Source organism: Bos mutus, chromosome 7 (genome assembly GCF_027580195.1).
Source record: "Bos mutus isolate GX-2022 chromosome 7, NWIPB_WYAK_1.1, whole genome shotgun sequence".
NCBI classification, from domain to species: domain Eukaryota; kingdom Metazoa; phylum Chordata; class Mammalia; order Artiodactyla; family Bovidae; genus Bos; species Bos mutus.
Window position 1 is genome coordinate 56,240,066 of NC_091623.1, and position 103,986 is coordinate 56,344,051.

The 103,986-nt window shown below is 50.7% G+C and overlaps 1 protein-coding gene across 3 annotated transcripts; it reads left to right on the plus strand.

Moving 5' to 3' along the window:
* The first annotated feature begins 1,945 nt into the window (after positions 1-1,945).
* Positions 1,946-102,544, plus strand: ARHGEF18 (Rho/Rac guanine nucleotide exchange factor 18). Of its 3 annotated transcripts, XM_070373714.1 has the most exons (31): positions 1,946-2,163; positions 8,148-8,233; positions 21,873-21,994; positions 31,454-31,734; positions 32,757-32,907; positions 33,557-33,671; positions 34,595-34,596; positions 34,682-34,737; positions 35,354-35,398; positions 35,964-36,041; positions 37,876-37,978; positions 38,117-38,258; positions 80,516-80,654; positions 82,436-82,548; positions 82,707-82,847; positions 84,510-84,760; positions 85,477-85,602; positions 87,586-87,703; positions 88,540-88,788; positions 90,978-91,054; positions 92,369-92,547; positions 93,527-93,618; positions 95,878-96,060; positions 97,168-97,257; positions 97,554-97,678; positions 98,317-98,373; positions 98,471-98,518; positions 98,637-99,107; positions 99,472-99,790; positions 100,406-100,522; positions 100,608-102,544. In XM_070373714.1, exons 3-31 carry the CDS (start codon positions 21,980-21,982, stop codon positions 100,760-100,762), a joined length of 4,038 nt encoding a protein of 1,345 aa, XP_070229815.1. In that variant the 5' UTR covers positions 1,946-2,163; positions 8,148-8,233; positions 21,873-21,979; the 3' UTR covers positions 100,763-102,544. The 3 variants fall into 3 exon arrangements, with proteins under 3 accessions (XP_070229815.1, XP_070229813.1, XP_070229814.1); XM_070373712.1 differs by lacking the exons at positions 1,946-2,163; positions 8,148-8,233; positions 21,873-21,994; ... (2 more) ...; positions 33,557-33,671; positions 34,595-34,596 and having other exon boundaries at positions 34,687-34,737; XM_070373713.1 differs by lacking the exons at positions 1,946-2,163; positions 8,148-8,233; positions 21,873-21,994; ... (7 more) ...; positions 37,876-37,978; positions 38,117-38,258 and adding an exon at positions 48,588-48,734.
* The last annotated feature ends 1,442 nt before the right edge of the window (positions 102,545-103,986 follow it).

The following is a 103,986-nucleotide window of genomic DNA, read 5'->3' on the forward strand; positions in this document are numbered from 1 at the left end:
CACAGAATTACAAAGATGTAGTCCCGTATACAAATATATACCTTAATAGAGAGATACTTCCATACAGATATATAGATATGGACTAGTATATAATGCCTTTATATACTGTTTCCATCAAGCAGTTTCAGTAGCCATGCTGCTGCTGCTGCTAAGTTGCTTCAGTTGTGCCCGACTCTGTGCAACCCCATAGATGGCAGCCCACTAGGCTCCTCTGTCCCTGGGATTCTCCAGGCAAGAACACTGGAGTGGGTTGCCATTTCCTTCTCCAGTGCATGAAGGTGAAAAGTGAAAGTGAAGTCGCTCAGTAGCCATAAATAACCTCAAAAGCATGAGTAAGAGGAAAATGGAGCAAAATAATTAGGAAGTGATGCGTTTCTTTTCAATTTTATTACGGTAAAACATCGTGATGCAAAGTGTACCACTTAACCATTTTTAAGCATGCAGTTCAGGAGCATTAAGTACATGATGACAGATTTAAGTGGTGTTATTACTTTTGTCAATTCAAATCATCAAATTTTTATGATAGCTGCATTTAACAACCGGCTCACGAAATTCCTAAACATTTTAGAATATGGGGCTCCCCTGGTGGTCCAGTGGTTAAGAATCTACCTGCCGATGCAGGGGACACACGTTCCATCCCTAGTCTGGGAATATCCCACATGCCACAGGGCAACTAAGTCTGCATGCCACAACTACTGAGCCCGTGTGTTGCAACTACTGAAGCCCGCACGCCCTAGAGCCTGTGCTCTGCAATAAGAGAAGCCCCCACAATGAGAAGCCCAAGCCTCAGCTGGAGAAAGTCCAAGCACTGCAGCAAAGACCCAGTATAGCCAAATATAAACCAATAAATAATAAATTTTACATGTGTTTTTAAAAGAATGGGCTTTCGTGAGCCAGGACCGCTGGCTCTGCCTGTCTCTGTGCTGTTATGGGCTCCTTCTAACCTTATCTTCCAGGTGCATGTCCCCACGCTTGAGTTTTCCTGAGTCTGCATGAGTATATCGTCTGTGTCTATACACCACCTGTCTCTGAGTGCCAAGGAGCCTGCGTGTACCTTGCATGCACCCAGGGGTGTCTGTGGGCAGACTGCTCTGTCCACACACTCCCACATCTTGGGGACCCACAGATACCTACACACCTGCAAACCTGGGGGCACATGTCTCTCTGTAAGAATCCAAGTGCCCAGGTGTCCACTCTAGTGGCATGCCGGAGGCAAGCCTGAGCATCTCTTCCTCACCCCATGCAGAATGACATCAGGTTGGCAGTTGAAATCAGTCATGATGGGAGTATTTACACCACACGCCAGCTGCATGCCCATTCGCTCAGTCATGTCCGACTCTTTGCAACCCCATGGACTGTAGCCTGCCAGGCTCCTCTATCCATGGGATTTCCCAAGCAAGAATACTGGAGTGGGTTGTCATGCCCTCCTCCAGCGTATCTTTCCAACCCAGGGATCGAACCCTTGTCTCCTGCGTTGGCAGGCAGATTCTTTACCACTGAGCCACCAGGGAAGCCCCTACAAAATCAACAAATGCTATGCATCACAGCTTTGAGTGTATGTGTCTGTGTGTGTGTGTGTGGTCAAGAGAGGTGGTTACTCACCTTTTACCAGTGCACCCTGGGGACGCAGGTGCCTCCGTATGCCCCATGTAACCGTGTGTATGCTTGTGTTGCCGTGCGTGTATGTGAGTGCCTGTGTCGCCGTGGATACACATGACTGGCGTGTCCCACATGCTGGGGGGAGGCCCCAGCCCTCTATACCTCTTTGGCAGTGGGTTCCACAGGAAGTGGGGGGTGGGGAGAGTGCTGAGACTGCCCTCCACATCCCCAGTCTGCTACCCCACCTCAAGATGCCTGCATGCACGGGGCGGGGTGTTGCTGAGTGGAGGGGGGAGAGCTCCCTCTTTTAAAACCCTGTCCTGTGCTGCACTCACATCCGTGCCTCAGCCCACGACAGGGGGGTAGAGGCGCCAGGCAGGCAGGCAGGCGATTGAGGAAGAGGAAGTTGGGGCAGAGTTGGGTCACCCTGTGGCTTAACCCGGGCTCTGGCCCGCAGATGCTCCCCTGGGGCCAGCTCAAAGCCCTAGCCAAGGGTCGTGGGGGCTGCGGGAGCTAGTACGCCAAGCTGGGGCACCCACAGCAGCGAGGACAAGGCTCCATCTGGTGAGTGACCATCCCTGGGGAGTGCGGGACAGATGGATGAACAGCGGTGGGAGGGGGGGCCTCAGGGGCAGCAGACAGCCCATCTACAATTTCTCTCCACCTTCTAGTCAGCCCGCTTCCTGAGTGGGTTGGGGAGGCTGTTTGACTTGAGTCTTTGCTCTGCAAATGTCTGTGGTTTTAAGAAGTCAACTCAGCGGGCTGGGGTCCATAATCAATAAGAGCAAGAGAGAAGGATGGCCCCCTTGTAGCCAAAGTCTGCTCCGGGGACAAGGAACAGGGGATAAATTGGGAGATGGGATTAGGCTCCCTGAGGCAAAGTCAGTCAAAGATGCTTTTGTTCTTAAACTAGAGATGTGGGGTGAGAAGAGAGGTTATGTGTGTGCTGTGCTTAGTCGCTCAGTCGTGTCCGACTCTTTGCAACCCCACAGACTGCAGCCCACCAGGCTCCTCTGTCCATAGAATTCTCCAGTCAAGAATACTGGAGTGGGTTGCCATTTCCTCCTCCAGAAGATCTTCTTGACCCAGGGATCAAACCCACATCTCCTGCATTGACAGATGGATTGTTTCACCACTGAGCCACCCTGGAAGCCCCAGAGAGGTCTCAGACCTCCCTGAAACATAATCCAGATAGTGGCGTTGGGGGAGTCTGACTTTCAGAACAAACTCCCACTGATGACCAAGGACATCCTTATCCTAGTCTTCCAAGGTCATCAAAGAAGGAGGTCCCACCACCCAGGCAGCCCTCCTGGTTGGAGCCCTCCACTTGGGGAGGCGCCCCGGGTCCCACCTTGGCCCTCCACCGGGAGCCTTCACACCCAGCTGCCTGGGGTGGGGTGAGGTTGGGTAGAAAGGATGTGGTTTCTGAAAGGGCACACCCAGGCCTGCTGCTTCCTCCCGGCCCCAGTGCCAACACGGCCATCAGGGTCTGGGAAGGTGGCCCAGAAGCAGCCAGGAGTGGGATGGATTTAGAGTGGAAGGCTGGAGCCAGGGATGATGGAGCTGGTGGGGTTAGGCTAGGGGCACATCAAAAAGGCCTCGAATGCTGCATTCAGAGAGCGGAGGCTCCTCAGAGAGTTCCACTGGCCAGGTCACCCGTGGTTCTGAGGAAAACCTTGACAACCACTGGCAGCCAAGGGAGCGCTTCCCCCGCTGCCAAGCACCTTGAGCTCCCCAGCCACTGGAGTGAGTGAGTCCATCTGGGAGGACTTCCTGGCAGAGGCAAGCTTTTCACTGGACCTTGAAGCACTCGTGGGATATCAATCTCAAACCCATCAGTGCATCTGGTCTGGGACATTGCCCCCACTCCACCCCCCAAGCTCCGACACAGGGCCAGACACCTGCCAGCGCTCAGTACTGCTGCGGATGGAAGGATGGCTGTGTCGGCCAGTTGTGGGTTCAGAGCCGCACTCCCCTGTGTCTGCGTGGCTGTAGACAAGTGTCCGCACTGCTCTGGCTTTGTCTGTGCTCCTCCATAGAATGTGCTGTGCTGTGGATCTTGCATGTGAGAGCATGGCTCAGTGCCCAGCATACAGTAGGCACTCTGAAACACTGTCCACCTTGCCCATTCTCTCATATTTTGTCCCTGTCCCACAGCCTGGCTATCCTGAGCACTCTCCACCCATGCCACATGTGTGCATCTGTAGAAACTCTGTGAGTCACATCTAGAAAGAGGGACTAGTCATGGGTGTCAATCTCCATCAAGCGTGCTCTAGAAAATGGTACCAATGAACCCATTTGCAGGGCAGTAATAGAGACAGACATAGACAACAGACTTGTGGATACAGGGGGAGAAGCTGGGATAAATTTAGAGAGTGGCATTGACATATACACCATTGTTGTTGTTAAGTTGCTAACTTGTGTCCAACTCTTGTGACTCCATGGACTGTAGCCCCCAAGGCTCCTCTGTCCATGGGATTTCCCAGGCAAGAGTAGTCTGTTATACAGAGTGAAGTATGTCAGAAAGAGGAAAACAAATATCACATATTAAGGCAGCCAATTAAGGCAATCAAACCAGTCAATCCTAAAGGAAATCAACCCTGAATATTCACTGGAAGGACTGATTATGATGCTAAAGCTCCAATACTTTAGCCACTTGATGCAAAGAGCCGACTCATTGGAAAAGACCCTGATGCTGGGAAAGATTGAGGGCAGGAGGAGAAGGGGACAACAGAGGATGAGATGGTTGGATGGTATCACTGACTCGATGGACATGAGTTTGAGCAAGTTGGGAGTTGGTGATGGACAGAGAAGCCTGGCGTGCTGCAGTCCATGGGGTCACACAGCTGAGCAACTAAACAAAAACAATTGACCACAGCCCACCAGGCTCCTGTGTCCATGGGATTTCCCAGGCAAAATACTGGAGTGAGTTGCCATCACCTACACCAGGGGATCTCCCTGAACCAAGGATCAAACTCGAGTCTCTGTATTGATAGATGAATGAGTCACCTCATTCATCGGAGTCACCTGGGAAGCCCCCACAGTAAGGTAATGTTCTTAAATAAGTTGATGAATTCACAAAATGACTCTCTGCACCTGCTCTGGTGAATTAGTTAGATCGGTATTTGTCACAAGGTATAGTAAGGAAATTTCAGGCACAGTGTTCTTTCAGGGAAAGGAAGGTCTACTTTGTTGCTAAGGCAGCTTGTGAGTTGTAAAGCAGACCTGGAGCTCTGGTCCTTCTAAAGTTATTATGAAGTGCAGAAAGCAACTTCTGAGGGCAGGAGGAGAAGAGGGCAACAGAGATGAGATGGTTGGATGGCATCACCGACTCAACGGACATGAGTTTCAGCAAACTCCGGGAGTTGGTGAAGGACAGGAAACCTGGTGTGCTGCAGTCCATGGGGGGTCTCAGAGAGTGGAGATGACTTATTGACTGAACAGCAACATATTAATGCATGTATATATATATATGGACTCTAGAAAATGGTACCAATGAACCCATTTGCAGGGCAGTAATAGAGACAGACATAGACAACAGACTTGTGGATACAGGGGGAGAAGCTGGGACAAATTTAGAGAGTGGCATTGACATATACACCATTGTTGTTGTTGTGTCCAACTCTTGTGACTCCTCTGTCCATGGGATTTCCCAGGCAAGAATATTGGAGTGGGTTGCCATTTCCTTCTCCACGGGACCTTCCTGACCCAGGAATCAAAATTGGCAGGCAGATTCTTTACGACTGAGCCACCAGGAAAGCCCAACATATATACAGTACCAGGTGTAAAGTAGCTAGCTAGTGGAAAGCTGCTGTATAGCACAGGGAGCTCAGTTCAGTGTTCTGTGATGACCTAGAGGGGTGGGATGAGGGGGTGGAGGGAGGCTCAAGAGTGAGGGGATATATGTATCCCCTCGTATACATATGGAAGAGGACTGGAGACAAGACTTGGGGACCATTTGGTGACTCTAGACATGGCTCAAGCCCATGGGGAATCCAGGACAACATGCTGATTTCAGCTTTAATGAGGGGATGGATATGACTTGGGAAGAAGTTGTGTTTAAGATGTTTGTTACTTACCCTCTTTGCGTCTTGGTTTCCTCACCTGAACAACGGGAATGCTGGAAGCGTCAATAGCATCATGCCACCATAGGATGATTGTGAAGAGTAAAAGAATTATTGACGTAAAACCTTGGAGTGGTGGCTGGCAAGACATAAGCGCTTGTTAAATGTTAGCTTGTGTGCTATTACTTCATCCCCGGCCTTTGCGCTGGCATGACCCACACACATGGCCTTCTAGTTGGCACTCCCTCTGAATGCCCATCAGCTTACCTAACCCTACACCAGCTGGCTGGTTCTTCCAGCTTCAGCCAATCTCTGCTGGGCTCACTAATGGATCCATGGGACACGCTGTCATGGAGGTGTCTCTGGAATCTGCCCTTTCTAGATGTCAGGGCACCATTGTGTCAAGAGAGGGTACCATCAACAAGATGGCAATCACCATCAATAAGATAGTAAAAGACCTCACTAAGATGGCAGAGATCCTCACCAAGATGCTAGATGCCCTCACCAACATGGAGGCTATCCCCACCAAGATGGCAGCTACGTCCATCAAGATGGAACACACTCGATACCCTTCACCCCCATCCAGACTCTCTTCCAGATCTTTGTATCATCTTTTAACACCTAGAACCAAAAGACCACCCTTTGGCAGGCCAAAGGGCTATTTACAACTTTAACTTGAGACATTCAAGGTCATTGGCCCTCTGCCTCCAATGACTAGCCCCCACCACAGAAATCAACCCAGCCTTCCTCCTCCCTGACAACATCACAACCAGCCCAACAGCTCAATATTTAACTGTGGACTGCTATGTTTATGATCTGGGGTTGGGTGAATCCACAGATGCAGAGAGCCAACTGTGGGGCTTGAACACTGGAGGATTTTGGTATTCATGACAGGTCTTGGAACCAACCCCACACAGGTTATAGAGGGATGGCCGTACATCATAACTTTGTACTAAGTAGGTATACCTGATCCTGTCCGTGGAGGGGATTCCTGAAAATATCCCTTCCCTGTGACATTTTACACCAGACCAAGCCATCCCTGGCCCATATTCTACCTTGCTTTCCTTTGCAGTATCTGTATCTTCTGTGGGTTTGTTGCTATTGTCGGTTTTTCTTCTACTTTTAGTTCATGAGATCCTATTCTCTGATGTGCCTCAACCTTTGATTGACTGCCAGATACCGTTTACGAAAAACTGTAGATATTTCTGGTGGTTCTTCATGGTGCTATTTCCTTCCAGAGAGGTTTTACTTTTGCTTCTGGCAGATAGTGAAAGTAAAGGCAGGTGTTGCGTGCATGTTCTGTTGCTCAGTCATATCTGATTCTTTGCAACCCAACGGACTGTAGCCCGCCAGACTCCTCTGTCCGTGGGATTTCCCAGGTAAGAATACTGGAGTGGGTTGCCATTTCCTCCTCCAGGGAATCTTCCTGACTCAGGGATGAAATCTGTGTCTCTTGCGTCTCCTTCACTGGCAGGTGGATTCTTTCCCACTGCGCCACCTGGGAAGCCCCCAAAGGCAGGTGATTTCAGTCTAATCAGAAATTAAGCTGAGTTGAAGCTGAATTTTAGTCTGGGTGAAGGTTGCTCTGTTTCTCGTTGCTCCCTGCTCCTAGAATGAAGTTTTTGGTGACCCCATCTTTCCAGGGTCTATTTCTCCAGCCCCAGAAGATTGCCAGAATTCAGAATTCAGCTTCTCAGCCTCTCTCTGGCCTGCTTTGCACCGAAGAATTGCATTCAAATCAACAACTTGCTTGCAAGGGGAGGGTAGGGGGAAACAGCACTGCATCATGTCTACTCACCTTTCTAGGATTCTGACCTCTCATATCCTGGTTTGACAACACCTTGATACTGAAGGTGTTTTTTTGCCTTCTGATTTTATCCAGTTTTTTAAAAAAAAGCTGATTCTGGTGGAAGGGTAAATCTGCAATGAGGTAGCCTGCCATCACTAGAAATAGTTATCCCGGTTGTATTTTTCCTAAGTATTTAAAATTATTTACTCATTTGTTTTTGGCTGTGCTGGGTCTTTGCTGCTGCGTGCAAGCTTTTCTCTAGTTGCAGCTAGCGGGGGCTACTCTTTGTTGTGGTACACGGGCTTCTCAGCGCAGCAGCTTCTCTCACTGCAGAGCATGAAGGCTTCAGTAGTTGTGGCTCCTGGGCTCCAGAGCACAAGTTCAGTAGTTGTGGTTCACAGGCTTAGTTGCTCCATGACAGGTGGGATCTTCGTGGACCAGGGATCGAACCTGTGTCTCTTGCATTGGCAGGCGGATTCTTAACCCTTAACCCACCAAGGAAGTCCTTCCTGTTGTATTTTTAACATAAGATTTTTATCAAGCCTCCATTTCTAACTCTGCTCAGATCACCATGTTTCTCTGTTTCTGGCCTCCTGGGTCCCTGCCTTTGTTACCACCAGTTTGATGAAGGCCCCTCCTAACTTCTTACTGCCTTTGATTTCCCTGAAGTTCTCATATCTGCTGTCTACCCAAAGGTCTGGAAGATCCAAGAGGCATTTGCAGTCTGTCCAGGGAAAGTGATGGGAGATGAGGAATTAAAACCTGGAGCACAGCAGAGGAGGTAATTTTTTAAATCTCCTTGGGTTTTCCTCTGGATTTCTGTGTAAGCATCTAGATGTTTGTGTATAACTGTTCTCAGTCACTCAGTTGTGTTTGACTCTTTGCGACCTCATGGACTGTAGCCTGCCAGGCTTCTCTGTCCATGGGATTCTCTAGGCAAGAATACTGGAGTGGGTTGCCATTTCCTACTCCAGGGGATCTTCCCGACCCCGGGATCAAACTCGTGTCTCTTGCATCTCCCACAATAGCAGGTGGATTCTTTACCACTGAGCCATCTGTTAACATATGTCTGACTGCTTATGTGTATGTGTTTGCCATTGTCTGCAAGTGCTGGAGAGTGTGTTGGGAAGTGGGAAGTGTTGGTGTATCGAGTATGGTGCGGTATCTTTCAAGGTTTTTTTTGATGTGGATTTATAAAGTCTTTATTGAGTTTGCTGTTAATACGATACTGCCTGCTTTATGTTTTGGTTTTTTAGCCATAAGGCATGTGGGATCTTAGTTTCCCAGCCAGGTATCCAACCCTCATCCCCTACACTGGAAGGCAAAGTCTTAACCACTGGACTACCAGTGTGTTACATCTGTAGAGTGTATTTTTATGTATTTTTGTAGTTGAAGATTCAGGTGCCACCTACTCAATAGGATAGTGGAAATGATGAGGGAGGTGCAGATGAGGGTCACCAAGGCCAGTGGGGAGAGCAAGAAGTGACCAAGGACAGAACCCTGTGTATATAGAGTTCAAAGGTCAGGCAGAAACAGGAAGAGGAACCAAGTCAAGAAGGGAGACTGAGAAGGAACAGACAGAGAAACAAGAGGCCTGTGAGGGATGGATTTCAGGAAGACAGTGGTCAGACCTGTCCCATGAATGTGAGACTGAAAAATGCCTGTTACAGATTTAGCCACAGAGAGAGCTAGAAGACTGAAAGGGATGGAAATAAGACTTCAGGGGGTGGTGGAGTCAAGTAGGTGTGTGTCGGTAAAGACAGAAGTGTGGATGACCCTTTGAGAAGGCAGGGTGGAGGCTGAGAGGTCACTGAAGAGAGAAGGAACAGCCAGGAATTTTTCAGAAGAGGTGGCAAGAATACACAGAAGAACTGTACAGAAAAGATCTTCATGACCCAGATAACTGGGTCAGATAACATTACTTCATGATGGTGTCATCACTCACCTAGAGCCATACATTCTGGAATGTGAAGTCAAGTGGGCCTTAGAAAGCATCACTACAAACAAAGCTAGTGGAGGTGATGGAATTCCAGTTGAGCTATTTCAAATCCTTAAAGATGATGCTGTGAAAGTGCTTCACTCAATATGCCAGCAAATTTGGAAAACTCAGCAGTGGCCACAGGACTGGAAAAGGTCAGTTTTCATTCCAATCCCAAAGAAAGGCAATACCAAAGAATGCTCACACTACTGCACAATTGCACTTATCTCACATGCTAGTAAAGTAATGCTCAAAATTCTCCAAGCCAGGCTTCAACAATACATGAACTGTAAACTTCCAGATGTTCAAGCTGGTTTTAGAAAAGGCAGAGGAACCAGAGATCAAATTGCCAACATCTGCTGGATCATCGAAAAAGCAAGAGAGTTCCAGAAAAACATCTATTTCTGCTTTATTGACTATGCTTTGACTGTGTGGATCACAGTAAACTGTGGAAAATTCTGAAAGAGATGGGAATAGCAGATCACCTGACCTGCCTCTTGAGAAACCTATATGCAGGTCAGGAAGCAACATTTAGAACTGGACATGGAACAACAGACTGGTTTCAAATAGGAAAAGGAGTATGTCAAGGCTGTATATTGTCACCCTGCTTATTTAACTTCTATGCAGAGTACATCATGAGAAATGCTGGGCTGGAAGAAGCACAAGATGGAATCAAGATTGCTGGGAGAAATGTCAATAACCTCAGATATGCAGATGACACCACTCTTATGGCAGAAAGTGAAGAGGAACTAAAAAGCCTCTTGATGAAAGTGAAAAAGGAGAGTGAAAAAGTTGGCTTAAAGTTCAACATTCAGAAAACGAAGATCATGGCATCTGGTCCCATCACTTCATGGGAAATAAATGGGGAAACAGTGGAAACAGTGTCAGACTTTATGTTTTGGGGCTCCAAAATCACTGCAGATGGTGATTGCAGCCATGAAATTAAAAGACACTTACTCCTTGGAAGGAAAGTTATGACCAACCTAGATAGCATATTGAAAAGCAGAGACGTTACTTTGCCAACAAAGGTCCGTCTAGTCAAGGCTATGGTTTTTCCAGTGGTCATATGTGGATTTGAGAGTTGGACTGTGAAGAAAGCTGAGTGCCGAAGAATTGATGTTTTGAACTGTGGTGTTGGAGAAGACTCTTGCAAGTCCCTTGGACTGCAAGGAGATCCAACCAGTCCATTCTAAAGGAGATCTGTCCTGGGTGTTCATTGGAAGGACTGATGCTGAAGGTGAAACTCCAATACTTTGGCCACCTCATGCGGAGGGTTGACTCATTGGAAAAGACCCTGATTCTGGGAGGGATTGGGGGTAGGAGGAGAAGGGGACGACAGAGGATGAGATGGCTGGATGGCATCACCGACTCAATGGGCATGAGTTTGAGTGAACTCCGGGAGTTGGTGATGGACAGGGAGGCCTGGCCTGCTGCAATTCATGGGGTCACAAAGAGTCGGACACGACTGAGCAACTGAACTGAACTGAACTGAAGTGAGGAAGATTCCACCACCAGGGGGCAGCACTTGTATGAACAAGCGCTGGCTGGCATCCACACAGATGCACATACAGATAAAGCAACAGACTCGTAGACACAAGGAAACCACAGGCCAATACCAAGCTCTCCCCCAAATACTGGAAGCAGATCTCCCCAAGTCCCAGGTGAGTCATGTAGAACCCATCCCACAGACATGGGCATTCACACAAATACATACAGAGGATCACAGAGATTTTAAAAACCACATAGATAATATTATTCAGCCATTTTTAAAAAAAAGGATATTTTGCCTGTTACAACAACATGGATAGACTTTAAAGGCATTATGCTAATGAAATAAATAAGTTCTCAACGCAAATGCTATGTGATCTCATTTATATGTAGAACTTAAAAAACAAACAAACAAACAAAAAAAAACGGTGACAACCAAACTCATAGAAAAAGAGATCAGATTTGTGGTTACTAGAGACAGGGAGTGGGGTGGGGAAATTGGATGAAGTTGGTCAAAAGGTTCCAACTTCCAGTTGTAAGATGAGTAAATCTTTGATGTAACGTATAACATGATGGCTACAGTTAACGTTGCTATATGGTGTATTTGCTTCCCTGGTGGCTCAGTCAGTTAAGAATCCACCTGCAGTGCAGGAGATGCAAGAGATGTGGCTTTGATCCCTGGGTTGGCAAGATCGCCTGGAAAAGGAAATGGCTATCCACTCCAGTATTCTTGCCTGGGAAATCCCATGGACAGAGGAGCCTAGTGTGCTACAGTCCACGGGGTTCCAAGAGATGGACATGACTTAGCAACTAAACCAACCACCAACCAGGAGAGTAAATCCTACAAGTTCTCATCAGAACAACAACAACAAAAAACATATTTTTTCTTTTCTTGGTATCTATATGGGTTGATGACTTCTCTGGTGGCTCGGACATGACTCAGCAACTTCACTTTTTATGGGTTGATGGATGCTAACGAAATTTACTGCACTAATCATTTCACAGTATATTAAGTCATTATGATGTAAACCTTAAACTTATACAGTGATGTCAGTCAACTATACCTCAATGAAACTAGGAGGAAACATTGATATAAACACCCCTATATACACACACCCCCATAGACAAGTTGACACTCAAGATTTAAAAACATGCTATGTGCTGACACACAAAAGGACTTTGTGTTCACACTCACTCAGTTGTGTCCAACTCTTTGTAATCCCAAGGACTGCAGCACACTAGGCTCCTCTGTCCATGGGATTTCCCAGGCAGGAATACCAGATTGGGTTGCTATTTCCTCCTCCAGGGGATCTTCTGGACCCAGGGATCAAACCCAGGTCTCTGCACCTCCTGCATTGCAGGCAGATTCTTTACCACTGCATCGCCTGGGAAGCTGTCACACAAATGCACTGTCAAAAGCATAGTGTGTGCATGCTCAGTGAGTTCAGTCATGTCCAGCTCTTTGTGACCCCCTGGACTGTAGCCCACCAGGCTCCTCCGTCTATGGAATTCTCCAGGCAAGAATGCTGGAGTGGTATCCCATTCTCCAGGGGATCTTCCTGACCCAGGGATCAAACCCAGGTCTCCTGCATGGCAGGCAGATTCTTTAACATCTGAGCCACCAGGGAAGCCCTCAAAAGCAGAGACAATGACAAACACTCATACACAAACACTCAGACATTCACGCATACCCAAGCCCACCGACCTCAAGACCCAGTCTATACCTGTGTCCTGAGGACTCTCTCACTGCTCTCTTCGGCTCCTCCTGGGAATGTCTTGTATTAATACAGCCAGAGCAAGAGGCCTAGAGGGCAAGGGAGGTGTGGGGTAGTGCTAAGTGCTCGGCCTCCCCCAAGGCTGCAGTCCTGCCTCCCCCGTCTCCCGCCCCAGTCCCCAGCTGCCATCAGCTGATGTGTCTGGCAGCCCCTGCAGACAGTCTCCGCCCCTCTCGCTGGCAGCCCTGTCCTGGCAGGGCTTCCCAGCCGAGCGCCTTCTTCATCCTGCCGTTCACTCACACGCTCGCACGCACGGCCCCCATGGCCAGCTCGGCGCTCAACCACTCCTGGCCGGCTCTCTCCAAGTTCTGGCTGAAGCGGTGGGCCTTTAAGAGAGGTAAGGAGGCATGCAGTGAGTAGTGGGCACTGGCCACCCAGGCTCCCTGGACAGCCTGCTGCCCACCATCCCACTCCAAGCCTTTTCTCAGCTCAGGGTACAGACACTGCCTGAATCAGCCCCAGATGATCTCTGCTTCCCCAGGGCCCCCATGGAACATCACAGACTTGTGGGGTCCCTCTTGTCTCAGAGGAGATATCTCCCCAAGCTCTGCCAGGAGGTTGTCTCGGAAGGTAAATTTGAGGATGGACAATTCGCCCTAGACCTGGGGCAGCCTGGTGGCTTCCTGGGGGTTCCTGATGCTACTTGTTCCCCGGGTGGGCGCAGGACAGAGGCTCAGAGAGGCAGCAAGAGGAAGGTCTGAGACATCCAGAGATTCAAGTAGACATGCCCTGGAATATGCACACACATACACATTGGCTGGTAGCACTCCCCCACACCGGGTCCCAGGACCTCAGTTTACCTCTGGGAGCTGGATAGACTCTTGTATCATATCCCCCCAAGGTCTGGGTGAATTGCTTTTGCAAAAAGGCACTTCTTAAATCTCAGCAAGAGTTTAGTCCTGGAAGATAGCCAGATAGTGTCCAAGGCCACGGGGCACAGGGGGATTGTGTGATAGGAACTCCCCCTACCCCTTGCCTAAGCTGGGTACTTGTTAGTGAGTGAGTTTCCGTGCAGGAGACGAACCATGGAGAAGACCCATTCGCTTCTTCATGACATACGCTCTGGTTGAGGACCTGTAGTGTGCCAGGCACTCTGCTGGAGGAGATAGGGCTAGCAGGGGACCTGGAGGCTGGGGCTGGGGAGGGAGAGGGTGGCCTGGGGACTGGGATGCAATAGAAGAACAGTCATAGTGGTAGAAATTGCTGCCAGCTGTTGAGCCCTTGTGAAGCCGGACTCAGAAAGGAGGCGTGATGAACTCAAGGTCACACAGCAAGTATATACTGAAAGACCCATGCTTTGAAACCCATTCTGTTCCAAGGCCACCTCTGGAGTGTGTTCTGGGCAGTGAAGGAAGCTACCAGTGTGAGTGGGGAGGGGGGGCTTGCAGAGAGTGTTTAAATCCACCAGTGGATGGCTATGCTAGAGAATTAGGATATCAGCCATGGATCACGAAGATGTCCACATCCTTATGAAGGTCTAGCCACTCCTGGCCACCCAGCCCACCCTATCTCCCCACCCCAGGCAGGTTGAAGCTATGATTTATAGGCTGGCAGGTGGGGGAGTGAGCTGTGGGAACCAGTGGCAACTCTTAAACCCTTTTATGGCCAGGGCTGCAGGGGTTGCTGGTGTAAGAGGCTGCCTAGAACCTGAATCCAAGCTGCTAGGCGGCTCCTTAGAGAGAAGCTTGGGGGTGCGGCACAGAGAGGGGCTCCCTAACCGTGTCCTTCCCGTCTCTAGCCTTTCTGCGCCCTCCTCTTACGCTCTGTAACTGGCTGTCTGGGCACCAGACGGGGCCTCCTGGGAAAATAATGGAGTAGATGTGGGGAGCCAGACAAGGCTAGGGAAGGGGGGTTGGGATTTGCAGCAGGGCAGAGCCCCACTGGCCCTTTCCCTCGGTTGCTCAGTTACTCATTTTGGCCACACTTTTTCCACTTTTTCCCTAGTATATGATAAGCATGTATATCATGAGTACATTCTGTGTCTCAACTTGGTTTCCTTCTTGCCTGGCTTCTCTGCCACAGTCCTGCCTCCTTCCATCTAGAGCTCTCCCCACCCTCATCCCCTAGGAATACCATCTCCAGAATGCAGAGCAATCACTGCCACTGGACACTGCCACACGACTTATCCCAACTATCCGTCCTTTCATCCATCCATGCATCCATCTAACCATCCACTTTTTTATCCATCCAACCAGTCAGGTAGCCAACTATCCATTCATGCCTCCATGTATCCATGTTTCATCCATCCATCCATCTAACCATCTACCCATTCATCTACTCAACAGAGAGACAGCCAACTATCTATCCATGCATCCTTGGATCTATGCATCCATCCACCTATCCATCCAAAGACCCATCCAACTAGTTATCCATCTAAACGTCTACTCATTCATCCATCCAACCAGCCAGCCAGTCAACCATCCACCTATGCGTCTACACATTCTTCCCTCCCTCTAACCACCCATTAATCCATGTAGGTAACCATCCACCCATCTAAACATCCATTCATCCAACCGTATAGCCAGACAACTTTCCCTTCAGCCAGCCAGCCAACGAACTAGCCAGCTATCCAACAAACATCTATCCAACAATTCATCCAATTCATCCATCCACCCTTCCATCCAATCATTTATCCACCCATCTATCCATTCATCAGCTCACCACAGAATAGCTCTGTGGTTAGGAGCCCTTGCTTTGGAATAAGAAATACCTGGCTTCCCATCTCAGCTCTGCCTCTTGACAGCCTGGTATGACCTTGGACAAGTCAGTACACCTCTCTGAGCCTCAGTTTCTCCTTCCATAATGTGGGGACTCAGAGGGTTGTTGTTAAGATAGAAGAATGGAAAGAACATGACAGGCTTAGCATGAAGCAAGACATATTGGAACTGATCAAGAGACTTGGGGGATGTAAAAGTGGGTTGGATACAGAACTTGCCCCCATGGACCTTGGAGTGGGAGTCAGAAAACCTTTTCTGTAAAGGGCCAGGGAGTAATACCTCCAGCTTTGCAGGTGATATGGTCTCTGATGCAACTATTGGACACTGTCATTGTAGCATGATGACAGCCACAGACAGCAAGGCACATGAATGGGTGTGGCTGTGTGCTACTAAAATTTTATTTACAAAATCAGGTGTTGAGCCAGAATTGGCCTGTGAAACTCCTGGTCTAGAAGGGAACAAGTAGTCCAATTAAAGTACATCCAGAAGCAGAAAAGGGGTGCGTGCATGCATGCTTAGTCCCTCAGTCATGTCTGACTCTTTGCAGCTTCATGAACTGTAGCCCACCAGGCTCCTCTGTCCATGGGATTCTCCAGGCTAGAATCCTGGAGTGGGTTGCCATGCCCTCCTCTAGGTGATCTTCCTAACCCAGGGATTGAACTCGAGTCTCTTATGTCTCGTGCATTGGCCCAGGGGTTCTTAGCCACCAATCCAAAGTTCTTTGGCTAAGACCATCTACAGAGGATCAGAGGGACCCCTTGGTTGCCAGGCAGAAGAGTGGGAAAGAGTGGTGGGAACTGCACAGAGGTGCACAGGAGAATGGTGAGTTAGGAGCTCAGGCATCTGGGGGGAGTTGAGTGGGTAGACTGAAAAGTGCTCAAATGTCCTTGTAAGGGGACTGGTGTCTATGGGGTGGGGACCAGACGAAGGAGGGTGACTCTGAAATGTCATGCCAAGAAGACACATCTTCTTCTACTGGGATGGAAGAAGCCAACTATTGTTGGCAATGGTTTGTACAGGAAAATCCCAATGAGAGTTGCGATTGTAGGGACTTCCCTGATGGTCCAATGGTTAAGGACTCCGTACTCTCAATGCCAAGGGCATGAGTTTGATCCCTGCTTGGGGAACTAGGATCCTGCATGCCTGGATAGCATGACCAAAAAGAAAAAAACTTGTGGTTGTGTAGAGAGAGCACTGTTGTGTTTAGTCACTAAGTTGTATGCGACTTTTTGCGACCCCGTGGACTGTAGCCACTAGGCTCCTCTGTCCATGGAATTCTCCAGGCAAGAATATTGGAGTGGGTTGCCATTCCCTTCTCCAGGGGATCTTCCTGACCCAGGGATTGGACCCAGGTCTCCTGAATTGGCAGGCAGATTCTTTAATGCTGAGCCATCTGGGAAACCAGATAGAGCATAATGGAGGCTGATATTAAGATCATATCAAAGGCAAAACCAAAGAAGGACGGAGGGACTGCCCTGGTGGTTTAGAGGTTAGGACTGTGCTCCCAGTGAAGGGGCTCTGGGTTCAATCCCTGGTCAGGAAACTAGATCCTACTTGCTGCACCTGAGAGTTTGCACGCCACAACTAAGACCTGGCACAGCCAAATAAGTAAATAAAGCTAAAGAAATGGAAATTTTTTTAAAAAAGAGGGGTGGGGAATTGACAGGGCTTGGTGTCCTGAGGGGTTGGGAGGAGGCGAGGCTCGAGTTCGGGTTTCTGGTGGGGGTCACTGGGGAGACACTACAGTCACACTGATACATAGACCCCGAAGGAGAAAGGAAGACAAGGAGTTTGGTCTTAACAGCTTGAGGTTGGAGTGCAGGTGGGGAGATCAGGCAGTGGTGACCAGAGGCCACTGAAGACAAAGACTGGAGCTTGAGAGAATCTGTCACCAGAACCAAGCTCAGAGTGTGACTTCAGAGTCAGGGCTCAGTGTGTGCCTGGGATCAGTGTTTAGTGTGTGATGAGGATTGGGGTACAGCTTGAAGCTCTAGGATGGGAACTCAGTCCATGACTCCAGTACTGGGACTCAGTCTATGACACCACAATCAGGGCTTAGAGTATGACTCCAGGACCGAGGTTCAGTCGATGACACTGGGACAGGGATTCAGTCTGTGACCCAAAGATTGAGGCTCAGCATGTGATGCAGAGATCAGAATGGACTCTGTCTTCAGGGTCAGGCTCAGCCTGTTCCTGGGTCAGAAATGACGTGAAGTGACAGTTGCTTCAGTCGTGTCCAACTCTTTGTGACCCCGTGAACTATAGCCCGCCAGGCTCCTCTGTCCATGGGATTCTCCAGGCAAGAGTAGTTACTGAGGTGGGTTGCCATGCCCTCCTCCAGAGATGGAACCCACATCTCTTACATCTTCTGCATTGGCAGGCAGATTCTTTACCATCTAAGCCACCAGGGAAGCCACACATTCCTGGGTCAGAAGCATCCATCCAAAGAATCAACTTTTACCTTCAGCCTTTGGGTCCCAGACCTGCAGGGTCACAGATGCAAGGATGAGGTTCAAGCCTCTGTGAAGCCCCCATCCAGGAAAGCAGGCACACCCAGCAGCCTGTCCTGAGGCCCCCTGGGATCTTGGCCAAGGGATGGAACTGCCTCTCAGGGAGTCTCTCCCTCTTTTTTCAAGCTGCCATCAGCCTCCAGGACTCACCCCCACATCTGGCTTTTCTCGTCCTTCACAGCCTGCTTGTTTTATTCCAACATCTCCCTGAGTCATAGAAGCTGCCTTGTGGGAGATGCAGGGCTGAATGAGGGCAGCCGAACAGAGGCCCTAACCCAGCTTGGGATAGTAGCTAGGAGAGCAGCGGTGGTTTCTAGAATATACCGTGATGGGAATCCCCAGCTTCCCAGTGGTTAGGACTCGGTGCTTTGACTTTCACTGCTGGGGGCCAGGTTCATTCCCTAGTTGGGAATCATGATCCCACAAGCCTTGTGGCATGGTCAAAAAAAAAAAAAAAAAAAAAAATAGGAGTGTTGTGAATGATTACCACAATCAATTTTAGAAGGTTTTCATCACCCCCAAAAGAAATCTGAATCCTTTATTCATCACTCCAAAGTTCCCCATTTCTCCCCAGCCTTGCATGCTAAGTCGCTTCAGTTGTGTCTGACTCTGCAATCCCATGGACTGTAGCCCGCCAGGCTCCTCTGTCCATGGGATTTCCCAGGCAAGAATACTGGAGTGGGTTGCCATCCCCTTCTCCAGGGCATCTTCCTGACCCAGGGATCGAACCCGTGTCTCCTGCATTGGCAGGTGGGTTCTTTACCACTTGTACCACCTGGGAAGCCTCTCCCCAGCCTTGCTGCTACTGCTGCTAAGTCGCTTCAGTCGTGTCCGACTCTGTGCAACCCCACAGACAGCAGCCCACCAGGCTCCTCTGTCCCTGGGATTCTCCAGGCAAGAATACTGGAGTGGGTTGCCATTTCCTTCTCCAATGCATGAAAGTGAAAAGTGAAAGTAAAGTCGCTCAGTCGTGCCCAACTCTTAGTGACCCCATGGACTGCAGCCCACCAGGCTCCTCCGCTCATGGGATTTTCCAGGTAAGAGTACTGGAGTAGGGTGCCATTGCCTTCTCCATCCCCAGCCTTAGACAACAACTAATCTACTTTTTGCCCCTATAGATACACCTGTTCTGGACATTTCATATAAATGAAATCCACTAACATGGGATATTTTGTGAACTGACTTCTGCAACATCACATGATATCTGTCTTCGAGGTTCATTCATGGTATAATAGGTTTCAAAACGCCATTCCCTTTTGTATTCTTCTTTTGTTTATTTGTTTGTTTGTGGGATCTTAGTTCCCTGCCCAGGGGCTTAGTTCCCTAACCTCGGCAGTTAAAGCACTGAGTTCTAACCATTGGACCTCCAGGGAATTCCCAGAACTCCCCCCCGTTTCTTATTATGACTGAAAAACATTCCATTGTATGGATGGACCACATTTCGTGTATCTATTCATCTGTTTATGAACATTTGGATTGTTTCCACCATTTTTTTTTTTTTTTTTGGTCGCCCTGGATTTTTGTTGCTGCTCAAAGGCTTTCTCCAGTTGCAGCAAGTGGGGCTACTCTCTAGCTGCGGTGCACGGGTGTCTCATGGCAGCGGCTTCTCTTGCTGTGGATCACAGGCTGTAGGGTGTGTGGGCTCCAGTAGTTCTGCATCTCATGGGCTTAGTTGCCTTGCAGGGTGTGGGATCTTCCCAGATCTGGGACCAAGCCCGTGTCCCCTGCATTGGCAGGCAGATTCTTAACCACTAGACCACATAGGAGGTCCTTAAGTTTTTATTTATATATTTATTTATTTATTGTTTATTGAAGGATAATTGCTTTACAGAATTTTGCTGTTTTCTGTCAAACCTCAACATGAGTCAGCCACAGGTATACATATAGCCCCTCCCTTTGAACCTCCCTCCCATCTCCCTCCCCATCCCACCCCTCTAGGTTGATACAGAGCCCCTGTTTGAGCTTCCTGAGCCATAGTATGCTTAAGTTTTCGAAGAACTGCCAAAATGTTTTCCAAACTCCTTAAGTTTTTCACACCCATGTAATAGCTTTTCATTCATCTATTTATGGAATGTGTTTATTCCTGTCTTGGCTGTTTTCTGCTGTTCTTGCTACTTCCCAGTAATTTTGCATTCATAATTTCATACTCTTTTTCTTAAAAAAAAAATAGCCCTCCAAATTATACAAGTGTCATGCCCCCAAAAACGTAGGGCAGTGTTGGTATATACACAGCTGGGAGGAGAAGGAAGGTATGTGGCTACAGACAGCTCATCCTACTTTGGGATAGAAAAAGACAGCATCATCTCTTCTCATCTGCTGGCCACGGTGGTTATAGGTGGAGTGGCCACAAAGTGGCCACCCCACTGGTACCCTTTGGAGGGCAAAAGCATGGTACTGTGGGAGGTTTTGTTTTCTTTATTTCTTTGGCTATGCCGGGTCTTAGTTGTGGCACACAGAATCTTTTAACTGTGGCATGTGGGATCTAGTTCCCAACCAGGGATCAAACCCAGGTTCCCTGCACTGAGAGCACGGAGTCCTAGTCCCTGGACCACCAGGGAAGTCCCATAATGTTCATCATTACTTGACTCAGCAGCATAAACCAGGACTGTGTCCAGCAAGCCAGGAGATGGGATCACCCAGCCACAGAGGACCTGAGCTAAGGAATGAAGGAGGCCCTAACGCACTGCCCAAGGACCCCGCCATCCCACTCCCCAGCCCAGCCCAGCCCCTGGGGCTCTTACTGGCTCTTACCGCAAACGTCTGGTCCGCCTCTCCAAGTACCACCTCCACGGGTCTCTCCTTGCTTCCACCTTCCCCCAGCTCCTCCACTGTCACCTCCACGCACACTTCTCTTAGCTCCCCAGTTTCAACAGGACCTGGGATGTCATGGCAGGGGGCGTGGAGGCATGAAAGGAGGCCAGGGGTCAAGATAATGCGGTGCAATGAAGTGCAGGGCAATGCCCAGGACAGAGGCACCATGGGAGGAGGGTGGATGGACATTTCTGCAGTGAGTAGGATGAGGTCTTCAGGCAGGTGGCCCTGGAACAGGAACAGGGTGCTCTTAGGCAGTGGGTCCCGCCTAAGGGGCAGAGACAAGGCGCAGAGGAGGATCCTGGTGGACATCGGTGGCTGAGCCAAGACATTCGACCTTTTTCCTCCAGGTGGTGGGGCACCTCCATGGGGATTCGAATAGGGAGGCACGATATGCTCTAGAAGCCGTGCAAGGGGCAGAGGGAGGGAGACGGGACACCTGTGTCTCCCTCAGCAAAAGGCTCAGTCCAGGACTTCCCTGGTGGTCCAATGGTTAAGAATCTATCTGCCAATGCAGGGGACGTGGGTTCAATCCCTGGTTTGGGAAGATCCCACATGCTGTGGGGTGATTAAGCCCATGTGCCACAACTACTAAAGCCCGAGCTGTAAGGCCCTCGAGCCACAACTGCTGAGCTTGTGGCCTGCAACTACTGAAGCCCATATGTACTAGAGCCTCACACCGCAACCAGTGAGCCCCCGAGCTGCAACTGCTGAAGCCCACGTGCCTAGAGCCTGTTGCCCACAACAAGAGAAGCTACTGCAATGAGAAGCCTGACCACTGCAACAAAGAGAAGCCCCTGCTCACTGCAACTAGAGAAAGCCTACATGTGGCAACAAAGACTCAGTGCAACCAAAAATAATAATAAATTAAAAAATTTTTAAATAATGCACTGGGAAGAATTCTGAGGGGGCCATGGCTCAGGAGGAAAGAGCCGTGTGCCTGAACAGAAATGTCTGCTCCAGGCTCAGGATGAGTGGTGGGGAGTGGTGGCATGTATGTTGGCTTACAGATCATCAGTACCATCCTCCCCTGCAACCCCATTTTACAGATGAGAAAACTGAGGCCCAGATGCAGCATTTGGGGCCCAACTCTTCAGGCCTCACAGCTCAGGTCTAACACCTTGTCCCTCCTTTCCCACAGGCTCTGAGCCCAAGCCATGTGTCCAGCCCTTTGACTCTGGAGCTGCAGATTCAGCCACCAAGAGCAGCGGTGGACCCTGGAGGCCTGAGGACCCAGACTTCTCCACTATGGAGGATGAGCAGGCAGGTGTCCAACTGCTGAGATGGGCAGGAGTTGATGACTCCAGGGGAGCAAGTACACTTTGTTTAGCACCTGGGTTTTACCAGGCACTTGTGTGCAATATTTCAGGGAATTATTAAAACATAGCAGAGTGGTTATTATGCCATTCCACAGGTGAGGAAATGAACCCTTTATGGAACAAGAAGAGGGAGCACGGGATGAGTAGAGTGGAGGGATGATGGCTGGAAGGAGGAAAGGAAGGAAGGATAGACAGAAGACATGGATGATGGATGGATGGATGGAAGGACATTTTGACAGAAGAGATGGATGGATGGACAGATGGATAGATGGGTGGATGGATGGATGGAAGGACTGACAGAAGAGATGGATGGATGGATAGAAGAATCAAGGGAAGAAAGGAAGAGAGGGAGGAGGGAAGGGTGGCTAAATGGGTGCATGGGTGGGTAGATGGATCAATGAAGAAGGAAGGAAAAGCTCCCATGAGGAGCTCTGAGCTAGAACATCCCTGCAGAGTCATCCCAAATTAGGCTGAAATGACCAAGCCATTGCATCCCCACACCAATAAGTCATGGCCTGTGGACTGCCCAGGAAGGGATATGACTTCCTGGGAGGAGGCTGACAGCTGACAGCCGTCTGCTGATAGCCACCGACCCCTTAGCATCTGGGGCAACACATCCTCACCAAAGGGGGAATCTGGGTGGCATTTTGGACCACCCACCACACTAAGGAAAGAGGCTTCATTATAGTCAAACCATATACAGGGAATTCTGTGTATCTGCTGGTATTGTTTTTTAAATTTTATTGATTGATTGATTTATCAAGGCGGTGCTAAATTTTCATTGCTGCGTGTGGGCTTTCTCTAGTTGCAGTGACTGGGGGCTGCCCTCCAGTTGTGATGCACAGACTTCTCATTGCTTCCCTGCTGCAGAACATGAGCCCTAGAGTGCTCCGGCTTCAGTAGTTGTGGCTCACAGCCTTAGCTTACCCACAGCAGGCAGAATCTTCCCTGGACCAGGGATGGAACCTGTGTCCCCTGCTTTCGCAGGCAGACTCTTAACCACTGGACCACCAGGGAAGTCCACCCCTTATTTTGGAGAACAGCACACTGGGGTCCAAGAGGGAGAGAATTTGCCTCGGTGTTGGGAAGAGTCCAGAGTAAATGAAGAGAGACCTGAGACTCAGGCTTAGCCCTAGAGCCTTCCAGGGCTCTGTATATATTGGAATAGGGACCGTGGGCAGCAGGCAGTTGGGCAGCTAGGATGGTGATGGAGAGACCACGCATCTGGGGAAGCAGGGAGCCCTGGGTGTGCTCGCTGAGCACCTACCACCTCCAAAGAAGCCCTGCCACCCACATCCTCATCCTCATCTTGTTGGCCACCAGAGCTGGAGGCAGCAGATGGCGATGTCCCTGCCCCTTCTGTCCAAAAGCCCTGTATAGCATCAGACCTGTACAGCTCTCAGTGCTATCCACGTCTGTCCCTGCCTTTCCGCTGCCCTGGTGGAGGCCACCATAGTTGCTCACCCAGGTGATCTGCACAGGCATCTTCGCTGCTTCAAGCCCATCTGGGCTCTGCATCTTGCGTCATCTCTCTGAAGGGGAATCACCACCTCCTCTCCCCCAGCCTCCCTACCACTACTGTTGGGAACTTAGAGATTAAATCCTTCCTTGGGCTCCCAGGCCTGCTGATACAGCTCCATCCCCCCTACCCCAACACACACACACACACACACACACACCCTCCAGCCAAAAGGAAATCTTGCCAATCCTGCAGGCTTCTGAACATCCTGTTCTCTTAATGCCTGGAATGCCCTCACCCAGAGCCTCCGCCTAGCTAACTCCTACTCATTGCTCAGGGTGTCCCTCATTGTCACTTCCTCCAGGAAGCCCTCCCGATTTCTTCCTTCCTTCTTCTTTTTTTACATTTAGTAGGAGTTCTCATTGAAATACGCATGCATTTTAATGAAAAGTATGTATCAGATCAGATCAGATCAGATCAGTCGCTCAGTCGTGTCCGACTCTTTGCGACCCCATGGACTGTAGCCTACAAGGCTCCTCTTTACTGGAGTGGATACACAGTTAAGATATAGATTATTTTAAAATATATGCAATTGGCTATATATATTGACCTATATAGCCAGTTCAAGAAATCACTTACCTGTCACATAGACACTATGTGATTGGAAATACAGTTTGGGGGCTTAATTTTGGTTATGGAAGCTGTCTAAAGATGGTCTAACCTGTCCTAATTGAGTTATCCTTAGTAGATTTTGCACACCAGTGATTACCCCAGTGGTTTGTCCATTTTAAAAGAGGGATTTTTTGTATGATCTGGCTTAGAATAAATCTAATTTTTCAAACTTAAAAAAATTAAGTTTTAAAAAATAATAACAAAAAAGGGATTTCCTAAGTAGAACTCCAGTCCAGAATTCTTGTCCCTCCAGAGTCAACTGTCCCCTCCTGTTCTTTCTAGCCCACTTTCTACTTTCTAGAACATTCACTCATACTTGATTGTCATTGCAGGGTTTAATCATTGGTCTACTCCAATTAGCTCCATCTGGCAGGGCCCCAGAGGAAGATCCCTGATTCCTGAAGTATTAAAAACAACCACCATAATATGGGCTTGGCCAAAAAGTGTGCTCAGGTTCTTCCGTAAGATGTTATAGAAAAACCCAAATGAGCTTTTTGGCCAACCCCATATCTGCTTCCACTGATCAAGGGCTTGCTGATAAGTCACTTCAGTCGTGTCTGACTCTGTGCGACCCCATAGATGGCAGCCCACCAGGCTCCTCCGTCCCTGGGATTCTCCAGGCAAGAACACTGGAGTGGGTTGCCATTTCCTTCCCCAATGCATGAAAGTGAAAAGTGAAAGTGAAGTCACTCAGTTGTGTCTGACTCCTAGTGACCCCATGGACTGCAGCCCACCAGGCTCCTCCGTCCATGGGATTTTCCAGGCAAGAGTACTGGAGTGGGGTGCCATTGCCTTCTCCAGATCAAGGGCTTACAAGATGTAAATATCATCTCATTTCACCTGCCTAGCAATCCTACAAAAAGGCAACATAAGGTTTCCCTGGGTGGCTCAGTGGTGAAGAATCCTCCCGCCAATGCAGGAGACAAGGGTTTGATCCCTGGTCTGGGAGGATTCCACAGGCTGCGGAGCAACTGGGCCCGTGTGCTCCAACTACTGAGCCTGTGCGCTAGAGCCCACAAGCCGCAACTACTGAAGTCTAAGCGCCCTAGAGCCTGTGTTCTACAGCAAGAGAAGCCACTGTAGCGAGAGGCCCAAGCACTGCAAGTAAGAAAAGCCCGCACAGCAATGAAGACCCAGCAAAGCCAAAAATAACTAAATAAGCAAATAAAAATATATTCAAAAAGAAGGCAACATAACACCCATTTTAGAGATGACAAGACTGAGGCCCAGAGAGGCTTAGAAATTTGTCTTAGGTCACACTGAGCCAACAAAAGCTACATCAAGGATGCAAACCCTGACGAAGGCCTTTCTACCCTTCCAGCCACCAGAAAACCCTCTGTCCCTGTTCTGCTCTCTTGTTTGAAACTCGTTCCCTGTTTTACATGATGAAACAGAACCAGAAACACGAAGTTGCTCTGGTGTGCTATTTTTTTCCTAAAGTACAAGGAGATAAATAGCCATTTACATTTTTAAAAAAACGTTGATCTGTGTACTATTTAAATCTGCACACAGCTAGCCGTTTTTATAGAGTGGAAATTCCTGGGGCATCTCGCCTCTGGGTCTGCGGGGGCGGGGAGGCACCCATCCCCCAAGGCTCCCCAGCGTCCAGGGAGCAGGAGTCTGAGTTGATGGCACGCTCTCTGGGGTGTCAGGGCCAGCATACCTATGTTTGGGCAGATGCCCGGGGAGGCTCCTAGTGGGCTGGTTCCCGTTTCTCACCCAGGAAATGTTGGAGGAAAGATACAAGTTCCCCAGCAAAGGACGAAGCCCCCTCCCTCCTCCTCCCTCGCTGTACCTGCCACAGCCGTCCACCCTCCCCTTCCACCCAAAGACCTGGCGGGTTCCCACTTCTGCCTCCTGTGAGGGAGGCCAGATGCAGGAGACAGAGGAGGGGGGACCCAGTCCAGGCCAAGAGGCTGTCCTGACGTGTTTATATTTACAGGAGGATGAAAACCAGAGATGCGAGGAAACTTTAGGGGCTGTGGCAGAGGAAGACGGGGTTGGTAGAGGTTGTCCAGACACCCGGGACGGGATGGGAGTGACTTCAGGAAGGCGGCTGGGGAAGTCAGAGGAGAATCAGGGGAACCCGGACCAGCCGGGCCAGAGGGGTGGGTTTTTTGGATAGAGACTGAAGGAGAGGTACCCTGGTGTGTGAAAGGCACAGGGAGGAAGTGGCAGACAGAGAAGGAGCAGCCAGGCAGGTTGGGGGAACCAGAGCAGTGGGTGCAGGAACTTCCCTGGCGTTCCAGTGGTTGAGATGCAATGCTTTCCACTGCAGGGGGCATGGGTTCGATCCCTGGTCGGGGAACTAAGATCCCACATGCCACACAGAGCAGCCAAAAAAAAAAAAAAAAAAACAAATTAGTGGGTGTAAAGGAGAAATTCAAGAGGGGAGACCATGGAAAATATGGCCAGGGCTCCAGAAGCCAGTCAGAGAATTGTTGTATGATCTAGCAACCCCGCTTCTACAGATCTACCCAAAAGAGGTAAATATGGAGACTCAGACATTTATACACCTCGGACACGACTGAGCGACTGACTTGAACTGAACTGAACTGATTCATAGCAGCAAAATCCACAAGAGCTAAAAGGTGGAAGCCACTCAATTGTCCATCAAAGACCAAACAGATAAACAAAATGCAGCTTTGCTTATATCCACGCAGTGTGGTTCCATCCATACAATGAAATGTTATCCTTCCTTAAGAAGAAAGGAAACTGTGACCTGTGCTAGAACATGGATGAACTTGAAAACATTAAGCTAAGTGAAATAAACTAGACACAAGACAACAAACACTGTACGATCCCACTTAAACAAGGTGCTTAGAATAGGCAGGCGGCCAAAGCCTTATGGGAAGAACCCTGATGCTGGGAAAGACTGAGGGCAGGCAGAGAAGGGGACGGCAGAGGATGAGATGATTGGATGGCATCATTGACTCAAAGGACATGAGTTTGAGCAAACCCAGGGAGATAGTGAAGGACAGGGAAGCCTGGCATGCTGCAGTCCTTGGGGTCACAGAGAATCAGACATAACTTAGCGACTGAACAACAGCAAAGAATAGGCAAATCCAATGAGACACAGTAGAGTCGAGGTGACTAGAAGCTGGAGGAGGTAACAATAAGCAGTTACTATTTACTGGGTACAAACCCTCCTGCTGCTGCTGCTAGGTTGCTTCAGTCGTGTCGGAGTCTGTGCGACCCCACAGACGGCAGCCCACCAGGCTCCCCTGTCCCTGGGATGCTCTAGGCAAGAATACTGGAGTGGGTTGCCATTTCCTTCTCCAATACATGAAAGTGAAAAGTGAAAGTGAAGTCGCTCAGTCATGTCCGACTCTTAGCGACGCCATGGACTGCAACCTACCAGGCTCCTCCATCCATGGGATTTTCCAGGCAAGAGTACTGGAGTGGGGTGCCATTGCCTTCTCCGACAAACCCTCCTTAGAGGGAGATGAAAAAAAGTTCATCTGGAGATGGAGAGTGATGATGATTACATATCGAGTAAATGTAGTTTATGCCACAGAGTTGTACACAAAATTGTTACAATGGTGAATTCTGTTATATTTTTGTTGCTATTGTTCAGTCACTAAGTTGTGTCTGACTCTTTAAGACCCCATGGACTGTAACCCGCCAGGCTTCCCTGGCCATGGGATTTCCCAGACAAGAATGCTGGAGTGGGTTGCCGTTTCTTCCTCCAGGGGATCTTCCTGACCCCCCCAGTCTCCTGCATTGGCAGGTGGATTCTTTACCACTGAGCTGCCAGGGAAGCCCCATTTATATTTTACTATAAGGCATCAAAACTGTAGAGTTCCAAGTGGGGAAGGTCAGAGAAAAAGCCAGACCCTAGTTCTTCCAACCTCATTCAAGACAGGTATGGACACTGCTACCTGCCTCCCACCAGCCAAGATCCCCAGCCAACCAAATGCCTGGCTCTTGGCTGGCAAGTATTTCCTCTTTCTCTTTTAAAAATTTTGGTTATATATTTATTGCTTGTTTTGGGCTATGCTGAGTCTTCATTGCTGCACACGTGCTTTCTCTATTTGCAGCGAGCAGGGGCTATTCACTAGTTGTGTGCATGGGTTTCTCATTATGGTGGCTTCTCTTGTTGCAGAGTGTGGGCTCTAGACTGCGTGGGCTCAGTAGTAATGACATTCAGGCTTAGGTGGCCCACACCATGTGGGGTCTTCCCAGACCAGGGATTGAACCCATGTCCCCTGCATTGGCGGGTAGATTCTTATCCAATGGACCACCAGGGCAGTCCAGGTATTTTCCACCTTCAATTGGCTGTTTCTCTGAAAATTCCCCTCACCAAGCATTAGTAGGGACCTCCCTGTTCCCCCTTTCCTAGTAAAGACTGCCCACGACCGGCCAAATGGCCCATGGATAGGTAGGCTTGCAAAATTGAGCAAATAAAATTACAGGATGCCCAGTTAGAACTGATTGCCAAATATTGCAATGTTTGTAATCTATTTACACTAGAAAAAAAAAACAGTCGTTTATCTGAAATTCGAATTTCACTGGGTGTCCAGTATTTTATCTGGCAATTCTATCCTGGGAGCCTCTTGTAGAAACCATCAAGGGTGGCAGGTCTGCTCAGTGGGCCCTTTAGGCCACCAATCGGGACAGTCCATCAAGGACTGCCTGAGCTCACATAGATGCCTAAGGCCACATCTCAGGGTTGGTTTTGCCTGTAGCATGGGGGGTGGACCACCCACCTACCCACCAAACCCTGTCTGAGGACAGTGTCACAACAGCCTGGAAAGGAATAGTCCTTATCCTGCAGACCCTGACAGCCCAGAGGAGGGACACCTTATTTAGATTGGAAGAGTCAGAAAGGCAGCCTGGAGGGCATGCCCAAGGTGGGTTTTGAAGGAGGAATAGGAGTTCACCAGACTGCCTCTGGATGGCCTAGGAGAAGAGATTCTCCAGGGAAAGGAAAAAACAGGTGGCCTGGCTGGGAAGAAAAAAAAAAAAGGATGAATGACAGGCAGAGGAGAGGGCAAAGAAAAGACTAGGAAAAGAAATAGAGGAGGAAGTAGAGCAAGAAAGAGCATAGAGCTTGGATCCAGACAGATCCCACAGAGTATGAGTCTGGCTCTGCCATTTACCAACTGTGTGACCCGAGGCTGCACAGTCCTTTCTCCTCCCTGAGCCTTAGTCTCCTGATCTGGGAAGTGGGACAACACCACCCCCTGGTAAGAGCTGCAATGGGATTAAGAATAAGGCCCTTGAATAACTGTTGGGGAGGCAACTGGTTGGTGCTTTGGTGGATGTGGCGTTATCATCTACCTCTATGTATTTTTAGAGTCTAACAGCTGCCTCCTGGGTGGGTGGGAACGTGAGGCTGCAGAGGGGCTGGAAGCAGGAGGCGGTGGACCCTGGAGCCCTTTGTAAATACCGGGCTGAGGAGGGAGGGGAAGGTATCGGAAGGGATTTAGGAGCTCAAAGGTTCCAAGCTACTCTCTGGTACAATGGAGCGGAGGGCTGGAAATAGGGTGAGGTGAGCGAAGTGCAGGGTCCAATACTGTCATGTCTTAATTTTTAAAAATTATTTATTTATGTATTTATTTTTAGCTATGCTGGGTCTTGGTCGCTGCACACAGGTTTTCTCTAGTTGTGGCGACAGGGGTTACTCTCTAGTTGCAGTACACAGGCTTCTCATTGCGGTGGCCTGTTGTTGCAGAGAATGGGCTCTAGGGCACACAGGCTTCAATAACTGCAGCACGTTGGCTCAGTAGCGGTGGCTCAAGGGCTCGAGAGCACAGGCTCGGTAGTTGTGGCGCACAGGTTTAGGTGCTCTGAGGCATGTGGGATCCTCCTGGATCAGGGATTGAACCTGTGTCTCCTGCATTGGCAGGCGGATTCTTTACCTCTGAGCCACCATGGAAGCCCCGCCTTTTAAAAAAATTTTGGCCCCAGCACACAGCATGTGGGATCTTAGTTCCTAGACCAGCAGTGAAAGCGCCAAGTCCTAACCACTGGACCACCAGGGAAGTCCCTGTCATGTCGTAACGCTTTGATGATTTGTTCATCATGGAACTCTGCACTATATTGAAGTTTGTTGGGTTTTTTGTTACTGTTGTATTAGGGGCTTCCCTGGTGGTCCTTAGGGCTTCTTCCCTGAGGCTCAGACAGTAAAGAATCTGCCCACAATGCGGGAGACCCTGCTTTGATCCCTGGATTGGGAAGATCCCCTGGAGAAGGAAATGGCTACCACTCCAACATTCTTGCCTGGAGAATCCCACGGACAGAGGAGCCTGGTAGGCTACAGTCCATGGGATTGCAGAGAGTTGAACACGACTGAATTACTTACACTTAGTGGTGGTCCAGTGGTTAAGACTGCATTACCACTACAATGGCACAAGTTCGATCCCTGGTGGGGGAAGTTTCCCATGCCATGAGGTGTGGCCAAACAAAAAAAGAAAGGAAAAAGAAAAAAATGAAAATTACAAACTTAAAAAAAACAGTGTGAAAATACGCTTTTCTTGATCTCTGAGTTTGGGGGTACCCCCTACAATTTTGTGCCCGAGGTGGCTTCCTCACTTGCTCCACTCTCATCCTGGCTTGGGAGGGAGACTTAGGGTCTAGGAGACCCTTAAGGGCAGCCCTGGGGAAAGCCTAGGAGCTACAATACTGCCTGAAATTCAGCCAGTAGCATCAAGGATACTGCGTGCAGTTCAGTTCAGTTGCTCAGTCGTGTCCGACTCTTTGTGACCCCATGGACTGCAGCACTCCAGGCTTCCCTATCCATCACCAACTCCCAGAGTTTGCTCAAACTCACATCCATCAAGTTGGTGAAGCCATCCAACCATCTCATCCTCTGCTGTCCCCTTCTCCTCCTGCCTTCAATCTTTCCCAGCATCAGGGTCTTTTCCAATGAATCAGTTCTTTGCATCAGGTGGCCAAATTATGGAGTACGGCACTTGTACAAATTGCATTCACACACATGATCTTATAAGAGGCTTAAAGCAAGCTGGGTGAGCCGGCAGACAGAGGAGAGAGGACAGAGGACAGGATTTACGTGGCCTGTTTCATAAGATGATCAGACAGAAACTCAACAATGGAGGTCCAGTCGGGGCCAGTAGCCCTAATTTCCAACCCCTTTTCTGAGGACTAAGGCCTTGAAGGCCTGCACTGAGGGGACCACCCTCATTCTACCCCATCTGCCAAGAGCTGGGCCCAGAGCCCAGGTTGGATAAGTAGGGGATGGTGTGGAGGGTCTGGATGTGGGGGTCTTCGCTGCCTGTGGGTCAAGGCCTTTTCTGCATCTGTCTCCAGGAGGATGGAATCCCAGGGCTGCTCGGCGGTAGCGAGAGTTCAGAGGACCTCAGCCTGGATTTGGGGGCCCTTCAGGGCAGTGAGTATCTCCAGGACCTGGGCCTCGAAGTCCTTTCACACAGCCAGCCTGGGGGAGCCAGAGACAGTGGCCCCCCTAGTGAAGAAGCCCGAGGAGAAACGCCCCGAGGAGAAACGCCCCTCTCCAGCGCTGCGAGGTCCCAGGGCCTCGCTCGGAGACGCAGCTGGGAGAGGTCAAGGAGCTGCTCTGAGAGCCGGCAGAGGTCAGCCGCCCACTGCGCCGCCGCCTTCCGGGACACACCTTCCAGGGCGGCCACATGCTGCTCCTCACCCCCCACCACCACCTCTGGGTCACCTAGCTCAAGGGCCACCAGAGGTGTCTGTGCTATCAGAGGCAGCCCCAGAGACCCCCTCCGGAGGTGCACACATGCGTGTGGGCACATGCATCTGTGTGCACGGGTGAGCAAGCACACGCTGAAGGAGCATCCGCCAGGTCAACCTGGAGGCTGCATGAAGCCGGCAGGCACGCTTGGACCCAGATGAGCACACCTGGCCTTGCACACGGGGGCTACATGCCCACACACAGGCATGCACCCTCCTCCTGCTCAAACCCAGAGACGCCTAAATGTGTCCCTTGCATATGCGAGCACAGAACCACAGAGGCACTTCTGTTCAAAACACAGATAGGTGCTTGGCACCACCCACACAGTGCAGGGGCAGCCTGAAACAGTGGAGTGCTTTAGCTGTGGGCCCTCCTCAACTCTCCCCCCGCCCCTCTTTCTCCCTCCACCCCTCACATGCTTGTGTGCTCAGTCACTTCAGCTGTGTCTGGCTCTTCTGCAACCCCATGGACTGTAGACCACCAGTCTCCTCTGTCCATGGGATTCTCCGGGCAAAGAACGTTGGAGTGGGTTGCCATGTCCTCCTCCAGGGGATCTTCCCGACCCAGGGACTGAAACCCAGTCTTTTATGTCTCTTGCATTAGTAGGCAGATCCTTTACCATTGCACCACCTGGGAAGCCCCCACCCCCCACAGTTTTCCCCAAATATTCATCTAGTCTGTGTAAAAAGAGCAGTGGACCTGTGATGTAAATGGAACTTCAGCATCAACTCCTCTAGCCAGGTTTCCCGTCCACCCCCTGGTGCTGGGAGATCTGGAACACTGTCTGTGCCCTGCCCCCATCACAGGACCACCCAAGGGTTCCCCCCAGCCCCGTGCTTCGAATGCTGGAGCTGGGGCGACAGCCCAGTGGAAGAGACCTGACTCCCTCTTGATCTTCACCAGGCTCAGCATCGAATCCTCAGCTGTGAATGAGGGGCCCTTTCTGCCTCGGACACTGGCCAGCCTCGCTCTGAACCTGCCAGGAGAAGGCCTGCAGGCCTGGACCCAAGGGTGTCTGCCTGGGGGTGGAACCCCCGCAGAGCAACCAAGCAAGGTTGGTGCAACCCCCAACCACCCCAGTTAATAACACAACTATGCGCCCAGCAGCTGCCTCTGTGGGACCCTGGGGTGCCTTACACATAGCTGGGGGGACCAACCCATCATGGCAGGTGTCACCCATGACAGAGAAGTCGCTGGGTCCTAAGACTTCAGACCAAGCCTGAAGGTCCTTTGCTGGCCTGAGATCCTTGGCTGTAAGCGCCATCCCCTGGGCTAGGGAACTCAGGCTTGTCTCTGAATCTTTGCAGCTGGGTGGAAGCCCTGTCTGTGACTGAACTTTGCAACGGAGAAGAACTCATCTCAGGTCTGGGATTTTAGCCCAAAGCTGGAGAATGTACACTCGGAGCTGAAGCTTCCACCTGGGGCATCTCTGCCCTTGACCATGACTGGGTGGGGAGTTTCTGGCCATGGCTGGAATTTGTGGTTCAAAATTCCAGAACTCCAGCCCACAGCTGGGGGGTGGTCCTTGGCTGGTACGGTCCTTGGCTCCAGCCCTCGGCTGCTGTGGAGACCCATCCCTACTCCTGTGCCCCAAGGCTGAGGGTAGCCCCTGTCTGCAGCTGGAGGCTGGGGACCCTCAACCCAGAGAAACTGCCTGCAGCCCAGGCTGCCTCCGGGCTTAGCGAGATGCTTATTCCCTGCAGGAATGTGACAGCCCCGAGAAAAGAGTGAGGTCACGGTCTGTTCCTGTGTCCTTTGATGAGATCAGCTCCCTGGAAATCTTTCCAGCTTTGGAAGTGCCACCTCCAGCTGTTCAAGGTAGCCCAGCCTGGGGGTTTCCTTCATTCAAACAAGTGGGGTAGGGGGTTTCTGCTGGAGGGTCCCCTGGTTGGGGCTAGTGGAGGAGGCTTAGGATCCCCTTGGCAGGAATTGGGCAGAATGCTGGGGGAGAGGTGACATGGCTCCTCCATCATCTGCCCTTCCCCCTCACCCTCCCAGGGGACTCTCAAGCCAAGGTGGGCACAATATTGGAATGACCTCCAAGACTCTCTTCCTCCTCTGATTCTGTGTCTTTCTTTGTCTCCTTCTTTTTCTCTGAATCTCTATCTGAAGAGCTTGTGTTCCTCTGGTATCAGAAAGACCTACAGGCCAAACCAGAAGCTACCACTTTCTTTTTCTTTTTATAAAAATTTTTATTTATTAATTTATTTTTTGGCTGCACTGGGTCTTCATGCTGTGTGCAGGATTTCTCTAGTTGCAGCAAGCAGGGGCTACTCTTCAGTGCGGTGCATGGGCTTCTCATTGTAGCGGCTTCTCCTGTTGTGGAGCACAGGCTCTAGGGTGCACAGACTTTAGCAGTTCTGGCACGTGGCTCGAGGGTTCTAGAACACAGGCTCAGTAGATGTGGCACATGAGGCATTCCGAGGCATGTGGAATCTTCCCGGAATCTCCCCTGCATTGGCAGGCAGATTCTTAACCACTGTACCACCAGGGAAGTCCAGGAATTTACCACTTTCTAGCAAGTCTCTGAACCTCCTCCACTTTGTCGCTAAGAAAGACAATCAGAGTATCTTCTTAGCGTCACTTTGAGAGTCCACTGACCTAATATGTGTAAAGCGTTTCGCCCTTTGTGAGCTCATGACACACCCGGGACGCTTCCATCCCTGGCTGTCTGTCCTGTTTACAACTCTCCCTCGCCCCGAGGATGGCAAGCCCCATCTGGACCGGCTCCAGGTCTACAGGGGTGTGTTCAGGAGTTGTATGCCAGGCTGGTCCTGCCCCAGGGCACCTTTCACACCTATGTCTCCTGGGGTGGGGGCTGCTTCCAGGCCTGGACCCCGGTGCTGGAGTGCATGGAAAAGGATCATGTGGAGCCGAATCATGTGTGAGTGTCTGACCCTTAGGTGGGGGAGGGACCCCCAGGACAGCCAAGGGGGTCAAGGTTTGGGGAAGAGGGATGCAGGGATGTAGCATCGTTGCCCATAAAAGTGAGCAGGGCCAGCCACTGCTGCTGCTGCTAAGTCGCTTCAGTCGTGTCCGATTCTGTGTGACCCCATAGATGGCAGCCCACCAGGCTCCTCCGTCCCTGGGATTCTCCAGGCAAGAACACTGGAGTGGGTTGCCATTTCCTTCTCCAATGCATGAAAGTGAAAAGTGAAAGTGCAGTCGCTCAGTCGTGTCCGACTCTATCGACCCCATGGACTGCAACCCACCAGGCTCCTCCGTCCATGGGATTTTCCAGGCAAAAGTACTGGAGTGGGGTGCCATTGCCTTCTCTGAGGGCCAGCCACAGTCCCCCTCTAATAACCTCAGTCTCCTCTCCCACACCAACTTTCTCCCGGCACCTCAGAAGGTTCTCGACAGTATCAGGAGAGGGTTTGGGCCTTCCAGTTAAGGGTTGCATCAGGACCAGGGCCAGGTCAGGCATTCACAGCTCGTTTGGGGGAATGTCTGTCATTGGGGGCAACTGTGGACTATTTTTATCCAACCCCCCCGCTCAGGTTGATTGTCCAGCAGGTGCTTGAAGAACTCCGACAGTACCATGGGTGAGTGGATAGGGGGCCAGGTGTGGGGGAACAGGTGTGTGAGACAGATGTAGAAGACAGGTGTAGGGGGACGGGGGTGGACAGGGATGGGGGACGCAAGCAGGGAACGGATATGGGAAGACAGGTGTGGGGACAGGTGGAAGAGTGGACTGGTAGAGGGGACATGTGTGAGGATGGGGAGGAATGGGAGGAAAATGAGGACTGGAGAGGTGGGAGGAGGCACAGGTGTGCGGAAGGACAGGACACAGGAGCAAGCTGCCGCTAGCCACGCTGTACCTTTGCACAAACGGGAAAAGGCGGCCCTTTCCCAAAATGCTGCCGTCTGTTGGAAAAATCTTCCCAACACGTTAACTTTGTTTGACCAAGACCTGTTACTACCCTCTGCTGGAAAACCCATCACAATGACCATGTATCCAAGCCCACACGTGGAGGGATGACAGGATCCCTGGTCATGGGCTGCACGCCTGTCCACAGGAGCCCTGGGAGAGAGGGGACAGATGAGGGGGCCGCTAGGGGTCAGGGGAAGGGCTGCCAACCCTGTTGTCTGTCCCCTTTGACCTTGCAGGGCCCGGCAGAGGGCTCGATTGTCGGTCTGCCCCGGAGGAGCAGCTTCGAACCTCACCTGGTTTGAGTTCTTGTCTGAGTGAGTACTGAGCTGTGGGCGGGGCAGGCACTGAATTGAGAGGACAGGGACCTGAGATGGGATGAGGGGTTGGGGCCCCATTCTCTTACTGGAATCACCAGAGAAACAGTGGGGGTGGCAGGGGGCTCCTCATACTCCCTGGCAGGGCAGGGGAAGACTTCTCAGAGGAGGTGACAGCTTGAGCTGGTTTCCAATGGAAAAGTAGGAGTTTGCCGGTATGCTGAGATGAGATGGGGAAAAGAATTGGGTGCCTTCCACAGGAAAGGTGTCGGGGTGGGGCTGGAAGGAGGGGAGGGGAGTCAGCAAAGGCCAGATTGCTGCTGGGAAGCAGAAGTCCACAGCTCTGTGGTGACCAGTGATGGTGAGCACCATCAAGGGTGCAGACCAGAGGCATGGAATCTCCCTCCAGGGACTCGATTCTGCAGGGGTTGGGGTTCTTTGTATTATATGTATTATAATAAATACATGCAATGACTTAATATGTTATTTATTAAATGAGAGTACGCTGGTCATCCAGAAGAGGTAAGATCTAAGGCTTGAGTGTTGGGTGGGAAGAGGGCAGGGGGATTTGAGAGACATCCCATGGGAAGAATGGACAGAGTTTCAGGCTGATAAGATAGGAAGGGGATGTGAATCAGAGGAAGGAGGCAGAGATGGACAAGGTCCATCAAGGTACCTCAAGCTTGAGACCATGTCACTTTCCCCTAGGCAAACCCAGTCCCCAAGTCTGCTGGAACTTTGCAAACCTCCATAAATGTTGTGTGTGTGTGTGTGTGTGTGTGTGTCTGTGTGTGTCTGTGTTCAGTCACTCAGTCGGGTCTGACTCTTTGAGACCCTGTAGACTGTAGCCTGCCAGGCTTCTCTGTCCATGGGATTTTTCCAGGCAAGAACACTAGAGTGGTTTGCCATTCTCCTCTCCAGGGGATCTCTCTGATCAAGGGATCAAATGTGGGTCTTCTGCTTGGCAGGTGGATTCTTTACCACTGAGCCACCTGGGAAGCCCTATATATGAATATGAAAGTGAAAGTGTTAGTTGCTCAATCGTGTTTGACTCTTTGCAACCCCATGGACTGTAGCCCACAAGGATCCTCTGTCCGTGGAATTCTCTAGGCACGAATACTGGAGTCGGTTGCCATGCCCTTCTCCAGGAGATCTTTCCGACCCAGGGGTCAAACCTGGGTCTCCCAAATTGCAGCAGATTCTTTTACCATCTGAGCCACCAGGGAAGCTCTCTCTCTATATATATATACGATATATGATAGATATCTATATCTATCTCTCTATATATACATCTATATATTATACATACTATATCTGTATGTAAACTATGGTATATACATACTATACCTATATATATGTCTGTATATATATATACAATTGCACTCGTTGCTTGTTGCTGCACAGGCTTTTCTCTAGTTGAGGTGCTCGGGCGTCTCACTGCGGTGGCTTCTCGTGTTGTGGAGCGTGGGCTCTAGGTGCTTGAGCTTCAGTCACTGTGCCTCCCAGGCTCTATAGCACAGGTTCAGTAGTTGTGGCACACCAGCTTCGTTGCCCCACAGCATGTGAGATCTTGCCAGACCAGGAATTGAACCTGTATCTCTTGCATTGGCAAGCAGATTCTTACCCACTGTGCCATCAGGGAAGCCCGGTAAATGTGTTTTGAGTGAATAAGTGAGTGAGAGGAGAGAGAGAGTTCAGGACCACAGCAAGGGTGGAACAGGATAGAGGGGCCTCAGGTAGATTCCAGGTGGATCCCAGGAGTGACATGCAGAACTGGCCAGAAGGGCCTTTTGGGTCTGCTGTAACCCTCCTCACCAAACTCTCCACCCCTTAGGAGTGAGGACAGCATGGGGAAGACGGAGAGAAGCGACAGGGGCACCAAGGTGAAACGCAGCCTGAGCTCCCTGCGCAATCGAGTCACCAGGCAGAAGGAGAAGGTCAGAGGGCTGGGCCAGGGGTTGGGGGACCCTCTCTGCCTTCTCCAGCTTGCCAGGATGTCCCTGGTCCCAGAGCCCTGTGATTCCAAGTGGGAAGGGACACAGGGGCATTCTAAGGTCCACCTCTGTCCCCAACAGGGGAAGACCCCAGTGCATCAGAAGGACAAAGGTCAGGATGCGCGAGAGAGGAAAGAATGTATCAACGGGCACCAGCTGGCTCGAGGAACCTTCTCTGGCCACTCCAGCTGCCCTATGTGTGGCAAACCTTTTCTGAGCTCTGGTGAGTCCGGTGGCCCAGCCCGTCGCCCTGGATGGCAGCCACTTTCTCTGCCTTACTTCCCTTAAATTGCTCCCATGGCCTCCTTCCATCTTTGCATCCTCCCTTTCCAGCTCAGGCCAACCATGGCTTCCTGGAGGTCACCAGGAATCCATCCCTAAGAGCAGGGGTATTTGGTTAGCTTGGACTGCCCCACACAAGTTCCTTTTTTTAAAAAGTGCTTATTAATTCATTTATGGGGCTGCACCAGATCTTAGGTCCAGCACGCAGTATCTTCAATCTTCGTTTCAGCATGCAGGATATTTAGTTGTGGCATGTGAACTCTCAGTTGCAACATGTGGGATCTAGTTCCCTGACCGGGGATGGAACCCAGGTCCCCTGCCATGGGAGTGCAGAGTGTTAGTCACTGGACCACCAGGGAAGTTTGGGACTCCCAGATTCCCTTTAAGTTTTCGCTTTCGTTGTTGGCAAAATCCAGACTCAGGCAGTGTATTAGTTAGCTACAATCTGGCTGGTTTAAACCACAGAAATGCATTGTCTCAGAGTTCTGGAGAAGTTCAAGATCGAGGTGTCAGCTCCCTCTACAGGTGCTGGGAAGGGGTCCATCCCGAGTGTCTTTCCTGGCTTCCGGAAGTCCAATGGTTTGTGCCAGAAGAACTATGGTCTTCATGTGGCATTTTCCCCACACTCATGTTCATGCCTCAAATCCCCCTTTGCCTGAGGATTAGGGGCCAACCCTAACTCAGTATGACCTCACTGAACTAAATACATTAGCTAATAAGGCCACCTTATGATGCCCTGATGGGGCTTCCCTGGTGGCTCAGTGGTAAAGAATTGCCTGCCAATGCAGGAGAACTGGGTTCGATCCCTGGAGGAGGAAATGGTAACTCACTCCAGTATATTTGCCTGGAGAATTCCATGGACAGTGGAGCCCTGAAGGCTATAGTCTGTAGGGTTGCAAAGAGTCAGACATGATTTAGCAACTTAGCATGCACGCAGGCATGATGTAGTGAAAGGGGTGAGGTCTGTAATATATGAATTGGAGGGAGAGAGAGAGGAGGAGGCAGGATCAGCCCATTAACAGGCAATTTCCTGCCTCCCAGAACAGTCTCTGCTCAGGAAAACATTTTGTTTGTTTTGTTTAGTCGCTAAGCCATGTACGGACTCTTTAGTGACCCCATGACTACAGCCTGCCAGGCTCCTCATCCATGGGATTTCCCAGTGCCATTTCCTTCTCCAGGGGATCTTCCCAACCCAGGGATTGAACCTGTGTCTCCCACATTGGCAGGCAGATTTTTTTTTACCACTGGGAAACCCAACACAGAAATCAGGAAAAAGTATTGGGTTCCAAAGGCCTTGGAGGGAGATGACTCTGGTCTTTTATGAGATTTAGAACTTTGCTTTTTTTGACAAGGGGCAGAGAGGAGGCACTGGCAACTGCATGCTAGTTGCAAATTCAGGCTGCTACAGGGTTCCTCCACCTTGGCCCTATTGCTCTTTGAGGCCTGGTCATTCTTTGTTGAGGGAGGGGAGGGCTGTTTTGTGCACTGCAGGATACTGAGCAGCATCCCTTGCCTCCACCCACTAGATGCTGTTAACACCTGCCCCATGAGTCATGTCAGCCAAAAATGTCTCTAGATGTGGCCAAATGTCCCCTGGGGGCTAGGATTGCCCAGGTGAGAATCAGTGGGCGAGTACAACAGAGAATTGGCCCCAGGGTGGGCCATACAGTGACAGCGGTCCCTCCATCCTGGGGGCAGGTGCCTCCTCAAGACCTGAGCCACAGGTTTTGCATTTCTGCCTTGCTTGGCCCCACACGTGGGCATTTTCCTTCTTCCTCATTCCTCCCGTTTTCCGGAGTAGTTTTTGCTGGCGGCGGGCCTGTTGGCTGCTGCAGTCAGGAGTGGACCCATTTGGAGCTTTCTCTCCAAAGATATCCATACTGCTTTCTGACCCTGTGAACGCTCTCCAGCAGAAGCCACCCAGGCTTTGCAAAGTCTTCAGCATCTTAAAGTCCTTTTAAGCAGCAGGTGCGTGCTAAATTTGCTTTAGTAGTGTCTGACTCTTTGTGACCCCATGGACTGTAGCCCGCCAGGCTCCTCTGTCTATGGGATTCTCCAGGCAAGAATACTGGAGTGGGTTGCCATGCCCTCCTCCAGGGAATCTTCCTGACCAGCAAGTGACTTCTTGTTTCTGCTGACTTCCTTATCTCTTCATCTGGGAGGGGTGGGGGTGAGGTCTGCTGGATACTGGAACCTCCCTGGAAGGCCACGATCAAGCCCTGAGGGGCTCTATCTCAGGCAGCAAATTCAAGGTGCAGGTGGGAAGTTGGCAGAAGGAAGGGTGAGGGCAGAGATCCAGAACTGAGCCAGTACTGATCCAGTAGAGAAATGTATCCATGTTGATGCAGAGTTGAGTATTTTTAAATAAATACACAGATATATTCAAACTACTGCACAATTGCAGTCATCTCACACATTAGCAAAGTAATGCTCAAAATTCTCCAAGCCAACAGTGCGTGAACCATGAACTTCCAGATGTTCAAGCTGGATTTAGAAAAGGCAGAGGAACCAGAGATCAAATTGCCAACATCTGTTGGATCACAGAAAAAGCTAGAGAATTCCAGAAAAACATCTACTTCTGTTTCATTGACTATGCTAAAGCCTTTGACTGTGTAGATCACAACAAACTGTGGAAAATTCTTCAAGAGATGGGAATACCAGACCACCTTACCTGCCTCCTGCGAAACCTGTATACAAGTCAAGAAGCAATAGTTAGAACTGGACATGGAACAATGGACTGGTTCAAAATTGGGAAAGGAGTACATTAAGGCTGTATATTGTCATATTGCTTATTTAACTTATATGTAGAGTACATCATATGAAATGCTGGGCTGGATGAAGCACAAGCTGGAATCAAGATTGCCAGGAGAAATATCAATAACCTCAAATATGCAGATAACACCATCCTTATGGAAGAAAGTGAAGAGGAATTAAAGGGCCTGTTGATGAAGGTGAAAGAGGACAGTGAAAGTTGGCTTAGAACTCAACATTCAGAAAACTAAGATCACGGCATCTGGTCCCATCTCTTCACGACAAATAGATGCAGAAACAATGGAAACAGTGACAGACTTTATTCTCTTGGGCTCCAAAATCACTATGGACAGTGACTGCAGCCATGAAATTAAAAGACACTTGCTCCTTGGAAGAAAAGCAATGACAAACATAGACAGTGTATTAAAAAGCAGACATTATTTTCCCCAGAAAGGTCCATATAGTCAACGCTATGGTTTTTCCAGTAGTCATGTACAGATGTAAGAGCTGGGCAATAAAAAGGCTGAGTGCTAAAGAACTGATGCCTTCAAAATGAGGTGCTGGAGAAGACTCTTGGAGTCCCTTGGACAGCAAGGAGATCAAACCAGTCAATACTAAAGGAAATCCTGAATATTCATTGGAAGGACTAAAGCTGAAGCTGAAGCCCCAATGCCTGATGCAAAGAAAAAACACCCTGATGCTGGGAAAGATTGAAGGCAGGAGAAGGGGATGATAGAGGATGAGATGGTTGGATGGCATCACTGACTCAATGGACATGAGTTTGAGCAGACTCATGTTAGAGTTGAGATGATGAATGGTTAATGTTAATGGTTAAAGTTGAGATGGTGAAGGACAGGGAAGCCTGGCATGCAACAGTCCATGGGGTGGCAAAGAGTTGGATATGAATGCGTGACTAAACAACAACAAAGGCAAAATTTTATATTTTAAAAGAAAATTAAATTACAGAAGAGCAAAAGTCTAATATGCCAAAGACACTTTGTTTGATGCACTTAATGTCAATAATTGGAGCACTTTTTAAGGCTTTTTTCCTACAAAAAAAAAAACGGCATCGATAATGGCTCTGTACAATAATATTTAAAATAGTAGGAAGATGAAAACATCTTCATACCATATTTTGGCAAACAGTTCTAAAGACAGCAAACACGCATTCAGTGGATTTTCCTTTGCTTTAAAATGAGCTACCAGTAATTCTAAACCAAGCAAAAATGCATTGTTCCTGGATGGAATATAAGCACTCATACTCGCAAAAATGTTTTGCAATGAGTTCTTGGCTTCTGTGAAAATCCCAAAATAGCAAAGGAGAGATTAGAGTTTATCTTCAGATTCTATGACTGGCTTCCAACAATCTTTTATCAGTAGACTTACAGGCAAAATACTAGACGCTCAGGATCAGATTCCATTCCTTGATGTAAGGATGGAACTCTGTGGATTGCTGTCCTTGGCTAGCATAAACCAGCAAATAACCACGTGTAGAATAAAATGCAAGACAGGCAGAAGGGGTAGCTTAATGGTTTTTTGTTGTTGTTGTTGTTGTTGCAGGAAAAAAAGAATCCATGCTAATACTATGGTGAAACCAATGCTTACTTAGGGATTTTACCATTAGAGTAAGACTAAAGATCAGACTTCAAAGAGACCAGATCTGTAACTTGGAAGTGAAGTGTTTTGCTGCATTTTGGCAATAGACTCTAACTTGGAGTATGCTCAGTTGCTTCAGTCGTGTCTCTTTGTGACCCCATGACTGAACCCCAGCTCCTCTGTCCATGGAATTCTCCAGGCAAGAATACTGGAACAGGTTGCCATTTCCTCCTACAGAGGATCTTCCCAACCCAGGGATCGAACCTGGGTCTCCTACATTGCAGACAGATTCTTTACCACTGAGCCACCTGGGGGAGCAACTTAGAGTATACAACTATCTATTTGAGGACTCTCCTACCCCTCCAGTGGGGGGCAGACCCCTGTCCTCCTGGAAACTTTTCATTTTAGATTTACAGAAAAGTGCAGAGAGAGCTCCCATATACACTTCACCTAGTTTTCCCTCATGTTAATGTCTTGTTGTTCAGTCACTAACTCGTGTCTGACTCTTTACCACCCCATGGGCTGCACTACGCCAGGCTTCCCTGTCCGCCATCTCCCGGAGTCCGCTCAAACTCATGTCCATTGAGTCAGTGATGCCATCCAACCATCTCATCCTCTGTTGGTGCCCTTCTCCTCCTGCCCTCAATCTTTCCCAGCATCAGGGTCTTTTCCAGTGAGTCAGCTCTTGGCATCACGTGGCCAAAGTATGGAGCTTCAGCTTCAGCATCGGTCCTTCCAGTGTATATTCAGGGTTGATTTCCTTTAGGATTGACTGATTTGATCTCCTTGCTGTCCAAGGGACTCTCAACAGGACCTCGATACATTTGTCACAACTTAGGAACTAACATTGGTCCAGTACTATTAACCCAATTCTGGATTCTATTCAGATTTCACCAGGTTTGGTTTGGTCCTTTCATTAGTATTCTCCTTGTTTCAGGATCCAATTCAGATACTACATTCTCTTCAATCGTCCTGTCTTCCTAGTCTCTCTGGTCTGTGAGGGTTTCTCTGTCTCGTCTTACTATTCATGACCTTGACAATCCAGAGAAATGCTAGCCAGGTGTCTTGTACGAGGTCCATTAATCTGGGCTTGCCTGATGTTTTGGGGGAGGTTGTTATCATTATTGGTTTTGGGGTTTTGATGGGTTTGTTTTTTGCCATGCCTCTCAGCTTGTGGGATCTTAGCTCCCCAATCAGGGCTCAAACCCATGTCCTCAGTAGGGAAAGTACGGATTCTTAACCACTGGACGCCCAGAGAATTCCCATGTCTTATGTTTTCTTTTTTAATTGTGAAGGCAATGGCACCCCACTCCAGTACTCTTGCCTGGAAAATCCCATGGACGGAGGAGCCTGGTAGGCTGCAGTCCATGGGGTCGCTAAGAGTCGGACACGACTGAGCGACTTCACTTTCACTTTTCTCTTTCATGCATTGGTGAAGGAAATGGCAACCCACTCCAGTATTCTTGCCTGGAGAATCCCAGGGATGGCGGAGCCTGGTGGGCTGCCGTCTATGGGGTCGCACAGAGTCGGACACGACTGAAACGACTTAGCATAGCATAGCATAGCATAGCATTAGTCGCTCAGTCATGTCTGACTCTTTGCAACTCCATGGACTGTAGCCCGCCAAGGTCCCCTGTTCATGGGAATTCTCCAGACAAGACTATTAGAGTAGGTTGCCATGTCCTCCTCCAGGGGATCTTCTTAACCCAGGGATCAAACCCAGGTCTCCCGCATTGCAGGCGGGTTTTGTTTTTTTTACCATCTGAGCTACCAGGGAAGCCCTTTTTAAAAATTTATTTATTATTTGTTTTTGGCTGCACTGGGTCTGTGTTGCAGGGCATGGGCCTCTCGTTGCGGTGGCTTCTCTTGTTGCAGAGCACACGCTCTAGGTTCTCAGGCTTCAGTATTTGCAGCACGGGGCGCAGTTGTGTCACATGGGCTTAGCTGTCCCGCAGTATGTGGAATCTTCCCAGACCAGGGATCAAACCTGTGTCCCCTGCATTGGCAGGTGAATTCTTTCCCACGGCACCATCAAGGAAGTCCTGGTGTTTTCTTAAAATTGTAGAGGGGCTATGGGTTTGGGGAACCTTTATGCCTCATCAGATAAGGGGGTAAGTGCTATCGACATGACATCCTTGAGAATATTAATCTTTATCACCGGGGTAAGGTTAACAACTGCCAGGTTGCTATTTTTCCCGTTTCTCTTCTCTATTCTCTAGAAGCAGGTCACTCAATCCAGCCTACTCTCAGGATGGCAGGAGTCAAATTCCATGTTCTGGAGACAATATTTGACTTTCAGGACAACCCTTTGAGATCAAGGGAGATTGGAGTTCATGTCACAGAAATGATGAGCACTCAACATGGTGCCGGGTACATACGGGCAATGGTAGCACCTATTGTCATCGTCATTTGGCAATATCTCTCTTTTTACATTGTAGTGTTTATTTATAGGCTGTACTGGGTCTTCATTGCTTTGAGTGGACTTCCTCCAGTTGTGGCAAATCGGGGCTACTCTCTAGTTGTGGCAAATGGGGGCTACTCTCTTAATTGCGGTGCATGGGCTTCTCACTGCAGTAGCTTCTCTTGTTACGGAGCACAGGCTCTAAGGCAGGTGGGCTTCAGTAGTTGTGGCACACAGGTTTATTTGCTCCATGGCATGTGGGATCTTCCTGGACCAGGGATTGAATCTGTGTCCCCTGCATTGACAGAAGGATTCTCAGAGCACTGGACCACCAGGGAAGTCCTAGTGCTAGCTCTTGTTATGGAGGCAAAGCTAGCCTTTTAGTCACAGACCCTAACCCTAGGCTCTGACCACAGCCCCACACCTGTCTAAGGGAGCAACGTGAGGCCAGAACACCTGTGTCTCACTCCAGCAGGCTGAGAGCAGGCACCACCCAGGTGTAAGTCGCCACAAGCTTACCTCCCATCACAGATATTCAAAGCTAGATGTGACTGACTGTCCCCTTAAGGAAACAGCCCCACTGTAAGTTGAACAGAACAGGAAGTGAATCATGTTCCAGGTAATTAGTGTCTCCAGGGTAAAGCTGAGATGCTTTCCCAGCGACCAGCTCCGCTGGTGGAGTGCCATTCCTGATAGTCCTGTTCCTAGCCTTGACCTTTGGGGCCCCTCCGTGGTCTGACCCCACCTAGCCCTCCACCCTTCTCTGTCACTACTCAACCCCCAAGATCCCCTCGCCCGGCCACCCTGAAGTCTCGTGGCTACTCGTGCCGGTCACATGTGCCTTGCTCATTCAGTGCTCTTCCTGGAACTCCTTCCACCACCTAACTCTTACTCATTCTCTAAGACAAAGAGCAAGGCCACCTCCCCCAGGAAGCCTGCATGGGGTGACTTTAAAGCCTGCATGAGGTGACTTTAAATTCCAATGGCTGTCAGCCAAGGGCCACTGTGTCCCCCCTGAAGAACATTTAGCAATGTCTGCAGACATTATGGTCTTCCCAGGTGGCTCAGACAGTAAAGAATCTGCCTGCAACTCAGGAGACCTGGGTTCGATCCCTGGGTCAGGAAGATTCCCTGGAGAAGGGCATGGCAACCCACTCCAGTATTCTTGCCTGGAGAATCCCATGGACAGAGGACTTTCATGCATTGAAGGAAACTGGTGGGGCTACAGTCCATAGGGTCGCAGACTCCACTGAGTGACTGAGCACAAGCATGAACTGTCATTAGTAGCAAAACTGAGAAACACAGATCCTTAGCTCTTGGCAGAGTCCCTGGCCCATGATAAGGACTCAGTAAAAGCAGGAAATGGTTAGATGGATAAGAGGAAGACAAGAGATGCCTCTTCTTTCTGACAGGCCCCTTGAAAGGGTTTAGGGGAGAACTTTGTCAACCTGAAGGTAACAAAGGGAGCTCTAGATATAAGGATCATGCCACTCTTCCTGCTTAAAATCTTTCAGTGACTCCCCACTGCCTTTGGGATAAAGTCCAAAAGTTATGGGCATTCAGAGTGATCATTTACAGATCCATCGAGACCTCAAAAGTACCTGTGTCTGGGCTTCTGACCTCAACTGGGGTGGGTGTCTGATGACCTCCACTGGGGTGGGATTCTTGCACTTTTGGACCCTCCAACTCCCTAGACGTGTTCCCTCTCCTGATCATGAAGTCTGGACTTAAACCGAAGGCAGGTCACTTGGGGACTCTGCCACCCAGGTTCTAAATTGAGAGCTGTCAAACACAGATTGTGTGTGGCTTTATTATTATTATTTATTTGGCTGCACCAGGTCTTGGTTGAGGCACGTGGGATCTTTCAGTTGCAGCATGCAGGACTTTTAGTTCAGCATTCAAACTCTTAGTTGTGGCATGTGGGATCTAGTTCCCTGACCAGGGATTAAACCCAGACCCCTCGCATTGGGAGCATGGAGTCTTTGCCACTGGATCACTAGGGACATCCTGATTGTGTATGTTTTGAAGTAAGATTATTTGGGGGCGATCTTGACCTGGTTGACTAGCTTGGACCTTAGGTGAAAGCTCTTTGGCTCCTCTCCTGGTTCCTACCCACCCTCTTCACCTATGGAGGGCCTGGATTAGACAAATCTCAGGACTGGGGTGGCTGATGGTATTTGAGGGGATGCTGGCACATGGAGGGGCATCTGGCATGTCTATAGGTGTCTGAAAACACCTCTGTGGGGGTGTCCAGCATGTGTTTCATCCTCTGAACACCCCTTTGGGGGTTTCTAATAGCATCTGTGTTGGAGGGAATCTAGAAGTTTCCATGTGGGGCTTTGATATATTCCAGAGTGTCTGAAAGCCTGTTTGTGGGTAGTTGATGGCTACTGGATGAAGGTGTCCAGTACTTTTGAGATATTTGGCATGTTTTTCAGATTCTGAATAGTTTGGGGGTATTTAAGGGACCTACTGCTGCTGCTAAGTTGCTCCAGTCATATCCGACTCTGCAACACCATAGACGGCAGCCCACTAGGCTCCCATGTCCCTGGGATTCTCCAGGCAAGAACACTGGAGTGGGTTGCCATTTCCTTCAATGCATGAAAGAGAAAAGTGAAAGTGAAGTCGCTCAGTCTTGTCCAACTCTTAGCGACCCCAAGGACTGCAGCCTACCAGGCTCCTCCGTCCATGGGATTTTCTGGGCAAGAGTACTGGAGTGGGTTGCCCTTGCCTTCTCCGTGAGAAGGGATCTACAAGGGGTGTCTATTTTCCCATGCCTGAAAGTGAGTTTTGAGTATCTGATGGTATCTGCCTGGGTTTCTGAAATGTGTTTGGGGTATCCGGTGGTATCTATGTTGCAGTGTCTGGGATCACCTGAGAGATAAATGACTCATGTTTTCAAGACTTGTAAATTTTCACTTCCTGTAACCTAGGATGCCACTTCTTCGCAGGAGACAGACCTGTTCTCTCCATTTCTTGCATCCTCCCCTCTCAAACTTCTCTCCCCCGGGGTTAATCCCCCTTTGATGTCCCCAGGCTTCCACTGTACCCCACTTTCTGCCTCTAGATACCCCTAACTCCCCAAGTCGCCCCCCGCCCAGCCCTGCTATCCTCTACCAGGAAACCCCTCCCAGACCTGCTAATTACCCACGTCCCCGATGACTCCACAAAACTTCCCTCAACCCCAATAATCTCTCCTTAAGATTCCTTCTAAGCGCCTCCCAGTCCCGCGAATACCTCGGGGCCCCACTGACCGCCTCCCCCCAAACGGCTCCCAACCCCGCTGATTTCCTCTCATGACCTCCCTCCCCTAGACGCCCCTCTGCCCGACTGACCCGCCCCTCAAGGATCGCCCTCACCCTCCTCGAAAGTACCTTTCAGTCCCTTCGCCTTGCCTAAGCTCGAGCTAAAGACCCCTGCCTGCATCACCAGGATGAGCCTTAATGTCCCAGGTTCGTGCGACCCACCGACCCTCGAGCCACGCCCCCTTCCGGGTCCACACCCTCTGATCCGCCCTTGGGGGCGAGGCCGCGCGTGCGCATCTCACCCCGTGGCTTCCCGCTTCCGGCTCCGAGCCGAGGGCAGCCGTGGACCCCGGGAGGCCGGGCGGCAGCAGCGGCGGGGAAGCTAACGGAGCTGCGGGCGGCGAGTGACCTGCGGCGGACTGAGGTGAGGGCGGCGGGGCAGGTCTGAGGAGAACGAGGCTCGGGAGGAGGCCTCGGGCCCCATGAAGGCGTCGTCGGTTCCCGCGGGTGGCCTCGGGCGCAGGACCCCCGAGGCTGCCTCGGCTTCGGGGCCGGCCCCCGTGGGCTCGTCCAAACTGGTGGGTGGATCCTGCAGTGCAGGCTGTCCCTTCCGTGCATGCAGGCTCTGTTTGGAGAAGGCACAGTTCAGACGATGCCCGCCGGCTCCGGCCGAGCCCCAGCCCTTGGGCAGTGCAACCTCCCTGGTTCAACAGGGAGAGGACTCGGCGTCCGGGATCTGGAGCTCCCGGGGCAGGACCTGAGATGTGGTGATAACTCAGCACTGGGGGACTTGAAGCCCCCGAGCATCGCTCACTCCGTGGAGCCCACGTCCTCCTGCCAGTTGATCGTTAGGGTCACAAAATCATAGGAAGTGTGTGTGCTTTGGGTCTTTAGTTCTCCCTCCAGTTTCTTTCTTGTGGGAGAATTTAGATGGTGCGGTGCAGGAATCAGAGGCCCTTGGTCCTTGCATGGTTTATTGTAGCTGTCTTCTCCTCCTCTCTTCTACCTGGTTCTCTGTTGAGATCGAAGTGGTAGAAGAGATGGCTGGCCCAGGGGATCAAAAGCGTTGGCGAAGTTTTACCTCGGAAATGAAGAACACAACTTTTCTTCCTTTTGTCTCCGATTGGGGGAGAGTGGAACTCCAGCCAGGATCGTAGACGGGCAGGTCTCTTCTTGTTGACTAGAGAAAGTTCAGGACAGGTGAACAGCCCTATGGCCAAGGGCGATGTGGGGATGGTTTTGCAGGTATCCGGGTGAATGATTAATTCTGGAGTTGTATGGAGAAGTGTCAAGAGCACAGGCTTAAGTGTCAAATCACATCTGGGTTCTTCTGGTCCCAGTTTCCACCACTTAAGTCACAGTCTCCCCATCTTTAAAGCCAGAATGAGGATCAGTTGTGGATTTGATGAGGTAATACATGTAAGGTGGGAAGCACAGCCCCTGGCATATGGTGAATGCTCAATAAATGTTATATATTCTGTGCATGTGGTATGCCCCCAGGTCTGTATTTTAATTTTTTATTTTTACTGAAATATAGTTGATTACAATGTTGTTTTACTTTCAAGTGTACAGCAGAGTGATTCAGTGATACATATATATATTTGTTGTTGGTTAGTCACTAAGTTGTGTCCGACTCTGTGACCCTATGGACTGTAGCCTACCAGGCTCCTCTGTCCATAGGATTTCCCAGGCAAGAATACTGGAGTGGGTTGCCGTTTCCTTCTCAAGGGGATCTTCTCAACCCAGGGATCAAATGTGCATCTCCTGCATTTCAGGCAGATTCTTCACTGCTAAGCTACCGGGGATTCCATATATACAAATATATTCCCATATATGTATATTCCTATATGTATATATACACACATATATACATTCTTTTTCATACTCTCTTCTGTTATAGTTTTTTACACGATAGTTCCCTGTGCTATACAGTAGATCCTTGCTGTTTACCTGTTTTATATATAAACAGGTAAACAACAGGTGTGTGTATGTTAATCCCAAATTCTTAATTTATCTTCCTGCCATCCCCTTTGGTAACCCTAAGTTTGTTTTCTATGTCTGTGAGTCTATTTCTGTTTTGTAGTTACATTCATTCGTATCATTTCTTTAGATTCCACCTGTAAATGATACCATATGATATTTGTCTTTCTCTGACTGACTTCATTTAATACTCTAGGTCCATCCATATTGCTGCAAATGGCATTATTTCTTTTTTCTTTTTTTTTTAAATCTCAGGCCCATATTTTTCAGTCGACATTCCGAGTAATAAAGAGTCTGGAGAATGTGAGCATCTCAGTTGTTGTTTGGACTGGGTTGCAATTTACGTTTTATCAGTAGTTTGCTAGTTCTGTGGGTCAAGCCCTTCTAAGGGGGTGGAAGAAGCTGTGCTAAAACGAGTAAGAGGGCTTCCCCGGCGGTGCAGTGTCTAGGGCTCTGTACTTCCATTGCAGGGCAAGGGTTTGGTCCCTGGTCAGGGAACTAAAATCTTGCATGCAGCACAGCTCAGCCCCAAAATAAAGGAGTGGGGTAGTTTTTTTAATTCTGGTCAGTGTAACTTGTTTGCATTGTGTATCGCTTACTTCCCGCTTCAGTGGCTTGAAGGAGAGAAAGGAGATTCTTTGAATCTCTTTTCTTTCTCTTTTTTTCTTCAGTCGAGGTAAGAACGCCCCCACGTTGAAAGCGTGGTAGCACGTACATTGTTCCTGGTGGAAACCTTGGTATACTTTTCATTGTCACACAGTAGCGATTACAGCCAGTTGCCCTTGTCACCAGCGCACCCCCACCCCACCCCCGGCCTAGGGCTGTGGTCACCAGCTGTGCCTCCCTGGCTGTTTACCTTCCACGTGCTTAGCATATTTCTGATCCTCGTGTCAAGGTCTCCTTCATTTTTCTTCACTCGTCCTGGGTCCTGTTTCCATTTCCGCAAATTCCACCCATGACTTTTTAAACATTTTCCTCTAGGCTCTCTTAAGTCATTTTAAGCCCAGAGGCTTTGTTAGGTCCAGCTAGTCACTGTTTCTTCATTATTTGTGACTTAAACTTTACTTTTCCCCTGAAAGTGGTGAAGAGCTGCTCTTGGTTTGTAAACCCTCTCTCCAGGTGCAAAGCAATTCCCTGCACAGCTCCTGAGCGGCCACTAGGAATTTTTCTGGAGGAGAAATGTGGCTGACGGGGGAGGGGCAGTCTGATTCAAATAATGTCCTCCAGGAGGCCTCAGTGAAAGGACCCCTGCAGCTACGCTTTTTTTGAGTGTGCGATTAAAATTGCCTTGGGTGTAAGCAGTAAAATTGCCTTGGGCGTAAACGGTAAAATTGCCTTGGGTGTAAGCGGTAAAGAATCCACCTGCAATGCCAGAGACACAGGAGACTCAGGTTCAGTCCCTGGACAAGGAAACGACAACCTACTCCAGTATTCTTGCCTGGAAAATCCCATGGAGAGAGGAGGCTGGTGGGCTGCAATCCATACGGTTGCAAAGAGAGCCACAGCTAAACACAGAGGTAAGCAGGCTAACTAAATTCAACTGGTATGCTGCTTCTCTGCTTTGGTTCTTAAGTAGATTCATAGTTGCCATTGAGATTAAAGTTGCACTTGTGGGGAGGGAGGAGGGAGGAGGGTTCAGGATGGGAAACACATGTATACCTGTGGCGGATTCATTTCAATATTTGGCCAAACCAATACAATATTGTAAAGTTTAAAAATAAAATAAAATTAAAAAAAAAAACCAAAAAGAATCTAAAAAAAAAAGTTGCAGTTGGTTTTGTTCAAAGTATCACCATATCTTGAGAAAATTATTCTAAAGATTTTAAGGAAGGGGCTATATATTTAACATATTGCAGGTGGTTACATTCTGAATGCATGTCAGTTTTTTTTAACTGGCATATAATCGCTTTACAATGTTGCGTTAGTTTCTGCTGCACAACAATGGTGAATCAGCCATGCTGTTGCTGCTGCTAAGTCGCTTCAGTCGTGTCCGAATCTGTGCGACCCCAGACACGGCAGCCCACCAGGCTCTGCTGTCCCTGGGATTCTCCAGGCAAGAACACTGGAGTGGGTTGCCATTTCCTTCTCCAATGCATGAAAGTGAAAAGTGAAAGTGAAGTTGCTCAGTTGTGTCCGACTCTTAGCGACCCCATGGACTGTAGCCCACCAGGTTCCTCCGTCCATGGGATTTTCCAGGCAAGAGTACTGGAGTGGGGTGCCGTTGCCTTCTCCTGTATACATATACCTCCTCCCTCTTGAGTCTCCCTCCCACGCCCCCATCCCACGGAGCGCGGGGCTGAGCCCCCTGTGCTATACAGCAGTTCCCACTAGCTATCTGTTTTACACATGGTAGTGCATATATGGTTTCCCTGGTGGTTCAGCGGTAAAGAATCCACCTGCCAGTGCAGGAGATGCAAGCTCGATCCCTGAATTAGAAGATCCTCTGGAGGAGGAAATGGTGTAAATGTCAATGCAAGTGTCTCTAGTCGTCCACCCTCTCCTTACCACCACCACCACCACCACCACCACCACCTCATGTCCACAAGTCTCTTCTCTACATCTGTAAATGCATGTCACTTTAAAAGAAAAAAAAAAAAGCTTCATTAAAACATAATTCACATACCATAAAATTCACCCTTTTAAAGGGTGCCTTTCTGTGGGTTTTAGAACATTCACAAGCTCACACAACTGTCACCACTGTCAACCGCCGGGACATTTTATCAGCTGGTCATTCCTACAGATGGGTTTCAGGAGGAGAGAAAGGCCATAGTAAGAGGGTCTAAGTGGGTGCCCCCTCCATCACAGTGTGGGGTGCAGGGACGGCAGGACCCCATCAGACTGCTTGGCTGGAATCCATTGTGATCCCATGAGGACAATTTGTTGTTCAGTCACTCGGTTGTGTCTGACTCTTTGCAACCCCGAAGACTGCAGCACACCAGGACAGTTACACTGTTCATGGATGACTCTGATTTGCTGAGATTAATTTTCAGAGGGAAATTGAATTTAGAAGAATAACTTGTGAAGTCATCCACAGTAGGGTTAGTGTACTCCTCCGTCCCCTCATAAGAGTGAAATGGGCAGTAACTGACCAGATACAATGGGGAGCATCCCTGGGCATCATGGCAGTAAGGGAGTCAGCTCTGGGTCATCTGGGAGTCAGTTCTCATCATGCCAGGACATGGGAGTGATGGCAGATCCTTGTGACCCTTTGCATCATCCCCTCAGGGGCTCTCTGTCTAAGAACTGAAAGAGAAACAGGAAGATGGAAAGATGGAGACCCTCAGACACTGCTGGTAGGACTGTAGAACAGGGCAGCAACTGTGAAAACAGTCTGGCAGTGCCTCTAAAGGTCAGACATTAGATTTACCATAAGATCCAGCAGTTCCACCCCTAGGTATGTGCCAAAGAGAAAAGAAAGCCTCCTGCTGCTAAGTCGCTTCAGTCGTGTCCGACTCTGTGAGACCCCATAGACGGCAGCCCACCAGGCTCCCCTGTCCCTGGGATTCTCCAGGCAAGAACACTGGAGTGGGTTTCCATTTCCTTCTCCAATGCATGAAAGTAAAAAGTGAAAGTGAAGTTGCTCAGTCGTGTCGGACTCTTAGCGACCCCATGGACTGCAGCCCACCAGGCTCTTCCGTCCATGGGATTCTCCAGGCAAGAGTACTGGAGTGGGGTGCCAAAGCCTAGGTCTACACAAAAATTGGCACAAAAACATCACAGGAGCATTGTTCACAACAGCCAAAGAGTAGAAACAATCTCAATGTCCATCAGCTGATGAATGGATAAAGAAAACGTGGGCCAGGAAGTTCCCTGTGGCCTCAGGATTCCAGGCTTTCACTGTTGTGACTCCAGTTTAGTCCCTGGTCAGGGAACTGAGACCTCGCAAGCCATGCAGTGTGGCCAAAAAAAAAAAGGAAGAATGGGTGAAAGAAAATGTGGGCCATCCATGCGGTGGACTGTTCTTCAGCAGTGCAAAGGAATGAAGCATTGACACACTCTACAACTTGGCTGAGTCTCAAAACTGTGTGAAAGCTCAGTGAAAGAAGCCAGTCCCCAAAGGCCACATAGGGTCTGATTCCATTTACACAGAATATCCAGAACAGGCAAATTCATGGAGACACCAGAAAAGTAGATTAGTGGTTGCCTGGGGTGGGGAGAGGGGGAAATGGTGAGTGACAGCTAAGGGGTCCAGGCTTCCTTTTGAGGGTAAGGAAAATGTTCTGAAACTGACACACAACTCTGAATAAACTGAAAGCCATCGGACTGTACACTTGAAAAGGATGACTTACGTAGTATTTTAATTCCATTTCAAGAAAGCTGTTGAGGGGCTTCCCCGGTGGCTCAGTGGTAAAGAATCCACCTGCAATGCAGGAGACCCGGATTCAATCTCTGGGTCAAGAAGATCCCCTGCAGAAGGAAATGGCAACTTGCTTCAGTATTCTTGCCTGGGAAATCCCATGGAGAGAAGAGCCTGGTGGGCTACAGCCCATAGGGTCACAAAGAGTTGGATGTGATTTAGCGACTAAACGAGAAAGTAGATTATAGACTCAGGTCCCTGCCACGTGGGAGACAGTTAGGGTCCTCAGTGCTGTCCGTTAGGACAGGCCAGTTGAGGCAGAGACTTGGGGTCACAGTGTCACCCTGGCTGTGTCCCAGGCGGGAGAGTCCTCTGTGGAGGGGTGGTGGCCAGGCCAGGCCTCAGCGGCTGTGAGCAGAGGGAGAATGGTGTACAGAGGCTCAGAGTCAGGAAATGATGTGCCATCCATCGTATCTTATAGGCCAGGGTGGACCCAATGGCGGCCTCCATCCTCGGGTGGCGGAACAGGAAAGGGGGGAGTCTGGAGACAGGGTGGCCTGAGAGGTGATGATCCGTTGAACCCAAACAAACAAGGACTGTAGAAAGAGGACAGAGTTCAGGTCGCTTCACAGGTAGATGAGTGAGGGCTTTGTCGGTGGTAGTGTGGGAGAGAGGGTGACGGAGGTGACCAGATGGATGCTGGGCCCCAACGTCATCAGCTAGGAGAACGCTTCCCTACACAGCCTGCAGCTCCCAGGAGCCTACCCTCACTGGTCTGGCTAGTTGGAGCTCTCTCCAAGTTTGTCTTGCTTTGGAGATTGGGGAAGACTGTGCCCTCCCGTCAGATCAAGGCTCTCTTCTCGCCTCCCCACCTCCACCCCATCCCAGGGTCTTTCAGAGGTCTAGAACATTGAAAAGTATTCATCTGTAGACCACCAGGGACCCTGAAGTTGTAGCTCTTTGGGATGGAAGGGGAGCGGGGCAGAAGGGTAACCCATGGCACTCGCAATCTTTAGTTGGGGCATGTGGAATCAAGTTCCCCAACCAGGGATGGAACCCCTGCCCCCTGCATGGGGAGCGAGGAGTCTTAGCCAGCTGGACCCTCAGGAAAGTCCCACGGTGTCTATTTAGAAAGCAGGCGCTGCCTGCTAGGGGTTAGGGGGAGAGGCGGGGAGGGGAGAGTTGGAGAATCCAGCAGCAAAGTGATGTGAAAACCTTCAAAAATGAAATCTGACAGCAGAACAGCAACCTGACTCGTGTGCTTATGTAACCAGCCTCAGAAGCCTGATGCCCTTCAGCCGGCTGATTTCCCATCCTTGCTTTTCCAGGCTTTTCTGGCCATTTCCAGCAGGCATCAGCTAACACACACACACACCAAGGTGTTATTCATGGAGAGTTGTGGTTCTAGAGATCAAGGAGACATCTACTTCTCTTTTCTGTTCTGGAACTATAGCGGACCTCTCCCACCCCATTGATCCTGTGGAAATATGGCCCAAAGATGCCCATGTCCTAACCCCCAAGAACTTTGAATAGATGACCTACCGTGGCCAAAAGGAATTTTGCAGGTGTGAGTTAGTTAAGGATCTGGAGGTGGGGAGATAATCCTTGGTTATCTAGATGGCTCCAGTGTCGTCACTAGGGTCTTTATGCAAGGGAGGCGGGAGGGTCTGGGTCAGAGAAGGTGATGCTATGACCAAAGCAGAGGTCAGAGACAGGTTAGAAGATGCTAGCTTTAGGACTTCCCTGTGGTCCAGTAGTTAAGAATCTGCCTGCTGATTCAGGGATCATGGGTTCAGTCCCTGGTCCAGGAAGATTCCACATGCTTCAATGCAACTAAGCCTCAGAGCTCTAGAGCCTATGCTCTGCAACAAAAGGAACCACCACAGTGAGAAGCCCGCATACCCCAACTAGAGAGTAGCCCCAACTCACTGCAAATGGAGAAAGCCTGTGCACAGCAGTGAACACCCGTGTAGCCAAAAATAAATAAATAAACATGTATAAAAAATTTTTCAAAAGAAGATGCTGGCTTTGAAGATGGAGGAAGGGGCCACGAACCACGGGAAGCAGGCAGCCTCTAGAAGCTGAAAGAGGTCAGGAAACATTCTACCCTGGAGCCTCTGGAAGGATCGCAACCCTGCTGTTTCAGACTTCAGACCTCCAGAACCAAAAGAGAATAGATTTGTGTTGTTCTCAGCCATTGTTTGTGGTAGATTGACACAAACAAAATAGCAAAATTGCACACCTGGTTTCCCATGCGGCTCAGCAGTAAAGAATCCACCTGCCAATGCAGGAGACGCGAGTTCGATCCCTGAGTCAGGAAGGTCCCTTGGAGGAGGACAGGGCAACCTACTCCAGTATTGTTGCCTGGAGAATCCCATGGGCAGAGGAGCCTGGCGGGCTACAGTCCGTGGGATTGCAAAGAGTCAGACAAAACTAAAGTGACTGAGCGCACAGCACACCTGGTTTTCCTCTTGTCTGACTCGGGAGCCCCCGGCTCACAGCCCTGCCCTGCCTCACTTTCCCTTCTCACTGCAGGCCTTTGTCAGGAGGCCACTGTCACTCCTCCTTTGCTGGCCTGCCTCGAGGCCCCTTCTCTGCACACAGGACCATGAGCACCTGGACACAAAGATGACAGCAGGGCACTCGGGTCTGCTTCTGTCCTGTTGGGGAGGCTACCTGAACTCTCTAATCCTTGGTTTCCTGTCCATCGCATTACAAACATACCACTCCTTGCTTCCTAGGGCTGTTATTGCTAGTGGAGCGCTCCCACAGCGTCTGGGTGTGTTTGTTCATTCGCTCACTCGGTCATTCATTCATTCAGCAGATTATTTATTATCCGGTACCTGCTGTGAACCAGGTCCTAGAATTGCAACAGTGAATGCAACTTTGCTCTTTGTGTTTTTAACTTTAAAGAATCACGTCTTTCAAAATGAATAAATGGATAGTTTTTTCCTTAAATGAAGTGCAACCACAGTGGTCTCCTCCAGAAATCCAAGGAACAGTTATTTTAAGTCCCACCTGGTAAATCAGTGCTTCCAAATCTGTCACCAGGTTCCCCCTTCCACCCCAGCCCCGCTGATGATCAGGAAGCTAAAACCTTCCTTGGGGTGTTTTTCCTTCTTCTAGAATGTTCCCAGAGCTTCAATCAAAGGGGAAGACTTCCCCATCTACTGGGGTGAGCTCTGCCATTCACAGGCTCAACCATTCTGCTGCTCCTTTTTTTAATTGGGGTATTATAATTCATGGGGCTTCCCTCGAGGCTCAGACAGTAAAGAATCTGCCCGCAATGAGGGAGACCTAGGTTCAATCCCTGGGTTGGGAAGAGCCCCTGGAGAAGGGAATGGTTCCTCCTCCAGTATTCTTGCCTGGAAAATTCATATACCATAATATTCACCCTTTTAAAACATATGAGTCAGTGGTTTGTAATATAGTCACAGTGTTGTGCAATCATACCCACTGTCTTAATTCCAGAACATTCTCATCATCCACAATGGAAATCTCGTACCCATTAGCCATCACTCCCCTTTTCCCCATCCCCAGGCACAAATCTACTTCCCATCTCTATGTACTTGCCTATTCTGGACATTTCCTATCAATGAAATCACAACAGGCAGCCTTTTGCATCTGATTTATTTTACTTAATGTGACGTTTTCAGGCTTCATCCACGTTGTCACCTGGATCTAGCTGTGTTTTGTTTTGTTTTAAATAAGTATTTATTTTGGCCGCACTGGGTCTTAGTTGAGGCATGCGAACTGTTGCAGCATGCAGGATCTAGTTCGCAAACCAGGGACCAGACCCAGGCCGCCTGCGTTGGGAGTGTGGAGTCTTAGCCACTGGACCACCAGGGAAGTCCCTATATATTCTTTTCCACTTTCTTTTCCCTGATGGTTTGTCCCCAGCTATTGAATGTAGTTCCCCGTGCTGTGCAATAGGGCCTTGTTAATCCTTTCTTCCGCCTCCGTCTTCACGTGGCCTCCTCCTCTGGTGCCTGTCTCCATATCTGTGTGTCTCTCCGCGTCCAAATATCCCTCTTCTTTCCCTTATAAAGACACCATCATTTGGATCTCGGGCCCACCCTAAATCCGGGATGATCTCATCTTGAGATCCTTGACTTGATTATGTCTGCAGAGACCCCATGTCCAAATAAGGCCACCTTCTGGGGTTCCGGGTGGACATGAAACTGGGGGGGATTTTATGCCACCCACCGCAGGAGCTCTGTATTTCCAGTGACTTGTAAATGAGAACAGGCTTACAGGAGTTGCTAGTACTTAATCCGTACATTCTTTAGAACACATCGTAACTTCCAGGTATTTTAAAATTAAGGGTTGGACTCGAGCTCGCTCTCAGGAGCCCAGTTTAAGTGAGGAGAGGAAAGAGATTGACCTTAAGGAGAACTAGTTCCTTGCTTGGGAAGCGTCTAAATCTGAATCCTCTGTGGGTATAATTTGCTGTAAAGTATAAATTGGTGCCTAATACATTACAGTGGGTCAAAATGTTTGGCTATTTGCCTGTCCTCTGCATAATCTGCTCCTTCTCCATGTGTTCAGATACCACCCTCTTAAATACAAAAGTCTTGTTGCCTTAGAGAGGGAAAAAAAGTTCTGTCTGCCCAGCCCTCCACCTAGCTTACATAAGCACATGAAAAGTGTTTTCTCCCTGACCTTGAGACATGAGATATATTAAAATGTATTCAAGCTCACAGCGTTGCAGTACTAAAAGGAATACTAATGAAGGTTTTGCAAGGTTCTGGAATTTTCCAAATGTAGGAGCCAGTTAGAACCAGCATTCTCAGGACAGTGGGGATCTTGAGATGGTCAGAAACCCACCCCTCATACCTGTTTGCTGCCAACATGAGCCGTTTCAGGGCTCTGGAATTCAGTAATGACTCCACACAGCTAAACCACTTCCCTGCTTCCTTTATTCCATTCCCTGTGTGTGTCAGGAATTAAAAAGGGGAGTATCACATGAGCCCTTCTGGGTGCATGTTGATTGCAGGGAATAGGCCCTCCTTTCCAAAACAAACCAATTAGATACAGTAGACCAGGGCTCAGCATTCTTTTTCTATAAAAAGCCCAGGAGTAAATACAGCCTCTGCAGGCCACAGAGCCTTGGTCACAGCTGCCCTACCTGCTAAAGCAGTCCCAGACAACAAGTGGGCGTGGCCTGGGTGCCGATAAAACTTTATTGACTAAAACCGGTCGCTGGCCCAAGGGCCAGAGTCTGCCACCACCTGATTTTACAACAGACTCCTGATTTTTCCTGTTCTCTTTCTAGGCCCATGATTCTGATCCTGTAAATACGGTGAGGGACACACCTACAGAGGGGACAGGAGTTCCTGGCAGGTGTGTGTGCACTGGGAACTCCCCATGAAAGGTCTTCTTGCTAAGCCTCCCCAACCTCTGACACCATTTCAGTTCTCTTCACAGACGTGCAGTGCCCTTGAATAATTTCCCAGGCCATTGCAAGCAAGGTTCAGTTTTGTTTTTCCTTTTAGCGTTGTAGGTTTGTGTTTTTCTTTCCTGCCTTCCTCCTTGAACAGAATGGTTTTTATCTACTGAAAGAGAAACCCACTGACCTGCGTCAAGTGTTTGATTTCCCCTGCCCTCCTCACAGCCACCTCTGCTGACGTTTGCTCTTTATTTCCCGCATTGAAGGTTTGAAAAATAATACTATTACATAATCAGGCCAGTTGGGGTTTTCTGCAAGATTTCAGATGCGTCGTAGCTACACCTGAATTAATCTTTTCAAAATCACTTTGTTTTCATTAAAATGTTTTTATCACGTCATTCTGATTTCTGGACAGTCAGTTGAATTTGCATAATTGTTTACAACATGCCAATGAGGAAAGCCTGCCGACTTGCTAGCGGGGCCTCAGCGGTGGAATGGTTTTGCTGGGGCCCCTACAGTCCTGCCTCTGGCCTTGCCCTCAGAGGGATGAAATAACTTATCCACAAAGTGCATGCTTTTTTTAAGGTCTGAATTCCTTGTGAATGAGGCTGAAGGTGCCTCTTTGCCTAATACCAGAAAGTGGTGGGAAATGGAGCGAAGGGAAGCGGATAAGCTCTGGGACATGCCTGAGCTGTGCAGGGGCGTCCTCCTCCCGTCCTTCCCAGCCATGTTCGTATCGAAGCATCACGATCACACCTTTGTCCTCCCGACCCGATTTGCCCTTTCATCCTCATGTCGGAAGGCTGTTCGCCCTGGTGGTCGGTGTTATCATTTAGGAGTGATTCTTAGTAGTTTACTCTTTTTTTTTTAGCACTATAGAATATTTTTTAGTTGAAGTGTTCATTTACAATAGTTCATTTACAATATCATGTTACAATATCATGTTAGTTTAGAGCAAAGTGATTCAGTCATGTGTGTGTGTGTGTGCGTGTGTGTTCTTTTTCAGATTCTTTTCTATTATGAGTTATTACAAGATATTGAGTATAGTTCCCTGTGCTATATAGTAGATCCTTATTGAGTACTCTTGCCTGGAAAATCCCATGGACGGAGGAGCCTGATAGGCTGCAGTCCGTGGGGTCACTAGGAGTTGGGCACAACTGAGCGACTTCACTTTCACTTTTCACTTTCATGCACTGGAGAGGGAAATGGCAACCCACTCCAGTATTCTTGCCTGGAGAATCCCAGGGACAGAGGAGCCTACTGGGCTGCCGTCTATGGGGTTGCACAGAGTCGGACACTACTGAAGCAACTTAGCAGCAGCAGTGTGTATGTGTTAATCCCAAACTCCTAATTCATCTCTCCTACCTGGCACTCTCCCTTTTGGTAACCATGTTTGTTTTCTATGTCTGTGAGTCTGTTTCTGTTTTGTGAATAAGGTCATTTGTATCATTTTTTAAGATTCCAGATATAAGTGATGTCCCATGATGTTTGTTTCTCTCTGTTTGACTTTCTTCACTTAGTATGATCATCTCTAGGGCCATCCGTGTTGCTCTAAATGGCATTATTTCATTCTTTTTTATGGCTGAGTAATATTTCATTGTGTGGGTGGGTGGGTGGGTGTGTACGTCTTCTTAAGCCAGTCACCTGTTGATGACTTGGGTTGCTTCCATGTCTTGTCTGTTATAAATAGTGCTGCTATGAACATAAGGCTGCATTGTGTCTTTTCAAATTAAACTTTTCTCCTGATATGTACCCAGGAGTGGGATTGCTGGATCACATGGTAGTTACTAGTTTACTCTTGGTAAAAAGTTCCAGAGACACCCTTCCTCCCCCTCCCTACCCACTGCCTCCCCTTCCCCTCCATGCAGTGGGTAAACTTGTTCATCAGAATGACTCAAAACACTAAACATAGCAGTTTTGTTTCCTTATTTCCCTGAACCACCCTTGTCAAATGGTAAGGGAGCTCTGAGGAGCGACCACTAAAAGTGGGCAGCAGGGACCTTCCGGGCCACTTTTAGAGCCCTGAGCAATTCCCTGGGTGTCGGAATCAGTTTCTTGAGGAAGCTCTCAGGGCCCTGTCCATCATGCAAGATAGCTGTCAGTAGAGAGGAAAGACGCCCAGGATGTCAGGTTTGTGGGAGGAAGCTGAAATCCACGATGGCCGAGCTGCAGCCTCACTCTGAAGGGCAAGGCCCCTCTAGCTCTAGTCGTGCCTTTTTTTTCTTAGGAAACATTCTAACTGGTTTTAAGTGTAGATTCACATCGCTACACCACCATCCCCACCATCTATCTCCTGGACTTTCTTATCTTCCCAGACCCTGTCCCCATGAAACACTGGCTCCCCAGCCTGTGTTACCCACCATTCTACTTTGTGTCTCTGAGAATCTGCCTACACTCAGCCCCTCGTATATGTAAAATCATGCAGTATTTGTCCTTTTGTGACTGGCTTGTTTCACAGAGCATGATGTCCCCGGGGCTCATCCAGCTTGTAACAGGCATGAGAATTTCCTTCGTTTTTAAGGCTGGGTACTGTTCCATCTTATGGATATATCTCATTTTGTTTATCCATTTATCTGTTCACGGACCCTTGGGTTGCTTCCACCTCCTGGCTGTTGTGAATCACGATGCTATGCACATGGGTGTGCAGATACCTGTTGGAGTCCCTGCTGTCAGTTCTCTTGGGTCCATACCCAGAAGTGGAATTGTTGGACCGCATGGTAATTCGTTTGACTTCTTGAGGAACTGCCAAACTTTCCCAAAGCAGCCGCACCGTTTTACATTTCCACCAGCAACGTAGGAGGATTCCAGTTTCTCTGCATCCTCCCCTACCCTTGTCATTTTACATCATCCCATGCTAGTGGGTGTGAAGTGGCATTTCATCGTGGTTTTGATTTGCATTTTCCTAACAATAGGGATGTTGAACTGCTTTTCACAGGCTTATTGGCTACTTCTCGATATCTTTTTTTTTTTTTTTAAGTATGTATTTATTTGGCTGCGCTGGGTTGCAGCATGCAGGCTCTTTTACCTGTGGCATGCAGGATTTTAGTTATAGCATGCGGAGTCTTTTAGTTGCACCATTTCTGTATGTTCTTTGGAGAAATATGTATTCACACCCTTTGCCCGTTTTTGAATCAGTCGTTCGGTTTTTCATTGTTGGATCGTAAGGCTTCTCTACGCTAGTTGGGCCTGACACCAGAGAGTTGTAAGAACTTAAAAGCAAGTCTCAGATACCCATGACCTCTGACATTTCTGGGCATCCCAGCAGAAGCATCTGGCATCTGGCAAGTGTGGTCTCAGGCCTGGGGAGGAAGCAGAAGGATTGGCCAGGGCCATCCCCCAACTAGAGACAGCCGACCCGCCATCATGCCTCCGTCACCCAGAAGAGTGGGTCATCAAAGCTGCGGTTGTAAGCCCTAAAGCCAGCATGCATCCCTGGGAAGAAATGGTGTCACAGCAGCCTTATTTCCTCCTCTGGCAGGTGACGGTCTGGTCAGTCGACCAGGAAAGTGGGGTGGAACACCGGGCGATGGGAAGGTCAGATCTGCTTCTAGACAACATTCTTGGGGTAGAAGGAAGTACACGGAGACGTTAAGATGATTCTGAGCTAATCACCCTTTAGCCAGGCTTATAATAAGTTGGGTGAAAGTTCCCAAAGGGCATTAATTAGGAAGTTAATTCCCCTGGAGAAGGAAATGGCAACCCACTGCATTATTCTTGTCTGGAGAATCCCATGGATAGAGGAGCCTGGTGGCTGCAGTCCATAGGGTCACAGAGTCGGACGCAACTGAGTGACTGAGCACATGTGCTCACATTTGGTGAGTTAATTAGAGGGAGACCGCTCCTGGGTTCCATCCTCTGCTCTGTCCTGACCAGTCATTTACCATGTAATTTAGAAAGACACAGATGTGGAAGGTTTGCTTATCAAAGCTTTAGGGTGGCCCCCATCTCTGTGTCATCAGAGCCCCCAGGTCTCAGTGACTGAAGCCAGCAAGGTGGGCTTCAGGGCAAGGAATGTTTCAGTTTCCATGTCTGGGTCTCATGTGGCCTTTCCCACCCTGGGCACTGTGGACATTTGGGGCCGGATGGTTCTCTGTGGTTGGGGTGCCGAGCAGTATCCTTAGTAGTGACCTAGGATGTCAGGAGCACCCCCGACCCCCGATGATGATCTCGACTGTTTTCAGATGCTGCCAAATGTCCCCCAAATGCCAAATTACCCCAGGATGAGAACCATTGGTCTAAATTAGCAGCTAGGGAAATACAGGATGGAGAACGAGGACTGAATGACAGCCTGTGAGAAAACAGCCTGTGGATTTCAGTTGATGAAGCAGTGCTTCTGAGATGAACTCCCTTTGCCCGCTGTTCTGCACTACATGCAGCAGCCAGGGACCCTGAGGGCCATCGTTGCCATGTCTTGCCCCATCCAGTCCCCAGGCAGCTCTGCAAAGCAGTCTGTCCAGCTCTGGAGTCTCGTCCACTCCTTGGCTTCAGGTACTGTCGTCTGCCCAAGTCTCCATCCCTCTTCTGGACTGTCTCTTGAGGGCCCCATTCCTGCCTCTAGCTGTCACCTGAGACCTCCCAAGCAGCTTGGGCGACTCCCATCCTAGGTCAAAGTCACCACCTGTCCCCTCTCCCTGCCCTGAGTCTGCCCCTGCCCATCCCCCGTGTCAGCAGTCCTGGCACTCTCCACCCCTGGCTCCTTCCATTACTGCTCCCTGGTTGCATCAGCCGCTTCCAGAGGCAAATCTGATCTAGGACCCTCATGCATAAACTTTTCTGTAGCTTCAGTTTCAAGGAGAAAGTATAAACCCGAGGCACCTTTAAAGGCCCATGACAGTGTCCCTCCCCCCCTGCCCACTTTGTTTCTCCTTGTTTCTCTTCTTCATACCCCGAGCCCCCTGCGGTGGAAGCGTGGAGTCTTAACCACTGGTCCACCAGGGAAGCCCCAGCACTTCTTTTTAAAAGTCATAGACCTTCAATATTTAAAGTAGATAAATGCACTTTTATTTGCCTGCCATTTGGTATAGATCCAACAGCCTTTCCATTAATGGAAATTTGTCAGGTTTCCTGCTTGAAACCAAACCTATGGTAGAGACTCTCCTCTCTAATTTCCTTTTAATCAGAAATTTAAAGAAGACTCCAGCCATCCAAATGCTAAATCGTTTGAAATAATTTTAGATCTTTAAAGAAAATCTAAAAAAAAAAAAAAAGGATCATGTAGAAATTCCCTGGCGGTGCAGTAGCTGGGCCTCAGCACTTTCACCACCAGCTCCTGGGTTCAATCCTTGGTGGTGGAACTAGGATCCCATAAACCTCACAGCTTCAGCAAAAAAAAAAAAAAAAGATTGTGCAGAGTTCCCTACATTCAGCTTCCTCCTACATTCAGCTTCCTCCTAATATTAACCTTTTCTTTTTTTTTTTTAACTATAAAGGTCATATGGCCATCACAGGGAATTTGGAAAACAGAAAAATGAGGGGAAATACCCACAATCCCTTGCAACTGCGGCTAGCTGTCAGTCTGTTGTGTCCCCTCCCAGGGTTATCTTTCCTTACTCCCGTTTTCCTATTTTCCTGCAGTGTTGTTCTCGTCGGTACATTTATTTGGAGAAGCAGTTTACTGACACAGATCTGAAATCATAAAGCGTTTTCTAATCTCTGCCTTTGCAATTCTGTCCCCTTGACGCTTGCGTATGTTATTGAAATACATGGCTCTGACATCTGACTACAGGGAAATGATTAAAACGATACAAAGACCATGCCCTGTGCTGTGCTCAGTCATGTTCGACTCTTGCAACCCCATGGACTATAGCCCAGCAGGCTCCTCTGTCCATGGGATTCTCCAGGCAAGAATACTGGAATGGGTTGCCATTCCCCTCTCCAGGGGATCTTCCCAACCCAGGGATCGAGCCTGTGGCTCCTGCAATGGCAGGCGGATTCTTTACCTTCTGGGGTATATTCACTGTGATGACAGCTGTCAGCGTACCACCCAGGCAAACAGATATTGGGGCAGAGTCATTTGTGAATGATGACAAGAGTATTGGCTGGTTTTTAATTTTATCTTTAAAAAAAAAATTTTTTTTTTTAAGTTCATTCCTCTACTATAATTGAGGGATCAAATCCAGATAACAGTGACAGAGGTGACATTTTTGCATGAGCCCTTACCTGAGTTTCCTGAGGACCATTTCTTTTCAGCCAGCAATCTGTGCAGGTAAGGAGTTTGGACTGCATTTTTCTCCAGGAGCATAATATGCAGCTGCCTGGATTTAAGCCCAAGAATGTTCTGCTTTGTTCTTTTTTTTTTTCTTTAAGATGACTCACCAATAGCAGTTTGCTTTAGTTAGCTCTTATCTTTACAAAACAAGAATAATTTAGAGAAATTCCATCTTGACATTAGATATTAATTTAGAGATGTACCTTATTTATTGGTGGAATAATTAAGCCAGTGTTTCCCCCCCACCCCGCCCCCGCCAGAAAAAACTTTCAAGTTAAGGTTTATTAAGAATGTTAAGAACTGACTGTAGGCAGTACACCAGCTGCTTAATTAACATAATTAACATCTACTGACTGGGTACTAAAATCTAGCTGTGCCTGACTGCCCTACCCCAGCCTCTTTTTTTCCCAGCAATGTCAGAGTAATATTTTTCTACACATCATGTCCCTGTGAGGAAATGATGCTAAACTACTTGAGGGATAATGGGGACAGACTGGCCCACTTCTGCCAGAATAAAGGTCTCACGTGAATGTTTCCAGTTAGAGTATGTTTTACGCCACAAAGCATCCCTAACTCTCAGATGTCCTAGAAGGAAAAGGAGCTTTGAACAGTTTTCATGGAAGAGTGTGTTTTCTCCCCATGCACCCAAGTTTTTCCGTAGTGTGCCATCAAAATTTCCTAATCAGAGGTCACCTCACAATGTAGAAAGAGCCTCCTCCATCTCTCAGAATTCTGGGGCTGGAGGAGCCCAAGGGAAACAAGGTTCTGATCTTGGAAGGCTAGAGACAAGACCACCCACAGCCCCTCCCTCTCTTTCCCCTGACAAACTAGAGGCGGCCTGGCCCACCACCCCAATTTCAGATGGGTAGTGGGATTCCATCTGGTCTGCTTTCAGACACAGAGGTTTAAAACCTGCCAGGAGGAATTTCCCTGGTGAGCCAGTGGTTAGGACTCTGAGCATTCAATGCTGAGGGCCAGGGTTCAAACCGTGATCTGGAAACTAAGATCCCACATGCCACAAGCTGCACAGCATGGCCTAGATAGATAAATAAGTAAATAAATAAACCCATAACAAAGGCTGAGCGCCAAAGAATTGATGCCTTTGAACAGTGGAGCTGGAGAAAACTCTTGAGAGTTCCTTGGACAGCAAGGAGATCAAACCAGTCAATCCTAAAGGAAATCAACCCTGAATATTCATTGGAAGGACTGATGCTGAAGCTGAAGCTCCAATACTCTGGCCACCTGATTGGAAGAGCTGACTCATTGGAAAAGACGCTGATGCTGGGAAAGATTGAGGGCAGGAGGAGAAGTGGGCAACAGAGGATGAGATGGTTAGATAGCATCACTAACTCAATGGACGTGAATTTGAGCAAACTCCAGGAGATAGTGGAGGACAGGGAAGCCTGGTGTGCTGCAGTCCTTGGGTTTGCAGAGAGTCAGATATGACTCAGCAACTGACCAAACAACAACAAAAATAAATCAAACCTGCCAGGAAAGCCAGGTGGGCCAAGGGCAAGGGCAGAGTGTCTGCCCAGTTCCCAAGGGTGGGGCTGTCTCTGGGCCATGTGGGGGGGTGAGGCTGTCCTCATCAAGTCAGCTAGGGTAACAAGAGAGCCACAGAGACCCCAGGAGAAGTGTGCAAAGGTGACCACGTGTCTTTAAAGTGAAATAACCAAGAACAGGCTGGACAGGCTTGTACCTGACTACTGCAGGCCTCACCCTTGGATGTCTGCCTTTGACCTTCCCAGCAGGGCTGAGATCTGCCTGTGTAGCTGTGCCCTGAGCCCAAAGATGGCCAGTGATGTCACACAGAGATGAGTGACACCCACCCCTTACCCTCATGGGGGTCAAGGTTCAATGAGGCCTGAGTGATGCAGTGAAAGTGGGGGAGGGTAAAGAAACCACCAAAAGGCCTAGACCTTGAGGGTGGGAAGCAGGGCAGGGCAACCCAGAGGGACTCTGGCCTGGCCCCAAAGCTGGCGAAGCAAAGGGGCGCCTGGGCCAGGGTCCCCAAGGCCTCCGAGGGTGGACATGGTGGCAAGAGGTGAGGCCTAGGAAGGGCCCACATCCCAGAGAGTCTGTCTGATGCAGGCCAAGGACTCAGGACTGCATCCTGAAGCCATGGGGACTACTAGCCAGGTGCGTGGGAAGCCAAGCAGGCAGCAGGTGAGGAGGGACGGGGCTGGCAAGTCTGGGCGGGCAGCCTCTCGAGGTCACAGCCTTGGCCAAACGGCCAGGGCGTGTCTCACTGGTACAGAGGGAGGGCCCTACACAGAGGGGCAGGGGCTCCCGAAGAGCCCAGGGAGGGGCCCCAGGGACAATGGGGGAAAGAAAGGGTGTGTGCAGAGGGGGCCCCGCCTCTCCTGGGAAGTGTGTCAAGTCTGAGTTCCCTGGTTGGGGAGGCCACATACCCCCAGCTCACCAGAGTGCTTTTGGCTCAGTAGAGCTCTTTGAGCTGTTTTTCTTTTGGCTGCAAGTCTTGTGGGATCTTAGCTCCCCGACCAGGGATCGAGGCTGCAACCCCTGCATTGAAAACACAGGGTCTTTTTTTCCCCACAATCAGGAAGATTCCAGACTGTCTGCATTGTGATGGGGGGAACAGACTGTGGAAATGGGCCACGGGGGTTACCCAGCTGCTAATAAGGATCTATCCCAGGAGAATATCCGTTGCTGATCGGAAGTGTGTCATGCAGGTGTCCATCACAGCTTAATTTATAACCACAGGAAACATTACAACACAACATTAGAGGAGCATGTGTGCTCAATCTCTCAGTCAAGTCTGACTTCTTACGACCCCCATGGACTATAGCCCACCAGGCTCCTCTGTCCATGGGATTCTCCAGGACAATACTGGACAGTTCTTCAGGACAATTCTCCAGGAGAATACTGGAGTGGGTTGCCATTTCCTCCTCCAAGGGATCTTCCCCACCCAGGGATCAAACCCACATCTCTCATGACATCTCCTGTACTGGCAGGTGGATTCTTTACCACCGCGCCACCTGGGAAGCCTATTAGAGGAGTGGTCGTCTCCAATAAGTGATTTTACAGCCATTGCAGAAGACTTCATACAAAAGCCACAGTACAAGCTTTCCGCAGTGTGTTTCACAGGCTGACAGAATGTTTATGACACATCTTCAGCAGAAAGGCGGGATGCAAAATTGAGTTTGGCAAGAGCTCACCCCCATGTGAGGTCCAACTGTGGGAAAAGGTTGTTTTTGCAGATCAGAAATGGTTGATGGTGGATGACAGCATGACCTCCTCATTGAAATGAACAGAAATAAAGATGGAAAAGAATGTGCTGAAACAGGAGCGGTGGTTCCGTGTGGTTTGTGGAATCCTGGGCAGTTGCTATTAAGTGTTTAATAATTATGGGAAAGCGACAATTCCTCACCTGTTACCGTCACCTGTTGCATAGGGCAGCCCCCCAGGAGAACCTGCTTCCATACCCGCCCACAGGCCTGTCCTGCATGGACACCATCCTGCGCTTTCTTTCCTCCAAGCATCGCTCCCAACCTTCTACCCCTTCCTTTCCAGTCACAGCTGGGACCCCTTGGTGGGTCTGTCAACCTTCCAGGCATGCCCCACCGGGCCCTCGTGGGGGCCTGGGGCCCCCTGTGTGCCACCCTCTCTGGTACTTTTTAGAAAATCGTGTGGCTTCCTGGGTGCCACTTTGGGGCAGTGAACTCACTGGACTTGGCCATGGCCCAAGGTAAATGCCCAGGCAGGCCTGGCCGGCCAGTGGCTTAGCCCTCCTGGCTCTGGTTATCTCACTGACGTTGCTGTGACCTAAGGTGACCCAGCCTTGTGTGCCCCACGCTGGTGGTTTACTGAGGTGCTGGCAGGCACCTGGAACGCCCCCCTGGTTTTTCACCTGTGCTGCTGCTGCAGGTGGGAACTGCCCCACACCCCCCATCTTTGCTGGATCTCTTGGTATTTCCTCTATAGTAATTTCACCAAGACAGTTTTGTGTTAATTCATCTCTCTGTCTTTATTTACAAACAAAATCTGGGGCAACTTCTCTGCTGCGTGTCATCCGTGAATTTGATAAGCAAGGCTCCTATGGTCTCATCTCAGTCAAGGCCAAGGACAGAGCCCTTTGGCATTCTACTGGAGACCCTCTTTCTGTGTAAGATCAGTCCACTGCCAAGCCTGAGTGTTTGTGGACACCCAGTAAACTTTTTAAAATATTTATTTACTTGGCTGTACCGAGTCTTAGTTGCAGCACACAGGATCTTCATTGCAGCTTGTGGAACCTTTTTAGTTGTGGCATGCGGGCTCTTACTTGTAGTATGTGGGATCTTAGTTCTGTGGCCAGGAATTGAACCCGGGTGGTCCCCTGCATTGGAAGTGCAGAGTCTTAGTCACAGGACCAGCAGGGAAGTGTGGTCCCAGTAAATTTTAAAGTCCCTCAAGCTGTGCTCATGGGTTCTTAATCCCCCTGTGAATTTACAAGGATGTCACAAGGGACTCAGCCAGCACCTAACTTATACCCCAGGGGCCCGTATCCACTCTGTCTCCCCACTGTGCCCAGAACCGCCCAGGGACTAGCAGGCCATTTGCTGTAGCGACCATGAGCACCTTCTCTCTGTCTACTCTCCTCTAGTGCTGCAGAGCACACCTCTCGGAGTTGTCTTGATTTGTTCCAAGGAACAGGAAACCTAAGATTCTCAGCCCATTATGTCCCATGCTCACATCCCAGAAGGCTTTTTTTTTTTTTTTGCCACAGATTAACATAGAGTTTGTAAGATTAACTTCCTTCCTCTTTGCCAATCAGGATGGCTTTGCCCTTCTGTCATCTCTGTCCTCCCCAGCTCCCCCAGAGGTGCTCCACACAGGCTCAGCCAGCTGTGTCCATGTCCCACTTGAGCATCGTTCAGTCTAGGGACTTCACTTGGTGCCATCTGTGTCCCTGGGCTGTGCTGTGCCTGGCCCTGAGGAGCTGAGGTCAAGTACGCATGCCTAGTCCTGCCTTGAGCCTTGATGATCTTCGAAGTGTGTTGTTTCTGTTCCTTCGCAGTCCAGGGGCCATCTCACCTGCACGGAATGAAGACGGAAACCACAGTGAAGAAGTCTCATTTCTTTTGTGTGGACACACTCTGAGTCCCTTAATGGGATGTTAATAGTCATAAAATACACTAAAAACTTGTCATCTTAACCATCTTAAGGGCACAATTCAGTGGCTGAAAGTACTTTCACAACACAGTGTGACCATTCCCACCATTCATCTCCAGAACTTGAGTCTCGAAATACTGGAACTCCATCCCCATGAAACACTCACTCCCTGGCCCCTCGCCCCGCCCCCGCCTCACCGTCCACTTCCTGTCTCTGAGGATCTGACTCCTCCAGGGACCACCTGTGAGTGGGATCAGACCCTGTGTCCTTCTGTGTCTGGTTTCTCTCACTGAGCATCATGTCCCCAAGGCTTATCCACAGTGTGGCAGGGCTCAGCATCTCCTTCCTTTTTTTTTTTAAGACTAAAATAAAATCCCAGTGCTATGAATGGACCACATCTGTTAATCCATTCCTCCACCTATAGACACTTGGGTTGCTCCCGCCTCAGCATTACTGTGAATAACACCACTGCTGAACATGGGTATCCCTAAATAAATATTTTCAATTGCTTGTCTCCTCCCTCTGCCAAGAAGGGCCTGGCCCATTCTAGTCCTTTTTAAACATAACTCGGAGTGTCCACACACATATCTTTTCAAAAATTATTCTTTTGCTTTTAATAAGGCTCAGTTCTCCCTGAACTTAAAAAAAAAAAATTAACTATTTGTTTGGGATTAGTCTTCAATTTATAAAAAAAGTTACAAAAAAAGAAAGTACAGAGTTTGCATATATCTCCCACTCAGTTTCCCGATGCTCACATTCCTGCAGGACTTCTTCTTCTTTTTTTTTTTTTTGTCTGACTTTATTTGCATATTTACTTTAATGCCTTTATTTACATTTATAGAAATATAAATATTCCTAATATTTATTCATGGCTGTGCTGGGTCTTTATTGCTGCACTGAAGCTTTCTCTACTTGTGGCAAGCGGGGTTACTCTCCAGTTGTGGAGCGCAGGGGCTTCTCATTGCAGTGGCTTCTCTTATTGCAGAGCACGGGCTTCAGCAGTTGCAGCTCGCACACTCCAGAGGGCAGGCTCATTAACTGTGGCACCCAGACTCAGTTGCTCCAAGACATGTGGGATCTTCCCAGAGCAGGGATCGGATCCTCGTCCCCTGCATTGGCAGGTGGATTCCAGTCCACTGCAGGGAAGTCCGAGGTTGGCTCTTTTATCTCAGTACAATGCCTGTGAGATCCACCCTGACTGTTGTGTGTTGTATTCTGTCGTGTGGGTGGACCGAAGTTTGTCTAGCCTTTTACTCCATGAAGGACCCATGTATTGTTTCTAGTTTGGGCTTCAAAGAAGCAGTGAACAGTGGTGCATAGGTGTTTGTCTGGACTGAAGTTTTGCATTCTCTGAGATAAATACCTAGGAATGCAATTGTTTTGTTTTCTTTACAAACCGCCCAATTGTTTTCCAGAGCGACTGCACTCTCTACATTCTCACCAGCCATGTATGAGCAATCCAGTTTCTCCACATCCTCGCAAGCAATTAGCATCATCACTGTTTTTTTATTTTAACTATCCTGGTAGTGATGGTCCCTGGTGGTTTTGGTTTGCATTTGACGGTTGAGTGATGTTGAACATCATTTCATGTGCTTTTTTTACATCATCATTCAATATCTTCTTCGCTGAAATGTAGTCTTCATCTCTTCTGCTCATTTTTCTAAATGGGTTGTTTGTATTTTTACGATTGGATTTTGAGAGTCTGTTATATATTCTAGATGCTAGTCCTTCATCAGGCAGTTTGCAAATTTCTTCCCAAGCCTCTTTCCATCCTTTTAAGAGATCTTCCACAAGCAAACATTTTTAATCATGATGAAGACAGTTTAAAAAAATTTTTTTTCTTTTGTGGATCAGGCTGCTGGTGTCACAGCAAAGAACTCTTTACCATTTCAGCCCCAGTTCCTAAAGATTTTCTCCTATGTTAGTTCTGAATACTTCAATGGTTCTAAATCTGTGGTCCATTTTGAGTTTTTGTTTGTGAAAAACATGAAGTTTTTAGGTTGAAGTTCATGTTTATGCCCACAGACATGGCCATTTGTCCTTTCTATGTTTAACTTCCAGAATTATCCATAGAGAATATGGAATATTTTGTATGATTGTGATTTGCAAGCATATCACTTGATGGTATAACCCACATGTCCTGTACAGTATTTATGCAAAAAATATGGTATTTGCTACCATATTATCCTTTTGCTATACATGAGGGAGCTTTCAACATGGCTCTCTAAATCACTCAGTATTAAACATTAATTCTCAACTTGCAAATCTTCATTCCAGTACCAGTTAACTGTGGACGGTGACGTTATGGGTTATTTCTACTTTTATACTGTTTTGTGATGCTTAAGTCTTCTGCACACACAGTCAAGAAAATACCACTTTTTTTTTTTTTTTTTTTTATAGTGGTGTTTGCTGGTTTGACGTAATTGGGAGTAAGGGGGCTGTGTATTTTGTTAATTGGGTGATTTCAGATCCACAAAGAATGTTCTTTCTGGCTTACTCTTCTAAACCACAGTATGCCTTTTTTTTTTTTAGTTGTTTTCCTTGTCCTTTGAGGCAGGGGGTTAAGATTTGGGGCTTGGCTGTTGGTTTTGTTTTTTGGGGTTGTTGTTTTTTTTTTTGCCTCCTATATTTTTTCTTTTTCTTTTTTATGCCACCTCGGTTGTATAACATACAATGAAGCAAGGCAGAGAAATCAATGAGTTGTCTCAGCATCGATTCAGTCTGTTCTCAGGCAGCCGCCAAGCCTGGAGCTGTGAACTGAAAACTCCACTTGGCATCAGATTTTCTTAATTGTCTCTGGAACACTCTCCCTGCAGCCTGTGCTTGCTAGAACTCTCTAGAGACAGGCGGCACTCACAGCCTGGGAGAGAAGTTTTCGCAAACACAAAGAATGGAGGTGGTGGGAGGAGGACCCAGGACCTCACCCAAATGGGAGAAATGGGGGAGCTGTTCTGAAGCCAAGCCTCCAAAACTGCTGGGCGGCTGGGGAAGTCTGGTCCTGCCTAAAGATGCCGCCAGTCTGATCCACTTGCTTGGCCTGCAGTAGAAAACTGCAGGAACGTGGTACCCTGGCCCAGCTGCCTCCCAGAGATGTTTCCAGTTGGTTTCCTATAGAGTGACAGGAGGAGTCTGCCATTTAGAATATTAAAAAAATTTTTAAAGTCTAGTTGATTTGCAATGTTGTGTTAGTTTCAGGTGTACTGCAAAATGATTCAGTAATACCAGGTGGATCAGTGGTAAAGAATCCACCCGCCAGTGCAGGAGACTTGGGTTCGATCTCCGGGCTGGAAAGATCCCCTGGAGAAGGAAATGGCCACCCACTCCAGTATTCTTGCCCAGGAAATCCCATGGACAGAGGAGCCTGGTGGGCTACAGTCATGTCATGGGGTTGCAAAACAGTCAGACACGATTTAGCAACCGAACAACAATACATGTATATCTATTCTTTTTCAGATTCGTTTCCATTATTGGTTATTATAAGATATTGAATATAGGTCCCCATGCTACACAGCAGGGGGGTATATGGTTGTTGGTATAACAACAGGGGGTATATCCTTGTTGGTTAGAATTTAAAATTCTTATTTGGAAGTCAGTGTTTCTGGAAACCAGTGTGGGTCTAGATTATAGAAGGACAGTTTAAGTCCAATTAAGATGGTCACTTGATGGGTTTCCTTGAAAATTAATTTTCAACAGGTCTGTAACTATTAAGTCATATTCATAGACTTTTCTTGTGGGTCCTTAACGATTCCCCCGGGGGTTGATGGGGTCCTGCTGGTGTATCAGGGGATTTATAGATGGCAGCTCACTCGGGAGCCTAAGTGGGATAGAAATTAGCCCCTGTTCACCTGAACTGCACAGCGTGGGGTCTGTCACCCAAGTAACATCTCAAGGTGGGATCACTTCAGCTCTCACACCAGCTTCGTCACCTGATTTGCTCAGAGACCACTCTTTAAGAAACCAAGACAAGACGGGTTTTTGTTTTTGTGGTTTTAGCAGCAAGGACGTTTTTAAAAGTGATTACGTTATTTGCTTTTATTCATTGAAGAACATTAGGAGGGATATGATTCATAACCCAGGGTGTGTGGGTGCTAAGTTGCTTCTGCAACCTGGTGGACTGTGTAGCCCTCCAGGCTCCCCTGTCCATGGGATTCTCCAGGCAAGAATACTGGAGTGGGTTGCCATGCCCTCCTCCAAGGCAACTTCCCAACCCAGGGATCAAACCCTTGTCTGTTGTGTCTCCTGCATTTGCAGGCAGAATCTTTACCGTCTGAGCCACCAGGCTTAGGATATATACCTGTATTATATGACCAGTCTGTCTGAGGCTCTCCCACACGGAAGCCCAACCCAGGGTAGCATCTTTTTTTATTATTATTATTATTGATTTTCTTTGGAGTACAGTTGCTTTACGATGTTGTGTCAGTTTCTGCTGTACTGCACAGTGACTCAGCCGTATGTTTACATATATCCCCTCTTTTTTGGATTTCCTCCCCATTTAGGTAACCACAGAGCACTGAGTAGAGTTCCTTGTATGGTAGGTTCTCATCAGTTAGCGATTTTATACCTACTATCAGTAGAGTGTGTATATGTTAATCCAAAGCTTCCAGCTCACCCGCTTCACCCCTTTCCCCTTTGATATCCATCCATTTGTTCTCTATGTCTGTGTCTATTTCTGCTTTGCAAATAAGATCATCTACACTATTTTTCTAGATTCCAGGTTTGAAAAAAAAAAAAATCCTGAGAACGGACTGCTGTCTGTGTTTGTGGCTGAGAACAGGGTGTGTTTTTTCCTCCGGGCCAAGAACTTTTTCCATTTTTACCATTCACTTCTCTTTGTTGTCCCTCCCTCTCCTCTGGGTCCCCTCCACGGTGGACGGGTGGCCACAGTGGGCCAGGAGCACACCGGTCGATGGCACCTCTCAGCGGCAGGCAGAGGGTGCTAATTAAGCTCCCGGGTGGCTCCCATGGCAGTGCAGACAGCACCACCCAGATCCCAGCGCCCAGCCACTGCTCACCTGCCCCACCGTAGCTGTGCTGGTGTAGGAGAACACGATGGCAGGACAAATACAGATTCCTGGCTGTCTCAGAGTCAGGGACAGCAAGATTCACTCACAGTGGGTGTCAAGCCTACAGATCCCTTGGCTCCCTCTCCTCCTGCAGAAAGATGGCCCTTCCTCTCAGTTTACCCATTAACCATGATGCAATGCACATATCATACAATCCACCAATTTCAGTGTGCGGTGCAGTGGCTTTTAATGTTCTCAGAGTCACTGCAATCCATTTTATTGATTTAAAAAATGTTTTAATTAAAAACTGTTTCTTTGGCCACACCACGTGGCTTTCAGGATCTTAGTTCCCCAACCAGAGATCGAACCCCAGGTCCAGGACAGTGAAAGCGCCAATTCCTAACCACTGGACCATCAGGGAATTTCCCCCTTCTCATTTTTTTTTGTGAAGTCAAGTTTAGACCCCCCAGAAGAAACCCCATACCCATGAGCTGTCACCCTCCAATCTCCCCCAGTCCTGTTGTTGTGCTTAGGCGCTTCAGTCCTGTCCAGCTCTTTTTAATCCTATGGACTTGAGCCCACCAGGCTCCTCTGTCTGTGGGATTTTCTAGGCAAGGATAGTGCAGTGGGTTGCCATGCCCTCCTCCAGGGGTTCTTCCCAACTCAGGGATAGAGCCCAGGTCTCCCACACTGCATGCAGAATCTTTACCGTCTGAGCAACCAGGGAAGCCCCCAGTCCTAGGCACCTGTTAATCTGCTTTCTGCCTTTGTAGATGGACTTATCCTGCATGTTTCCTAGAGACGGGATCCTGCACTGAGAGATCTTATGTGCCTGACCTCTTTCACTCAGCAGGGTTTTTCCCAGGTCCATCCTCATAGGAGCATGTTTCAACCTTTCGTTCCTTCTTTGGCTGAGTACCTCGTATTCCACTGTATGGACGAACGACATTATTCTTGGATTCCGTGTTTGCAGATTCACCTGCTGGCTAAAATGTGTCTGTAACCCTCGAATCAGTACTTGTGCGGTGTTCACAGTCACGTGCAGAGATAGTTGAAGTGAAAAATGTGAGTCACTTAGGAGTTCCCTGGTAATCCGGTGACTAAGGCTCCAGCCTTACCATTTTGAAGAGTACAATCCAGTGGCATTAAGTACATTCACAGTGTCAGGCAACCATCACCACCATCCATCTCCAAAACTCTCTTCATTTTCCCCAATTGAAACTGTCCATGTTAAGCAAAACTTCTCATTCCCCTCCCCTACCCCGGGAACCCACCTCAGCCCATCCTGCATTCTGTCTCTGGGAGTCTGACTCCTCTTGGGACCTCCTAGAAGAGGAATCCGACCATCTTTGTCCTTTGGTGTCTGACTTACTTCACTGAGCATCGTGTCCTCACATTTTGTCCACGTTGCAGCAAGTGTCAGAATTTCATTCCTTTTTCTAGCTGAGTAAAATCCTGTAAAACAGTGATTTCTTGGTGCCTACTTTGTGAGAGACCCTTTCTCCCTCCTACCAAGGAGACAGACAATAATGAGAGTAAATGAGTAAATCATGGCATACGTTGTCAGGGCCAACTCAGCATTGTGTTACCTGGAATTTTGTCCCTTCTCCCCTTCTGAGAGTCCAGGGGTACCTGGGATCCCTAAGCAAGACCAAGACGGAAGAACCTCAAAGTGTCTTCCCAACACCCCAAGGAGGCTCTGATTATACTTACTGTAGATTTAGTGTTATCCATCATTTTCTAAAAATTCTCTGGAAGCGGTGATTCTTTGAGGGCGTTCCTGGTTACCTTTTCTTCTGTGGGCTGTTCGATTACAGCAGAATCCATCCAACATCAGGCAGGACCTTGGGTCACAGGAACAGCCTACCAGCCACACCAGGACACTGGGCAAAGGCTTTGTCTCTGCGTTCGTCCCGTTTGTACATCCAGATAGATCATAATTGCCAAGGTGGAGTTCACTGGGTGTAGAAATGCTGGGAAGCACTTGCCAGGGACCATGGAGGCCTCGGTTTATGATTTTCACCTTTGCCAAACAGGTGTTGGTATATGGGCGACAGCTTCGTCACCTGTGTCTACCACGATAACAGGCACCATTAGCCATTTACGATCTCCATGTCAGGACGTCTGAAATCACTGAGCACGTGGCACCACCCAGTCTCCGTGCTACTCAGAACCAGAATCCCAACTACTTTCCTCGAGTGACATAGAGAAACCAGGGGACGGGGAAGGGATGCGTTGGGGACCCAGGAGCCAGATCTGGAATGCCAGTGGTCAGATTTCTTTTAAAGGCTGCTGTTTGTCTTAGAGCAAAGCTTTTAAATGTGGCTTTCAAAATTAGCCAAGCAGCCCATCCCAAGTAGGCTTGACTTACATGGTGGATTTGCCAAAAAAGAGGCAGCAAAAAATCAGCCTAATTAATGACAGCCTGGCTTTCTAAGAGCTGCAGTTTTCCATCAGTGAGGGAGGGATCAGTGGGCACCGTGCATCTAAATGTTCAGCACTTTTTTTTCCCCTGTACATATTTTTATTTTTGGCTGTGCTGGGTCTTGGTTGCTGCTCAGGCTTTTATCTAGTTGCAGCGAGGGAGGCTACTCTCCAGTTTCGGTGCACCAGCTTCTCACTGTGGTGGCTTCTCTTGTCCCGGAGCACAGGCTCTAGGCACGCACGCTTTGGTAGTTACAGCACATGGGCTCAGTACTTGTGGCTTGCAGGCCCTAGAGCGGTGGCTCAGTGGTTGTGTTGCACAGGGTTAGTTGCCCCCATCACATGTGGGATCTTTCTGGACCAGAGATTGAACCCTTGTCCCCTGCATTGGCAGGTGGATTCTTAACCACTGGACTACCAGAGAAGTCCTTCAATACATATTTTTAAATTAAAAAAGGCAAAAATTACATTTGCACTTTTAAAACATTAATTCTAGCATCACATTTTTAAAAAATAATTTGAAATTATTTTACTTTCAAATTTCTCTTGGTCTCTTACTTGTGTTCAACATCCTTTCCGCTCGACATCCAGTCTGTTGCTACATTTCTGGTTTTGTTGTTTTTGTTTTTTATTGTGTGTGTGTGTGTATTGTGTTTGGGGGGTGTGTGTCCAAAATCCAGTATAATCATGACTTCAAGTATAGTTATAATAGATCAGTACTCGCCCATAGATTGTGACCTTAAAGTAACATGCAAGGCACTGCTAGTAACAAGTGTGAAAAAATTATAGATTTGAATCAGGTCGTCTTGTGAGTATATCATGGGCTTTCATTTATCAAATATAAATGGCATTGGGCTTCTTAATTATCAGTGTCCTTATTTATCAAGGTGAAGATAAGAGTGCCTAGTTTCACACTTACTGAGAGGATTGAATGAATTCACATGTGAGTAGAACACATTCAAGTTTATGATCTGTGGCAGGGTTGAGGGGGATAAGTTGCTATCAACAGTAACATGCCAACTCTGAAATTAACGAGCTGATGAGCACAGACAGCCCTGCTGGGCCCCTGTTGTGTGTTCGGTTGGTTTCCGATCACCTTCTACTATAGGATCAGAGCCTCAGGTTCTGTTAGCAATTACGAGCATCAGAGACCCAGTGGTCTCCACATCTCAGAATCACCCTGACAGCTGGTCTCAGATTAATTACAATCGCGTGTGTGATGTCGGTACGAGGTCCTTAGTCTGTGATCCTAAGATTCTCTGTGGCGGATATAAGCTGATCCTTACTATCTGCCCCCTCTCCCCACCAAGACAGAAAGGGTCTGGAGTGGGGGAGTTGCCGTTTTGTTGGTGTTTTACCCAAGGAGAAAATCCTATGCGATTTCCACACTGAACGGTCACAGTGGGGACCCACTTCCTGCCCTCCAGACCCACGGCTTCAGCCAATACAGTAAGAGAACCAGCTTGCCATTTCTAGAAGGATTCCCCCCCCCCCTGCTCCAGGGTATAAAAACAGCACAGAGCAGCCGAGTCTCAGTGCCCAGAGCGTGACCATGGGGAACGGGCATTCCAAGAGCGGCGACAGGGAGGGCGCGCCCCGCAGCCGCCCTGAGCTCTCCTTCTACGGCTCTCTCCCCAGGAAGTGGAGCGAGAGCATCTTCCTGGACAACGAGCTGCTGACCTCCAAGATCCTTTCGGCGCTGCGCCCCAGTCGGAGCAGGGCCTCCCGACGGGCCACCTGCGCTACCCCGCCCACTTCCTCAGCACCCACTCTGTCTTTGCCTCCGTTGCAGCATCCCTGAAGGAGCACCCGAGGGCCACCCTCCTGTCTGATGGCAGCCCACGCCCGACCAGGAATGTCGGCATGACGGTCTCGCAGAAGGGGGGTCCACAGCCAGCACCCAGCCCAGCGGGAACCGGGACAAGACTCGGGTGAGTGGGTTACCCCCTTTGCCACCAGGAGCTGGCGAAGGGAGGAAGCGGGTAGGTGGGGAGGCTTCCTCAGGGACCCCTCGGACAGCCTCTCCGGAAGGAGACCCTCGGCAGGACCACACCACCAAAAGGCAAGGTTCCCATTAACACCTGCCTGGGAGATTCACTTCTCTTCCTTTTTCAAAAACAGTGTGTTCCGCACTGTTATATTTTAAATGGATAACCAACAAAGACCTACGCTATAGCACAGGGAGCTCTGCTCAGTGTCATGTGGCAACCTGGATAGGAGAGGGGTCTGGGGGAGAATGGATACATGTATATGTATGACTGAGTCCCTTCAGTGTTCACCTGAAACCATCATGACATTGTTAATCAGCTATACCCCAATATAAAATAAAAAGTTCAAAAGGGAAGGGAAAAAAAAGGTGTGTTCTGGGGTCCCCAGTCACTTGGAGCCAGTTTGCCTCCCGCTCTTGAAGAACCCTTGGACAGGGCTCCTTTCCGTCCTGCAGACCAGGCAGGAAGCCTGCTGGGGTCGCTGTGGAGTCTGTATCGTATTATTTATGCTTTAGGCTGGTTTTCCTAGGGCTTCCAGGTGGTTCTCGAAGTGCTGCATTCAGCAGCGTTCAAGTAGAAAACCTCATGTTAAAAAAAAATGTCTCTGCATGAGTCGGTGGGACAAGAAGCTGATCTTCTTTTCCCCTAGAAAGGATTCTCCCTTTAATCTGGACTGGGAATGAAGCTGTGTCCACCCTGCTCTGGCTGGAAAGAATTCTGGGGATTCCAGAGGGCACCAGTGGCTAGGAAAGGAAGCATTTAATGAATACACCTGTAGAGTGTACTTGGGTGGCTTCCCTGATGCTCAGATGGTAGAGAATCTGCCTATAATGCAGGAGACTGGAGTTTGATTCCTGGATCGGGAAGATCCCCTGGAGAAGGGAATGGCAACCCACTTCAGCATTCTTGCCTGGAGAATCCCATGGACAGAAGAGCCTGGCGGCTACAGTCCAGGGGGTTTCAAAGAGTTAGACACGGCTGAGTGACTAACGCTTTAACTCACTTTTTCATAGAATGTACTTGAACATTAAATTAGTTTTGGTGGCAGATACAGAGAGCAAACTAATGTTGCCAGTGGGGAGAGGCAAGATAGGGGCAAGGACTTAAGAGGCACAAACTACTACGTACAGAATAGATGAGCTACAGGGATGTATTGTATAGCACAGGAGATATAGCCAATATTTTATAATAACTATAAACGGAATATAAAAGTTGAGTCAAAAAAATTCTGATTCACTTTGTTATATACCCATAACTTACGTAATATTGTAGATCAACCATACTCCCTACCCTCCACCAAAAAAAAAGTTAGTTTGATGGAAGAGCTCGTCATGTCACATTCACAGGTAGTCTCCTAATTTTCAAAAATGATCTGTGACAAGGACTTCCCTGGTGGTCCAGTGGTTAAGACTGGGCACTTCCATGGCAGGGGGTGCAGGTTCAGTCCTGGTCAGGGAACTAAGATCCCACAAACCACGCAGCACAGCCAGAAAAAGAAAGGAAAAAAAAAGGTTTATGACAGAGTTAAGCCTTATATTGACATCCAGAAAGTTCTCAAATAGTGTCTAATCAAATCAAGTAACAACCTGGTTTGCTCTTAATCAAATCAAGTAATAACCTGGTTTGCTCTTATAGACTGTGTGTGTGTGTGTATGAGTGTGTGTGTGTGTGTGTGTGTGTGCGCTTAATTCAAGTTCTTTAAAGTTGTTTTTATGTCTGTTTAGACCACTCACAGGAGAGATGGATGAAACTGATACACTGTTTCCGAAGCTCAAGCAGGTGGCCGATGACTCGCTTTTTCTTACATCTTCCAGCACTGAGCCCATCTTTATAGAAGGTACCATCACCGCGATCCTTCCCCGGGTGTCACGTGGGCTCCAGTCTCTGGGAGGCATCGAGACCCATGTGCAGGCATCCAGGGGACGAGGGCGGGGGGTAGCCCCTGAGCCAGCCAGGCCCCAGCCGCCGAGCAGCAGCCTCCTGTCCTTCCCTCAGACCCCTACACTGCCTCGCTGAGAGGTGAGGTCGAAGCGGACACCCACGAGTTCGAGGCTGAGTCCTGGAGCCTCTCTGTGGACCCCGAGTATGTGAAGAAACAGAAGAGGGAGGTGGTGAAAAGGCAGGATGTGCTTTATGGTAAGGAGGCCTGCGCGCCTTCTCTTTCTTCTTTTCTCGTTTTTTTTTTTTAATTGATTCCACTGGGGAGCCGGGGCTCCACTGTCGATCCTTCCTGAGACCACGTGGCACCCTACACTTGCTCCCCTCATCCCAGGGCAACTGGGCCTTCCGGGCCAGGGATGGGGCGGCCGGGCAAGACTTTCTGAGAATCAGTCCCCGGGGAGGGGAATGGCCCAATGCCCAGTCCTTAGTCATCCCCACCTTGCTGGTGACCCCGAGGGAGAAGACCACCCAGGCCCATCCCAGCCGTCCCCAGTCAGATGACCGCAAACAGGCCCGGACAGAGCCGCAATGGGGGCTCTGAAGGCGGGTCTGTCCATCTGAATGTGACCATAACACCGGCTCCCAGGTGGGCACCTCTTCCCAGTAACCGTCAGAGAGCTAGCTGTGAGCAGCCACTCTCCTGAGACCGGATATCATGGTCACCATGGAAACCATAGCTCCCAGACACTGCCCAAACCTGGGCTGGTGCTCCCGGCAGGTCCCTCCAGGCCCCCCTCCCTGCAGCTCAGTGGTGACCACTCACCAGTGGACACTCAACTCCTTCCGCGTTTTACACACTCAGCTCCCTGCCAGGGCCAGAGCAAGTAGGGGTGTGGGCAAGGAGGAGAGCCCGGGCCAGCCAGGGGTCCTGCAGACAGGGCCGGTGGGGGCAGCAGTCCACCGCTTCCATCTGGACAGCGCTTCGCCTCGCTGTCTCCACAGCTGGACAAGCACAGAGTCCTTCCAGCCCCATGGCTGGCAGCCCTGGAACGGGCCGATGCTATTAAGCTTTCCCTTAAACTTTTTATTTTAAATTGGAGTATAACTGATTAACGGGCTTTTCTGATGGCTCAGTGGTTAAGAATCTGCCTGCCAAGCAGGAGACGTGGGTGTGATCCCTGGGTTGGAACGATCCCCTGGAGAAGGATATGGCTGACTACCCACTCCAGTATTCTTGCCTGGGAAATCCCATGGACAGAGGAGCAGAGCCTGGCAGGCTACAGTCCATGGGGTCACAAGAGAGACACAGCGTAGTGACTAAACAACAGCAATAGCCAGTGAACAACATGGTGATAGTTTCAGGTGGACAGCATCAGGAATCAGCCGTGCGCATACATGTATCCTCTTGACTTCTGTTTCATCTCTGACAGCTTCAAGACCTTAAGTTAAACAACAGAAAAACTTCATCACAAAATCTAATCTTTATTTGCTTTTAACATGAATTAAAAATCCTCCCTTGAGCTTCACTTTTCCTATCAGTTACAGTCTGGGGCGAGTCTCTGACACAGCACCAGCGTGTGAGTTTCACATCCCAGGGAGGGATGTCCATCAGAACAGTCTTGTTTCAAGCAGCCTGAAAACGTCTTCAGTTGACATTAGACAGAAAACCCTCCTGTGAAGTTGAGGTCTCGGCATACATCCAGTCCTCCCTTTCCTGGTGTGTGTCCACCTCCTTAAGCTGGGCCCTGGGCAGTGCTGGGCCAGGGAGGACGGGAGGCCTGGCCCCTGGGAGGTCAGACGACTATGATGAGGGCTTCGAGGAAAGCTGAGAGGCCAGACTGGCCCATAGTGAGACGAGGGAGGGCCCAGCCGGGGTGTCGACCTGTGCCGCTAATTCCCACATCCCCGCCCCCTCAGAGCTGATGCAGACGGAGGCCCACCATGTGCGGACGCTCAAGATCATGCTCAAGGTCTACTCCCGGGCCCTGCGGGAGGAGCTGCAATTCAGCCCCAAGGCCGTCAGCCGCCTGTTCCCAGGCGCGGACGACCTGCTGGAGGTGCACAGCCACTTCCTGTGTCGGCTGAAGGAGCGCCGCCTGGAGTCGCTGGAGGAGGGCAGTGCCCACAACTACATCATCCGGAAGATCGGGGACCTCCTGCTTCAGCAGGTGGGTATGGCCAGACCCACCCCCACCCCACTTTGTCCTTCTGTGTTCTGAGATCCCAGCCCCCGAGGACAGTGGTCCTGGCCTCTCACAGCTGCCCATCTGAGGCAGGGGAGCTCAGAAACAGAGGCCTGAACAGCAAACACGCTTGTCGAGACACCGTCCAGTGTACAGGCTGTGCTTTTGTTTGGCCAGTTGGTTAGCCAGTTTTTACTTTTTTTTTGGTCTTGACACCTGCGTGGTGTTTGGACCACTGCCATGGATGGCAGGGCCATGGACCCCAAACTGACTTTTGAATGGACTTCTGGGCCGAGCCGAGATTGACAGAGGGGACCCAGGACCCCTCATCTGCCCTTGAAGCACCCGGAGCATGCGAGTCACCTAACTAAGGAGAACACGACCCTTTCATGAAAAGAAGACCCTTTTCACCTCTGATTTTTTTCTGACATTCTCTCGCTTAAATGTATTCTTCCTGGTTGGATTTTGGGGTGTTTTACAAGCACCTGTGACATGTGGAAGTTTTCTCCTTTGCCCTTTCGGTGCCCTGTTAATGAGACACCACGTGCCGAAGCATTTTGTTTGGGGCCAGCGAGCCAGACAAGAGAGTGAAACCCCAAGTCAGGTCAATCTGTGGTTTAGCAGACTCAAGCGAACGAGGTGAAGACGTTCCCCAGCAGTTTCCATGTTTCTCCTAGTAACAGGTCCACGCCTCTCCTCAGTTTTCAGGTGAAAACGGAGAGAGGATGAAAGAAAAATACAGCGTCTTTTGTAGCGGTCACAACGACGCTGTCAGTCACTACAAGTTGCTGCTGCAGCAAAACAAGAAATTTCAAAACTTGATCAAGGTAAAAAAAAAATTATTTCTTTATATTAAAAACGTATTCTCTTTGCAGTAGGTGGGTTTTTTGGTTTGTTCATGGGGAGCGGTTTTGTTTTGTTTATTTTGGTTTTCCCCACAAAACTGTAGGCATTTGGAGAGCTTTATAAAGGACTTGTTACAAAACGGTGATTTTCCAGGTTCTACCTCATTTTTAACCACAGAGTCATTTAGAACAGGGCCATGAAAGGTCTGGAAAATCCCCGGGTGTAAAGCACAGCAGGTGTGGTTTTTGTTTCCACCACAGCAGGGTGGCCCCTGAGATGCCACTCAGTGGGTGACCACCGTCCTTCAGACTGTCGAGGGGACACGAGCGTCCCCTCCGGAGCCACCTCCCCTGCCTCAGATGTTCTAGCAGATACAAGGCCTGCAAGCCTTTGCCCCTTTCTGTCCTCCGGCCGTCTGCTCCCCGCTCGTCCCCATCAGCCCATGGAATGACCCACACCTGTCCTCTGCCTGACAGCATGTGGGTGCTCAGGGCCCAGGAGCCAAGACCCCTGCCTGCCGCGTCCTGGGAGGTGCTCCTGGGCCAAGGCCGTGGGGCGCTGTCAGCATGTGCCCTGCAGCAGAAGCCCCAAAACAGCTCCATGCCTGCAGCCTGTGCCCCAAGTGACACCCAGTAAATAACGGGCTAGAGTGAAGGGCAGAGAGTCATTAAATTTCACTCCATTGTCCCGGCAGCAGACCGATGGGACAGGGAGAGGGTCGTCTAGTGGTCTGAATTCATCTGATGATGAGCACGGGGCCAGGCCGCCTGACGTCCTGAACCAGAAGCCCCTCGCAGGTGGGGGTTTCCCACGAGACAGAAGGAAACAGAGCCAAGTCTCAGGTCTCTGTCCCATCCCCTCCCATGCTCTTATAAACTGGCTCCTGGGACCTCCCTGGCAGTCCAGTGGTTAAGACTCCACGCTTCCGATGCAGGGGGCACAGGTTTGATCCTAGTCAGGGGAATTAAGATCCCACATGCCACCATGGCACAGTCAAAAATACAACGGTTCCTGGCCTTCCTAAAACACAAAGCAGAGCAGTGGGGACAGACAAGCAGAAGGAAGCACAGGAAGCTGCCCCAGCCCCCACCAAGAGGTGCTTCAGGGCTTTCCCTGCCGTCCGGTGGTTAGCACTTGCCACTTCACTGCTGTGGACCTGGATTCAATCCCTGATTGAGGAACTAAGATTCCGCAAGCTGCACAATTCAGCCAAAAAAAAGAAAGGATGGCTTCAGATGATCGCCTCTTTGGGCTCTTAGCCAGAAGCATGCACCAGCAGCCACCAGGGAGCTACTGCAGGGACCATAGGCCCAGCTGCATCAGAAGGCCTCAACAACCATCAGCAGTGTTAGGGTCTGCACATGTGCACGTGTGTGTGTGGACAGCTCTCCGGTGATTCCCAAAATCCACACCAGCTAGTTTCTTCCTCATGGCTTTTGTAGAGCCCTGCATTTTACAGCAAGTGAGTCAACCTCTGGCTTCTTGGCCTTTCTGTATATAGCAGGCACTCCTTGCTTTCTTTTTTTAATTTTTTATTTAGTTAGTTATTTTTGGCTGTGCTGGGTCTTCATTGCTGCATGCGGGCTTTCTCTGGTGGCAAGCGGGAGCTACTCTTCATTGCAATGCATGGGCTTCTCACTGCAGTAGCTTCTTTTTGAGAAGCACAGGCTCTAGGGCGGATGGGCTTTAGTAGTCACAGCATGTGGGCTCAGTTGCTCCTTGGCATGTCGAATCTTCCCGGACCAGGGTTCAAATCGGTGTCCCCTGCATTGCAAGGTGGACTCTCAACCACCGGACCACCAGGGAAGCCCGGTCCCTGCTTTCAAGTGTCTGCTGAAGCAACAAAGAAAAGGTCCCCATGAACTGATAAAGGAAAGGGTCCCCAGCCCCCCATGTCCCACCGTTAATGATTCGGCAGGAAACAGATGCCCATACGGCATGGCTTTGTCTTCTCCATTTCACAGAGAATCGGCAACTTCTCCATCGTGAGGCGGCTCGGCGTGCAGGAGTGTATCCTCCTGGTCACCCAACGCATCACCAAGTACCCTGTGCTGGTAGAGCGAATTATCCAGAATACAGAAGGTATGCCAGCCCTCCTGCCTTGCCTGTCCACGCTGGGTGGGGAGGAGGGTCTCAGTCTCCCCGCCCCCGTCCTAACAGTGGATTAGACAGTCTGCTCTGCAGTCTGTCCTGGATTCAGCCAGGCTCAGCGATCATTAACTGAGCTCCCACCTTGTAGAATCTACCCTCCTGGGGGCTGGGATTTCCAACTTGAGAAACACAGGGTGTTTGGTCTCCCTTGCCTGCACCCCCCCTTCAGTTCCTGCAAAGTCTCAACTAGAGCAGTTGAACTAGTATTGAAGAGTCAGTGGAAGGGTGCAAGCTGTGTTCTGGCTAAGGACCTCCGTGTCACATGCCTGGTGCAATGGAGGGCAGAGAAGATGAACATGTAGCCCAGCCCAGGGTTCTCAAAGGCCAGGGCAGTACTGACCACACCTCCCTTGTTTTCTCCAGGGGATTTGGGCAGTGGGAGGATGCAGGAGTCCCGCTGCCCTTGGAGTGGGAGGAGCCAGCCCTTGGTGATGGGGGGGGGACGGTGGTGGGAGTCTTTTTCGGAGAGCTGGAGGGCAGGGGGAGGCTGGTGACCCAGGGCTGTGGAGGGCCGTTTTAATTGCTTGACTTGCGCCTCAGCTTCTACATTCAACAAACGCTCTGTCTTGGTGTCAGCCAGGCGCTGGGCTGTTACCTTTACTTAGGAGAAGCGTTTATCTCTCGGGAGACTTGAGCTGGAAGGTGACTCTCGAGGCCGCTCTGAGCCATGGCCTCGGGAGACACCTCCTCGACCCCATAGCCTGCCTGCCTCCATCACGTGTGTGGATGCAGACCAAGGAAAGCGCTAACTCTGCCATGTGTGGTAGCTGGCTCCGAGGACCACAGAGACCTGACCCAGGCCCTGAACCTCATCAAAGACATCATCTCACAAGTGGACGCCAGGGTCAGTGAGTGCGAGAAGGGCCAGCGCCTCAGGGAGATCGCTGGGAAGATGGACCTCAAGTCCTCCAGCAAGCTCAAAAATGGGCTGACCTTCCGCAAGGAGGACATGCTGCAGAGGCAGCTTCACCTGGAGGGCACCCTGTGCTGGAAGACCACCTCTGGGCGCCTGAAAGGTAAAGCCCTGCGCCGGCTGCCTCTGCTGGGCTCCATCATGGCGTGGTCAGCGCCATCTTGGATCAGTGGCACCATCTTGGGTTGGTGAATGTCATCCTGGGTTGGTGGTACCATTTTAGAGTAGTAGGTGCCATCTTGCATTAGTGGCGCCATCTTGTATCAGTGGCACCACCTTGGAGTGGTGGGTGCCATCTTGGAGTGGTGGGTGCCATCCTGGATCGGTGGCACCATCTTGGAGTGGTGGGTGCCATCTTGGATCGGTGGCACCATCTTGGAGTGGTGGGTGCCATCTTGGATCGGTGGCACCATCTTGGAGTGGTGGGTGCCATCTTGGATCGGTGGCACCATCTTGGAGTGGTGGGTGCCATCTTGGATCGGTGGCACCATCTTGGAGTGGTGGGTGCCATCTTGGCTCGGTGGCACCATCTTGGAGTGGTGGGTGCCATCTTGGCTCGGTGGCACCATCTTGGAGTGGTGGGTGCCATCTTGGCTCGGTGGCACCATCTTGGAGTGGTGGGTGCCATCTTGGCTCGGTGGCACCATCTTGGAGTGGTGGGTGCCATCTTGGCTCGGTGGCACCATCTTGGAGTGGTGGGTGCCATCTTGGCTCGGTGGCACCATCTTGGAGTGGTGGGTGCCATCTTGGATCGGTGGCACCATCTTGGAGTGGTGGGTGCCATCTTGGATTGGTGGCTGCCATCTTGGAGTGGTGGGTACCATCTTGGAATAGTGGGTGCCATCTTGGATCAGTGACACCATCTTGGAGTAGTGGGTGCCATCTTGGATCAGTGGCACCATCTTGGAGTGGTTGGTGCCATCTTGGATCGGTGGCACCATCTTGGAGTAGTGGGTGCCATCTTGGATCGGTGGTACCATCTTGGAGTGGTGGGTGCCATCTTGGATTGGTGGCACCATCTTGGAGTGATGGGTGCCATCTTGGATCAGTGTTACCACCTCGGAGTGGTGGGTGTAATGTTCGAGTGGTGGATGCTATCTTGGATCAGCGGCACCATTTTGGAGTGGTGGGTACCAGCTGACACAGAGCCACCACTTCATGGCTAAAGGATGGTTATATAGCAAGTCGGGAGGAGTGGAGAATCAGAGCAGGAGCAAGCTGGAGGTGGCTGCAGGGGCGCCCTCTGTCTCCAGTGATGGAGGTGGTATGGTGCACACAGCAAGGGCCACCAGGTGAAGAGGGCGCAGCGAGTCACCGACTCCTGAACAGAAACCCAGCATATCATGACTCCCTGACTCAGCAGAGGCCTCAGAGTTCTAAACAACAGTAACAGGCCCCAGTGGGGGTAGAGAATGCGACGTGGGTGTCACCCCTGCTGCTTGGGGCAAGCTCCAAGCCCTCCTTTTGAGATCTGCTGTGCCGTTCCAAACCAGAGCTCAGGGCTCATCCTTGAGTGTCCTGTCCGTTCCATGAGCCTCTGGAAACACCCATCGCCTGTCCTTTGGCCTCAGCATCTTTAAAGATCTCTGGGGAAGTGTCACAGGTGGCCAGATGACAGAAAGTGTCTGTTCTCCATGTGAGCAGGTGAGCAGCGAGAAGATACGGTTTACAACTGAGACCCACTATGTGCCCAGCACCAAGGCAGGTGGCCGAGGCCCTACCCCGTGGGGCTCCAGCCGGTGGACAGAGAGAAGTAAACAGGAAAACAGTGAAAAGCTCAGTACGTGCTTCAGAGGAACCCCGCAGGCTTCAGTGCAGGAGAATTCCATAAGGGGAGGGTATCTAACTGGGGTGGGGTATCCTGAGCAAGCTCCCTGAGGAGGCGGTGTTTTCATTTCCCACAGCGCTAGTGCTGCTGTTAGAAACACAGCTTAGGATTCGCACCCCTGTGTACCAGCTCTGCCTGGCGGTCACCTCACGATGTCTCCACAGGGACAGGGCTCCAAGCCTGCCACCACCAGGAAGCTCTGGCGCCTGGGGACGAGAGTATATCCGTGGCAGGAGGCAGGATGCGAGGGTCCAGGGGTTCGCTGTTAAATGTTGAAACCAGGAGAGGGGAGGGGAGGGGTCAAGTCGAAGCTGGGACACCCCCCGACACTGGGCTCCTGCAGAAGCATCATGGCACCGACTTAGCGCCACAGGGCCGAGGCCACCTGGGCTTCCGTCTGCCTGGCGGGATCCACACGGCCACGGGGACCCTGAAAGACATCTCCTTTCATGCTCTCCCTTTAGACGTCCTCGCAGTCCTGTTGACAGATGTGCTGCTGCTGCTCCAAGAAAAGGATCAGAAATACGTCTTTGCATCCGTGGTACATGTCCTGTCCCTTCGCTACTCAAAACCTGCCCACATGGAGGCAGCTGAGGGGCAGGAGCAACCAGGGGGCTACCTCAGTGCTGGGGCAGGGGGGTGGCCCGAGAGCATGGTGGCTAGAGAAGCACACCCATATGTTACTCTGTCGTCCCAGGCCCTCCCAGGGCCAGAAGGTGCCAGCAAGGCAGGAGTAGACTTTGCCAAAACCAAGGTCCCGTGCAGTGGCTTGAGGGGGCCTCAGGGTCATGCCAAGGCTGCCCGGTCACCCCTGAGGATGCGGCTCAGGCAGCCGCCATCCTGTGAGCTGTGGCTGCGTTGGCCCCATGGCCCACTGGTCCTAGAACAGCCACATTACAGGAGCTCCCCGCTGGGGAGGACTCGGAGTCAGTCTGGGGTCCATCCACCCCACCTGGCCCTTGTCTACCAGGGAGTTGGCCTCTTCCCCCTCTCACCTGGGTGACCCATGAATACCCACTGCTGAGTCCCCCTGGAGAGGATGAGGGACTTTGTCACTCAACTCTGGAGTCTCATCCCTTTCCCAGAGACTTAAACTGGCTTCTCAAGAAGTTTCCAGAAGTAGGTTGCGCTGTCACGCCCATGACCCCAGCAAGCGTCATGCGTGCTGGGTGTTCACTCCCACGAGGGCGACACCATGTCTGCTGCTCCCCAAGTCCCCCACCTGGCCACCCTCTGTGTGTGCCTGGATCCTGATCATCACCTCTGCTCAGAAAGACCCCAGTCCTGTTGGGTCAGGGCCACCCCCCTCAGCCCTCACTTCAACTTAATCACCCCTTTAACAACTCTGTCTCCATATACCATTATGTTTTCTGAGATTAGGACCTCGGCATATGGATTTAGCTAGGGTCAGTGGCGGCTAGAGACCAGTTCAGCCCATAACAACCAGTTACAAGCGTGCCTTTTACTGGTCGGTCAGAGCACTGCCTCTTGGGGGATGCCCAGAGATTGGGAATACTGCTTGGCTCTGATTGTTTGGGACACAGGTTTGGGAGGAAGTGTTTGTTACCATAGACCACCAGCTGTTATATTGCTGAGTTTTGTACAGCATTCATGCATTAGCGATCATAAAACATCTCTTAAGCACATTGAACAGACACATGAAAAATGATGTGAGGATATCATCACCATAGTGCCTTTTTCCCCCTAGATGGAAAAACCTTTCTCCCTTGAATTGGAGGATAAGCGGGGTGCACGCCCCCACCCCCGTCCCCTTCCCCTCCAGCTCGCGGTTCCACAGCTGTGGGGCAGCAGCAGGTACAGGGTCACCCTCCCTGTTCCCCTCCCACCTGTGCAGGACTCCAAGCGCCCCGTCATCTCGCTGCAAAAGCTGATCGTGAGGGAGGTAGCCAACGAGGAGAAAGCCATGTTTCTGATCAGTGCCTCCCTGCATGGGCCCGAGATGTACGAGATCTATACCAGCTCGAAGGAAGACAGGAACACCTGGATGGCCCACATCCGGAGGGCCGTGGAGAGGTGAGGGGCCCGGCAGGCCTTCCCACCCCCCATGGCTGCACCCTCGGCTCTGTTGTTGTTGCTCAGTCACTCAGTCCTGTACGACTCTTTGCAACCCCCTGGACTGCAGCCCACCAGGCTCCTCTGTCTGTGGGATTTCCCAGGCAAGAATACTGGAGTGGGTTGCCATTTCCTTCTCCAGGGCATCCTCCCGACCCAGGGATCGAACCCCCATCTCCTGCATTGGCAGGCGGGTTCTTTATCACTGAGCCACCAGGGAAGCCCTTGGCTTCGGCAGCTGGCAAGTTGGCAGATGCCTAGAAGTGCCCGTGAGGTGCTGGGCTCGCAGGCAGGCGGGAGACCCCTGTGCTTTTCCCCTCCCTCTCATTCCACCTCGGTGCTCTGTCCCTCCCCTCATCTGAGGGCAGACAGACAGCCCCATTGGGCTCCTTCCGACATGACTAACTGCATGTCTCTGGGACAGGGATGCAGGGTTGGCAGCTCTAATCTTCTGTATTGGTGGGCTGTCTCCCTCCCACAAAGGGGGCTGTTCTTCCCCCTCCAACCACAGACCCCAGCCCTGTGGCTCCGTGTGATGCCTGGCTTATGGTCCTCAGATGGGGCCGGGGGTCTGGCCCCCACGCCCAGCCTGCTGCCTCTCTTTATACGCAGGAGCTTCCCTTAGTCTGCTCAGCCTGCCCTCAGTGCTCAGCTTCAGCTCTGCTGGGCTGGCAGCCTCCCATGCCTGGGAGGCCCCAGGGAATGAATTGCCCCAAATAGTGTCCAGGTATTTAAAACGTGTGGCCGATGGTTTCCCAACACTTGGAGACTGGATGCACGCTGATGGCTGTGTCTCTTCCTCAAGGTTGGCCACTAACAAGCTACATCTCTCAGCACATCAGAGATGCTTTTTGCAGTGGCTTCTCCAGGTGGACCTCTGCCAGCTCAGAGGCAGCCAGTCCCTGGAGTGCGCTCACCCATCCGTCCCCTCTCCCTACAGCTGCCCAGACGAAGAGGAAGGGCCCTTCAGCGAGGCCGAAGAGGAAAAGAAGGTGGTCGAGACGCGTGCTGTGAGGCTGAGGGACTTCCAAGGTGAGAGGGGAGGGAATCAGTCCGACCTCCACACCCATGACCCAGCCCTCACCTGGTGACACGGCCCCGGGAGCCCTCCTGGGCCCAGTGGTGGCCCTTCCCTTCTGTCCCATGAGGGTTGGCCATGGAGCAGATCACTGCCCACACATCCAGGGCTTGAACTGTGGGATGGCCCTTGCCCTGGGGTAATGATCTTCCAGGGAGCATGTGGGAAAGGGATTGGGGGGCTCTGGGGTTCCTCCTGGGGTCCTCGCTCAGGAAGGGACTCGACGTGGTATCCCACGTCAAGTGCGTCAGACCCTCCAGGTCCCTGTGAAAGCTGGGACCCCCACGGCCTCCTCCTAAAGTCGAGTGGATTCAGGCCATCCTGGTTTTGCAACCAGCCACACTGACTTCCTCTTCCATCTGGATATTTTTTTAGCTACATTATCGAACTGTATTCCACATACCACACAGGTCACCCATTCACAACATGCCATGCAGTGGCTTTAGTCTATATCAAAAGGTGGTGCAACGGTCCCGACAGTTTCAGGCTGTTTTCATCACCCCAAAAAGAAACCCCATCCCCGTTAGCCATCACTCCCGCTCTTTCTCCACCCCTAGACCCTGGGAACCTCTGTCCTACTGTCTGGGAATTTAGCTATTCCACACATCTCTTATCAATGGGGACATTTGTCCCTTTGTGACGGGTCTGTCTCACTGCATGATGTTTTCAAGGTTCATCCGTGCAACAGGCTCTTTTCTTTTTTAAAGCTGAATAATATTCCATCTTATCATTGGACCACATCACGCTTATTTTCCTCCCCAGTTTTCACAGCTTCCTGTGCAGTTTCAGCGAGGTCATTGCCAAAAATAAGTCCAAGTACTTTGTGATCTCAGTCAATTCCCCTCTTCTCCCGTTCTTATCGTGATCTTTATATTCAACTTAGATAACATGGAAGCAGTAAGCACCTAAAATTAGGTAGTGTGTATTTTATTTCTCTGTGTGAGGAGAGGTGCACGTTGGAGGGTATTCAGGAATAAAATTATTCAAAGGAAAGGGGAAATCCCCTTGACCCCAAAAGTATCATGCTAACATACTGCTCATTTCACCCCCTCCTCACTCTTGTATTCCTGCCGAAGGGTAATTAATAAAGTACAGGCCTTGCCCAGACACATCTCCACAGACACCTCAGAGTCATCCAGGAATGTCTCGTTGTCACCCATTCCTGACGAGTTGTGGTGAATTAGAAATCGGTATCTTCTTCACTGAACTCTTCTTTCCCATCTTGGACTGAAAGCCAATCTCATCCTTCACACTGGAAGGTCAGGGACCCTCCCATCAAAGCTAGGATCGAGACAGGGCACCCCCCCCTACCATCACCACCATTAGTATCTCCACCCTGGACTTTCCAGCCAGGGTAATAATGGGAAGACTCTGAAGTAAGAGATCACAGTTGCGGAAATTCCCTTGTGATCCAGTGGTTAGGACTCCACACTTTCACTGCCAAAGGCACAGGTTCAATCCCTGGTCGGGGAACTAAGCTTCCACAAGCCATTCTGCACAGCCAAAAAGAAAATGGAAAAAAAAATCACAATTGGAAGGGAGGTGGCAGAATTATTTTTTGCAGGTGACAGGATTATCTGCCTAGGAAATCTGATAGAATCAACTGGAAAACTATTGGAAATGTTAAGAGAACTAAATAATTTAGCTAAATAGGATGTGTGTATATATATATATATATACACACTAGCAGTCATGTGAGAAAGTCTAGTAAAATAAGTCGTAGTCACAGCAGCAAAAAAGCTATGGGGACTTCCCTGGTGGTTCAGTGGTTAAGACTCCACACTTCCATTGCAGGGGACTCGGGTTGATATCCTTGGTCAGGGAACTAAGATCCCACATGCTGTGAAATGTGGCCAGAAATAAAAATTTAAAAAGTATAAAACCCAGAGACTTGTAAGAAGGCTTTCAAGATTAGAAAACTAAGTCTTTAAAGGCTCTCGGTTTGTCCCAAACTAATAAATTTAGTCTGCTATGGCCCTGCCCCACACTCCCACCATATTTGATCTTTTTATAATTGAGGGAAGCAAGCAGGAGGCAGGGCCACACCCTTGCCTGCCTCTCGGGAATTCTGGATGAAGGGAGTGGTCCAGGACAGGATGAGGGTCAGTGGGAACGCCGGAGGCCCTCCTGGCCCAGCGAGGCATCATGACAGCCGGTTCCTGGGGGAAACCACCCCAGAGGAGGCTTACCACCACCTCACGGCCACCTTGCAGAGCGACTGAACAGGAAAGACCAGCAGATTGCACAGAGCCTGAGCGAGAAGCAGCAGATCTACCTGGAGATGGCCGAGATGAGCGGGCTCGAGGACCTCGCCCTGTCTCGGCTTCTCTTCCGGGGAGGGGACCCCCCTGAGAACCTGCAGGGCGAGCTGATTCTCAAGTCAGCCATGAGTGAGAGTGAGTAGCCACCAGCCCACCCCTGCAGCCCAGCCCCATCATTCCTGGGGCCTCCCAGGGGACCCCAGGCCGGGCACACAGCCCTGTGTGGCCTACCAGCCACCCCATCCCCATGTGCTTCTGCCCGATTCTGTTAGAGCTGGAAGGTCCCTGGACCAGTTGGGTGCCAGCCCCTCGATGCAGACTCCAAGCACCATCTCACATTCACTCAATAAACATTCCCAGTGCCTGCCGAGCTCCAGGCCCCATGCTGGGCAGGGGGGATCTCAAATTGACTGAGATGGTTCCTCTTTCTGATAAGTGGATCACTGATGCTCTCCCCAGAAAAAGACACACATACAAGTTTGATGGGTCATTTTAGGGGCTCCTGGTCCCCGTAGCTGAGGGGTGCTGGCCGATAAGCGGCCTGCTTCCCAGAGCCATCAGGGTCCTTGTGGAGCCCCTAGCATCTTCCACATGGCTGCTGAGTCCTGTGCCAGGCCAGGGGCTTTGCTGGGCAGGATGGCCAGTGCTTATCCAATCTGACAGCACAGCCAGGGCTGCTCTTCCATCAACCGGCAAGACAGACAGGGTCCTGCCCTCCAGAACTTTCCATCAGAGTGAAGAGAAAAGGCGGGAAGGGTCCCATGTGGACTCAGTCTTGCTCTCTCCAGCCAAGCCACCGTCTCCGATGTCTGTAGTCACCACTGTTCCTGGGCCCTGAAACTCCCTTGTGTCTGGTGCCTCAGCCTAGAACATTCTCCCCACCCCCTCACCTGGCCAAAGTTTGTGTCCTCAAGCACCTTGTGTGACCACCCCTGCCCCCTCCCCTCGAGGCCACCTCCTGTGTCTCCTGCCCATCTGTGTGACCATCAGCACACAGGTAGTGGCCATGCTGAGTTCCCTCCCAGGCCCAGGGCCCCCCACCTCCCACCCCATGGTCCCCTGAGATCCCACTTCTCCTGTAGATTGGCATGTCCTAGGCGCAGCACCTGTGCAGGGGGTGCCCAGGATAGTGGGTAACCGACACCCTTTGAGGCCTCTGCCTGGGTCCCTGAATTTGGCTCTGAATGCCCAGGGTGGAGCCAGAGGGTGACTCAGCTCCCCTCCATCCCCTTCCTTCCACAGTCGAAGACATCCAGAGTTTCATCTGCAGGCGGCTGGGCAACGCCTACTGCCAGGCAGAAGACGGGGGCAGCGCAGGCAGCCCAGGCAAGGGTAAATGGTGCTGCCACCTGCTGGGGACCCCGGAGCTCGGCAACCATGGGAGGGCGTGCCTTTCCACGGCTTCTGGGCATTTGCTCTTCAGCATCTCTCTGCTGCTTCCCTCGACCTTCTGTAAACACCAGGGTCAGGTTTCTGGAACTTCCTGGGTTTTGTCAGTCATGTTCTGACAGCAGCACCCAAGCCAGTTTCTGCGGCCCAGGTTCCCTACCCAGCCAGGGGATGAGGTGGGGCGGGGAGCAGGGCAGGTGGGACCCGAGGCATCTCACGCGCCTGGCTTGGGGTTTCAGACGGCAGTCTTCAGAAGAACATGTGCAGCAGTGACCTCAGCCCCCGAGACTGGCAGGGCCTGGTGAGCAGCCTGGACTCGAGGCCTGGAGACACCCAGGGGGCCCCCGAGGAAGCCTCAAAGGTGGTACGTTGCCTCCTTGGGATGTGCCTGAGCTCAGTACAGAGTCAGCCCATATCCCTATAATTATCCTCTGAGGCCGAACAGCCTGTGTTTGGTTTGTCTGGTTTTTCCCTCTTGGGGCAAATAGCAGCCAGTGCTACCCCACTCGGCAGTGACTAATCGTTAATGTGCAAAAGGACATGCGGGTTCCTCCTGCAGTCCCAAGGAAGGGCAGGGTGGGAGGCGCACAGGAAGGAGGCAGGGGAGGGGACCCGCTCAGGGCAGTGGCCTCATCAGTAGGTGAGAGGTACTAGGCGGGGACCACCAGCTGGCAGTCTACACAGGTGTCCACCTTCCATGGATGTGACGTCACTGGCTGTTCCTCTCTTTGGCTCCTAAGGCCCACCCTTGCCAAGCACTGGGCTCAGAGTCCCAGCTCTGGGCTCCTCAGAGCCTCGCACGTGGGCCCACACCCCTGCACCCTCCTACCTCCCAGGAACCACCCTTCGCCCTTAATTCTCCAGACACCAAGGCTGGCACAAGTCAGATGAGCAGAGGGGGGGCTGGTCCCATGCTAAGGGGATGTCTCATCAATAGTAAGTGGGTCCCACTCAAGTCAGATTGGCCTGTAAAGGCTCTATGTGTTGATGCTGTCTCCCCAGGCAGAGTCACCAGGTGCAGACCCTGGCCCCCACCCACCTGCGGTCCTGGAGTTGGAGGTAAGTGAAGGTTTGTGTGTCCCCGTCCCCACACCTACTCCCTGGGACCCAGCGGGGCTTCCTGCAGCGCCCAGTGGCCCTGTCCCTCTCTCCACAGCTCGTCCAGCGGATCCAGACGCTGTCCCAGCTGCTCCTCAGCCTCCAGGTACGGGGCCTTTGGGGAGCGCAGCGGGCCACATGTGCCCTCCTCCTTCAGGTTAAGGCTGGGGGCTGGAGGATGGCCTGGCTCTTCCTAAAGCCGGCCCTCCCCTCCGCTCCCCCAGGTGGTCATCGCCCAGCAGGACAGCTACGTGGAAATTCAGAAAGCAGCCATCCAGGAGCGCGAGAAGCAGTTCCGGCTGCAGTCAACACGCGGGAACCTGCTGCTGGAACAGGAGCGGCAGCGCAACTTTGAGAAGCAGCGAGAGGAGCTGGCAGGCGTGCAGAAGCTGCAGGGCCAGCTGCGGCTGGAGCAGCAACGCTGGGAGCGCGAGCGGGAGCAGCAGCGCCGGGAGCTGGACCAGGCCTCGGCGCGGCTGCAGCAGCGTGAGAGTGAGTTGCTGCGGCTGCAGGAGCGGCTGAACCAGGAGCGCGAGGAGCTGGAGCGCCAGCGCCAGGCCTACCAGCATGACCTGGAGCGGCTGCGCGAGGCCCAGCGCGCCGTGGAGCGGGAGCGCGAGCGCCTAGAGGTGCTGCGCCGGCTCAAGAAGCAGAACACAGCGCCTGGGGCGCTGCCGCCGGAGGCACTGGCGGAGGTGAGCACCGGCCTAATGGTGCCTGTGCCTGAGAGCCTGAGTGTGCACATGCGTGGGTGGGTACGTGCCTGTGTTTTCGGGACAAGGGAGGAATGTTGACTCCATCAGGCCTACACCAGACTCTATGCCCAGATGGGACCCTCCGAACTAAGAGGCTTCGGTTAAGCCATGCCGGGCCCGGGAGGTGGGCAGGCACGCCAGCTCCATCCAACCTCCAAAACCCCACCTCCACCCTGGAGCCTGCAAAGTGTGGGGGCTGGTGCATGGCACCGTGCTGATCCGCAGGGCGCTGCCCCTCCTCAGTACCCCAAGAAGGGCTTCCAGCAGGAACAGCGTTGGGACGTGTCTTCTGTGGCTTTTTCAGACCCAGCCTCTAAGCCACACTCCCAGCTTCAATGGGAATGGGCTGGATGGATCCATGACCCTGACCAAAGCACCAGGGCCCCGACCCACCTCGCTGGTGTCCAGTGCGGGGTCCGAGTACGCCGAGCGCCCCGAGGTGGCCCGCAGGGACAGCGCCCCGGCCAAGAGCGAAGTGCCCATCCAACTGCTGAGTGCCACCAACCAGATCCAGAGGCAGGCAGCAGTGCAGCAGCAGATTCCCACCAAGTTGGCAGCCTCCACCAAGGGCGGAAAGGACAAGGGAGGCAAGAACCGGGGCTCCCAGCGCTGGGACAGCTCGGGTGAGTTGGGACTTCCTGGCACCCCCCTTCCCTCCCCTCACCTGGTGCCCTCCGGGCTCCTTACCTCTGGACCAGACACCGGCAGGAAACCCCAGCTGGTGATGGTGCTGAGGCCTGCGCCACACACAACCACCTACCCACCCCAGAGACTTCAGAACTCAGTTCCTGTTCCCACCTTGGCCCTCAAAACTGGGATCAGACACAAGGGAGCACCTTGGTGATTCAGAAACGGGCCTCGGAAACCCCCGTGCAGAGGGAGAAAGTGTGCCAGTGACTGACACTGCTTACTCCCCACTGAGTCCTCGCCCCAGAGCCAGTGTTCCCCAGTAAGAAGGCCCTGGGGCCCTCCTGGGGAACAGGGCCCTGGTCTCAGGACCCCAGGCTGCAGCATCACAGAGCCTCTTGTCTGAAGATTGAACGAGTCCAGGGGCCCCCCTCGTTCGCCAGGGGTGTCTGCTCTGGGTTTTGTCAGTGAATTCGGGGCCTGTTGTCTGAGCGGCGTCCCTCCCTGGGAACCGGCACTGGAGAAAGTGTGGGCGAGGAGTGGGGCGAGGTCCAGGTGCTCTGGCACTGGCAGCGAGACTGCAGACCCCAGTATCTTCCACCCTCTTTCAGCCTCGTTTGACCTGAGGCAGCCACTGCTTCTCAACAAGCTCATGGGCAAAGAAGAGAACACCTCTCGGAACCGCCGCTCGCTGAGTCCCGTCCTGCCCAGCTCCACGCCCCACCAAGGTGAGCGAGCCGGCCCAGCCCCCTACCCCCTGGCACCCACAGTGCCTGGCTGATGCGGACACCCACCACCCCGTCTCTCTTCCAGACCCCAGCCTTCCAGCCCCGACCCCGGGCCCAGCCGATGTCCCCACCGAGTCCCTCCCTCTCAAGACCTGGGGGCCATCCTTTCCACCCGGGGCCCCGTCCTCCACACCAGTCAACAAGGAAGAAACCAGCAAGGAAGACGTCATCTTCTTCTAGGGGGCATGGCTCGGTGTGCAGACCCCTCCCTGCACCGCCCACTCTTCATGCTCTGTGGCCCCACCCCACCCCCAGCCCACCCTCTCCCCTTCCCACACAGGCCTCCTCTGACATCTGCCAGGACGGGGCAGGCAGAGCTGGCCTGCTGTCTTGAGGCTGCTCGCTCTGAAGGATTAGCAGTGGTGCCTGGGCAACTTTGTAAACCTTTTTGTTAACGTGAAAAGGAAAGTTTGTAATGGAAGGCTGAAGCAAAGCTAACCCACTGGAGCTGCCATCTGCCATCATAGCACCCCATTCCAGCAGAGGAGAGTCCCACTCTGGGCTATCTTTCCAAGGTAGTGACCAGAGCCACCAGGAGACCCTGCAGCAAGCCACAATGGCACCAGAAGGGGCCTGATGGGGTTGGCTCTGTCCACAGAATCAGGCCGAAATGACTTCTAAAGCAGAGACACGAGTGGGTTTGTGGTGAACTTCTAGGCCAGGATGCGACCCCACCCAGGGGTGGCACACAGTTCACCCAGGACAGAGGGCCACAGGGCAGGCAGGGTGGCTGAAGGGGTTGGCCCATGGCATGCAGGTATGTCCTGCAGGTTCGGAATTTCATCCTGAAAGGGGCTGACCAGGAGGGGACAGACCACCGCTCATTTTAATCTGGTGGAGGTTTTTAAAACCCACTCTTGTCAAAGTTGGTGCTTTCCCAAAGCGCCTCCCAGACTCAATGCCTGGGAAGCCAAGCCCAGGGCTTCCACCAGGGCTGGCGCATGCCTGAGGGTCCCAGCCCTGGATGGAGAGTCCTCCTTCCCCATGAGGTGGCCCCCAGCTGGCATCTCCAGTGGATGGGCAGATACTGAGGTGACACAGAGCAGCGGGAGCAGAACTTGGAAGGGACCAGTGTGGCCTGGGCAGTCACTGTTGGCAGCGAGTGCACAGATAGCCGCCTCACAGGCACCTCACGTCCAGTGAGCTGTCGCAGGTTGTCATCAGTCCCCGAGAGGAGGGCGAGGACCACTGGTCCAGCCTCGTGGTGCAGCCGCAGTTGTTGGGGTGGTGCCGCGCGTGACAGTGGGCACACCCACATTCCAGCTCTGGCCAAGTGCAGGCTCGGGGCCAGGGAGCATTCCAGCCTTTTCCTGCACCCCAGACGCCCCTGCAGAACCCAGTATCCCGCCAAGCATTGGTGGGAAGGCAGGGTCTGGGGTGGAGCAGGAGCTTGGGCACCATGGCCCACAGTGACAAGGAACTGACCGCAGTCCTGGAGTGCTCCAGAGGAGCAGCGGCCCCTCCCCGGGACACGTCCGGCCACCCATGCCACGTCTGTAACCACTGTGTTTGGTCCTGAGACGCATTGGAGCACTTTAGAAAAGCTGACTTTACATTCCTGTCCTGTCGTGAAGAGGACATTCCTGGGCCCCGTGCCCCCACCCACAGGATCCTCTCACCCACCCAGGGGATTCCTGCAGGGATAAGTTCAACGCCACGTGGTGGGAATCGGCCACAGAGGCTTCCAGGTGGTGCCTGCAGCGGGGCAGCACCATGGGCCCGTCCCACCAGGACCCCGAGGCCACTCCCAGGTACAGCCCAGTCTCGTTTGTAAAGTTAGGAGTTGAGCAAACATTCCTACTTCGGTGGGGTCTGTGCACATCTTCGTTAATTGTGACCATGACCTTAGTCAACCCGACGATCATTTTTTACAATGATAGCAGCATCTCCTCACTGGGGGTTATGTCTGAACTGCTCTAGAACTTAAGACCTGACTCTTGCAATAAACGTGTCTAGGGGGAACGGACCGGAGTCACTTTCTTTGGGGTTTTGTTCTAGGACAACCTGCCCAAACTTCAGTGCTGCAGTCTGCGTGGCGGGGGGCAACAGCACTCAGACCCTCTGTTTTGCTAGGAACCTGGGGAGCCCTGGACACCAGGCCCAAGGCCTGCTTGATGACCAGACTGTGATTCTCCACTTCTCCTGGCGGGGAGTGTAGGGAGGCAGGGACATGTCCCAGGCCAGTAACAGCCCTCACCCCCAGTCCCACTTGGCATCAGCTCCGACTAGTGACGGGATAGACCGCACAGACAACCCAGGCCAGGCAGCCTGCTCTGGATTCCACCTGGACAGTCAAGGCTGGAGGCAGTGGCAGTGCTGAGGTGGCCCCCCAGCGCATGGGTCCCCACCCATTTAGGCTGCCCCCCGCACCATGGTCCTGGGATGTCAGCCTCCTCGACGAGGGGGGACCCTACTGGCTTCTGGACCTGTCAATCTCCCTCCTCAAAGGAGCCTAATTTGCCATACACATGCTCCCCCACATCCCATGAAAAAGCTGTCTATGCCCCTGGGGCTTGGTCCCCTGGAATCATCATCTTGTTTGACCCCAACCTCTAACTGACTTGCCAGCCCAGGGAAGGGCACCGGGCAGGGGGCACAGCCACATGACTGGCAGTGCCAGCAGCTGTATCCCAGCCCTGCTGCCCAGGCCCTCGGGGATGCCAGCCCCTGGGGTACCTGTGACCTGCCGCATCACACACACAGGTGTTCACGTGGTTCCCTGGCAAGCACGCTGCCTTGCAGGTGTTAACTCAGAGTCTTCAGACAGGCAGGTGCCACTCTGACCCCCACCCTAATCTCACAGGTCCTCTGGGTGCCTGGAAGGCAGAGGGAAGGGGGAGAGTGACCTGGCCCAGCCTCCTAACCCAGAGGGAGCACCCCAGATGGACGGGGCAGGGGCTCAGCTGGAGGCCAGGTGGGGTCCTTGTGTCCTGTGAGACCCTGAGCAGCCCCACACCCCAGCTGTTGCCCACCACGTACCTTCTTTGTAAAAGAACAAAACATGGTTGAAACCACAGGCTTCAGGGCCTGTAAACACGACCCTTCATTGGCTCTTCCAGGGGCCAGTGAGTGAGGGGCAGGCGTGGGCCGCCCACCACCTGCCAATATCACCTGAGGCCACACATGCACGTGGCCTCTCAAACCCCAGATTGGAAACAAACTGGTCCCTTCTCGCCCGCCGTGCTTTCACAAGCTGGGAGCCTCAGGCATCTCCAGTGATGATGCTCAGAGCCCTCGAAATGCTCAGACCGGCCCCGAATGGACCACGGCAGCCCTGAGTCCACGCCGTGGCTGTGAGGTGCTTCAGCCACGACAGGCACCCCGCGATGCCTGGGAGCTTGAGACCCGGGCAAGGCCTGGCAGAGGAAGCAGCATCCACAGCCAGCCAAGGGTGCCCAAGCCCG

Bases quoted from the DNA above. Each gene is read 5' to 3' on its own strand.
- ARHGEF18 (XM_070373714.1), top strand. The intron at 85,603-87,585 runs GTAAAAAAAAAA...TCCATTTCACAG, and splicing joins AATTTCAAAACTTGATCAAG to AGAATCGGCAACTTCTCCAT. The intron at 99,791-100,405 runs GTGAGTTGGGAC...ACCCTCTTTCAG, and splicing joins CCAGCGCTGGGACAGCTCGG to CCTCGTTTGACCTGAGGCAG.